Below are 112,040 nucleotides of genomic sequence, written 5' to 3'. Positions count from 1 at the left end.
CGGGCCTCACTTTGCTAAATCTATTTCATCTCTACGTTTGTCTTTTCATCTTAACTCACAGTCATTATATGTGGGGGCTGCCTTTTCCTTTGGGGTATTTCTCTGAGGCAAGGTAGGCTTATTTTCTATCTTCAGGCTAGCTAGTTTCTCAGGCTGTGCCGAGTTGCATAGGGAGCGTTAGGCGCAATCCACGGCTGCCTCTAGTGTGGTTGGAGAGGATTAGTGATTGTGGTCAGCAGAGTTCCCACGTCTCAGAGCTCGTTCTATGTTTTTGGGTTATTGCCAGGTCACTGTATGTGCTCTGACCTCTATGTCCATTGTGGTACTGAATTACCTTATCATAACACCCACCCTTTTGATCATGTTATTAGTTGGGTGCATTATTAGCATTATTTGTATTATACACTCCTTCGAGTGTCGGTGAATAGAACCGTATAGGATGTATTTATGTGTACACTAACCAGCGGAGTTCCTCTCGTACTCTGTAAAACAACTGATGTGGAGAGAGGAGCCGCCCCTTTTATCTTGAAGGTTTCTTGTCCTTGAAGGGCGGATCCCCTCTCTCGTGGTGCCGTCATGTCTCATGAAAAAACACATTACCAGGTATGTAATACCCGTGTTTCTCTATCGCTTCATTGGCAGACACAGGAACCATGGGTGTATGCTGCTGCCACTAGGAGGCTGGCACTATGCATAAAAAGTTAGCTCCTCTGCAGTATACACCCAACCGACTCATTCTGATAATCAGTTTAGCTTAGTGTCAGTAGGCGGTGGATACGGGTCTTTCATTAGACCCATATCTACCTCAGTGTGCGTCGTTTCTTTTCAGGTACCCTGAGGGATACAGTGTGAATGGTCACTATTGTACTCCCACAAAAACAGTACAGTGTGTACTGCCACCCCGTATCTTCATAGGTTTGGCTGGCGGGATCAAGGCCCCTAACACAGAAGCGTGTTTAGGAGATCCGAACCAGTCCTAGCCCTGTCTCCCACCCACTTGACCACCAGAGCAACAAGCTTTTTTTCTGGACGTCCCCTTCATTCCCTGGTTTAACCGGTTACCTTTTTCTCAATGTTTTTCTTCCAGAAGTTATGACGAGTATACAGATGAAGAAGGTATTTCCAACTAGCCCCCCTTTCAAACTTCCTCTTAGGGGTAGGACTCTGGGCTTTTGTACGGGGAAAGCACTGGGGGCTTTACAGCATGGGGCTCCAGGGCTATTATCTCACTCTGGATGTCATTTGCAGCTCTCTCTCTCCTTGTACTTAGGGGGTCCCCCTGTTCCCGGCGCATTTCACTCGGCTACTTTTTTTGGATGTGTCTCCGAGTTCGGGGGTAATCGCTGCGGTAGCGCCGATGTCCTGTTAGTGCCTCAGTGTCACTTCACCCTCCCCGGTGGTCGCCGGGTTTTAATCTAGGCCCCGACTAGTGTTAGGGCCTAGTCCTGCGTTGTGATTCCGCCCATCTTCTCCTTCCGGCGGCTTTTCTCCTGCCTGTCTTTCACTTTCTCACCCGGTGTCTAGCTCCGCCCCCTTCTCCCGACCTCAGCACAGGCTGTTATAGGTGCCATCTGGCATCTTAGTGGGTCTGTTCATCATGTCTAATTTTAAGGGAGAACATCCTTGTCCTCCTGCTGCCTCTGCTTTAGTCATTGTATGGTCTTCCTGTAAATGTGCTTCCCTCAGGTCCGTCCTCTCCCCTCTGTCAGGACTGCAGTAATCCCACTGTGCTCACCGCCCAGGACCCCCTGCTGCCCCACGTGAGAGCAACGCCCTTATCCAGGGTAGGCTTCCTCTCTGTCACAATCTGGTGGATCTCACCAGGGTGTCTCAGACCCTGGTGTCGGTACTTAACAGGTTGCCTCTGCAGACTTCCACAGTAGCCAGCGCGTCACAGGAAGCTCTGAGCCTGCCAACATAGACCGCAAAAAATCCAAACAGGAATACCGGTCTAAGTTCTCTTCCCGGTCCATCTCACCCCATGGTCCGTCTCAACGGTCTGCTGCTTCCCGGTCCTCCTCTCCCGAGTCAGGCGAGGCGTTCTCGGACGTGCCTTCTGAGGATGTTTTGGAGCTGGATTTGGACCAAATCGCTAGCATGAGGGATATGGTTCAGAGCCTCATTGGGGTGATCAACAAGACCTTTGGCATCAAAGATTCCTCTATGGAACCTGCAGATCAGGTGGTTTCGTTTAGATGGTCTAAACCACCTTCCAAGGTCTTTGCTCCTCATTCTGAATTCGAGGAGCTTCTGGCCAGAGAAAGAGAGAATCGGACCAGATGCTTTCAAAGAGGGAAGCGCCTTGGTGTGTTATATCCTTTTTCTCTGGAGTTCTCCGCCAACTGGACAGCGTCGCCCTCTGTGGACCTGCCAGTTTCTAGACTGTCTACCAACACGGTCCTCCCACTTTCTGGTGGAGCATCCCTGAAGGATTCTAATAGAATTATAAAATCTTTTGCGAAGTCAGCCTTCAAGGCGGCTGCGTCTACTTTATGTCTGGCCTTTGTTTCCACTTGGGTTTCAAAGTCTGTAGCAATAACAAATTGTATTGTGGTACCGTGTTAGCCAGAAAAAGCGATGTGAATATTTTTCTGCCCAATGATGACAGAAGTATTCTAGGAGTGATACCTAACCATAAAATAATATGTTTGCAAGCTTTCAGAGCACAGTGGCTCCTTCTTCGGGCAAGATTACAAATAGATTAATAAATAAAGGTAATTTTAAGGACCACAGGGAAAGAAAAATTTGGGAATACAAACTAATGAAGATGTTTAATTCGTTGACACTAGGACTCAATTTAACACCTGGATTTAGGAGTCACTACATGGATACAATTCACACCTCCACCAGAGGGACTCCAGCTAACTAAGAACATTATTCCCACTGCCTCTCCATTTGTAAGAAAATGCCTAATTTGATTACCTTGGCTTATCTATGGACTCATCACACTTCCCACCCCCTAACAAATGTCCTCCTGTAGTATTCTTTAAATGTGCTTGTTTCTTATTAATCTATTTGTAATCTTGCCTGAAGGAGCCACTGTGCTCTGAAAGCTTGCAAACATTATTTTCTGGTTAGCCAATAAAGGTATCACTCCTAGAATACTTCTGTCATCATTGGGCAGAAAAATATTCACAACAAAGTCTGTAGCCAAATGGGCCAAACAACTCCACCAGGGCATTCTGGCTGGGGCCCAACCAGAACAGCTGGTAGCACTTGCCAACCAGATTTCCCATGCAGGTGAGTATTTGGTCTCTGCATCCATGGATGCCACATCTTGTGCAGCTCAGGTATCCAGTAATGTTGCCATACGGAAGACCGTTTGGCTTAAGGCTTGGCAGGTGGACTTGTCATCAAAAAAGTCCCTTACCAGCCTGCCTTTTCAGGGATCGCGTCTTTTCGGTTCCAGGCTGGACCAAATTGTTAAGGACACCACCAGGGGCACAAGCTCCCTTCTCCCCCAGTCCAAACCTCACCGGCCTCCTCCAATGCGGCAGTTAAGGTCCTTTCGGCCTTTTCGTTGTTTCGTGATGACAGAGTCCTTTTCCCACCAGCAGAGGCCGCAAGCGCACCAAGATAGGAAGGTTTCATTTAGGCCCACCTCTTCCTGGCGCCCCCTGCTACTTCCAAGGTAGATCCACTAGGTCTAGATCTGGAAAGTCTACCTCGGCATGACTCACAACGGGACTTCAGCACATCTCCCAAACTGGGTGGCCGTCTCCTTTTCTTCAGAGACGTTTGGCTCACCTCAGTGGAGGACTCATGGGTCAGGGAAGTTGTATCCTCAGGATACAAAATAGAATTCGTTTCTCGGCCCAAGGATCGATTCTTCAAATCTCGCCCTCCAAGAGACCCCGCTCTGGTCCCGGGTGTCTTTACATCAGTCGCCTCCCTCCTCAGTTCAGAGATAATCGTTCACCTTTCCAGAAAGAAAACGATTCACAGGTTTCTACTCAAACCTGTTTGCAGTACCGAAAAAAGATGGCACAGTTCGGCCCCTACTGGACCTCAAGTTACTGAAGGGTCCACCTGTGGAAATTCAGGATGGAGTCTCTTCGTTCAGTAATTGCTTACATGGAGGCACAGGAATTTCTGTGCTCCATAGACATTCAGGACGCCCATCTTCATGTCCCTATATTTCCAGGACATCACAAATTCCTGTGTTTTGCAGTACAGCAGGAGAATTTCCAGTTTGTCGCCCTGCCGTTCGGTCTCACATGCGCTCCCAGGGTCTTCACAAAGATCATGGCAGCATTGATTGCCATTTTGCGGATCAGAGGTCTAGTGCTCTTTTCGTACCTCAACGACATCCTCATCAAGGCTCCGTCCTTTTCCCAGGATCACAAAAGTCTGACCATCATCCTCGACACTTTGTCCCGTTTCGGGTGGCTTGACAACAGGAAGAAGTCCTGCCTTGTTCTGACTCAGCGCCTCGTGTTTCTAGGTATGCTGTTCGACACCCGTTAGACCAGTTTTCCTCCCCGAAGAGAAGAGAGCAATTCTCCAGTGGGAAGTTCGCTTGCTTCAGGGCTCTTGGCTTCCATCCTTCCGATCAGCCATATGAAGGTCCTGGGGAGGATGGTGGCAACATCTGAGGTGATCCCCTTTGCTCAGTTCCACTCAAGACCACTTCAGCCGGCCATCCTTTTGGCAGTGGGACAAGTGCATCTTTTCTCTGGGTCGTCTGATTTGGCTCTTGACCCGGTTCAAACCATCCCTCAATTGATGGCTGACATCACCCCTCATCTTCCAGAGCCGGTCCTCCTTCCTGTTCACTGGCAGGTACTGACGATATCTGTCAACCTTCTCGGCTGGGGGGCAGTTTTAAGCCACCTTACTGTCCAGGGGCGTTGATCGGCACAGGAGTCTACTCTGCCAATCAACGTCCTTGAGATACAGGCAATCTTTCTGTCCCTCCTTCACTGGGAAAGGCTTCTCGGAGGTCTGCCAATCCGAATTCAGAAGGAGAAAGCCACGGCAGTGGCATATATCAACCATCAGGGAGGGACTCTGAGTTTCTTGGCATTGGCCAAGGTGTCCAAGATCCTGCTTTGGGCATAGGTGGCAGTCCTGGCGATATCCGCAGTGCATATCTCCTGCATGGACAACTGGGCCTCCAATTTTCTCAGCCGCGAGTGTCTCTCGGCAGGGGAATGCTTTCTGCATCAGGAGGTCTTACATCGGATTTGCCTTCGTTGGGGGACTCCGGATGTGGACCTCATGGCGTCCCGACTGAACAGGAAGGTCCCTCGGTTCATCTCCAGGTCCCGCGATCCTCTCCTGGTGGGCGCCGATGCTCTGGCCATTCCTTGGTGGCAATTTGTGCTTCCCTATCTGTTCCCTCCCCTTCCTTCCCAAGCTCTTGAAGATCAAGGCGGAGGGGGTGCCAGTCATTCTGATCGCATCGGATTGGCCCAGAAGGTCTTGGTTTGCAGAGATTGTCAACCTCGCGAATGCTCCCTGGAGGCTTCCAGACAGTCCGATCTGCCACCCGAATTCTCGGTCGCTCAGTTTGACGGCGTGGCTGTTGAAACCGCGTTTCTGAGAGCGTCCGGTTTTTCAGATCGGGTGATTCACACCATGATCCAGGTTAGGAAGCAGTCGTCTTCCAGGATCTACTATCAAACCTGGAGGGCCTATTTCAACTGGTGCGAGTCCAATCACATCCCACCAATGTCCTTTTCTCTCCCTTCTAGTTTGGCGTTTCTCCAGGCGGGACTGGATGCGGGTCTTGCCCATAGTTCTCTAAAGGGTCAAGTATCAGTGCTTTCCATTCTTTTACAGAAGACGATATCATCCCGAACGCAGTTCAAGACCTTCCTTCAGGGAGTAGCGCATGCAGCTCCTCCCTATCGAGCTCCCATGGATCCCTATCTAGTTCTGGAGGCCCTAAAGGGTTCTCCCTTTGAGCCTCTCCGAGAAGTTTCCCTGTCTTTTCGGTCCTGGAAGGTGCCTTTCTCGTGGCCATCACTTACATCCGGCACATCTTGGAGTTGGCGGCCCTTTCTTGTCGCCCTCCTTTCTTGGTTCTTCACCAGGATAAGGTGGTCCTGCGGCCTCCGCTTTCCTTCCTTCCACCTGCCTTCCACCTAAATGAGGACATCGTTCTACCTTCTTTTTGTCCTGCTCAGACTCATCCTCTCGACCGTTCTCTGAACAAGCTAGACCTGGTCAGGGCGGTGAGGGTCTATCTGACTAGAACTGCTTCTTTTCGGAAGACAGATTCTCTTCGTCATTCCAGATGATATGCGTAGAGGCCTGCCCGCCTCCAAGGTGACTATCGCTTGCTGGATCAGGACTGCAATTTTGGAGGCTTACTGGGTCAAGAAGAGAGTGCCCCATCCTGGGATTAAGGCTCACTCTACCCGGGCAGTCGGCGCCTCCTGGGCGATGCACCACAGGACTTCCGCCCTACAGCTTTGCAAAGCGGCAACCTGGTCTTCCTTCCACACGTTTGCCAAATTTTACAAGCTCCATACCTACGCTTCGGCGGATGCCAGCCTAGGTAGAAGGATCTTGCAGGTGGCAGTGGTCAGGTTTCCGACCTAATGCAAGTCTGTTTTTCCCTCCCAGGGACTGCTTTGGGACATCCCATGGTTCCTATGTCCCCCAATGAAGCGATAGAGAAAACAGGATTTTGGTTACTTACCGTAAAATCTGTTTCTCTGAGCCTTCATTGGGGGGCACCGCACCCTCCCATGTTGATCCGTTTGTTTTCTGTGTTCTATGATTACAGTTAACCACAGAAGTTTGACGCAGTGCCGTAAAAATTAAAAAAAACTTTTTTTTCCACAAAAATTATTTATTAGCCCCCAATTTTTTTTTTATTTTCGCAAGGGTAACAGGAGAAACTGGACATCAAAAGTTTTGTCCAATTTGTCCTGAGTACACTGATGCCCCATATGTGGGGGTAAACCACTGTTTGGGCGCACGGCAGAGCTCTGAAGGGAGGGAGCACCATTTGACTTTTTGAACAGAAAATTGTCTGGAATCAATGGTGGAGCCATATCACATTTGGAGACTCCATGATGTACCTAAACAGTGGAAACCCCTCGATTCTAACTCTAACCCCAACACACCCCTAACCCTAATCCCAACCCGATCCATAATCCTAATCACAACCCTAACCCCAACACACCCCTAATCCCAACCCTAATCAAAACCCTAAACCCAACACACCCCAACTCTAATCTCAACCCTAACCTCAAACCTAACCCTAGGGCTACTTTCACACTAGCGTTGTGTGTGACGTACATCGCAATGCATGGTTTTGGAGAAAAAACGCATCCTGCAAAGTTGCCTGCAGGATGCATTTTTTTCCCATAGACTTGTATTAGCCGACGCATTGCGACGTATGGCCACACGTCGTATCCGTCGTGCGACGGATGTGTCGTGCTTTGGCGGACCGTCGACATAAAAAAAGTTGCATGTAACGTCGTGTTTTGTGCATCGTGTCTGCCATTTCCGACCGCACATGCGCGGCCGGAACTCCACCCACTCCTCCCCGGACCTTACAATGGGGCAGCAGATGCGTTATAAAACTGCATCCGCTGCTCCCGTTCATTTTTTCCGCAGTTTGCGTCGGTACGCATGGCGACTGCCCCGTACCGACGCTAGTGTGAAAGCCTAATCCCAAACCTAACCCTAATGCAAACCCTAATCCCAACCATAACCCTAATCCTAACCCCAACTCTAACCCTAACTTTAGCCCCAACCCTAGCCCTAATTTTAGTCCCAACCCTAACTTTAGCCCAACTCACTTCAGACCAATTGTAACCCTAATTGGAAAATGGAAATAAATACTTTATTTTATTATTTTTTCCTAACTAAGGGGGTGATAAAATGGGGGTTTATTTACTATTTTTTTATTTTGATCACTGTGATAAGGTCTTTCTCTAGTTGCCGGCTGGAAGATCATGATGGGCGCACTGTCCGGAGGAAGGAGGGGAAGCAGGAGGACCCAGGGACACCGGGAGACACTGGTAAGAATCAGGGACCCTATTTCTCTGTCCTCTGATGTGTGATCACATCAGGGGACAGACATTGAATGGCACATTGCACTTTTTTGTGTGGTCACCGGTAAACAGTTAACCCCTTCCCGACCAGTGACGCCACGTAGGAATCATGAAAGTCGGTGCCAATCCGACCTGTGATGCATATGTGGCGTCATGGCAGGATCGCTGATTGAAAGTGAAACGTCACTTTCAACAGCCAATCAGAGCAATCATAATATTTCACCAATGAAAATTAGTGAAATACTACAATCCAGCCATGGCTGGAGACCACGATCTGCACCACCACCGATCTCCCCTCCGTGCTGTTCTCTGCTCCCCTCCTGTCTGCTCCCCTTGTGCTCTGATCCTACTTCCCTGTGCTCCGATGCCACCCGCTCATACTTACCGACCTCCGGTGTCTGTCCGTCTTCTGCATGGGCACCGCCATCTTCCAAAATGGCAGGCGCATGCGCAGTGTGCCTGCCGAATCTGCCGGTTGGCAGATTCGTTCATTCATTTTGATCACTGTGATAATCATATCACAGTGATCAAAATAAAAAAAATAGTAAATAACCCCCCCCCTTTACCACCCCCAAAGGTAGGGAACATAATAAAATAAAGAAAATATATTTATTTTTATTTTTCCACTAGGGTTAGAACTAGGGTTAAAGTTAGAAGTAGGGTTAAAGTTAGAACTAGGGTTAGGGTTGGAAATAGGGTTAGGGTTGCAATTAGTGTTACGGTTAGAATTAGGCTATGTGCACATGGCGGGTTGGCCGCTGCGGATTTGTAGCAGTGTTCCATCACGTTTACAGTACCATGTAAACCTATGGAAAACCAAATCCGCTGTGCCCATTGTGCGGAAAATACCGATCGGTATTTTCCGCAGCATGTCAATTCTTTGTGCGGATTCCGCAGCGTTTTACACCTGTTCCTGTACAGGAATCCGCTGGTGAAATCCGCACAAAAAACACTGGAAATCAGCGGTAAATCCGCAGGTAAAACGCACTGCGTGTTACCTGCGGATTTTTCAAAAACGGTGCGGAAAACTCTGCACACAAATCCACAACGTGGGCACATAGCCTTAGGGTTGGATTTAGAGTTCGGGTTGGAATTAGGATTAGGGTTGGAATTAGGGTTAAGATTAGGGGTGTGTTGGGGTTAGGGTTAGGCTTGTGGTTAGGGTTATGGTTGTTATTAGGGTTAGGGGTGTGTTGTGGTTAGGGTTGCGATTAGGGTCATGGTTCGAGTTGGGATTAGGGTTAGGGATGTGTTAGGGTTAGTGTTGGAGTTAGAATTGAGGGGTTTCCACTATTTAGGCACATCAGGGGGTCTACAAACGCGACATGGCGCCACTATTGATTCTAGCCAATCTTGTGTTCAAAAAGTCAACTGGTGCTCCTTCCCTTCCGAACCCTGACGTGTGCCCAAACAGTGGTTTACCCCCACATATGGAATACCAGCATACTCAGGACAAACTAGACAACAACTTTTGGGGTCCAATTTCTCCTGTCACCCTTGTGAAAATAAAAAACTGTGGGCTAAAAAAATCATTTTTGAGGAAAGAAAAATGATTTTTTATTTTCACGGCTCTGCATTATAAACTTCTGTGAAGCACTTGGGGGTTCAAAGTGCTCACCACACATCTAGATAAGTTCCTTGGGGGGTCTAGTTTCCAAAATAGGGTCACTTGTGGGGGAGCTCCAATGTTTAGGCACACAGGGGCTCTCCAGACGCGACATGGTGACCGCTAACGATTGGAGCTAATTTTTCATTCAAAATGTCAAATGGCGCTCCTTCCCTTCCGAGCCTTGCCGTGTGCCCAAACAGTCCTTCCCCCCCATATGAGGTATCTGTGTACTAAGGAGAAATTGCCCAACAAATTTTAGGATCCATTTTATCCTGTTGCCCATGTGAAAATCAAAAGATTAAGGCTTAAAGAACTTTTTTGTTAAAACAAGTACTTTTTCATTTTTACAGATCAATTTGTGAAGAACCTGGAGGTTTAAAGTACTCACTATGCATCTAGATAAGTTCCTTGGGGGGTCTAGTTTCCAAAATGGGGTCACTTCTGGGTGAGCTCCAATTTTTAGGCACACAGGGGCTCTCCAAACGCGACATGGTGTCTGCTAAAGATTGTAGCCAGTTTTTCATTCAAAAAGTCAAATGGCGCTCCTTCCCTTCCGAGCCCGGTCGTGCGCCCAAACAGTGGTTCCCCCCCACGTGTGGGGTATCGGCGTACTCAGGACAAATTGGATAACATCTTTCGGGGTCTAGTTTCTCCTTTTACCCTTGGTAAAATAAAAAAATTGTTGCTAAAAGATCATTTTTGTGACTAAAAAGTTAAATGTTCATTTTTTCCTTCCATGTTGCTTCCGCTGCTGTGAAACACCTGAAGGGTTAATAAACTTCTTGAATGTGGTTTTGTGCACCTTAAGGGGTGCAGTTTTTAGAATGGTGTCAGTTTTGGGTATTTTCAGCCATATAGACCCCTCAAACTGACTTCAAATGTGAGGTGTTCCCTAAAAAAAATGGTTTAGTAAATTTTGCTGTAAAAATGAGAAATCACTGGTCAAATTTTAACCCTTATAACTTCCTAGCAAAAAAAAATTTTGTTTCCAAAATTGTGCTGATGTAAAGTAGACTTGGGAAATGTTATTTATTTTGTGTCACATAACTCTTTGGTTTAACAGAATAAAAATTCAAAATTTGAAAATTGTGAAATTTTGGCAAAATTTCAGTTTTTTTCACAAATAAACGCAAAAATTATCGACCTAAATTTACCACTAACATGAAGCCCAATATGTCACGAAAAAACAGTCTCAGAATCGCTACGATCCGTTGAAGCGTTCCTGAGTTATTACCTCATAAAGGGACACTGGTCAGAATTGCAAAAATTGGCGGTCATTAAGGTCAAAATAGGCTGGGTCATGAAGGGGTTAATACCTGCGATCGCAAAACACGGTAAAAACACGACCAGGATCATGTTCTTTGAAGTCTCAGCTACCCCCAGCAGCTGAGACCCCAAGATCTGCCGGGTGCCGGCGGGCGCACTACGCATGCGCCCGCCATTTTCTTACCGGAAGATGGCAGCGCCCATGGGGGGGATCACAAGGGCCCAGGAGCATCGGGAGGTACCAGGGGGGATCGGGGACCCTATTTCTCTGTCCTCTGAAGTGCGATCACATCAGAGGACACAGAGAAATTAAATGGCAAATTGCATTTTTTTGGGGGTTTGGGGGGTGGTGGTTTGCAGTCGCCGGAAAGTGGTTAATTATCGGCGATCGCAACCCGGGGGTCGGTAAAAACCGACCAGAGTCATGTTCTCTGGGGTCTCGACTACCCCTGGCAACTGAGAACCCAGAGAAAATCCGACTCTGGGGGGCGCTATACACTTTTTCCACAGCGCTGTTAACAGCGCTGTGGTTTATGTACCCTTAACTACCGCCGTTATAAGGCGTATCGGCGGTCGTTAAGGGGTTAAGCAGCCATTTTGATTATTCTCTTGCAAAACCCAAAAGAATCAGGAGATCTGTCACAGTGATTTTGAAGCTAAAAAAAACTATCTCCCCAAAAACCAGTCTGTTATTGGAACTGAACAGACATCATCTTAGACATTTATCTTGGGACACACATCTATCTCAAGAGTTGGGATCCTATGATACCCTTCGTACGAGGAGACGCTGTCAGTAGCTCTGTACTAGCTTCTATGGGGGTTCCGACAACAGCTAAGCCCAAATTATACAATAAATTATATGTATCACAAAATAGTACTATTGACAAGTACAGCTCGTCCAATAAAAAAAAAACTCCCATGTATAGCCATGTTAATGAAAACATGTAATAATATATATAATATTCACTGCACTTTAATCATCGGGACCACCTGGTTTCCCCAGCACTGGATTCAGGCAGTGGGGACATTTTTCTGCCTCCTGCAAGTGGAATCACAGTGCGATTCCACTAGCCGCTGCCCCCTCCCCACATGCTACATTCCGACCATAAGACGCACCCACACTTTCCTCCCAAATTTGGAGGAAAAAAGTGCGTCTTATGGTAGGAAAAATACGGTAAATGGCAGGTCTAAGTGGTGCAATAAAGCAAGAGGTTGTTGCTAAAAACTGCAGTGTGCAAACCACTGACGAGCCACTAATCACAGGAAAAACAGAAGAGTGGATAACTCCCAGATGGAGTCTTTCACGATATCATTCAACCATGAAAAGAGAGTATACGTTGGCACAGCGATGATCTCCATTTTTCTACAGAATGTATAGACAAATATAATACAACTAAAATGCTTGAGGAGCAGCAATGGTCCTCCACACCATTCAGGGCAATAATGAAAGCATGCGGCAGAGTAAAGAGCTTGCTGAAAATCTGAAACATGGACTCCTTGCCTAAAGAAAGGACTGTAAATAAATTCCAACATCCTCATCCCCACTATTTTGCTTTTAAATGTATGTGTATGAAAGCAAGAGAAAAATGGCCAGTCTGACACTACTAAAGGAACACGTATTGTGCAATTGTTCCCTAAGGTTTTACAGGGAAAATTATTATTTATTGTAGATTTTTTTTTATATATAAAAATACTCTCTGCTTTTAAGAAACAATAAAAAAAATGTACAAAGCAAATGTGCTAAAATTCCCATTACGTTTGCAGATTTAACAGCCAATAATATAGAACATAAGCTGTGAGACATAAATTAAAATCCTGAGAATGTGTACGTTGTAGGCAGCTAGCATTTCTTTTAAAATTATAAATATATATACAGTGGGGCAAAAAAGTATTTAGTCAGTCAGCAATAGTGCAAGTTCCACCACTTAAAAAGATGAGAGGCGTCTGTAATTTACATCATAGGTAGACCTCAACTATGGGAGACAAACTGAGAAAAAAAAATCCAGAAAATCACATTGTCTGTTTTTTTATCATTTTTTTTGCATATTATGGTGGAAAATAAGTATTTGGTCAGAAACAAACAATCAAGATTTCTGGCTCTCACAGACCTGTAACTTCTTCTTTAAGAGTCTCCTCTTTCCTCCACTCATTACCTGTAGTAATGGCACCTTTTTAAACTTGTTATCAGTATAAAAAGACACCTGTGCACACCCTCAAACAGTCTGACTCCAAACTCCACTATGGTGAAGACCAAAGAGCTGTCAAAGGATACCAGAAACAAAATTGTAGCCCTGCACCAGGCTGGGAAGACTGAATCTGCAATAGCCAACCAGCTTGGAGTGAAGAAATCAACAGTGGGAGCAATAATTAGAAAATTGAAGACATACAAGACCACTGATAATCTCCCTCGATCTGGGGCTCCACGCAAACTCCCACCCCGTGGGGTCAGAATGATCACAAGAACGGTGAGCAAAAATCTCAGAACCACGCTGGGGGACCTAGTGAATGAACTGCAGAGAGCTGGGACCAATGTAACAAGGCCAACCATAAGTAACACACTACGCCACCATGGACTCAGATACTGCAGTGTCAGACGTGTCCCACTGCTTAAGCCAGTACATGTCCGGGCCCGTCTGAAGTTTGCTAGAGAGCATTTGGATGATCCAGAGGAGTTTTGGGAGAATGTCCTATGGTCTGATGAAACCAAACTGGAACTGTTTGGTAGAAACACAACTTGTCGTGTTTGGAGGAAAAAGAATACTGAGTTGCATCCATCAAACACTATACCTACTGTAAAGCATGGTGGTGGAAACATCATGCTTTGGGGCTGTTTCTCTGCAAAGGGGCCAGGACGACTGATCCGGGTACATGAAAGAATGAATGGGGCCATGTGTCGTGAGATTTTGAGTGCAAACCTCCTTCCATCAGCAAGGGCATTGAAGATGAAACGTGGCTGGGTCTTTCAACATGACAATGATCCAAAGCACACCGCCAGGGCAACGAAGGAGTGGCTTCGTAAGAAGCATTTCAAGGTCCTGGAGTGGCCTAGCCAGTCTCCAGATCTCAACCCTATAGAAAACCTTTGGAGGGAGTTGAAAGTCCGTGTTGCCAAGCGAAAAGCCAAAAACATCACTGCTCTAGAGGAGATCTGCATGGAGGAATGGGCCAACATACCAACAACAGTGTGTGGCAACCTTGTGAAGACTTACAGAAAACGTTTGACCTAATGTCATTGCCAACAAAGGATATATTACAAAGTATTGAGATGAAATTTTGTTTCTGACCAAATACTTATTTTCCACCATAATATGCAAATAAAATGTTAAAAAAACAGACAATGTGATTTTCTGGATTTTTTTTTCTCAGTTTGTCTCCCATAGTTGAGGTCTACCTATGATGTAAATTACAGACGCCTCTCATCTTTTTAAGTGGTGGAACTATCACTATTGCTGACTGACTAAATACTTTTTTGCCCCACTGTGTGTGTGTATATATATATATATATATATATATATATATATATATATATATATATATATATATATATATATATATATATATATATATATATATATATACACAAATGTATTTTCTTTTTAGTAAAAAAATAAACACTCCTAAAACATGAAAGCTGCCTCCACATTAAGACTTCCCTAACGAAGATACTAAAAATATTTGCCTACATTCTGCTAAAAATGCTTTATGTGAGTAATATGCTGGACTGTGTTTGTTCTCATACATTCTGGCAGTGACAGAACAGGGGGCTGTGATGTCCCTCTATTTAACGGGTTGATGAAAAGATTGCTGTTCGGATACATCAAGAAGTGCCAGTTCATGAACTTCCTGCAGCAGTGAATACAGACTGACTCCCTGTGTCTGCTGGTACTCCTGGTGTTGCTTGCCAGCATTTTTCCTTCCAGCCTTTTCTTCTTTTGCCAGCTGAGCCTCCATTGCTGTACGAGTAACCTCTCTGACCAGATCATTCCTGGGGTGGTTAGTGCTTGCTATGGAGGGTTGTTCTTCTGGAGTTACATGGGCTTTGTTGCTTACTATTTCCAAGCGAATGCCGTCTGTATGAAAGCGGTAAGTCTGTATCCGAATTCTTACCTAACATGGATTAAAAAAGAAATAGCAAGAATTAGTGAGATCGATAACTGACCACATATTTACAGAAAATCCTGGCAAGTAGGACTAAATGCCCAGGAGTAAGGCCTCATTCAGAAGACCGTCATATAGGTGCTATCCATGTTTTTCACAGATAGAAAAGAAACCCATTAAAGTCTACGGGCAAATTCACATCTGTTTTTCAGATGTTTTTTTTTTTGATCTTCCAAAAAATCAAACATACATGTCCAGTTTTTATCTGATTTATGGATCAAACTTACCATTCAAATGAATGAATCCATGAAAAGAAAAGAAAAAAAAAGCACTCGGATGCCATCCATGTGTTAGAATGATGGGGGTGTGTGTGTGTGTGAAACCTGACCTGTGGCCAGACTTCAAAGGACACTTTAACCCCTTCACGCCGTGGCCCTTTTTTCTTTTAGCGTTTTCGTTTTTCGCTCCCCTCCTTCCCAGAGCGATAACTTTTTTCATTTTTCGGTCAATATGGCCATGTGAAGGTTTGTTTTTTTGCGGGACGAATTGTACTTTTCAACGTCACCATCAGTTTTACCATGTCTTGTAGTAGAAAACGGGGAAAAAATTCCAAGTGCGGTGAAATTGCAAAAAAAAGTGCAATCCCACACTTGTTTTTTGTTTGGCTTTTTTGCTAGGTTCACTAAATGCTAAAACTGACCTGCCATTATCATTCTCCAGGTCATTACGAGTGTCTACATTATTTTTTATCTAAGTAACGAAAAATTCCAAACTGCTAAAAAAAAAAAAAGAAGAAAAATTGCGCAATTTTCCGATACCCGTAGCGTTTCAATTTTTCCGGATCTCGGGTCGGGTGAGGGTTTATTTTTTGCGTGCCGAGCTGAACTTTTTAATGATACCATTTTGGTGCAGATACGTTCTTTTGATCGCAATGTCGCGACGACCAAAAAAACGTAATTGTGGCGTTTTTAATTTTTTTTCTCGCTACACCGTTTAGCGATCAGGTTAATCCATTTTTTTTTTATTGATAGATCGGGTGATTCTGAATGCGGTAATACCAAATATGTGTATGTTTGATTTTTTTTTTATTGTTTTATTTTGAATGGGGTGAAAGGGGGGTAATTTCAACTTCAATATTTTTTTAAAAATTTTTTTTTACTTTTGCCATTCTTCAATAGCCTCCATGGGAGGCTAGAAGCTGGCATAGTCTGATCGGCTCTGCTACACAGAAGCAATGCTCAGATCGCTCCTATGTAGCTGAATTCCTGCATTGCTATGAGCGCCGACCACAGGGTGGTTGGTGCTCATAGCAATCAGGAATCAACAACCATAGAGGTCTTCAGGAGACCTCAGGTTGTCATACCGATGCACCACTGACCCCCGATCATGTGACGGGGGTCGGCGATGCGCACATTTCCGGCCCGATGGCCGGAAGCGCTAGTTAAATGCCGCTGTCAGCTTTTGACAGCGGCATTTAACTAGTTAATAGCGGCGGGTGAATCACAATTCCACCCGCCGCTATAGCGCGCACATGTCAGCTGTACATAACAGCTGACATGTCGCGGCTTTGATGTGGGCTCACTGCCAGAGCCCACATCAAGGGGGGAGACAAGACATGCGCAGTACTAGTAAGGCGCATGTCGTGAAGGGGTTAAAGTGGAAAGAAATTGTGAAAAAACACAATTATGACTGTCTTTTGAGAATTGTTTTAACGGTGTACATTTGTGTTAAAAATTACCTCGCAATATGATTTTGCTCATCAGTATATTTACTGTGATACCAAATATGTCCAGTTTTTTTTTATTGTTTTAGTGGTGAAAAAAAAATCAGAAGTTTGAAAAAAAAAAATGTTTTGGGGAGTTATGTCGCTATTTTCCAAGACCAATAACTATTTCATTTTTCAGTCAATGGAGCTGTGTAATGCAGCGAAACAACATTTATATTGATACTAGTGATGAGCAAATGTTTATATATATATATATATCTATCTATATATATATATATATATATATATATATATATATATATATATATCTATATATATATATAGATATATATATATATAGATAGATATATATATATATATATATATATCTATAGATATATAGATATATATATATATATATATATATATATTTTATTTTTATTGATAGATCAGACTTTTTTCTCAACACAGCGATACCACATATGTATTTTTTTATCATCTTTATTTTTAATGCAGAAAAGAGGTGGTGATTGATTTGAACTTAATGTCTTAAATTATGAAAAAAATAAAAAAAAAACATATTTGCTTTCACTTTTCACTGTATTTGGTAGTCCCCTTAGGGCACTTGAACTTGTGATCATCTTATCAATTGAGATATACACAAATACCATAGTATTTGTGAGCAATGGAAGAAAAAAAAAAGCTTTCTTTTGTGCACACAGGCTCCCTTTGGCTTGTAGGGCTCAGGAAACAAACTTTAAACTTTGAATTAGGTGGTACCGATGTCCGGCCCACCTTCATAAGATATATTCACTGGTATCTGACCGCTGCTGCAGATGCGAGGCATCGGAGGGTGCCATGCTCCACATCTGGTGCGATTGTCCACCAATTACAAGACTTTGGAATAAGGTCTGTGAAATGTATTTAAAGGTTTCTGGTGACATCATTCAAAGTAACCCACAGCTGGGCCTACTACGGTCAATGATCGCAGGCTCCTTCAGGAGCATTAATGTAGGACTCCTAAAACATTGCATAACGGCCACTCATACTATCATTCCTAGGAAGTGGCGTTCTAAGACAGCCCCAAGTATCGGGGATTGGATAGTTGAAATGGATTTCCCTTTGTAGAACAGAGAGGCTATCCACAGTTACGACACAGCGTGAGGATACATTTTACAAAACATGGCAGGAATGGATTATGTTTCGCGAATCGTCAGAATTCCTAACACTCTCGGAGACAAATTAGCGAAGTAGGGAAGAACAGAGAGGCAGTTACTTCACCCTCAGTTCCCTTCTCTTCACCCCTCCCCCCACTTTCTTCCGTCCTCTTAATCAGACCCCCCTATTTACTCCTCTTTTTTACGTACTTTCTATTACCTACTCTACACTCTTTTCGTCTTTTCATTCTATTTATGGTAGTTTATCGGATGTTTATGATTATAAGGAATATGATACTCAAGACAGCATTATGGCAACTCTCTGGACAATCAATTAATGGTTATTGGGTGAATCTGACTCAAGCAAGGCGGCTATGCTTTACCTGATTGTCTTGCCGTTTTACTTTACTGTTTTGCTATTTTTTGCTTTTTGTTGTCCTTGCATGAATACTTTTTTAAGTTATATATGAAAATATTCAATAAAAACTATTTAAGAAAATACCATAGTATTGATGCATATAGTAAAAATTAACCCCTCTAGTACGGCACATGTCGTGTCTCCCCCTTTGATGCAGGGCTCCGGCGCTGAGCCCACATCAAAGTCGCGACATGTCAGCTGTTTTGTACAGCTGACATGTGCGCGCAATAGCGGCGGGTGAAATCGCGATCGAGTTGTGCCAGTTTCTAGCCTCCCATGAAGGCTATTGAAGCATGGCAAAAGTAAAAAATAAAATGTTTTTAAAAATACGAAAAAAATAAAATAAAAATATAAAAATTTAAATCACCGCCCTTTCGCCCCATCCAAAATAAAATAAAAAAAATCAAACCTACACATATTTGGTATCGCCGCGTTCAGATTTGCCCGATCTATCAATAAAAAAAGGCATTAATCTGATCGCTAAACAGCGTAGCGAGAAAAAAATCGAAACGCCAGAATTACGTTTTTTTTTGTTGCCGCGACGTTGCATTAAAATGCAATAACGGGTGATCAAAAGAATGTATCTACACAAAAGTGGTATCATTAAAAATGTCAGCTTGGCATGCAAAAAAATAAGCCCTCACCCGACCCCAGATCATGAAAAATGGAGATGCTACGGGTATCGGAAAAAGGAGCATTTTTTTAAGCAAAGTTTTGAATTTTTTTTCACCACTTAGATAAAAAATAACCTAGACATGTTAGGTGTCTGTGAACTCATAATGACCTGGAGAATCATTATATCTGGTCAGTTGTAGCATTTAGTGAACCTAGCAAAAAAGCCAAACAAAAAAAACAAGTGTGGGATTGGACTTTTTTTTGCAAATTCACCACACTTGGAATTTTTTTCACGTTTTCTAGTACAAGACATGGTGAAACCAATGGTGTCATTCAAAAGTGCAACTTGTCCCGCAAAAAATAAGCCCTCACATGACCATATTGACGGAAAAATAAAAAAGTTATGGCTCTGGGAAGGAGGGGAGCGAAAAACGCAAAAATGAAAAAGGGCCGCGGCGTGAAGGGATTAAAGTGTCCTTTGAAGTCTGTCCACAGGTCGGGTTTCACGGGAGCTCGGTAATAACAAACATGGAGGTCTTCAACGGGCACATGGCTGTCATAGCAACTCATACGTAACCAGTGATCACGTCATGAGAGCAGCCCCCTGCCGGTACGCTGTTAATGCCACTATCAGAGTTTTACAGTGGCACTTAACAGGGTAACAGTTGCGGGTGGCACTTCGCAACAGCCTTGAGTGCTCATCTGTTGATGGTGCAGGGAGATCGGTGCCCCTAAAAATCAGACCAGCAATGGCATCCCACGTCGCAGGAGAGGATACGTGGAGATGACACACCACGTGCTCGCCTGTTGTTGGTTCGGGGAGATCGGAGCCGTAAAAGGATCCTTCGCCCCTTCATCCAGTGAATAAAAAAATCTTAATAATTAAAGGTTAAAAACAAAAAAAAAAAGTTTTTGGTCTGAAGACCAGACCCGTGTGCCTCCCACAGACACTAAGCAAGAACTGATTCTCTGGGAGCCAGCAGGAGGGTGTATACTGCAGGGGAGGAGAGAACTTTCTTTGTATCACTTAGTGTCAACCTCCTAGTGTCAGCAGCAGCATACACCCACGGTCTGTGTCCCCCAATGAGGCGAAGGAGAAATGGGATTTAGCACACTGATTACTATTTTTCTCTGATGCAAAAGATGACTGAGGCCTTAAAGAAGTTTTCCCAGGTTAAAAAAGGAAATCTGCTTAAAAGATAAGTAATAGAACCTAATAAACTTCATTTCTAAAAACTTCCCCAATCTTCAGCTACAAGCTCTGGTAGGTTCTTTTCTGGTTAATACCGGACACAGGACAGTGTTTCCTATGTTGGCACATGACCAAAGCTGTGTGTGAAGGTGCTGACAGGTCTCTAATAACAAAGACTGGACTCTTTTCCATCTATAAATCAACTAACAGAAAAGTGCTGGTTTAGCTACTGCAACTTGCAATCAGCCAGCTCCCTTTACTCACAGATCAGGTCAGATGCTGACACAAAAAGTTATAATCACAGAGGTTCTGGAAGCAGAGATCTAAATCTACAGGGTCGTCAGAAACGGGGTCCAGGTTATGACAATTTCTGCTGACAGCCCAGATGTTCTTACAGTCAATACAGTCAATTTGCATGTTGACCTACAGCAAATGAATTAGAAGAAGCAAGATTTGCAACACACTCTTTTGTACCCAGGTCCAGGCTACAACAAATCCCTTCATAGAATCTGAACACATTAGTACTATTCCCATGCTGACACCATATTATAATGTCACTGTCATCAAGATTCTAAAGTAAAGCCTCTTAAGGTATCATCACATTAAGCGACGCTGCAGCGATATAGACAACGATGCCAATCGCTGCAGCGTCGCTGTTTGGTCGCTGGAGAGCTGTCACACAGACAGCTCCCCAGCGACCAACGATGCCGAAGTTCCCGGGTAACCAGGGTAAACATCGGGTTACTAAGCGCAGGGCCGCGCTTAGTAACCCGATGTTTACCCTGGTTACCATTGAAAATGTAAAAAAAAAAAACAAAAAACAAACCACTACATACTTACATTCCGGGGTCTGTCGCGTCCCCTGGCCTCAGCTTCCCTGTGCTCTGCTTTACGGCCGGCCGGCGCTGACACAGTGCAGGGAAGCTGACGCCGGGGGACGCGACAGACACCGGAATGTAAGTATGTAGTGTTTTTTTTTTTTTAACTTTTATAATGGTAACCAGGGTAAACATCGGGTTTCTAAGCACCTCCCTGCGCTTAGTAACCCGATGTTTACCCTGGTTACAAGTGAACACATCGCTGGATCGGCGTCACACACGCCGATTCAGCGATGTCTGCATGGAGACCAGCGACGAAATAAAGTTCCACACTTTCAGCTCCAACCAGCGATATCACAGCAGGATCCTGATCGCTGCTGTGTGTCAAACATAATGATATCGCTAGCCAGGACGCTGCAACGTCACGGATCGCTATTGTTCTAAAGTTGCTCAGTGTGACGGTACCTTTAGAAACATTTTACCCTAGGTCATGGTTAAGATCAGAAATTTTTTCCAAGCTCATTTTTCCCTCTAACTTACTGTAGACCTAGCATTCCACATAATACACGGATGTAGCGGTAATGAGAGTGTCTAAGCGTGGCAAGGAGACAGAACAAGTACTCACAGTCACATGGTCAAATAAACAGAACGAGGTTTCCTTTTCTCCTTCTATTATGGTGATCCGGTCAGGGTGACGCTGCAAGGATCCAGTTGTCCATTTACAACCATCATCAGCAAAAGATAAAACAAGGCCGTCAGTGTTCCTAAGATAAGCGGGTCCTTTAATGCCATACCTGTGTCAATGCACAAAATTACACATTCAATAAATTACTGCTATGCTACTAGAATGCATCGCGAGAATATAGCGATCGTCTGCTGCACTGGTTTTCCTTTACATATATTTGGGACAGTATTTGGAGCCGAATACCTGGCACAGAGTTTGGGGGTTTATGTTCCTGCACCTCCAAGTTATGTACCTGAGTGTTTCCTAAAAACTGCCAATATCTGTCGTTTTGGCAAAAATTCTGTTCAGTCATTTTTCCAGGCGTTTTAGAACATTTTTTTCCTAAAGAATTTGTTTGCAACCTTTTGATTTGACACTGCCTAATTTGCAGCAGTTTCCACCAGGGGAAGCTCCAAACACGTGACAAGCACTTTCTTTTCAAAACCTGAAGCGGAAGAAACCCTAAAAATAGCTGAGCATATTGACTGAATTCATAGACATTAATAGGAAGAGTATTTCAAGAATTTTTGAACACATTTTAAAGGCTTTTTTTTTCCTTTTGGAGCAGAGTTGCTACAAAAGAGTGCTTAAAAATTTAGTGTACATATATATATATATATATATATATATATTTTTTAACTTAAATAGATTTTTATTAAGAGTAACATTGCATTTTACATATTATAGTCTTGTTTTCATTACAATTTTTTTTGCCAGTATCAAAACCCCAATATTCCCAACTTATCCCTCCCCTCCCCAATAAGACAGCTCACCTCTTTTAATATCCCTTCCACAAATGATACTTAATGGATTTGATCACAATTAGGACCGCATATGTCATGTTGTTCCATCGAGTCAGGCCCTCAACTCTCCTGTCCCCTTACCTAACCTCTAGCCCATTTCAAGCCACGGAGACCACAGTTTGTCGAACATTTCCATTTTCCCTCTTTTCTTATAAATCCCTTTTTCCAGTGTCAGACCCGGCTTCACATATTGAAGATATTCTGCTCTTGTGGGCGGTTCTTCTTTTATCCAATTTCATGCTATTACCTTTCGGGCCATGTACAACAATCTGGCAATTGCTATTTTCAGGGTGTTATCTACTCCAATCTCATCTACATAACCCAGCAAACACACCGTCGGATCCCTTGGCACCGTGCTTCTATACGCTCCTTCCACACGACTCAAAACCACCAACCAAAAAGCAGCCAGTCTCGGACACGTCCACATCATATGATATATTCCAGCATTTACAGTCTGGCACCTCGGGCATTTAGAATCAGCACGCAACCCTCTTTTATGCAATACTTCTGGAGATTTATAGACTCTGTGTATTATATAGAGCTGTGACAGCCTATACGGTTCACTAAGTGACAGCCTTGGAACCCACTCCAGCACCGACTCCCACGTTTCATTCTCCAGTGTGCCCAGTTCTCTTTCCCACTTGGCTCTCGCATTTATCGGAAATCCCAATAGGTATGTATGTAGTAAATCTTTATATAGGGTGGAAATACACCCCCTCGTAGTCCCTTCACCACACACATATTCCAACACTATATCTCCTTGGATTCTAATACATTCACCCGTTTTGAGCTCCAAATGCGTGTCTCATATGTGCATATTGATATTCCCTCGAGAGCCTGAGACCAAACTCCAACTGCAATTGTGAAAAAGATTTCAGCGCTCGCTGCTCAATTATCTGATACACATATTGAATTCCCTTAGCCTGCCACTCTGGTAAGACCCCCAATGCCATAAACTCCAGGAAATTATTATTATGCCATAACGGGGAGAACCTGGTCAGACCCGTAACCCCCCGAATTTGTTTCAATCAAGCCCACAGATTACATATCAGGAACATAGTTGGATAAAGTTTCCCCAATGCTCCCAGGGATCCATCTTCCAGACACTGTATTACTGGACGTCTTTTCGTCACCTTTTCCATCAAGCGCTGTACCGCACTGGACGACACTTCATGCGCCCAGCAGTGTACCCATATCTTTAAAAAGAAAAGCTGCCCACTTTTGACCAAGTAACAGGTTATTTTGTTCAAGCAGCTTCCCTGAGTATTCTGGTCTTTTAATTTTTATTTTAAACCACCATACAGTTCCAGAGGTATTGGCATTTTTATTTTGTGCTACTTTTTTATGGTCTTTACCAACAGGGCGGTGCTGACAGGGTAATATTGCAGAGCAACCTAAAGACATCACCCAGAAAATCCTGTGGACCACGTTCCTTGGTAAAGGCTCTAAAGATGTGTGCCAAAATAAAAAGCTCCTATACTTCTGGAACAGCATGACCAATTTTAAAAAAAAAGGGATACTCAGAAAAGCAGTGGAAAGAAAATAAGAGCAAAACTAGACACCTGACCTGGTGACAGGCCTTCTTTAACCCCCAAAGGTAGTTTGTAGGTTAATGACCGGGCCAATTTTTACAATTCTGACAACTGTCACTTTATGAGGTTATAACTCTAGAACGCTTCAATGGATCCCGGTGATTCCGAGAATGTTTTTTCTTGACATATTGTACTTCATGATAGTGGTAAAATTTCTTTGATATGACTTTGTATTTATTTGTGAGAAAAAACAAACAAAAAAAAAACGGAAATTTGGCAAAAATTTAGCAATTTTCCAACTTTGAATTTTCATGCCATTAAATCACAGACATATGTCGCACAAAATGGTTAATAAGTAACATTTCCCACATGTCTACATGTTAAACGTTGACCAGCGATTTCTCATTTTTACACCAAAATTTACAAAACCATTTTTTTAGGGACCATTTGAAGTCACTTTGAGGGGTCTATATGATAGAAAATACCCAGAAGTGACACCATTCTAAAACCTCCACCCCTAAAGGTGCTCAAACCTACATTTCAAGAAGATTATTAACCCTTCAGGTGCTTCACACAAATTTTTGGAATTTGGAAAAAAAGAGGTGAACATGCAACTTTTTTCACAATTTTTTTATACTTCAGATCCATTTTTTTTTTTATTTTGACAAGGGTAACAGGAAAAAATGGACTAAAAATGTGTTGTCTAATTTCTCCTGAGCATGCCGATACCCCATATGAGTGAGAAAACCACTGTTTGGGTGCACTGCAGAGTGCGTCGAACGCAACATGTTGCATTTTGTTGATGTCAGCGCAGTGTCAAAACGATGCATGCGGAGGCATCCGCATACATCCGCATGGCCTGCGTACCCAATGTTAAAGATAGGCATGCAGGATGCATGCTGACATAGGCGGAGCTGAATGGAAGAGTTTCAGCAGTGAGCGGGGCTTAACGGAGGAACTACGGAGCCCGCCGCAGCTCTGCCCAGCGCAAGTGTGAAACCAGCCTAAAAGATGCTTTTTATTGCATCACCATATTTTGAGAGCTATAATTTTTCCATATTTTGGCCCACAGATTCATGTGAGGACTTGTTTTTGTGAGACAACTTGACGTTTTTATTGGTACCATTTTTGGGCACATGACATTTTTTTTATCGCTTTTTATCAAGAAAACCAGCAATTCAGGAATTTTTTTTTTGTGGGGGGAGGGGTGTGATTTATGCCGTTCCGTGTGTGGTAAAATTGATATAGTAGTTTTATTCTTCGGATCAGTACGATTACAGCGATTCCTCATTTATATATTTTTTTATGTTTTGGTGCTTTTACACAAAAACTATTTTTTATAAAAAATAATTATTTTTGCATCGCTTTATTCTGAGAGCTATAACTTTTTTATTCTTCCATTGATGGAACTGTATGGCGGCTTGTTTTTTTGCGGGACAAGATGATGTTTTCAGCGATACCACGTTTACTTATAGCTGTCTTTTTGATCGTGCTTTATTCCACTTTTTGTTCGGGGGTATGATGATAAAGCATTGTTTCTTTATCGCTTCATTGGAGGACACAAGTAACCATGGGTGTACGCTGTTGTTGCAAGGAGGCTGACACTATACAAAAAAAGGAAAATAGCTCCTCCGCAGTATAAACCCACCGACACGCACAAAATACCCCAGTTAAAGCTTAGTGTCTGTAGGAGGCAGACCTAGATCTGATCCCAGATCCATCTTTTCCTTTTCACGTCACCTGTTGTTTTTATTCATCTTTTCCCTTTGTCTTTCAGGTTTCTTCATCTTCTGGGTAACAGGGTGTAATTTCTCAACCTGTTTTCCCACACTTATGCGACAGAGAGAGAAGTGTGGTGTCACCTGCATAGCTCACTCTCGGACCCGCAGGCAGGACTTTATCCCGTCAACCTTACGAGTGTTTCATGGCGATTCCCGGTGGCCAGTCCTTGCCTATTCCCCTCCTCACCCCTCTCTTCGGAGAGGGCTGAGAGGAAGACGGTGGTCACCAGCGGTGGCCTCGCCCCTTCTTGCAAGGGGTTGATGCCGTCTTCTGCACCGTCCGGAGACGGTGCAGGAAGGAAGACCCTTTTCTACCAGTGACCCTCATCCATTCAAGGGCTCCTGATGATGTCCTTGTCAGTGAAGAGGGATTCGGGATTCACCTTTACAGGTATGTCCTTTTCGCTGTCCTGGGCAGCTACCTGCCTGCCTCACTGTTAACCCACGAAAGGAAGCGGGCTATTTCCAGGTCTTCCTCTAGTTCTCCAGGTCCCTCCGCATCCTCCTGGATGCATTCCTCACCCCAAGCCCACACCTCGGAGGCAGCTTTTGGGTCGGATATGGATTCCCAGTCTGAGTCTCAGTCCGATACGGACCAGACCCTAAGGATGCAGGATAGGCTCGATAGCCTCAACTTGGCAATTACCCAAATTCTGAACCTAAGAGAGGACGAGGCACCTGCTCAGGAGCACTCCATTTCCTTCAAACGTGTAAAATGTCCTTCCCGGAATTTCCCTAATCACAGTGAATTTGTAACGATTATGTCTAAACACTGGGAACACCCTGAAAAGCGCTTCCCAGGAAAGAAGCAGCTATACATTCTCTATCCCTTTAGCCCAGACCTCGTTGATAAACGGGAAGAATCCCCTATTGTGGATCTGCCAGTGTCTACCGGACAGTGCATCTCTTAAGGATTCTATGGATAGACAGATTGAGTCCTTGGCTAAGTCAGACTTTGAAGCAGCTGGTGCCTCCCTCTGTCCCACACTTGCCTCCACCTGGGTGGCAAAGTCCATGTCTGCCTGGGCAGGAATGTTTCGTCAGGGTATTCTAGCGGCAGTTCCTCCGGATGAGATGGCAGATCAGATTGTTTATGCCGGTAAATATCTTGTGACTGCTTCCTTTGATACAGCTGATTGCTCCGCCAGGGCAACCAGCAACATTGTTGCTATAAGCCACATTCTCTGAAAGCGTGTAAGGCGAATCCGCTGTCAAAAAAGTCCCTCACTGGCTTTGCTCTCCAAGGCGCTAGACTTTTTGGGTCCAGGCTGGATCAAATAATTTCGGATACCACCGGCGGGAAAAGCACCTCGCTTCCCCGGTCCAAGTCTCATCCTTTTAATTGGAAATGGCTCAATCTTGAGAGAGATAGTGACTTCCGGCTACAAAATCAACTTTTCTTTTTCCCCAGGAAGATGTTTCCTTCTGTCTCGCCCGCCAAGACATACGTCGCAGGCCCCAGGGGTTCTTCAGGCCGTCTTTCCGTACCACGCACAGGAGGAGTAATTGTACCCGTCCCCAGGTATGAATGTTTTTTGGGGTTTAACTCTATTCTTTTCATAGTCCCAAAGAAAGACTGTTCGCTCCCTTCGATTTTGGACCTCAAACAATTGAACTGTCACGTTCAGATCCACCATTTCAAGACGAAGCCACTACGTTCGGTAATCGCTTCCATGGAATCAGGAAAATTTCTTCACATTCCTGTTTGTGTTTAGCATCAGAGGTTCCTACGGTTTGCGATCCAGGGAGATCTTTATCAGTTCATGGCCCTTCCTTTCAACCTGGCCTCTGCTTCCAGACTATTCTCGAATGTTATGGCTGCGGTCATGGACACCCTTCGCTCCAAGGGGAATCTCATAATTCCTTACTTGGACAATCTTACGATCAAGGGGCCGCACTGCCAAGACTGCAGCCAGAGTCTTCAGTCTTCTCTGGACACTGTGGTCCATCTCAGCTGGACTATCAACAGACAGAAGTCCTCCCTGACCCCAGCTCAGCACCTGGTGTTTTTGGGTATAAGGTTCGACATGACCCAAAGCCGTGTCTTCCTTCCAAAGTAGAAATGTTCATCCCTCTGCCAGGGGATCCGTACTCTAAAGCGACCAGTTTCTCTCCCCCTACGATCCTGCATGAGAGTTCTAGGGAAGAGGATTGCCTCCATGGAAGCTGTTCCTTTTGCCCAGTTCCATACCTATCCTCTTCAGCTGGCCCTCTGGTCGGCTTCGGACAAGAGGACCATCTCCCTGGATGGGCCCATGTTTCTACCTCTCAAGGTGAGGCAGACGCTCACCTGGTGATGCTATCAGTTCTAAGAGGGAAGTCCTTCCTTCCTCTCCAGTGGCAGGTCTTCACCACCGTCGCCAGTCTCCTCGGTTCGGGAGCAGTTTTTCTTCGTCATACAGCGCAGGGCCGCTGCAACACCCAAGAGGCCGCTCTCCCCATCAATCTCCTGGAGATCAGGGCAATTTTCCTTGCCCTTCACCACTGGCAGACCCTATTCGCGGGCCAGCCGGTCCGCATACAGTTGGACAACGCCACGGCTTACATAAACCGTCAAGGCGGAACTTGCAGCAAACAGGTTATGATAGAGGTAACAAGGTTTTTGCGATGGGCAGAGCGTTACATTTCCGCCATATCAGCCGTGCACATTCCGAGGGTAGAAAATCGGGCTGCCGATTTTCTGAGCCACTAGGGTCTCGCTTCGGGCAAGTGGTCGCACAGCCCCGCCCTCTTCATCCAGATATGCAGAAATGGGGCACCCCGGACGTCGACCTATGGCATCTCGGATAAACCACAAGGTTCACCAGTTCGTAGCCAGGTCCCGGGATCCGCTAGCCATCCTTTGTGATAATCTAGTAATCCTGTGGTCACAATTCCAACTGCCTTATCTTTTTCTGCATCTCCCCTTTATCTGAGAGTCGTGATAAAGATAAAGACAGAAGGGATCCCCGTAATCCTGATAGCTCCGGACAGGCCGAAAAGGGCCTGGTGAATAGGCTCATGGATGCCCCCTAGAAGCTTCGAGGCCATCCAGATCTTCTCTGAGTTTAACAGCATGGCTGTTGAGGCCGTAGTCCTGAGAGATGCTGGTTTTTCCCATCAGGTTATTCAGACCATGATTAGGGCCAGAAAATCAGCATCCTTGCTTATCTACTACAGATACTGAAAGGCATTCTTCTGTTGGAGTGAAGACAATGGTTTTGGTCCCTATGTCCTTTGCTCTTCCTTCCATTCTTGGTTTTCTACAAGCGGGTCTTTACTCGGGTCTATCCCTCTATTAACTCTTTACCAATGAAATCTGGCTTCTCGTTCCCAGGTAAAAACCTTCAAGGAGTCGCCCACCTGGCAACTCCTTATCGTCTTCCGATAGATCCATGGGATTTTAACCTCGTCTTTGGCGCGCTCCTGTTGAGCCCATTCAAGACATCACATTTCTCTCCTGTCATGGAAAGTTGTTCTCTTAGTTGTATTGTGTCCATCGGGAGAGTTTTATGAGTTAGCGGCATTGTCCTGCCGTTCCCCGTTCCTTATTTTATATCAGGACAAGGTTTTCCTACCTAAGGTGGTCTTCTCATTTCTTATTAATGAAGACATTGTCCTTCCTTCTCTGTGTCTCTCTCTCCGGTCCATCCCCTGGAGAAGTCCCTCCACAAGCTGGATACCGTCAGACCTATCCGAGTCTACCTTTCAAGGACTGCTCCCTTTTAACAATCTGATGCCTTGTTCGTCATCTTTGAAGGTTGTCGTAATGGGTTCCTAGCTTCTAAGTTCACTATTTGTCGCAATGGGCTCCTAGCTTTTAAGTTCACTACTGCCGTGGAGGCATACCGCGTTCAGGACAAACAGCCTCCTCCGGGGGTGAAAGCTCACTTTGCTCGGCGGTGGGGCCTCCTGAGCTGTTCGTCACCAGACCCTGGCTTTCCAGATTGTAAGGCCACAACCTGGTCATCTTTGCACTCCTTTGCGAGTTTTTACAGGGTTCATACCCATGCCTCGTCTGATGCAGGCCTGGGAAGGAAGGTGCTGCAGGCGGCGGTTTCACACTGGCCGACCTGAGTCAGTTTTTCCATCCATCGTTTGTTTCCCACCCTAGGGACTGCTTTGGGATGTCCCATGGTTACCTGTGTCCCCCAATGAAGCGATAACGAAAGAGAGATTTTTGGTACTCACCATAAAATCTCTTTCTTGGAGCCTTCATTGGGGGACACAGCACCCTCCCTAATTGTTTGTACCATTATTGGGCCTATGAGCCTTTGTTGTTCGGTTGGTACATATGTTGAGTTTTTGGTTGCTTCTTCTACATCTTTAACACTTACTGAGGTACTTCCTGCCTGTGAGTGGGTGTATACTGTGGAGGAGCCATTTTACTTTATTTGCATAGTGTCAGCCTCCTTGCGACAGCAGCATACACCCATGGCTACCTGTGTCACCCAATGAAGGCTCCAAGAAAGAGATTTTATGGTGAGTACCAAAAATCCCTCTTTTTTGCCTTGATTTTATTATTTTATGGTGTTCACTAAAGGGGTTAACTAGTGGGACAGTTTTATAGGTCAGCTCGTTGCGGACGCAGCAATACCAAACATGTGAGCTTTTATTGTTTATAAAAAAAATGTCATACAAATAATTATTTATAGTTACAATATTTTGATTTTTTTCATTATTTTTTATATATTTTTTGAAATAAATATTTTTACTATTCTTTGAAAAACTTTTTTTTTATTTTTTTTTTACTTTGTCCCAATATGGGACTATCATTTTTTGCAGGCTGATTGCTTGTACAGCATTGGGATGCAGCAGCATCCCCATTCTGTAGTAACTGTCACCTCTGCACTGACAGAGAAAGTAGCTGATCATGCACTACACATGATCAAGCAACTTTCCTAACTCTGGTGACCCGGATGTCGACATTGGGTCACCATGTCAACGATCAGGACCCCACGTCATGCTGTGGGATCTCCGATTCAAAGGCAGAGGGGCAGTCATCCCTCTGCCAGCTCCCAGAATGCTGCTATCGCTTTTGATCACATCATTTAGAGGGTAAAAGTGTCAGGAGCAATGTGTGACCGCTCCTGGCACTTAGTGCCGGGTGTCAGCTGTCAGAATCAGCTGACATCCGGCGGTGATCGCCAACTCCCAGCCCATGTGTGCAGGCGATCGCCATGCAGTAGTAATATGTCCTGTTGTGGATTCTGTTTTTGGGCTCCCTCTGGTGGTTACAGATGGTACTGGGTGACTTGTGTTCTCTGCGGTCTCTGGTGTCCACCTGTTCTATCAGGATATGGGAGTTTCCTATTTAACCTGGCTTTCTTGTCATTTCCTCGCTGGCGATCAATGTAATCAGTGTGTCTTGTTACCTCTGCTTTCCGCTTCTGTGATCATCAGGACAAGCTAAGTTTTTGATTTTCCTGTTCCACGTTTTGCTTTGTTTTTGTTTTAGTCCAGCTTGCAGTTATGTGATTCCTTGTTGCTGGTTGCTCTAGTGGGCTGATATTACTCCTCATGTTCCATGAGTTGGCACATGAGTTCAAGTAATTTCAGGATGGTTTTTTGTAGGGTTTTTCGCTGACCGCGCAGTTCACTTTTGTATCCTCTGCTATCTAGTTTTAGCGGGCCTCATTTTGCTGAATCTGTTTTCATTACTACGTATGTGCTTTCCTCTCATTTCACCGTCATTACATGTGGGGGGCTGCTATTTCTGTGGGGTGTTTCTCTGGAGGCAAGAGAGGTCTTTGTTTCTTCTAATAGGGGAAGCTAGTCCTTCGGCTGGCGCGAGACATCTAGAATCATCGTAGGCACGTTCCCCGGCTACTGCTAGTGTTGTGAATTAGGTTCAGGATCGCGGTCAGCCCAGTTTCCATCACCCTAGAGCTTGTTCTGTTTTTTTTGTGCTTGTCCTTTTGTGATCCCCTGCCATTGGGATCATGACAGTATCGCCGGCCCGAAAAGTGGTAATCGTATTGGCTGAAGTAGGAGGAAAAGTAGTCTGAGGAAGTTTTTTTTTTTTTTTTTTTCCTTCCCTCAGAGTTTGCTGCCTAGCCTTAATTGCAGCCTGGCTGCGTCTTACCTCCTCTTAATCCTTGAATGGCTCTGACCTCAGCTGTTTATCATGGACGTCCAGAGTTTGGCTTCCAGCCTGAATAATCTTGCTGCTAAGGTTCAAAATATACAAGATTTTGTTGTACATGCTCCTATGTCTGAACCTAGAATTCCTATCCCAGAGTTTTTTTCTGGAGATAGATCTAGTTTTTTGAATTTTAGGAACAATTGCAAGTTGTTTCTTTCTTTGAAATCTCGCTCCTCTGGAGACCCTGCTCAGCAAGTCAAGATTGTAATATCTTTCCTGCGGGGTGACCCTCAGAATTGGGCATTTGCATTGGCACCAGGGGATCCTGCGTTGCTCAATGTGGATGCGTTTTTTCTGGCATTGGGTTTGCTCTATGAGGAACCTAACCTAGGGATTCAGGCTGAAAAAGCTTTATTGGCTCTCTCTCAGGGGCAAGATGAAGCAGAAATATATTGTCAGAAATTTCGGAAATGGTCGGTGCTTACTCAGTGGAATGAGTGCGCTCTGGCTGCAAAATTCAGAGATGGCCTTTCTGAGGCCATTAAAGATGTTATGGTGGGGTTCCCTGCGCCTACAGGTCTGAATGAGTCTATGACTATGGCTATTCAGATTGATCGGCGTTTACGGGAGCGCAAACCTGTGCACCATTTGGCGGTGTCTTCTGAACAGGCACCTGAGACAATGCAATGTGATAGAATTCAGTCCAGAAGTGAACGGCAAAACTATAGGCGGAAAAATGGGTTGTGTTTTTATTGTGGTGATTCAGCTCATGTTATATCAGCATGCTCTAAACGCACAAAAAAGGTTGATAAGTCTGTTGCCATTAGTACTTTACAGTCTAAGTTCATTCTGTCTGTGACTCTGATTTGTTCATTATCAGCCATTTCCGTCGATGCCTATGTGGATTCAGGCGCTGCCCTGAGTCTTATGGATTGGTCATTTGCCAACCGCTGTGGGTTTAGTCTGGAGCCTCTGGAAGTCCCTATTCCTTTGAAAGGAATCGACTCTACACCTTTGGCTATGAATAAATCTCAGTACTGGACACACGTGACCATGCGTATGACTCCCGTTCATCAGGAGGTGATTCGCTTCCTGGTACTGTATAATTTACATGATGTCTTAGTGCTTGGTCTGCCATGGTTACAAACTCATAACCCAGTCTTGGACTGGAAAACGATGTCTGTGTTAAGCTGGGGATGTCAGGGGGTTCATGATGATGCACCTCCAATTTCTATCGCTTCATCTACTCCTTCTGAGGTTCCTGTATTTTTGTCTGATTATCGGGATGTTTTTGAGGAGCCTAAGCTCAATTCGCTTCCTCCTCACAGGGATTGCGATTGTGCTATAGATTTGATTCCTGGCAGTAAATTTCCTAAAGGTCGTTTGTTCAATCTGTCAGTGCCAGAGCATACTGCTATGCGGGATTATGTTAAGGAGTCCTTGGAAAGGGGACATATCCGTCCATCTTCGTCTCCTTTGGGAGCAGGTTTTTTTTTCGTGGCCAAAAAAGATGGTTCCTTGAGGCCTTGTATAGATTACCGTCTTTTGAATAAGATTACGGTCAAATATCAGTATCCTTTGCCATTGTTGACTGATTTGTTCGCTCGCATTAAGGGGGCTAAATGGTTCACTAAGATTGATCTTCGGGGTGCGTATAATCTTGTGCGGATTAAGCAGGGTGATGAGTGGAAAACCGCATTTAATACGCCTGAGGGCCATTTTGAGTATTTGGTGATGCCTTTTGGACTTTCTAATGCTCCTTCTGTCTTCCAGTCCTTTATGCACGATATTTTCCGTGAATATCTGGATAAATTTATGATTGTGTATTTGGATGATGTTTTGTTTTTTTCTGATGACTGGGAGTCCCATGTTCAGCAGGTTAGGAAGGTGTTTCAGGTCCTGCGGGCCAATTCTTTGTTTGTAAAAGGTTCAAAGTGTCTCTTTGGAGTCCAGAAGATTTCTTTTTTGGGGTATATTTTTTCCCCTTCTACTATTGAGATGGATCCCGTCAAGGTTCAAGCTATTTGTGACTGGACGCAGTGTGCTGTTCCATGTATATTCCTCAGTTTCCATGTATGTTGTTATATTTTACTCTGCTGCCACCCAATGGCCTTTTTCTGTATGGCAGCTTGTTTTTCATGTATTTCTTGTGGGCATGTCTTACATCCGGTTCAGGGGTCAAATCTTCTCTTCCTCTGGCAGCCATTTCCAGTTTACTTTCTGTTGTGAGAGGACGTGCTTTTGAACTGGGCTTAGGAAGGCATCAGTCTTTCGACCACTCTCTCATGCTGCTCACACTTGCAGACACATTTGGTGCTACACCTTACTGTACCCTGTCTACTCTGCATTTCTGGAGAAGTTCTGTATTACCAGTTATACGCTGTATGTCCAGATCTACAAAATAAACAAGTCTGGATTACACAATCCCTGGAGTGCATCATCTCTCTGGACGCTGAGCAGCATTGGTCCTGTCTGCCTCATATCGAGGAAATGCGAAGGTACGATTATCTCTCTCACAACTCTTATTAGTCTGCGACACCTTCATTCGCCTCATGTGGGGACAGAACAGTCGAAAGACTGCCTTGAAGCCCGGCCAGAATCACCCTTATATCACTATTCACGTGCCCGCTCACATACTCCAGCCCTGCTCTGCTAAGAAATCTCCTGCAGCATCACCTCAGACTGCATTGTACATAAAGACTCTCTGTGTATTATACCACACTGCTGCAGATCGTCGGACCGCAGAACCCCACAATTCTCCAACAACACCTTGGGAATCTTATCAGGGGGTCGCAACTAAGCTGCACCGCAATTTCCAGCCCCCAATTCAAAGGTTCAGTTTCTTAAAGGGACAGCGCACCTTAAATCAAAATGGCCGAAAAGGACCTTCCACAGTTCCCCAATGCTGAAACAGAGCAAATACAACCTGATACTGTCCATTATGAAGACCAGGAAGCAGAGCCCGCTTCCACAGCAGACCCAGATGCACGACCAGTACGTTCCATCAAGCCAACATTAAAGGTCCTCGAGAATTACTGTTCCACAAGGGATGAGTTCAATGACAACTTGGACGACCTATGGGAACGAGTCGCCTCCCTTATGTCAAGCGTCCAACGCCATAAAAATGATGCAGCGGGTTTACAGGACACTATAAGACAGCTAGACGTGGCCCACGGCAGATACAAGAGACTGTCCACAAAGTATGCTGCCTTCCTAAAAGAATCTAAAATCGACGAAGCCCTATCAGAGTTAAGCAAGGCAGATTCCACAGACCGAGAAAGGGACGCCGCCGTGCAAGACGCCAAAGATAAAGCGGAGCTTCGTATCACCCATCTGCAAGAAACTAGATCGCACAGGTCAGCCTCGTCTAAACACTCTGCTCGGTCGTACAAATCATCCTGCTCAAGAACTTCAGCCCTCAGCGACAGAATCCTAGAGGCCCGTTTAAATGCAGAGCGGTCCAAACTAAGACGTTCATACACCGAAAAGAAAGCAGAAGCAGAGGCTCGAGCAAAGATTCTTCAAACAGAAGCAGAAGCGAAGAGAGCAGAAGCAGAGGCTCGAGCAAAGATTCTTCAAACAGAAGCAGAAGCGAAGAGAGCAGAAGCAGAGGCTCAAGCAAGGATTCTTCAAACAGAAATGGAGGAAGAAATTGCATTAGCCGAAGTAAAAATACTCGAGCAAGCATTGAAGCAAAACCTCGACCCAATTTGCCTGCCACCACAGGAAGAAGACGACCCAGCTGTTCGTACCAGAGACTACGTGCAGAAACAGATACCTGCAGCGCACACCTTCTCCAGTGACGTTCAACCCAACATTGCGGAAACGTCCAAGTCAGCCCAACCTATGGTGCCAGTATTGCCCACAGCCCCTACAGAGACCCAAGACCAACGCCGTGATGTACCCCCTCAGGAGCAATCATCATCGCAAGACGACCACAAGGCACACTCCAGCCCGCCTCCACAGTTCAAGCAGCAGTCATCGGAATCTCTAGAGGTTAAACCACAGCTCAACCCTGCAGCGACATCATTCTACCCGGGAACAATTCACCCTTCCACGCCACACAGCTTATACGCCCGAGGGGCACCACAAGCTAATATGGTAACAAGGAGTGAAGGATCAGACATGTCCGAGTTTGCCAGGTTCATGGTGAGCAGGGAGCTAATCAGCACTAGCCTCTCAAAATTCGACGACCGTGCAGAGAACTACAGAGCCTGGAAAGCAACCTTCAAGGCCGCCATTGCTGATCTCAACCTATCCGCGGAGCAGGAGCTCGACCTCATGGTAAAATGGTTGGGTCCTGAATCCACAAACCGTATCAAGAGTCTTAGGACCGTCTATGTGGGGCAAGCTGAAGCAGGTCTCGCTGCGGCCTGGCAGAGACTTGAAAGAACCTACGGCAGCGCTGAAGCCATAGAAAAGTCCCTATTCAAGAGACTGCAGAACGTTCCAAGGATCAACCTTAAGGAAGCCCACAAGCTTCTGGATTTAAGTGACCTGCTTATGGAGCTGGAACTTGCTAAAAGAGACCCTCGTCTGTCTGGACTGTGCTACCTGGACACTGCCCACGGGGTGAACCCGATCATCTCAAAGCTGCCACACAGTCTGCGAGAGAAGTGGGCAGTGTGCGTCTCCAGGTATAAAAGGTCACATGACGTCACCTTTCCTCCGTTCATTCAGTTCTGCAAGTTCATTGACGAACAAGCCCAAATGAGGAACGACCCTAGCCTCGACTTCCTGGAGTCTAACACTGCAGCTCCAGCAACACCTTCATCAAGGTATGAAAGCGTCGCACATAGACGCAAGGACTCAAGGAACAGTGTAAGCGTCAGAAAGACTAACCTGCCATCACCTGCAGTACCTGCCGACAAGCAGTACACTATTCCGTCGAGGGATAAGTCTTTCAATCGTGAGTGTCCCATTCACAAAAAACCACACTCACTGAACAAATGTAGAGGCTTCAGGTCCAAAACCATGCAGGAGCGCAAGAAAATCCTCAACGAACTTGGGGTATGTTTCAAGTGCTGCGCTTCATCAGAACACATGGCCAAGGACTGTAAATCTGCCATTAAGTGTGAAGAGTGTCATAGCGACAGACACCCATCAGCCTTGCACCCAGGCTCAGCCACCAGCGATCCAGCAGTCGCAGTTACCTCTGGTCCCGCTACAAACCATGGCGGGGAGCCACAGAATCACGCCAAGTCCACCACAGCTGTGTCCTGCTCATGCTCAGAGGTATGTGGGGAGAATGAAAGTGCTAAATGCTGTGCCAGGATATGCCTAATCAGAGTCTATCCAGAAGGGCAACCAGAGAAGGCTTTAAAAATGTATGCCATCATTGACGATCAGAGCAATCGATCCCTAGCTGGACCTAAGTTCTTTGAAGCCTTTAGAATCAAGGGACCAGCAACGCCCTACACTCTGAATACTTGCTCGGGGCGCATAGAGACTAGCGGCAGAAGAGCACAAGGTTTCATCGCTTCTCCTGTCAATGAAGACGTAGAAATACCCCTACCTACGCTAATTGAATGCGATCAAATACCAGACCAAAGGGATGAGATCCCTACCCCGGAAGCTGCTTTCCACCAACCACACTTAAGGCACCTAGCCAGCGTTATCCCACCTTTGGACACAGATGCTGAAATCCTACTTCTGCTCGGCAGAGACAATTTGAGGATACATAAGGTCCGCCAACAGTGTAATGGTCCTGACTACGCCCCCTACGCCCAGAAACTTGACTTGGGGTGGGTAGTCATAGGAAATGTATGCTTGGACCAAACAGGAGTCCACTCCTTTAAGACGTACGTACGCCGAGACGGGCGCACTACCTTCTGCAAACCATGTCCTCATCACTATGAGGTGAAGGAAAAGCTTCCAGATTCCGTAGAGCTGCCTGATGTTATCCCTTCTCCCTATGCAGACGACTTGGGAAAATTGGTGTTTCATACCACTAAGGATGACAACAAAGTAGCCCCATCTATGGAAGACAAGGAATTTGTCAGGATAATGGACAATGAGTTCCTTAAGGACGAAACCAATCACTGGGTTTTCCCCTTACCCTTCCGAGCTACCAGGGTAAGGCTCCCGAACAATCGTGAACAAGCCTTGTCCAGATTTAACTCTCTCCAGCGCACGCTAAGCAATAAACCGGAGATGAAAGAACACATTGTCACCTTTATGGGCAAAATATTCCATAACAACCATGCGGAGCCAGCGTCTCCCTTAAAGGAAAATGAGGAGTGCTGGTACCTACCCTCATTTGGAGTATATCACCCGAAGAAACCTAAACAAATTAGAGTTGTCTTTGATTCAAGCGCCAAACATCAAGGCGTATCTCTCAATGATGTCCTCCTCACAGGTCCTAATCTGACAAACAACTTAGTAGGAGTGTTGATGAGGTTCAGGAAAGAGCCCATTGCCATCACCGCCGACATTGAACAGATGTTCCACTGTTTCATAGTCCGAGAGGACCACAGGAATTTCCTCAGGTTCCTGTGGTACAAGGACAATGACCCCAGCAAAGAGATGGTGGAGTATCGCATGCGGGTGCACGTATTCGGGAACAGCCCTTCACCCGCTGTGGCAACATATGGCCTGCGGAGAACCGCACAAGAAGGAGAGTCCGAGTATGGAACAGACGCCAGAGACTTTGTAGAGAAAGACTTCTACGTAGATGATGGACTAAAATCTCTACCTACAGAAGAAGCTGCAATCGACCTACTCAAAAGGACCCAACATATGCTGTACCGAGCTAAGCTTAGACTGCACAAAATTGCTTCAAACAGCCCGGCTGTCATGAGAGCCTTTGAGTCAAGCGACCACGCACCTGGATTCAAGGACATAGACCTGGGACCAGACCGTCCGCCTGTGCAGAGAAGCTTAGGCCTGAGGTGGAACCTGTCAGCCGACACCTTCGGATTCCAAATCAACTGTGCAGACAAACCATTCACTAAACGTGGTGTCCTGTCAGTGGTAAATAGCCTGTATGACCCACTGGGATTCGTAGCACCAATTACCATACAAGGTAAATCCCTTCTGAGACAGCTGTCCGAAACTGTCAAGGACTGGGATACCCCTCTACCTCCTGATAAGGAACCAAAATGGGAAACCTGGAAGCAGTCTTTGTGTGCCTTGGATAAAATCCATATAACGAGATGCTACGCTGGAATCTCACTTGCTGCTAGCACTAGGACGGAACTCCATGTGTTCTCGGATGCATCCACGGAGGCCATTGCAGCTGTTGTCTACCTGAAGGTAATGGGATCTGACAATCAAGATCATGTTGGGTTCGTTTTCGGCAAAGCTAAGTTGGCTCCCAAGCCTGACCACACTATTCCCAGGCTGGAACTCTGTGGGACTGTGCTTGCAGTAGAACTCGCAGACTTTATTCAGCATGAGCTGGACACTCACATAGATGACGTACAATACTACAGTGACAGTAAAGTTGTCTTAGGTTACATCTACAACCAAACAAGGCGCTTCTACGTGTACGTCAGTAACCGCATTGAGAGAATAAGAAGGTCTTCCAAACCTGAACAGTGGCACTATATCCCATCTGAACTTAATCCAGCCGACCATGCCACTAGACCTATGTCTATAAATTCCTTTGCTAACTCTTCTTGGCTTTCAGGTCCAAAGTTTCTGCTGGAACAGAAGGGAAGTGAATGTGTTCAGGAATTCTTCAGCATCCAGGATCCGGACGATGATCCAGAAGTCCGCTCCGAGGTCAGTGCTCTGGCCACGAATGCAAAACCAACCTCCACCCTCGGTTGTCAGCGCTTCAAACGCTTCTCCAATTGGATGAAACTCATTAAGACTATTGCAAGGTTAGTCCACATTGCGAGATCTTATCACAAGCCACATGGAGACAAAGACTGTCATGGTTGGCATGTCTGCCAAAAAATACTCACTATCGAGGACATTCCGGTAGGATAAACTATGAACAGAACACTGCACTACTATTTGTCCATTGGATTACAGTGGGTCAGAGATAGTTTGGCCTAGTGCGGCTTCTCTGATCCGAAGATGGGTTTTCCATTGGATTATCTCAGGAACTGACTTAATGTCTTGTTTAAAGTTATTATTGCATTACATGCATGTTTGGTTTCATTTTCTAGGTTGTTGGACTTTATTTCACGGACATTAATATAGTGAAATCCCTTTCGGAATTTCAGACGGGGAGTGTGCTGTTCCATGTATATTCCTCAGTTTCCATGTATGTTGTTATATTTTACTCTGCTGCCACCCAATGGCCTTTTTCTGTATGGCAGCTTGTTTTTCATGTATTTCTTGTGGGCATGTCTTACATCCGGTTCAGGGGTCAAATCTTCTCTTCCTCTGGCAGCCATTTCCAGTTTACTTTCTGTTGTGAGAGGACTTGCTTTTGAACTGGGCTTAGGAAGGCATCAGTCTTTCGACCACTCTCTCATGCTGCTCACACTTGCAGACACATTTGGTGCTACACCTTACTGTACCCTGTCTACTCTGCATTTCTGGAGAAGTTCTGTATTACCAGTTATACGCTGTATGTCCAGATCTACAAAATAAACAAGTCTGGATTACACAATCCCTGGAGTGCATCATCTCTCTGGACGCTGAGCAGCATTGGTCCTGTCTGCCTCATATCAAGGAAATGCGAAGGTACGATTATCTCTCTCACAACTCTTATTAGTCTGCGACACCTTCATTCGCCTCATGTGGGGACAGAACACGCAGCCTACATCTCTTAAGAGTCTACAGAAGTTCTTGGGCTTTGCTAATTTTTATCGTCGTTTCATAACTAATTTTTCTAGTGTTGTTAAGCCTTTGACGGATCTGACTAAGAAGGGTGCTGATGTTGCTGATTGGTTTCCTGCGGCTGTGGAGGCCTTTCAGGAACTTAAGCGCCGGTTTTCTTCTGCTCCTGTGTTGCGTCAGCCAGATGTTTTGCTTCCTTTTCAGGTTGAGGTTGATGCTTCTGAGATTGGAGCGGGGGCGGTTTTGTCACAGAGAAGCTCCGATTGCTCAGTGATGAAGCCATGTGCGTTCTTTTCTAGAAAGTTTTCGCCCACTGAGCGGAATTATGATGTTGGTAATCGGGAGCTTTTGGCCATGAAGTGGGCATTTGAGGAGTGGCGTCATTGGCTTGAGGGTGCTAGACATCGTGTGGTGGTCTTGACTGATCACAAAAATCTGATTTACCTTGAGTCTGCCAAGCGTCTGAATCCTAGACAGGCTCGTTGGTCGCTGTTTTTCTCCCGTTTCGATTTTGTGGTTTCATACCTGCCAGGTTCAAAGAATGTGAAGGCGGATGCTCTTTCTAGGAGTTTTGTGCCTGATTCCCCTGGAAATTCTGAGCCCACTGGTATCCTTAGGGATGGGGTGATTTTGTCGGCTGTCTTCCCAGACTTGCGACGTGCTTTGCAGGAGTTTCAGGCAGATAAACCTGATCGTTGTCCGCCTGAAAGACTGTTTGTTCCGGATAATTGGACCAGTAGAGTCATCTCTGAGGTCCATTCTTCTGCGTTGGCAGGTCATCCTGGAATATTTGGTACTAGAGACTTGGTGGCCAGGTCTTTTTGGTGGCCTTCCTTGTCGAGGGATGTGCGTTCTTTTGTGCAGTCTTGTGAAGTTTGCGCTCGGGCTAAGCCTTGCTGTTCTCGGGCCAGTGGATTGTTGTCACCTTTGCCTATCCCGAAGAGGCCTTGGACGCACATTTCCATGGACTTTATTTCGGATCTCCCTGTCTCTCAAAAAATGTCCGTCATCTGGGTTGTGTGTGACCGCTTTTCTAAGATGGTTCATCTGGTACCCTTGCCTAAGTTACCTTCCTCCTCTGAGTTGGTCCCTCTGTTTTTTCAGAACGTGGTCCGTTTGCATGGCATTCCGGAGAACATTGTTTCTGACAGGGGATCCCAGTTTGTGTCTAGATTTTGGCGGACGTTCTGTGCTAAGATGGGCATTGATTTGTCCTTTTCGTCTGCATTCCATCCTCAGACGAATGGCCAGACGGAACGAACTAATCAGACCTTGGAAACTTATTTAAGGTGTTTTGTTTCTGCTGATCAAGATGACTGGGTTACCTTTTTGCCGCTTGCCGAATTTGCCCTTAATAATCGGGCTAGTTCTGCTACCTTGGTTTCTCCTTTCTTTTGTAATTCGGGGTTTCATCCTCGTTTTTCCTCTGGTCAGGTGGAGCCTTCTGATTGTCCTGGAGTGGACATGGTGGTGGATAGGTTACATCAGATTTGGAGTCATGTGGTGGACAATTTGAAGTTGTCCCAGGAGAGGGCTCAGCAGTTTGCTAATCGCCGTCGCCGCGTGGGTCCTCGACTTCGTGTTGGGGACTTGGTGTGGTTGTCTTCTCGTTTTGTTCCTATGAAGGTCTCTTCTCCTAAGTTCAAGCCTCGGTTCATCGGTCCCTATAGGTTCTTGGAAATTCTTAACCCTGTGTCGTTTCGTTTGGATCTCCCGGCATCGTTTGCTATTCATAATGTGTTCCATCGGTCGTTGTTGCGGAGGTATGAGGTACCTGTTGTTCCTTCACTTGAGCCTCCTGCTCCGGTGCTGGTGGAGGGAGAATTGGAGTATATTGTGGAGAAGATCTTGGATTCTCGTGTTTCCAGACGGAAACTTCAGTATTTGGTCAAGTGGAAGGGTTATGGTCAGGAGGATAATTCTTGGGTGGTTGCCTCTGATGTTCATGCTGCTGATTTGGTCCGTGCATTTCATAGGGCTCATCCTTGTCGCCCTGGTGGTTCTCGTGAGAGTTCGGTGACCCCTCCTCAAGGGGGGGGTACTGTTGTGGATTCTGTTTTTGGGCTCCCTCTGGTGGTTACAGATGGTACTGGGTGACTTGTGTTCTCTGCGGTCTCTGGTGTCCACCTGTTCTATCAGGATATGGGAGTTTCCTATTTAACCTGGCTTTCTTGTCATTTCCTCGCCGGCGATCAATGTAATCAGTGTGTCTTGTTACCTCTGCTTTCCGCTTCTGTGATCATCAGGACAAGCTAAGTTTTTGATTTTCCTGTTCCACGTTTTGCTTTGTTTTTGTTTTAGTCCAGCTTGCAGTTATGTGATTCCTTGTTGCTGGTTGCTCTAGTGGGCTGATATTACTCCTCATGTTCCATGAGTTGGCACATGAGTTCAAGTAATTTCAGGATGGTTTTTTGTAGGGTTTTTCGCTGACCGCGCAGTTCACTTTTGTATCCTCTGCTATCTAGTTTTAGCGGGCCTCATTTTGCTGAATCTGTTTTCATTACTACGTATGTGCTTTCCTCTCATTTCACCGTCATTACATGTGGGGGGCTGCTATTTCTGTGGGGTGTTTCTCTGGAGGCAAGAGAGGTCTTTGTTTCTTCTAATAGGGGAAGCTAGTCCTTCGGCTGGCGCGAGACGTCTAGAATCATCGTAGGCACGTTCCCCGGCTACTGCTAGTGTTGTGAATTAGGTTCAGGATCGCGGTCAGCTCAGTTTCCATCACCCTAGAGCTTGTTCTGTTTTTTTGTGCTTGTCCTTTTGTGATCCCCTGCCATTGGGATCATGACAATGTCCCTGATCAGATAGGCCCAGGTCACAGGGACATATTATGACAAATGTCAGAAAGGGGTTAACAAAATCCAAAATGACAAGATGACAAATCTGCCTTTCATTCAAATACATCTTGTTTTAGGAGTTCCATAAATATCCATTCCCAATAGGGGTCTCTGCTTCCACACTACCGGACAGCATCATACTATGTAGAGACAAACGCCACTGACAAGGAGAATGGTAACCAGGAGGAATGAAAATACGCCCAAAAATTGATATATCATGGGGATACATAGAGACCTGACTGATCCAGGTTTTAGGTTAAAAATCACTGTCCCCCCAATGAGAAGGAGAAATCAGTATTACGTATGGTCTCTCCCTGCCTTTGGGTTATTCCATTGTGTAGGAAGTCTCACTTAACTGTGATACATCCAATATTCCAACTTCAGTTGATCTGAAGCTGATTCTCTTAAAGGGCCAGAGGTTTTATTACTAAATTACTGAGAATATCTTTTAATTAATATTTGAGAAAGGCTTATATTGTGGTGCCCTTTTATCTCTTGATGTTTCCCTCTCAAGACATTTACCTGGGTATAAACAGTAAGACTCCGTTGGTGCGGATGGAGTATATTATGGCATCACAAATGCAGCGCTGGTCACTCTCTGGGTCTTTGTCTCTGAAGAACATGCACTGGAAGAGTTCTGTAGACTGTTTCTGGCAATGCTGGGCAGCCTGTAACGTAACAAGACTGATGAGGTCAGCTGCTGCTTTTTGGTTAGGCAGACAATAGCTTGGATGAATTATTTTGAACAGCGGCTAAACTAGGTGCACTGTGTTTCTTACCCGGTTGCGACTGTTGATATGACGGCACAGCTCCTCCAAGTCTTTATTACCAAGAAGAGGTTCTCGTGGGCCATCGTTAATAGCAGCCAGGAGAAGTTTATGCACTATTATATCAGCATATCGACGGATTGGGGACGTGAAGTGCGTGTATTTGTCAAGGGCCAATCCTGAAAAAGTGACACAAAAAAAGGTAAAAACTCCAAACATCACAAGTCATAGACGATCCTACTTTAACTACTTCAGGACCAGCTTATTTTTTGTTTTTTCCTCCCATTCTTCCAAGAGACATATCTTCTTTATTTTTTCCTTCGATATATCTATCGGAAGACTTGTTCTTTGTGAGAGGAGTAATAGTTTTGTATGAGACCATTCATTTTACCAAATCACGTACTGGGTAAAAAGAACTCCAAGTTGGGTGAAATTATGCCAAAATGGTGGCAATAGGTGCCTTTAGCGGGCCCTGGCAGCCCCGATAACCCATTTCCACCCCACTGCAAGCACGCAAAACAGGTGTTGCATTATTATTGCACTAGCCTGGATCAATACGGTTACCGTCAGATGCTGGGTATGTATGACTGCTGGTATCTGTGTATCATAGTGCAGGCTCAGTTTCTGAACTCACTCCATGAGCACCCTGACTGAGATGTTAGGTCACGGTGCACAAAGGCATTAATGAGTCCAATGTTCAATGGGCGCTGGAACGACCACACCTGGCAATCAGGCCATTTAAATGTCACTGTCAGAAATTACACAGTAGGAATCAGAGCTAAGTTGTCACTGCAGTTGTATAACACAGTCGGCATCTGCCCGACATAAGGCGGACTCAGCTTCTAAGCCTGCTACATGAACCCATATAATAATAATAATCTTTATTTTTATATAGCGCTAACATATTCTGCAGCGCTTTACAGTTTGCACACATTATCATCGCTGTCGCCAATGGGGCCCACAATCTAAATTCCCTATCAGTATGTCTTTGGAATGTGGGAGGAAACCGGAGTACCCGGAGGAAACCCAGGCAAACACGAAGAGAACATACAAACTCCTAGCAGATGATGTCCTTGGTGGGACTTGAACCCAGGACTCCAGCGCTGCAAGGCTGCAGTGCTAACCACTGAGCCACCTTGCTGCCCATATCCGTTGTGTTCATCACATGTCTGGAAGGGATTAAATGTTTCCAGCTCTTTCAGTCATTTAGATTTCCAGTTTATGTAGTAATTAATAAAAGCCAACAGTTTATTATTCAATACACATTTGCCACGATTTTACAGCTATATTTCTAAATGTACAATAAATCTAAATATTAACCTGATGTCGATCAATTACAGCAAATTTGCGGTGCCTGGTCATGGAACTTAATCCTACAGCATGGTGAATTTTATGGCGCGAGATAAAAGATTTTGCAATCTAGCATAAGAAGCTGATCTTTTATGTCCACTACTTTGCAGGCTAAATGAGAACTCCATGCCGATATTTCCATTGACCCAGCATTCACATAATGTGTCTGCCAGGCACAGCAGGGCTGCCAGGTTCTAGCAGGCCAAGATCGGCTTTGCCAGTCAATTGGGTCACCATAAAGGGTTATTTTCTCCTGCAACTGTTCTTCTATGGATGCCTCAGTTACAGTAAGCATGGATAGGCAATAACTTTCCATGAGGGGAAAAACTCTTTAAGACTGCAGAAATGTGGATTGGCAAAAAAAAGAAAGAAAACTGTCTGGTACTTAAAGTAATTTAGGTCCAAGTCAAGAATTAATGGGGGGGAAGCAGACTCACTATGTTTTAGCATGCATATCTTTTGGCAAGGTCCTGAAATATACAGAGAAATCAGAGTTCATCTCTTCCTGATGCCCTCCATGTCAGACTGGCAGGACACATTTCAGAGAATTACCATTTATCATCACTTATAAAAAGAGAACAATATATTTTTGCTTTATAATCATTTTGCATTTCACATATAACCTACAGAAGAGGTAACATGGTAAGTTCATTGTAATACTGTACAGGGTGTAATACAAAGACTACATTTCTCAGAAAGCACGTCACTGGTTCTCTAGAGACTGAACAAGCAGGGGATGATCAGCTCAGTAGCCCGCAGATGTGCTGCGCTCTTTTACATCCTATGAATTAGAAACAATAAGACGTGTACAGCTTCTGCCATGTGGGGCTCACGCAACACTCACCATAGTGATAGAAAAGATCCTCCGTGTACGAGCCCGTAGAGAAATACTGAGCATTGGACATGGCCTGTGTCGCCATCGCTCGCAATAACCGGTTCACCAAAGGGTCAGACGGATCGTTTGCTTTATCCAAAGAATCAGCCAAAGTCTTGTTGGTGCTTGAAAAGTGAATACAATAGGTGTAATTTCACACATAGGATGCACTGGTGACAACAGCAGATAAAAGGAAAAATCTAACTTTCTACAAGTCAGTATGACCTGACCCTACTCCATGTGTGCAGGGTGGTCAAATGGAAAATCTAGAGGAGGTGACCCCAGAGCACGGTGCTGACAAAGGTCACTGCTAACGTTATATATAAGTATTGAACTCACCGGGTATCAATTAAAAACCCTTTGGCCTGAGCACTCTCCTTCAGCTCCTTAAAAAACTCCTGTCGTGGAGGTGGGTGCAGTCGGAGCAATGCTTGCTGAGGGTAGCTTTCCCAAATCTTTTTGGCCACCCAGTGATTTGCTAGAATCATGCATTCTGCAATAGTCTCATGAACCTGCAATGGCTGCTTGGGAACCAGGTCATCAATGCTGTGTTCCTCCCCCAATTGCACCCGTACTTCCACTCCTTCCAACTCCAGGGCGCCATGCATATCTCTCCTAGACCTGACGGCTTGAGCGACCTCAGTCAGTTTACGTATTGCCCAGAGCAGACGATCCAGTTGAATAGAGTCCTGTGAAAGTGACTTCAGCTCAGGCTCAGTGCCAAGTGGCTCGAGATTGCCGTCCAGCAGCTGCTGAGCCACCTCATAACTTAGCTTGTAGGACGATCGAATGATGGTCCGTCCATACCACACTCTGCCGATCTCATACGTTGCACTGTCCAACTCCCACATTACACTCACTGCATACCTGGAGGGAAGCACATGGATATTTCACATGCACAAATGTAGACTAACGGGAGGAAAATTAAAGCATGAGAAACACATGAAATATTCTTTTCTGGTCTAATAAACAGACATCAATAGTTCAGCCCATGCAATTAATGTATTGTTTGCTGGCTGAAACAGCACAAGCCTGGGTTTAAAATTTCCACACCATTTTGGCCGAAAATCAGTAATGAAATCCACAAACTTCAACTGCGGATTTTTATTGCAAACCAGTTTCTTAAATGAAGTCAATGAAGAACATCCATAGCGTGTCTGTGACAGAATGGACATGCAGCGGTTGCAAAAGACACTCCACAAGTACTTTTTTTTTGTTAGCAACATCTGAATAGGTTTAGGTTAAGCTATCATAACATTTAATGGCAATTAAGAAAGCTGTGGCAATACACAGAATGAAACACATGGCGATCTTGCGATTTTATGCAGGTCACAGTTCACATTTCTGCCTCTAGGTGATGCTGTGGATATTGGCAGGAAACACGTTTTGTCCTGCATTATACCAAAATATGTAAAATGACTGCTCCATTACCATAACCATAAATGTAAACTGGAAAAGGCAAAGCCCGGGTTTATAGCTTGCTACAGTCATTTAGGTAATTTGGATAGAATGACTGTAGACAAGAATTTGTGACTGTAATTACTCCATTCTACCAAAATATCTATTTCCAACCTATTTGAACAATGAGAATATTTGTGCTCATATTTTATGCTTTGCAGAGAGTCCAACCACAATAGGTTAATTATGTATTTTTTTAATTATTATTATTTCTTATTTATTGTAGATGGATTTTTTTTTTTCTTGGTTGGAAAGCAGCTACAATTTCATGAGGTTAGTAGGAAAATGTTAGTGAACTTCAGAAAAAAAAAAATCTGAATAAAGCAATACAACAGCACAACAGACAAAGTAACTGGAGAATCCATCACTCTCTCCCACACATCCAAGTAGTAGTAGTACTTGTGGGGAGTAATACGATTACTTACCGGTCAACTCCCCCAAGTAAGGAGCACAGGTCCGCACTGAGAATATGAGGCAGCATGTCAAAGCGTCGATCAGCAAGGTAGTAAGTGGTAGCCCTGCGGAAATGTGGACAGAAAAGGATACAGGAGTGATGGTGAATACGGAGTGTTATATATACAGAGTAAAAGGAAAAAATGATCGCTTACATGCAAGTCAGGCGAGACTCCAGCAAGGTCAACATGCCGGATGCCCTCATCATCAATGGCTGCCAACCATGTATTCTGGTAGCCCTTTTTCAATTTTATAAAGTGAACTCTGCTGTCTGTGACTTCTTTATGGAGAGCATTCTTAGAAATCCCAGACTCATCACCCTCCACCACTGTTTTAGCAATGTATCCATCTAGTTTGCCTCTTTTTAATTGGATTAGAGAGGTGCACATCTGGAAAGCATGGACAGCCAATATTTTAAAGGGGTTGTTCACCCTGTTAAGCCCCATGTGAGCAGGCATGATCAGCTTATACCCTGGTTGGGGGGGGGGCAAGCGAGGAGGGGGTGCATTCCTCGACTATTCATGGGTAAGCATGACCTGTACGCATCTGTGTGATTACATGCGGGGGTGGCCGGAGGAGCATATTGCCTGATATAACACTATATATAGAAAGATATGTGGCCACGCATAGTACTCTTTATTATGAACTCATGCTGCTACTATAAGGATGATTTATAGCATTCCTCCTCCTACTTGGCTATCATCACATCTTCCCTTTATCGTCTCCTGCTATATGGCTGTGCAGACAGCACACATATTGATATTTTTGTAATCTGTATTGATACTGTAATGTGATTTTTATAGAATTATATATTAATAAACATTTTGAAGATTTTTATACAAATATGTTTAAGTGGACATCTTTGCTCCGTGTTTTTGTGGTAATATTATTGTAGAGTGGTCCTGGAGGTTGGGCACCTGTGGGGTGCTTAGAGAGAGCTGGTACTACCCGCTCACAATTACAAAACAGATTGTTGCTTCAAGGTTATAGTATTAAATATCAGCTTATAGTAATCAGACTAAAATGGAACTGCTAGAGAACACGGGTTCTAATAGCATTTCATTTTATCCTGTGCACATAAATCATTACTTAAAGGATCTGTCCAAGTTTACATTTTTTATAGTTCATAGGATTACTCTGCCTGTTTTGTGCCAGACAGCAGCCAGGTCAGCAAAGAGCAGAGGCAGCACAGGAGGCAGCGCTGAAGCGGCAGGGGGCAAGTACGGCTCATTTTGTTATTTGTAGACAGAGTAAGCCTCCACTTAAAAAAATATATACTAATAGAAACTGCTTTATGATGTCCTCACTTAAACAAGCACTCCTCCTCCTCCTTCCATGAAAGTTTTTATCCTTTTAATATATTGCAGTCATCATATTATACAGCACTGTGTACTTACAGTTGCTCATTTTGCCTTTCTACCCAGCTAATTCTTCTCTTTTCTCTGCTTTATGTAGAAACAGGAAGTCTCTTGTCCCTGCATTTTTTCATCCCCTTCAGCTCCTGACACAGCTGCTCTGCTCCTCCTCTGCCATAGACTTTTGCAGTAGTGACTCATGACTTTTGCAGACAAAACTGATTTTCTGTTTCTACAGAGAGCGTGATGTCAATGACCTAATGTAAAATAAACGAATTAACAGGGTAGAAGGGGAAAATGAGCAATTGTAAGTACACAATGTTATATAATGTGATGACTGCAATATATTAAGAGGATACAAATTTTGATAGGAAGAGTGCTTCTTTAACCCCTTCATGACACCAGCTTTTTTCGGTTTTTGCTCCCCTCCTTGCCAGAGCCATAACTTTTTTATTTCTCTGTCAGTATGGCCATCTGAGGGCTTATTTTTTGAGGGACAAGTTGTACTTTTGTACGACATCATTGAAATTGCAAAAAAAGTGCAATCCCACACTTGTTTTTTTGTTTGGCTTTTTTGCTAGGTTCACTAAATGCTAAAACTGACCTGCCATTATGATTCTCCAGGTCATTACGAGTTCATAGACACCAAACATATCTAGGTTAAGTGGTAAAAAAAATTCCAAACTTTGCTTAAAAAAAAAAAATTGCGCCATTTTCTGATACCTGCAGCGTCTCCATTTTTCGTGATCTCTGGTTACTATTACCATGATACCATTTTGAGGCAGATATGTTCTTTTGATCGCCCGTTATTGCATTTTAACGCAATGTTACAGCGACCAAAAAAAACATAATTCTGGCGTTTCGATTTTTTTTTCTCGCTACACCGTTTAGCGATCAGGTTATTCCTTTTTTCTATTGATAGATCGGGTGATTCTGAACGCGGCGTTACCAAATACGTGTAGGTTTGATTTTTTTTTATTGTTTTATTTTGAATGGGGTGAAAGGGGAGTGTTTTAAACTTTTATATTTTTTAATTTTTTTCATATTTTTTAAAACCTTTTCTTTTTTACTTTTGCCATGATTCAATCGCCTTCATGGGAGGCTAGAAGCTGGCACAACTCGATCGGCTCTGCTACATAGGAGCGATGCTCAGATCGCTACTATGTAGCAGATTTACTGCATTGCTATGAGCGCCGACCAAAGGGTTGCACTCATAGCAATCCGGCATCAACAATCAGAGGTCTCGGAGACCTCTGATTGTCATGTCAATGCATCGCTGACTCCCGATCACGTGACGGGAGTCAGCGATGCGCTCGTTTCCGGCCCGATGGCCGGAAGCGCTAGTTAAAGGACGCTGTCAGCTTTTGACAGCAGCATTTAACTAGTTAGTAGCGGCGGGTGGATTGCGATTAGAGATGAGCGAGTGTACTCGTTGCTCGGGTTTTCCTGAGCATGCTCAGGTGACCTTCGAGTATTTATGACTGCTCGGAGATTTAGCTGAGTACATGTGGGGGTTGCCTTGTTGCTAGGGAATCCCTACATGTAATCAAGCAGGCTAATAGCTGTAAATCATTCAGCTGCCGCGATGAAAACTAAATATCCGAGCAGTCAAATACTCGGAGGTCACCAGAGTGTGCTCGGGAAAACCTGTGCAACGAGTACACTCACTCATCACTAATCGCGAGTCCACCCGCCGCTATTGCAGGCACATGTCAGCTGTACAAAACAGCTGACATGTCCCGGCTTTGATGCAGGCTCACCGCCGGAGCCCGCATCAAGTGGGGGTTCTGACCTCAGACGTACTATCCCGTCCGAGGTCAGAAAGGGGTCAAGACATTCACCAACAGAGCAGATGGTGTGACCTCATGTGCTGGGATATTACTGACCTTGTTTTCGCCTCCATGTCTGTGTAAGAGTTTGGCTGCACAAAGTGTGTGACATCTGCAATGTGGACACCAAGCTCTAGATGCCCACTCTTCAAAGCACGAATGGAAAGGGCATCATCCACATCCTCACAGCCTATAGGGTCTATACTGAATACCAAGTGAGTCTCCCGCAGGTCTTGTCGGTCACATTGCTCTGGAGCTACCCGCCATGGGTTTTCTGGACTGTTAGATGGCATTTCTGCAAGCTAATAAGAGACAAACATATAGTCCACAATAAGGCAATGGGTATTGCATATTTCCAGTCCATTTAGTTAAGTCCATTTAGTTAATTGGGAGAAAAACTGACCTGGGCTTCTGAGAAAGGGTTCATACTAATACTGTTTTCCACTAAAATAGTTGCAATTTCTGCTTCCAGGTCACCAATACGTCCTAGAGCTCGCACAAAGTGTCCGTTTGGATAGAGAGAACTAGATTCCCAGGAATCTATCCTCACCACCACCCTAAAATCCTGATCACAAAGAATATACATAGGGAATACAAAATCATTACATATGGTCACAGTCATGAGTGTACATAAAGCAGAGATCTGCTACAATCTGGTGCTGGAAACATAGACGTCTACTTATTGTACCTGCAAAGCCTCTGCTTGCTGGGTGCTGATCCGGATTTTGGGGATTCTATAGTCCCAAGGAGTTACAAGAACCTTCTGGGCGTTTTTGCCCTGAGTTTGTATTTCTTCCTTAGATGGAAAAGTAGCCACAAAATCCCGCCAATTCCGTTGGAGCACTCCTACAATACGACCTGAGGATACACGAGACAAATGGTAGCAAAGGTTCCTGTCCCTCATGTGCTCTGACCAAGACCAATTACCCATGCTCCATGTACAAAATACACAGACGCTTATTACTCTGTAATAACATAACAACCCCACTCACCAGTCATCATAACCTCGCTCTGTGTGTCCACAGCTCTCTCATCAGCCTCGCGCTCACACAGCGCTCCAATCCTCCCCTTCCAGTCACATTTAGGAAGAATTTCCACAGCCACCACGTCCCCATGGATTGCTCTGTTCCGTGCCTTGTTACCATGGATCAGAACATCGCTTTGCAGGTCTAGAATATGAAAAGCCCAATTACACTTTGACATTGGAGATAAAAAAAAAAAAAAAAGCAAGCTAAATACATCTCTCATGTGATGTGAAAACATTCAATGTTGGAAATTAAGGCACGGTGTGGGAAGAAGTATAAAAGTAGTACCAAAGGAGAAGAAGAAGAAAAAAAAAAGAAAGGTCGCAGAGCTCACCCAATGTGGATCTTTAAAAATGTTAAAGAATTATTCAAGTTCAGCTTTGCATTTTATCATTAAAATTCCTCCCTAGTCTGAGGAATTTTTATTTCTATAGTTTAGTGCTTGCTGCCATAGTTACCAGCCACTTCTGCAATATATCAGGGGTAGCTGGTTTCCTAGGCGAGGAGTGCTGTACTTACAATTTCTTTCCTATAGTACCCAATGTTATTTACCGGTACTTGTACTATTACAATTTACTACAGGGTATGTGCTCATTTTGTTTTTTCTTGTTTTTTTATTTCCCGTGAAATGGCCACAGTGTAGTGCTCATACATAATGCATGTATACTAACTTATGCTCTGGCTCATTTCTTTAGTTTTGCTGTAGTTTCTTGTACTTTTCACAAACAGGGTTGTGGCTTCCCCTTTTTGAGCTAGGCATTTCATCTATAAAGCTTCCCATGGGCAGGTGTGTGAACAGATGGGCCTGTGTCCTGCTCAGCCGTTATCTATATTGAGGTCAACAGACAACAGGTGAGGTACTAGAGATAAGGAGTACCCAATCCGAGTGGTCTTGTCACAGTGGGATGGATTTATACTTCTTTGATCAATATTTTCATGTATTATTACTATTTATGTACTTAATACAAGATATTTAGTTTTTTTCTTGTGTACTTTCTTTGCTATAGAGCCTGCAAGCGTTTCTCTGAAACGGACCGTCTTGCTTCAGCCAGCTTTAGGTTCCCTATGCTCTTCTGATGGTGCAGAGGCAAAGCTACCTGCAAGAGCAGCACTGAGAAAGCACAGTTTAGAAAGCAGTGAAAGCATGCTAATGGCCCAAACGGTCCATCATTCAGGAGCGTGGGACACACGGCAGAGCAGGAAGCCTGAATGCTGGGGAGGGGTGCTCTCCTGAAAACTTGAGATAACCCCTTTAACATGGAAACACCAGTTATGTGAGTGCCGCAACTTTCTTTCTTCGATCTGGCATACTAAAGGCCGAGTTCACACATCCATCTTAAGTGATGTGTGCTGCCCTATTTTTTAATGGAGAGCACACGGAACATGTTCTATTGTGAACAGAGTTTCAAGATCTGAGTAGGACATTCTCAATGGGTCTAAGTTTCACTGGTCTCATTTTTGGATTTGTCATTTTAACTGATGTCTGAACAGGTAAAATATTAACGCAATGGGTTCATGCTGTCCAACAAAAAAAAAAAAATCAGGAGGCACTCGGACATTGCACATGGATGTGAGTATGCAGCCTTAGATGTACTTTTCCCATCTGTTACTGAACAGTTGTTTGCAGCACAGTGCGGATCCATTTTATTTTCAGTTACCTGAATCTTTTCCAGCCAAGCCCTGGAGTCGTACAAATGCTTCCATCTGGGAGCGGTGCTTGTTCACGCTGAGCACACCCTGCATAGCGAGATTCATGGTAAGCTCACTACAAATCGTCTGCGCCATACTCTGCCTTCTCTGACTCACCTGCTTATATCTTCCGGACTTGATGCCTGCTTCCAGAACTTCCAGAGGAAGATGTTCCTGATACTCCTTACCATTACTCTCCCGACTGTCAGTCTCACGTTCGAAGAGGGCCTGTCGAACGGAGTCGTAGAGTTCCTTGGCTGCCTTCAGATCTGGCCAGAAGGTTTCCAAATAATTCTATTAAAAAAAAAAAAATAAGCAAGACATTTGCTTGTAAGCAAGAAACTGAAGGAGGAGTGGCCAAGGTGCTTTACTTTGTTCAAGTTTCTACACTGTAACTGAAGGGGAGAGCTGAAAGATAAGAACAGACCCCGCAATACAAAAATCATTAAAGGGCCTCGGTCACCCCCTCCAGCCGTAATAAACTAAAAGAGCCACCTTGTGCAGCAGTAATGCTGCATTCTAACAAGGTGGCTCTTTTAGTTTTTGGTGCATTTATTCCCAAAATAAAGCATTTTATAACTTCTCCAAAATACCTATCTTTAGACAGGGAGGCGGGTCTTAACCCCCCCTGCTTGAAACGCCACACTGCCGTCACTCAAATCTTCAGGGGCGCCGCCCCCTCCGCGCTGTTTTCCCATGAAATCCGGCGCCTGCGCTGTGTAGTACTGGCTGGTGCAGGCGCAGTCTGCAAGACTGGATGTGACGTCAGAAGGCCAGAGCTCACTGCGCCTGCCCCAGCCAGTACTAAACAGCGCAGGCGCCGGATTTCATGGGAAAACAGCGCGGAGAGGGCGGCGCCCCTGAAGATTTGAGTGATGGCAGTGTGCCGTTTCAAGCAGGGGGGTTAAGACCTGCCTCCCTGTCTAAAGACAGGTATTTTGGAGAAGTTATAAAACGCTTTATTTTGGGAATAAGTGCACCAAAAACTAAAAGAGCCACCTTGTCAGAATGCAGCATTACTGATGCACAAGGTGGCTCTTTTAGTTTATAACGGCTGGAGGGGGTGACAGAGGCCCTTTAAGAGTGCACCCTCCATGGATCAGGATCTACTACTGCTGCTCCCACACCACCCACTCCCATATGAGATTAGAGCTGTATATAGCATTAATGGATATTAATGACTCCTAAATAACTGCTATGTACAGTGCTGTTTTTAGTACGAGTGGTGAAATTTAGCGTTACGGTAGGAATTGCCACCAGGGATTAGAGGAAGGGGTTATGGGCAAGTGGCCACTCTCCCAGTAAGAGTAGGGGTGCCCCAGTCACTACTGCCGCGTGCACTTCTGCAACTGATACTCTTCAAAACAGGCTACCGTACAATTATGGAGGTAGGTACACAATGTTGAAGTGGTGAAACTATCAAGTAATGCTGATGTGCGTATATCACTTTAACAGGCTTGTCCCTCTGTGATAGTTGTAGTCTTGCCTTTTTATAGGGACTATTTTCGGTATTTAAACTCCAAATTATACCTCTTTTTTTTTTTTTTTTTGAGGGGATTTATACGCATCTCCTTTTTCTGCAATTTAGTAGGTCTATTGAGGCCCCCTTGCTAGCATTAGCCTCTTCATTTATATAGGGGTACTCCTGCACTATATGGTACTCTGGGGATGCTTAGAGTTTACCTGCTACCTTGTTTTGTGTTGTGCTATTTAGGTTACATCTTTGTATCTTAGATTTATTTGTTGGTGGCGTGACTCACCATATATTATTGTATCTTAGCTTTAGCTGTCTCCATATATTGACTGTATAGGACCATTGGTGTGTTGGTTGTATTTTAATATATGTTTTTATTGGTGTTTTTCTGTCTTTCCCATTAATAAATAAATTTTTGTATTTTTGCAACTTAATCGTATTCTGGGTGTGCGCCCTATATGCATAGTCTCTTTTCTTGTTTGTTTGGCACAATGTTGAAGTGGTGAAACTATCAAGTAATGCTGATGTGCGTATGGACTTATAAAAAATGTGCCTATCCTTCTCATTAATGCAGTGCACGCCTCACTTTTTATTATTATTATACATTTTTATAGCGCCATTTATTCCATTGCGCTTTACATGTGTAAAGGGGGCAAATATAGACAAGCACAATGAACATGAGCAAAAACAAGGCACACACAGAAGTACAGAAGGAGGGAGGACCCTGCCCGCGAGGGCTCACAGTCTACAGGGGATGGGTGAGGATACACTAGGAGAGGGTACTTTATAATATTTTTGACAAAGTCATCTCTGCAGCCCCCCTTTAATACTGTAGATATGAACATATAAAAAGACAGAACCAATGTATTGCTCTCTTTTATTATTCCCTCTGGTCCATAATGTAAACAGAAAAGAAAAACAAAAACTATCCATGCAAACAAAATGTCATGATCGGTAGTTTTACTGATGTGACCTTTGTCCAATGCAGTAGACATCTTAGTAATATGTATGCTTGAAAAAGACCCATGTGGGTTGAAACGTTGCACTTTGGCAAAAAAAGGAATCCGTTTTTGAACACTTTCACCTGGATTGGATGCTGTCCTTCATTGTTTACTTAGTAATATGGATGTATTCTGGCACAGTATCTAGAAAGGTCAGAAGACGGGGACTGTGCTTGTGCATATAGACATCTCACGCCTCCATACTTTTTATGGGACCTTACTGTATCTAGAGGGGGAAATGCCTCCAATTTCATATAGATGTTTTTCTTCTTAGACATCGATAGATGTCATTCCTACGGATCTATATTATGATGTTCGGGTTCACTGCACAGAGTGCAAGGAACATAGTTTAGAAGAACATTAATAAATATTTAGATTAAGTGTGTAAGGAATGATGAATACGCGTCATGTGCTTGTGGTGGTGTACACTGTACAGATTTTTCTCTTTTGCCTGCGCTGCACACACTGACCTTAAATGATAACACGTAAACCCCCTCGGTTTCATTGCTGTATCTTTGGATGATCTCTTCCCTCTCTGTCACCATGATGACAGGAACCATAGCATGACAGTGCTGATAGTACCACACACAAGAGTTGTAAATACATCTGCAGAAAAAGAAAAATCTTTATTTAGCAATAATTTGATATCATAAAAGGGACATTCCAACAATTAGAGAAATATTCTATAGGCAGCAAATTACATAAGGATAGGCAGCTACCTTCTAATCTGTAGGGGTCTGACCACTGCAACGCTCACTGCTCAGAAATGGGGCAACTGTATGGCCAGGGTACAAAGCAAAACATTCAGAAGGGCCATGGTGATCATCAGAAAAAAAAACACCTTTCTATTTACATAATTTGGAGGTAGCACACCAGTTGGGCAAACAATCATCAATGAATGGTACATACTAGAAATATTCTGTTGCCATCGCTTAGTACCACTGAAAATCCATGTAAAAGGGATTCGGTCATCAGGTTTACCCTTGTGTAAACTGGCACCACCAAACTATTAACTTTTTTCAAATTTCATGTGATTTTTAAAAGTTTTGATGCTTTAATTTTTACTAAAAAGGAGATGTATTATCTTGGTTAGAGGGCTTCCTTTGTGCCACACAGTGATGGGCTGTGCACAATTTACTACAAGTGACTGCATGGCTTCCAAGGGTGAAAGGTTAAAAGCCCTTGTTACACCTGCAAAAGCTGAGTGGCCGTCAGATGGAATTGGCGGATATCTGAGGACAGAATGTCATGCACTCACTGTTGTCACAGACGCTGGAGTACAAACTTTAAAACAAGTTGATGTCCGTAGAAAAGCCAAAATTACAGTAACTGTTTACAGTTACGGTATTCTGCAGATTATAAGATGCACCGAACCATAAGACACACCCTTAATTTTGGAAAATAGGAAACAAATGTTATTAAGAAAATGGTGGTGCACCTAATAGTACGCTTTTACGGTCCGCTTTTATCAGGGGAGGCAGGGTCGTTGCTGCAGGAAGCTGGTGGCGGGGGCAGGAGTGAGGTGATGCTGTGGGCCTCAGGCTTGGAGGTGGGTGTGTTAAGCGGTGCAAAGCTGTGGCGGGCAGCGGGCTTTCACAAAATGTTGGCAGAGTTCCCGCACTTCTCATCCGTTTCACTGCAATGGCTTTGGGGAAGATGGCCCCCTCCGGCGGCGCATGTGCAGTTTGAGATCTTGGGAGCAGAGATCTCAATCTGTTCATGCGGCGCCTCCGGTGGCCAGTTTTCCGAAGTACAATGCAGTGAAAAGGATTGAATTGCAGAGACGCCACCAACATTTTGTGAAAGCCCGCACCCCCCCAGCCTTGCACCACTGAACACACACTCCTCCAAGCCTGAGGCCCACAGCATCACCCCACTCCTGCCCCCGCCACCAGCTTCCTGCATCAGAGACCCTGCCTCCACTGCAGCTACCCCCCCTTAGTAAACTACATTTGGATTAGAAGACGCACCCCTATCTCCCCCCCTTCAAATTTGGGGACAAAACGTGTCTTATAACCTGAAAAATACTGTAATTGGAAATTTCAATCAAAGAAACTTTAGGTTGATTTCACATTGCGTTTTACCACCCGTTTCTTTGCGGCTCACGTCCGACATCCCCCTGCAAAACTGGATTTGGGCTTATTCACAGACGGGGCCATAGACTACAATGGTGCCTGGTGTATACATCTTCTGGATGCAGACACTCGGATGTACTAGACTACGTCCGAGTTTCCGCCTCCAGTAGGCGCATACGCCCGAATCCTGTTTTACGGGGGGTTCGGACATAAGCACCGACAGGACCAACGAACAGGTGGCAAAACAAAATGTGAAAGCACACTTAGGCCGGTTTCACACATAAGACTTTCACAGAGCACAATGTGCAGAGTACAGAGCACAATGTCTGGACCAGCTGCAGATCTCCTGATCTTAACATCATAAGCATAAATCAGGCAGGTTAGTTTGGGAGGCCTTCAATGTGCAGTAAAAATGGTCAGTATTACAACAATGCCAAACTTTATTATTTTTTTTAAATTTAAGTAATGAAAAGAAAAATTCAGAAAATCGTTAAAAACAACAAACACTTTGTTTCTGTCGCTAATTTTCTAGACCCTTAACGTTTTTATTTTTTGGTTGATGGAGCTTTGTGATGACTTGTCTTTTTACATGATTCAAATGTTTCTGGGTTCTTTGTCTCTTTGGGAGTCTTGAACATAATAATAATAATAATTTTTATTTATATAGCGCCAACATATTCCGCAGCGCTTTACAAATTATAAAGGGAACCTGCGATCATCGGATCTCTTAAACCATACACTGCAATAAAACTGTATTGCAATTTATACTAAAAATCAGGGTCGTCTATGAAGGCCAGACAGAGTTTGGTCTTCATAGGAGCGCCGTCGTCTCAAGGGGGTTTCAGCAACCGACTGCAGTGACAAGTCAACCCATTGGCATCCCACAAAAATCTCCCCTTGAGAAAGCAGAATTGGTCACGCAAAACGCGCGTCGGGGTCCTGCCATCTGGTACCTTCTGCCTGCCTCAGCTCCCTCCACTTGTGTTAAGCAATGCCTTCTCTAACCCTACATTTCCACTTGGCTCAATTTACTGATAGATCTATGGGCTGGTATCTGGCTAGCGTTACCTGGAGCACAACTCTCACACGTTAATAGAAGTTATGTGCTTGTTCATATGCTGTAGGATGGCTATTGTCTGTTTGTCTTTGATGCACTCTGTTCACATTTTTGTGACTTTTTATAAATATTTTTACAATAAAAAAAATTTCCTCTTTTAACCTGCATACTCCGTACGCATCTGGGTGTCCCATTTTCCAAAAATCATGTTGTGGTAGGGCGGCAATAGGCGTGTGGAACAGCACCCAGGCTGTAAATGCCGCTCTTGGAGAATAACAGCAGCATTTAACAGGCCAACAGCAGCAGACAATACTCCACTCCACCCGCAGGTAGGTGGTAGGCAGGTAGTGGCTGAATAACATCATCTTTTGAGCCCGCTCTATACACCAGCTCCCGACAATCACCTTTTGAGCACAGCACTCTTCATTAAAGGGTTAAAGTCCATACTCAAACCATTAATGTCAGACAGGTAAAACAGTCCTTAATATGTTGTGTAGTTTTCCTTTTAAGAAACAGGTAACTCAACAGGATAAGTCAAGCTGACATTGAAGGCACAGTACCTTGTCTGCCAGTCTTCCACAGACTCTCCAATCTCTCGAGGAAGATAGGCGTAATGCTGGAACTCGTTTGGGAAAAAGACACAGTCATGTCGGGCATCAGAGAGTAAGGCGCGCAGCTTTTTATACTGCCTGGAGATACAAAATGTTGCATTTACTAATCTGATACAGGATGAAGACACGAAAATCCACATGTTGCCTGTAAATTACAGATTTGCATTACAATTTGTCATGATGCACCTGGTCTTCTAATCTAACGCTTTAAGCATCCAACACCGCATATAATCTCTAAGAAAGCTGAAAACATGGTGGTCAGCGAGGTATCACCTTCTGATATTATAGTCTCCGTAAAAAGCATTTTACTTGGTTTGAAATCAATTAAAAAATGTGCTAGAAATATTACAAAATCGGTAAAAGGTAGCCGGGCTCAATAACTGTTAAGCAGTTAAGCTCCTCGGAGCACGTCTCTCACACTGGATGCCGTCCATTAAGTGTCATAAAATGGGAAAGCTGTGAGGTTCACCGATAGCCATATCTGAACGGAAATCATTACACAAATCAAATTTGCTACGGGGATAAAGTGCATATTTATCATTTCTATGGCCACTTTGGATAAAAACCTGTCGGAGGAATATATAATGGATGTTAATTGTGTATGAATGTTACTGGCCCGGCATGGGAAATGTTTAAGTGGGTGCAATACTGGAGAAACTCACTTGGCTTTCAATAGAAGGGCGAACCTGACAGCGACATAGCAAACAAAGCACTGCACATCCGAAAAATACAAGCAAGGACAAAAAAAAAGGTGTCCAAGTGAAGAGCAAGAAAAGAAAATGACAAAATCAAAGTAAAATAGTTCTTAAGGCTGAAGGAAGACTTTACGTCCATCTAGTTCAACCCATATCCTAACAAAAATCTTCTTTATGCTTCCACTGAGGAGAACATAATATAACCTAAGGCCATGTTAACGTATGGCACACATGATTATACAGAATTACAGCATTCAGATTTCACCTTCAAGCACTAGATGCCCCATACACGTAAAATTACGGTAATCTAAAATCAAACATCTGACCTCTAAATAAGCAGATTGGTTGCAAATAAAGGCCATACATATAGGATCAAAACTGAATGACTGTACAGACTATTTTATTTATTTTACTCACTTATATAGCGCCATTAATTACACCTCGCTTTACAGACATTATCACTGCTCTCCCCATTGGGGCTCACAATCTACATTCCCCATCAGTATAATTCACTAAAAACCTAAGAGTAAATTAAACCATAAGGTGAAAGAGTAGCTGAAAAATAACAATAAATATAAAACATTAAAAAAATGTTTTTATTGAATTGCATGATAAAAAAACACGATTAAAATATTTAAGATGCAAGACTAAGAGGAGCGATAAGGGACTCAAAACAGGGATTTTTGTGTACTCACCGTAAAATCCTTTTCTCTGAGCCAGTCATTGGGGGACACAGGACCATGGGTGTTATGCTGCTGCCACTAGGAGAACACTAAGTAATACAGAAAGAATAGCTCCTCCCCTGCAGTATACACCCTCCTGCTGGCTCCAAGTGAACCAGTTCGGTAACAAAGCAGTAGGAACTTAACATTTAACCAGGATGAACTATGTCAAAACCAAGCCAACACAGAAAACCAAAGTCGTTAGGCTAACGGGGTGGGTGCTGTGTCCCCCAATGATTGGCTCGGAGAAAAAGATTTTACAGTGAGTACACAAATCCCTATTTCTCCTACGCCTCATTGGGGGATACAGGACCATGGGACATCCTAAAGCAGTTCCTGGGTGGGGAACAATCAACTGTAATTGCTCCTTGTACCCACAGGTTACAGATGCGGCACAGCCACTTGCAAAATTCATCTGCCGACGGTCGCATCTGCCGAGGCCTGAGAACGAATATGGTAATGCTTTGTAAACGTATGCAGACTGGACCAAGTCGCAGCTCTGCAAACTTGTGCTGCCGAAGCTTGGTGCCGGATGGCCCAAGATGCACCCACTGACCGAGTGGAATGAGCCTTAATCCCTGCTGGGAAAGGATGACCTCTGACTCGGTAGGACTCATGAATAGCTGAACAAATCCATTTGGTTCCAATGGCATCTTATAGGGCGGCACCCTATGGGAGACTCCCTGAATGAACGTCTTCACTCGTAATCTGTTGGCAATCCTGCGTTAGAACAGAATGGACAGGGCTGAAATCTGCCCCTTGAAAGAACTAAGGGCGAGACCTAAGTCCAAACCCGTTTGTAAAAATTCGAGGATGGAAGGAATGGAAAATTCAAGAGGAGAACGTCCCCGGCCGTTGCACCAGGAAAAGAAGGTTTTCCAAGTGCAATGATAAATGCGCATAGACGTAGGCTTTCTAGCGCTGATCATGGTAGAGATGACTTCCGGAGAGAAACCTGCCTGGGTTAGAACCCAGGACTCAACGGCCATGCCGTCAAACACAGGGCCTCGGAGTTCTGGTGGTAAATGGGGCCCTGTGATAGCATGTCTGCGCGATTCGGTAATCGCCAGGGAACATCGGTGACTAGCTGAACTAGTTCCGCGTACCACGCCCGGCGCGACCAATCTGGCGCAATCAGGATTACTGGTACTCCCTCCGTTCTGATCTTCTTGATGACTCTCGGCAGTAAGGGGAGCGGGGGAAATATGTACGGAAGCTGAAAAATGATGCCACAGGAGTACGAGTGCATCTGCCCCGATGGCTGGATCAAGGGACCGAGCTTTGAAGTCGGGAACCTTGGAATTTAGCCGTGAGGCCATCAGATCCACGTCCAGAGTTCCCCAATGACAGATCTGGTGCAAGATCTCCGGATGGAGAGACCACTCCCCGAAGTCGAGGCCTTGATGACTGAGGAAATCTGCCTCCCAATTGTCCACTCCCGGGATGTGAACCGCAGAAATTATTGAGCGGTTTTCCTCGGCCCAACGGAGAATGCAGCCTACCTCTTTCATGGCTGCCATGCTGCGGGTTCCCCCTTGTCGGTTGATGTATGTCACTGCAGTGGCATTGTCGGACTGAATCCTGATGGGACGACCCGCCAGGAAGAGATGGAATTGGAGAAGAGCTAACCTGATTGCCCGAATTTCTAAGATGTTGATCGGAAGGCGTGATTCCTGAAGTGACCAGCGGCCCTGAGCAGTGTGATGTAAGAACACCGCTCCCCAGCCTAGAAGACTGGCATCTGTTGTCACAACTAGCCAATGTACTGGAAGAAAAGACTTCCCTTGATTCAGGGAGGACTTTAATGTCCACCACCTGAGAGACTGTCTGACTCGCTGGGGAAGGAAGAACCAACGGTTGAGGGAGAACGGGTTCCTGTCCCAAACAGCCAGGAGGGCATGCTGTAAGGGACGGAGGTGTAATTGGGCAAATGGAACCGCCTCCAAGGCTGCTACCATCCTGCCGAGGACTCTCATACTGAAGCGCAGAGAGTGAGTGCGAGGTTGAGAGAGCTTCTGAGCCTCCCGCTGTAAGGCTGAGATCTTTTCCGGGGGAAGAAACACCAACCCCTGGGACGAGTCCTATATCATTCCTAGAAAGGAAATTCGCTGAGCTGGTACTGGCGAAGATTTTTTGAAGTTTATCTTCCAACCCAGGCGAGAAAGAGAATCTAAGGTGATATTCATGGCCTACTTGCAGGCGTGGAAAGAGGGGCCTTTGATGAGGATATCGTCTAGATACGGTAGCACCACCACGCCTCGGGTGTGAAGGATGGCCACGGCGGCCGCCATGACCTTGGTGAATACCCTGGGAACGGTGGAGAGGCCGAAAGGCAAAGCAACGAATTGGAAGTGCTGTTCCTGAACTGCAAAGCGAAGGAACCTCTGGTGAGAAGGGAAAATTGGAATGTGGAGGTACACGTCCTGGATGTCTATAGACGCCAGGAACTCGCCTTTTTCCATGGAGGCGATGACAGAACGAAGCGATTCCATTCGGAACCGTCGTACCCTGACGAACTTGTTCAGCAGTTTTAGGTCCAGTATGGGCCGTACTGTACCATTCTTCTTTGGAACAATGAACAGGTTTGAATAAAAACCTTGAAACCTTTCGCTTTGAGGGACCGGGATAATAACCCCGTCTTCTTTTAGAGAGTTTATGGCTTGAAAAAACTCTGATGCCTTTGCCCTGGGAGGAGAAGACAGGAAAAAACGATTTGGTGGAAGAGAGGAGAATTCTATCTTGTATCTGGAGGACACTAGGTCGCGGACCCATTCGTCGTGAACAACCGAGAGCCACGCGTCGGTGAAGGAAAGCAGGCGGCCACCTCCTTTGAGGGTGTCCTCCGGATACCACCAGGAGTCATTGTGTGGGAGATCTGCCCGGTCTGGACCCCCTGGATGCTGACTGCCTATGCCTGCCTCTCCATGAAGGGGAAGGTTTGTAAGAGGTCTGGGGACCTCTACCCCTATGTTGTGCCTGGCCAGGTCCGGAAGATGTGGAAGTAGAGGGCCAATTTGAGTTGAAACGGAAAAAAAAAAAAAAAAAAAAAAAAAAAAAAAAAAATCGGGACCGAGCCTGCTGTTGCTGGTTCCGAAAGGGCCGAAAGTTTCTGTTGTGGGAGAAATTTACTCTTCTCTCCAGTGGCGTCAAAAATTAATTGATCGAGTCTTTCGCCAAAAAGGCGACCGCTCTGATATGGTAAGGAAGTCAATGACTTTTTGGAAGCAGAATCTGCACGCCAGTCCCTGAACCATAAGGACCTCCGAATGGAGATGGCGTTTGCTGCTGCTTGAGAAGCGCAGTCAGTGGCATCCAGAGACGCGGTCACTAGAAAATCCCCAGCTCTGGCTATCTGAGTAGCAAGATCTGCTACCTCGGGGGGGAAGATTTGTATCCAGAACAGCTAAAGACAAGACCTCAGCCCAATGGGTCATAGCCTTAGCCACCCACGTAGCGGTAAAAGATGGAAAGAGTGCGGCTGCTGAAGCTTCAAAAGCTGAACGAGCCATATTGTCGATCTGACGATCAGTAGGGTCTTTGATCGAGGCGCCCTCTGAAGAGGATAAAATAGATTTAGTAGCTAGGCGCAATACTGGAGGATCTACCAGAGGGGACTGTGACCAATCTTTTCTTAGATCAGGAGAAAAGGGATATTTTGACTCCATGAGCTTTTGCCCTGTGAAGCGTTTATCTGGACGGATACTATGAGATTCAACGATTTCCTTAAATTTGGGATGATTGGCGAACACTCTGGTGGCCCGCTTGGTCCTCTTAAAGGACACAGCATGATACGATTTAGATAAAGGTTCCTCATCTAGCTTTAGGGCCTTGTTTACTGACTCAATGAGAGAGTTGAGTGTCTCCTGATCGTGTTGAAATTCCTGATCTAGGGACGTGTCAGAATCGTCCTCTGAGCCAGGTTCTCTACTAGACCCAAGGGAGGGGAGCGAGAAATGGAACTCTCAGAACCCGATTCCCGGTGATGGACTGGGGACAAGGCATGAGTCCTTTTCCTGGAAGAGCGAGAGCTCCTTGGTAAGGTACGACCCCTAGTGTACAAGGGGGTTCTGATCTTTGGAAGCATTATCTGTAAAGGTGCCCTGGTTAGAGGAAGGGTCTCGGAACGAGTCTAACGCTTTGGCCAGGGATGCCATAGACTGGGTAAGGGAGGTAGCCCACTCAGGGGGACTAGGCTCACTGGGTTCGGTAAAAGTAACAGGTGGTTCCAGAGCAGTCACCGGTTCACAAGCTGAACATAACGCAGTATTGTGACCCCGGGGAAGAGATTCCTTACAAGCGGTACAAGCAGCAAAAAACACAGTGTGGGTTTTCCAGACTTTTTGTTAGGCTTTGATTGAGACAGAGTGTAGCCTTGAGGAGAGCGATTACTAGCAGGGGAAGGGGTAAGCTATGTTTCTGCAGCTTACCCAGGTCCTGGGGCTTGAGTCCCCGTGGGAGGTCCGCAATGTCCACAGAAATCACTAATCCCTGAAGCTGTGATTCAAAAACGCTGGAGCAGCGCTGCAGCATCAGCCCTGTGGGTGTCCAAAGATGGCTGCCGAGATCAGGAAAAGAAGGCGCTTCTCGCAGAACGAGAAGCGCCAGAGAGAGTGGGCATCCGTAACCGCTGGTGGGCGGAGCCAACATTCCGGCCTGGACAAGAGAAAAGCCGGGGGCTAAATTTTAAGCTTGCGGTTGTGGCCTGCAGCACCGCGGCCGCTATTTGTGCGGACCGACATGACCCACGCACCCGGGCTTTAAAGTATATGCGGACTTCCCTTATCCCAGGGACCAGGACCCCCCAAGCGCCTCGGCCCCGCAGGTGTACTCACGGTCGATGCGGTGGGCCAGTGCTCAATCCACCGTCGCCATAGTCAGGGAGGGGGTGGAGAGCTTCTGCCGCCTTCCATCATCCGCTATAACAGTGGTGATGCAATGGGGGGCTGCACGGACGCCATAAACATCATGTCCGGCTATGCACCTGCTCCAGGAGAGGTAAATGGAGGGCTACTCCATGTGGTTGCCTGCTATAGAGGGGGGAGATCGGAACGTGAAGGAACCGTCGCCCGTAAGGTGAGCTCATGGCTGGCATCAAACGGTGCAGGAAAGGGTGCGGGGAGGGACGCTCCGTGTTCTCGCCTGTTGATGGTTCGGGGGAGATCGGAACCTAGAAAGGATCAGTCATCCCCATTCGCTCCGTTAAGGGAAAAATAGAATAAAAATAAAAACGGTGGGGTCTGAAAGCAGACCCAAGTGCCTCCTAAAGACACTAAGCAAGAACTGGTTCACTTGGAGCCAGCAGGAGGGTGTATACTGCAGGGGAGGAGATATTCTTTCAGTATTACTTAGTGTCCTCCTAGTGGCAGCAGCATAACACCAGGGTCCTGTGTCCCCCTAGTGGCAGCAGCATAACACCAGGGTCCTGTGTCCCCCAATGAGGCAAAGGAGAAAAACTGATTGTTGCTACAAAGTAAAAAAATTGCAACCAACAGGTATATACTATAAGTTCAATGTACAAAAGCTACAATACTATGAGACACAAAGAAGTAAAGTGCTTAGTGCAAAAATACGTGCTTCAAAGTAACCTAAACCGAATAAATTCAATCCATAGGGACGGGGCAGAGAGATGGGGCCCATTTACAGTATGTGCAAGCTACTTGGATCCAGGTAAAAACTTTGTGCCCCTAACACATAGTTGGACCCCATTTATATGCAATGTTTCACTTGCACTGGGAATCCCTTGTCTAACTTCTAGCTCTGTCCAAATTCCGTGCACAAACAATTGAGATGAGACCCGGCTCACAGGTGGTGCACCATACTGCAGTGCCTGGGATGCACATTGTTTTATTAAGCCATTGTGGCAAATGATACATGGCCTTAATTAATGCGTCTTAGCCTCAGCACAGGTGTTGCACTATATGGCATTGGTTGGGATGCATATTGGTTGTTCTAATTATGCCACTGTGGCAATTAATACATGGTACTAATGCGTCTTAGCCTTTGCTATATATTTCCTTAGCATCTTAAGCTTCAGTTTCAACCTACTGATTGAATTTATTAGATTTAGGTTACTTTGAACCACGTATTTTTGCACTAAGGCTTGGGTCAGATGAGTATGAAAAATTATTCATTCTTCATCCCGAAGAAGCAAACTATTTTACACCTGTATGGTCTTCCATATTCCATTTGCTTGCTCATTCTTTCCATACAGTGTTATACATCAATAAAAAGGAAAAATACAAGGTTAATACAATTTCTTAAGTCAAAATATCTCCAATAGATCAGTTAAAAATAGATGCAATTAACAATCTTGTCCATATGGAAACCATTTATATGCACCCAATTAGTTTAATGGCGTCAGTCGGATACAAATATCAGATCAGAGTAGTGCATGCAGCATTTTTTTTTTTTTTTTTTTAACACTAGGTTCATATGCAAAAATATTACTATGCACTAAGCTAGGTTATTATGCACTAACTCATTCACTTGCAATTGTCCAGTTACAGTACTATCGGTAGATGGACCAAACATCCACATGAGTGAATGAGCAAAAACGCATTGAATTTGAAGACAGTGATTACTGGTCATAGCGATTAGGTTTTAGGGTCTCCTACATGTCAGTACGAGGACATTAGTGACATTACATGCCATACAAATCAAAACCATAACCTGATCCTTGAGTATTGCGTCTTCCAAAAAGAAACAAATTTTTCTCAAAAACGCAAAAACTGATCCACCCACATTTGCATTCCATTAGTTCCTGGAATAAATGGCTTGGGTTTTCAGGTAAACGTTTCTTAGTTGATTGACTTTTAAGTACTTGCCATTAATCAACATGAAAAGCAATTGATTCTTCAAAAGAAAATTCTGCTTGTCCCTCAGGTTTCCCTCAGACCAAACTAACAAATGAATACGCCCCGAGGAAGGATCTAGCATCCATTTCACACATTTAAATGGTCAACTTCATTTCTGTCATTTTAATATCTCCAGCCTCTTATCTACACTTAAGCCATGTTAAATGCCTCCATCGCTTATCTCCTTCCATCCTTTGAGGAAGCTCCCATTTAATTCTACACTCACATTTGATTCCCAGTATTGATTTCTTCTGTTCTTATTGACTGGAGGGATAAGCAGATAGACTGAGCTTTTTATATGCATTTAAAAGGCGCACTAAACAAAATCACAAAAAAAAAAGAAAAATATCCTCACTTAAAATAGACTCAACGAGAAGGCGTTTATCCAATATTTCAACTAAAACTGAAAAAAATCTACCTTGTGTCTCCCTGGAGCTCAGCCAAGAACCTTTGAATGCTCCCCACTGTTCTGCGTCCAGCTGCAGCAGGAGCCTCCCCCCTCTGCCTTTTCTGAGGTGTGAGAAAAAAAAATCAAGAGGAGTCTGTTACTCCCAAAATGCATATTATACAGTGCTATAAGACCCCTATAAAAATCATACTACAGGATGGGCCATTTATAAGGATACACCTAAATAAAATGGGAATGGTTGGTGATATCAACTTCCTGTTTGTGGCACATTAGTATATGGGAGGGAAAAACTTTTCAAGATGTGTAGTGACCATGGCGGCCATTTTGAAGTCGGCCATTTTGGATCCAACTTTATTTTTTTCAATAGGAAGAGGGTCATGTGACACATCAAACCTATTGAGAATTTCACAAGAAAAACAATGGTGTGCTTGGTTTTAACGGAACAACTTTATTCTTTCATTTGTTATTTACAAGTTTATGACCACTTATAAAATGTGTTCAAAGTGCTGCCCATTGTGTTGATTGTCAATGCACCCCTCTTCTCCCATTCTTGACACACTGATAGCAACACCACAGAAGAAATGTTAGCACAGGCTTCCAGTATCCATTGTTTCAGATGCTGCACATCTCGTATCTTCACAGCATAGACAATTGCCCTTCAGATGCCCCCAAAGATAAAAGTCTATGTGGGTCAGATCGGGAGACCTTGGCGGCCATTCAACTGGCCCACGACGACCAATCCACTTTCCAGGGAACTGTTCATGTAGGAATGCTCAGACCTGACACCCGAGATGGTGCACCACCACATTATGGGTGCCGTGTGTGTGCATGAGTATTGATTCTGGCTGTGCTAGCCACACGCATGCACACACACAGTGTATTGCAGATGGGCACATAAGGGCCAGGAGCGATCTCTTTTTTTTTGCTCCTCTCTGCGCTCGTACACCCAATACTCTCTGTGAAAAACTTCAGAGAGGAGGAGAGGCAGAGAACATGCAGCTCCTGACTTTATTACATATATGAAACACACACACACACATATATATTTTTTTTTCAATTACGTCTGCCGCGTACAGTAAAATCACAGCATGTATATGTATTTATACACGGCTCTGGCACAAATTAAGAGACCACTGCAAAATGTTCAGTTCATCTGATATTTCTCTTTATAGGTATATTTTTGAGTAAAATATAAATTGTTATTTTAGTCTAAACTTTTGACAACATGTTTTCAAGCAACAAATTTTGTAATTTTTTTTTCTGACAAAGAAAGATGGTCAAAAAACCCCCCAATTCTTTTAGTTCTCAAATAATGAAAAGAAAACAAGTTCATAATAATTTAGAAGCAACAATACTAATGTTTTAACTCGGGAAGAGTTCAGAAATCAATATTTTGTGGAATAACCATGATTTTTATTCACAGCTTTCATGCGTCTTGGCATGCTTTCCACCAGTCTTTCACACTGCTCCTGGCGCAAAAATGTAAGCAGTTCTTCTTTGTTTTATATTTATATATATAATATAGAATATATAATATATATATTCTGTCAGGTCACGCTGTGATTTTACTGTACGGGGCAGACGTAATTGACATATACATACATATATATATATATATATATATATATATATATATATATATATATATATATATCGACTATATAATTGTCTAAGGGTCACTTCCGTCTTTCTGTCTGTCCTTCTGTCTTTCTTTTTTTCTGTCACGGATATTCATTGGTCGCGGCCTCTGTCTGTCATGGAAATCCAAGTCGCTGATTGGTGGCGGCAAAACAGCCACTATCAATCAGCAACGGGCACAGTCCTGAAGAAAATGGCCGCTCCTTACTCCCCGCAGTCAGTGCCCGGCGCCCGCATACTCCCCTCCAGTCACCGCTCACACAGGATTAATGCCAGCGGTAACGGCCCGTGGGTACCGCACTCCGTAACCGCTGCTATTAACCCTGTGTGTCCCCAACTTTTTACTATTGATGCTGCCTATGCGGCATCAATAGTAAAAAAATGTAATGTTAAGAATAGTAAAAAAAAAACAAAAAACTTGCTATTCTCACCCTCCGTAGTCCGCCGAGCCGCACGCGCCTGCCGCCATCTTCCGTTCCTGGCGATGCATTACGAAATTACCCAGAAAACTTAGCGGTCTCGCGAGCCATCTGGGTAATTTCGCAATGCATCCTGGGAACGGAAGCTGACGGCAGTCGCGCGCGCGTATCGCCAGAGCTTCGGTGGATCCCAGGGGTGAGTATATAACTATTTTTTATTTTAATTTTTTTTTTTTTTTTTTTTTTAACAGGGATATGGTGCCCACACTGCTGTATACTACGTGGGTTGTGTTAGATACCGCGTGGCTGCTATATACTATATAGGCAGTGTTATATACTATGTGGGCGGTGCTATATATTACGTGGCCACTGTTATGTACTGCATGGGCAGTGTTATATACTACGTGGCTGCTATATACTGCATGGGCTGTGCTATATATTACGTGGCCAGTGTTATATACTGCATGGCCTGTGTTATATACTACGTCGCCTGTGTTATATACTGTGTGGCTGCTATATACTGCGTGGGCTGTGTTATATAGTACGTGGCTGTGTTATATACTGCGTGGCCACTGTTATATATTGCGTGGCCTGTATTAACGCATCAGGTATTCTACAATATGTATGCATATAGCAGCCACATTGTATATAGCACAGGCCACGTAATATTTGTCTGCTATATACTACATGGCTCCTATATACTACGTGGCCTGTGCTATATACATAAATAAATACATATTCTAGAATACCCGATGCGTTAGAATCAGGCCACAATCTAGTATATATTTTCACAGACTATGAAGCTCGTGTGTGTATATATAGATATATATATCTCTCTATCTGCACACGCGCACTGTATATATACACAGTGGGGAGAAAAAGTATTTAGTCAGCCACCAATTGTGCAAGTTCTCCCACTTAAAAAGATGAGAGAGGCCTGTAATTGACATCATAGGTAGATCACAACTATGAGAGTCAAAATGAGAAAAGAAGTCCGGAAAATCACCTTGTCTGATTAGGCAACATTTATTTTGAAAATTATGGTGGAAAATAGGTATTTGGTAACCAAATGCAAAATTTCTAGCTCTCACAGATCTGTATCTTCTTCTTTAAGAGGCTTCTCTGATGATCACAAGAACGGTGAACAAAAATCCCAGAACCATACAGGGGTACCTAGTGAATGACCTGCACAGAGCTGGGACCACCATAACAAAGGTTACCATCAGTAACACACTACCCCGCCAGGGATTCAGATCCTGCAGTGCCAGATGTGTCCCCCTGCTTAAGCCAGTACGTGTCCGGGCCCGTCTGAAATTTGCTAGAGAGCATTTGGATTATCCATAGGAGTATTGGGAGAATGTCATATGGTCTGATGAAATCAAAGTAGAACTGTTTGGTAGAAACAAAACTCGTCATGTTTGGAGGAGACAGAATGCTGAGTTGCATCCAAAGAACACCATACCTACTATGAAGCATGGGAGTGGCAACATCATGTTTTGGGGCTGTTTCTCTGCAAAGGGACCAGGACAACATGTATCGTGAGATTTTGAGTGCAAACCTCCTTCCATCAGCAAGGGCACTGAAGATGAAACGTGGATGGGTCTTTCAGCATGATAATGATCCCAAGTACACCGCCAGGGCAACGAAGGGGTGGCTTTGTAAGAAGCATATGAAAGTCCTAGAGTGGCCTAGCCAGTCTCCACATCTCAATCCCATAGAAAACCTTTGGAGGGAGTTGAAAGTCCGTGTTGCCCAGTGACAGGCCAAAACATCACTGCTCTAGAAGAGATCTGCATGGAGGAATGGGCCAACATACCACCAACAGTGTGTGCCAACCTTGTGAAGACTTACAGAAAATGTATGACCTATGTAATTGCCAACAAAGGATATATAACAAAATATTGAGATGAACTTTTGTTAATGACCAAATAGGGATTTTTGTGTACTCACCGTAAAATCCTTTTCTCCGAGCCATTCATTGGGGGACACAGACCATGGGTGTATGCTGCTGCCACTAGGAGGCTGACACCAAGTGATACAAAGAAAGTTAGCTCCTCCCCTGCAGTATAGACCCTCCTGCTGGCTCTCAGCTAACCAGTTCGGTGCAAAAGCAGTAGGAGATCAATAACATATGAGCATATAGCATGTCACATTAAATATATGAGATTATAGCATGTCAAATTATAAAACAAGCACACAAGTACACAAAAATCCCTATTTCTCCTACGCCTCATTGGGGGGGAGACAGACCATGGGACGTCCCAAAGCAGTACCTGGGTGGGGACAACATCAGATCAGGCCCTGTGTAACTGCTACTTACAAGTGCGACATCGCGGCCTGCAGAGTCCACCTGCCCAGACTCACATCTTCTGAAGTGTGGGAATGATAGTGCTTCAAGAATGCATGCGGAATGGTCGAACCCGCAAGCTTGCAGGCGTGCTGTGCAGACGCCTGGTGCCTAGAATCCAAGAAACCTCGATAGACAGGGAGATAGGCTGACATCTAACACGGGAGGATTCCTGGATTGCGTAACAAATCCACCAAGCTAACATGGCCGATGAAAAGGCTAAACCCTCCCTGTAACCGTCAGGGAGCAGTCCTCTTACAGTGAGGTAGCCCAAATAAAGTGTCCAACCTTCGGAAGGACGCCATCCTCTAGACGTACCTACTGAGAGCACTCACCACGTCCACGATATGGGGAACCTATTCCGTTTTGTGGACTGGTGCCGAAAGAGATGAGGGAAGAACGATGCCCACATAGCTGTGGGAACATAATACCACCTTGGCAACAAGGGACGGGGATGGCCTGAGGGCAACCTTGCCTTGATGGTAATAAGGGAAAAAAATCTGAAAGAACAGAGCGGCTAGCTCCGAAAACTCACCAGGATGAAGAGATAGCAGAGAAAAAAAGGGGCGACCTTCCCTGATAGTAAAGTCTGTCCGGATCAACAGGAGTCTACTGTAAGACTCCCAGGATCATTAAGGTCCCAAAGATCCAACGGTATGCGATAGGGAAGAACCACATGTGAAGACTCCCTGCGAGGAAGTCCATATTTGCAGTTTTGTTGCAATAAGATGGAAAAATACTAGTTACGCAAATGAGAAAACCTGACACGGTGAGTGCGGATCTCCCAGGATCACTGGGGCCCTTCCTGCTTCCGAAAAGATCTCGGAAGTAGTGGAAGAGGGGTTAAGGAAACTGGTTCCATGGAAGAACCAGAGGATGCACTGCGATGGCTTTGGACCTGGAGGCCGAACCCAGAACTTAGAATACATTGGCGTTCAGTCTGGATGCCATCCAACCTACATCTGGAGTGCTCCAGAGAAGACAGGTCTGATGGAAGACTTCTGGATGAAGTTCCCACTCACATGAGGCAGGACCCTAACGGCGTCCGCCGCCCAGAGTTCTACTCCTGAGATGTGTAGTGCCGAGATCACCAAGTGGCCCAACAGAGAATGTGAGGTACCTCGGCCATGACGCCTGACCGTGGGTACCTGCTAGATAATTGACGTATGGCACAGACGTGGGATTGTCCGATTGAATCGGATGAGGTGACCCGAAAGAAGGCAGTGGACTTGCTGTAGAACTAGCTGTACCGTTCGGATCCCCAAAACAATGATCAGGAGGAGAGGACTGGCATCGGTAGTCACTAATAACCATTGAAGCGGGAGAAAGGATCTTCCCTGGATGAGGAAGGAGCTCAGAGACTACCCTCTAAAAGCCATGCAAAAAGCAAGAGAAGGAAACTGCTTCCAATGTCATCACCAATTTTACTCAGAACACTCCTAGCAAATCGAATGGAGTGAGGGGATGAGTGAACAAGTGCACGAGCTCCCTATTGAAGGGCCACGGCTTTGTCTCAAGCGAGAATCACTAACCTTCTGGAAGATTCCAGGATCATCCTCAAAAAGTATCTGCTAGGCTGGAAATGAGGAAAAATTTGTCTAAGTTTAGCTGCCAGCCCAGGAGAGAGAGGGTATATTAAGAGACATAGACGACTCAGCGCCGGGTTGAAAGAGCGGCTAGAAAGTCAACCAGATAGGGCAGGACGACAACGCCTCTAGGGTGTTCGCGAGAGGGAAAGCGAAGGAATTTTTGAAGAGGGGGAAACATAGGAATGTGAAGGTATGCATCCCGAATTTCGGTGGATGCCAGAAACTCCACCTTTTTCCTTTGAAGTAAAGGCTGAGCGGGGAACTCCATCCAAAGAAGAGGGAACTTGTCAAGCTTGGTAGAAGTTTGAGGTTCAGGGTCGGTCTTACTTTACGGTCCCCATTTTGGAACCAAAATCCCTTAGATCTAGACTGTCCTGACAACTGATCCACTGCTGGTTGGGTCTATAGGAAATCAAAATAGTTAAGGTCTCTGACCAAGAGACCATTGCTCTAGCAACACATGCGGCGGCCAAGGGAGGGTAGAGCGCTGAACTGGAGGCTGCAAGACGAACCGAACTAGATTTGCTATCTGGCAGTCCGTTGTATTTTTAATTGATGACCCATTGGGTAGGGATATTGGTAGGTATGCCACAGGAGATTCTACCTGGTTAATATGCCCAGTGGCAGAATGCACGGCTGCATGCAGAAGGAGGAAAAACCGTCTCTCTTTTGACTGTGCGGAGTTAAAAATGATGAACCCTCGAACCACCATCCTCATAACAGGGAAGGTGGAACATCGTCCACCTTCTTGCATCATCTGCTAAATAGTGGAGATGCAGAGGGGGTGTTCGGACGCCAAAAAAGGGAGCCTCTGTACATCCACAGAGTTAAGGTTCCTGGGTGGACAGGGCTGGTTGTCTGGCGTTGGGCCTGGCTGTAGAAGAGGATACATGAAGGCGACACTCCATATGCTCGTCTATTGCTGGTGTGGGGAGATCGGTGTCCTTTAAAAGGACCCGTCGCCCTTAAGAATCAGACCAGGCATGGCATCTCAAGTCTTCGGTGGGTATACGTGGAGGGAACACCCCGTGTGTTTGCATATTGGCTGAAAAAGGATACCGCGCTTGCAGAGGTATCTGTCTAGTGGATCGCTTATCCGGACGTTCCCTGTCCAGGTGAATGGCAGATGCTCTGCGAGGGAGTTTAGTTTCCTCATGAGGGACACTGCGTGATCTAGAGTAGAACCGAAGTCCTCATCAATCTACAGAGATTGGTTAATGATATAAATAGGCGAATCCATCCTTTTCTGAAGTTCTGGAGAGTCCAGAACCAAGGCAATATCCGATCCATATTCAGAGACTTTTTCTCAGCAAATCATTGGTGAGGGATCAGGAAATGAAACTTCTGTTTTCTAGGCACGTGTACGTTTCTAGACGCCTGTACGTTTCTAGAATACTTGCGGCCCCTGCTAGCTGACAGCTTGCATGGAGGAAAGAGACCATCTATATCGGTCCTGTGAGCACTCCGAGCCACAGAGGGTTCATGGAGGGATTCAATCTCTTGTCAGAGAATCCATGGGTTGCAGCAGTGACGAAGCCAACTCAGGGAACTAGGTACTCTGGGATAAGCTGGGATTGGCAGCAGAGGGCTCCAGAGCTCATTTAGGGTGACCGTCTTTGAACTGGTCATGTGTCCTTAAGACCAGGGAATGCTGGTCATGTGCCCTTAAGAACCAAGAAAACAACAAGGATCCTTAAAATATAACCTTTAATAAAAAAAAGTTAAAATACTCTATTTTTCTTGATAACACTAAACATTTGGGAAGACAAATTATGTACCTCTTAGGACCCTAAATAGTACTACAATATATCCTGCCTGACAGTGGAGGTTGGCTCCTTAATTTACTGCAGTAGGCGCCCCCACTCCTCGACGGCTCACCCTTTAAATCCCTAAAAAATCCTTGCAATACAGGAATACTGGTGAGTCCTATAGCACGTCCCTGTAGTCACACCTGCCTGGCAGTGGAGGTCGACACCATAAATTTTAACGATAGGTGCCCCCACTCAACGGTGGCTGACCCTAGGGTCCCTTGGAATCCCTGCACTAGAGATAGAAAAGAGCAGTGTCCCAAAAACACCCTGGTACCCGTAAGAAGAAAAAGAAAAAATAATCAAAAAAAGTAAAAAAAACAAAACAGAAAATGATAAATTCAGATGTCCCTCAAAGAGTAAAGGCTATGTGCACACGTTCAGGATTTCTCGCAGAAAATTCCTGAGAATTCCGGACATTTTCTGCAAGAAATCCGCAAGAAAACCGCATGCGTTTTTTCCGCGATTTTGCTGCAGTTTTGACGTGTTTTTTTCCGGACACTTCACAATGCATTTTGGAGTGGGAAATCCACAAAAAAAACGGAAAATTAATGAACATGCTGCGGTTTTTACCGCGATGCGTTTTTTTCGCGGAAAAAAACGCATCATGTGCACAAAACATGCAGAATTCATTCTAAATGATGGGATGCTTATTGTATGCAGTTTTTTTGCGGTTTCATAGCGTTTTTATCGGGAAAAACCGCGAAAAAAACGCAACGTGTGCACACAGCCTTATAATCACCAGAAAAAACTGATACATCACTCAGTAATTTGACCCAAAATAAATAAACAGTTAGACAGAATGCAAAAAAATGTTTGTCCCAGCAAAATATGTTACAGCATAAGAGTGCACAATGTGAAGGCACAATCGTCCAATCACAAACAAGAAGGCAATGTTATAATTTAGATACATGCACCCATCTACTTGCTGCAGTGTCCCATCCTGTTTACTGAAACAGCCAATTACAGGGGTAAAGTAATAAACCATGCGCTAATCAGTGTCTGTTATACCACCACAGGATGTGACCAATTTATAAGAAATTATTTCAATAATAGTAGCCATATATGGGTTTTCCAGATACAAAGAAAACAAATGGTGAAAAAATACCTCAGCACAACAAACATATAATGGAAGGACACAATCGTCTTTTTAAAAGAGGAAGCAATGCAACATGTCAAATCTGTACTCATCTATTTGCTGCGGTATCCCATCCTGTTATCCACAAAACCCAGATGTAAAGATAGTATAATAGATACCGCAATGATCAATGTCTTTTAGGAAGTCCCCAAGTAGTGCCCGACGCGTTTCCCCCCAGTTGGGGATGACGGGGGTTCAACAGGGGTTCAGCAGCCACGCAAATGATGAAGGAGCTGTGGAGATAAGAAGCACTCACCATAATCCCCTTTTGTAATGAAGCTGGCGCCAAAAGACCGGCGCCTCCCACGCGTGGAGTAGCCGGAAATAGCGTCATAGAACCGAGTGGAGCGCATGATTTTCATTACAAAAGGGGATTATGGTGAGTGCTTCTTGGTGTGACATGGTGTCCACTAACAATTGGAGCTAATTTGCCATTCAAAAAGTCAAATGGCGCTCCTTCCCTTCCGAGCCCTGCCGTGCACCCAAACAGTGGTTTACCCCCACATGTGAGGTATCACTGTACTCAGAAGAAATTGCTCAACAAATTTTAGGATCCATTTTATCCTGTTGCCCATGTGAAAATGAAAAAATTAAGGCTAAAAGAAAATTTTTGTGAAAAAAAAACACTTTCATTTTTACGAATCAATTTGTGAAGCACATGAGGGTTTAAAGTGCTCACTATGCTTCTAGATAAGTTCCTTGGGGGGTCTAGTTTCCAAAATGGGGTCACTTGTGGTGGAGCTTCAATCTTTAGGCACACAGGGGCTCTCCAAACACAACATGGTGTCTGCTAAAGATTGGAGCCAATTTTTCATTCAAAAAGTCAAATGGCGCTCCTTCCCTTCCAAGCCTTGTCGTGTGCCTTTAAGACCAAGAACACTGGTCCTGTACTTTTAACCCCTTCCCGACCCATGACGCCACGTAGGCGTCATGAAAGTCGGTGCCAATCCGACCCATGACGCCTATGTGGCGTCATGGAAAGATCGCGTCCCTGCAGGCCGGGTGAAAGGGTTAACTCCCATTTCACCCGATCTGCAGGGACAGGGGGAGTGGTAGTTTAGCCCAGGGGGGGTGGCTTCACCCCCTCGTGGCTACGATCGCTCTGATTGGCTGTTGAAAGTGAAACTGCCAATCAGAGCGATTTGTAATATTTCACCTATTATAACGGGTGAAATATTACAATCCAGCCATGGCCGATGCTGCAATATCATCGGCCATGGCTGGAAATACTAATGTGCCCCCACCCCACCCCTCCGATCGCCCCCCCAGCCCCCCGATCTGGCCGGTACACTGCTCCGGCTTCCCTCAGTACAGGGCTCCGCTCCCCCCCGTGCTCTTGTCCGCTCCCCCCGTGCTCCAATCACCCCCCCGTGCTCCAATCACCCCCCCGTGCTCCGATCCACCCCCCCGGTGCTCCGTTCCACCCCCCGTGCTCCATTCCACGCCCCCCCGTGCTCCGTTCCACGCCCCCCGTGCTCCGTTTCACCCCTCCCGCGCTCCGATTCCCCCCCCCGTGGTCCCCCCCACCCCATCATACTTACCGATCCAGCCGGGGTCCCGTCCGTCTTCTCCCTGGGCGCCGCCATCTTCCAAAATGGCGGGCGCATGCGCAGTGCGCCCGCCGAATCTGCCGGCCGGCAGATTCGTTCCAAAGTGCATTTTGATCACTGAGATAGATTATATCTCAGTGATCAAAATAAAAAAAATAATAAATGACCCCCCCCCTTTGTCACCCCCATAGGTAGGGACAATAAAAAAATAAAGAAAATTTTTTTTTTCCACTAATGTTAGAATAGGGTTAGGGTTAGGGGTAGGGTTAGGGTTAGGGGTAGGGTTAGAGCTAGGGTTAGGGTTAGGGCTAGGGTTAGGGATAGGGTTAGGGGTAGGGTTAGGGTTTCGGTATGTGCACACGTATTCTGGTCCTCTGCGGATTTTTCCGCTGCGGATTTGATAAATCCGCAGTGCTAAACCGCTGCGGATTTATGGCGGATTTACCGCGTTTTTTCTGCGCATTTCACTGCGGTTTTACAACTGCGATTTTCTATTGGAGCAGTTGTAAAACCGCTGCGGAATCCGCACAAAGAAGTGACATGCTGCGGAATGTAAACCGCTGCGTTTCCGTGCAGTTTTTCCGCAGCATGTGTACAGCGATTTTTGTTTCCCGTAGGTTTACATTGAACTGTAAACTCATGGGAAACTGCTGCGGATCCGCAGCGTTTTCCGCAGCGTGTGCACATACCTTTAGAATTAGGCTATGTGCACACGGTGCGGATTTCGCTGCAGATCCGCAGCGGATTGGCCGCTGCGGATTCGCAGCAGTGTTCCATCAGGTTTACAGTACCATGTAAACATATGAAAAACCAAATCCGCTGTGCCCATGGTGCGGAAAATACCGCGCGGAAACGCTGCGTTGTATTTTCCGCAGCATGTCAATTCTTTGTGCGGATTCCGCAGCGTTTTACACCTGTTCCTCAATAGGAATCCGCAGGTGAAATCTGCACAAAAAACACTGAAAATCCGCAGGTAAAACGCAGTGCCTTTTACCCGCGGATTTTTCAAAAATGGTGCGGAAATATCTCACACGAATCCGCAACGTGGGCACATAGCCTTAGGGTTAGGGTTGGAATTAGGGTTGTGGTTAGGGTTGGAATTAGGGTTGTGGCTACAGTTGGGATTAGGGTTAGGGGTGTGGGGGGGTTAGTGTTGGAGTTAGAATTGAGGGGTTACCACTGTTTAGGCGCATCAGGGGTCTCCAAACGCAACATGGCGCCACCATTGATTCCAGCCAATCTCGTATTCAAAAAGTCAAATGGTGCTCCCTCACTTCCGAGCCCTGACGTGTGCCCAAACAGTGGTTTACCCCCACATATGGGGTACCAGCATACTCAGGACAAACTGCGCAACAATTACTGGGGTCCAATTTCTCCTGTTACCCTTGTGAATCTAAAAAAATGCTTGCTAAAACATAATTTTTGAGGAAAGAAAAATGATTTTTTATTTTCACGGCTCTGCGTTGTAAACGTCCGTGAAGCACTTGGGGGTTCAAAGTGCTCACCACATATCTAGATAAGTTCCTTGGGGGGGTCTAGTTTCTAAAATGGGGTCACTTGTGGGGGGTTTCTACTGTTTAGGCACATCAGGGGCTCTGCAAACGCAACGTGACACCCGCAGACCATTCCATCAAAGTCTGCATTTCAAAAGTCACTACTTCCCTTCTGAGCCCCGACGTGTGCCCAAACAGTGGTTTACCCCCACTCATGGGGTATCAGCGTACTCAGGAGAAACTGGACAACAACTTTTGGGATCCAATTTCTCCTGTTACCCTTGGGAAAATTAAAAAATTCTGGGCTAAATAATTATTTTTGAGGAAAGAAAACGTATTTATTATTTTCACGGCTCTGCATTATAAACTTCTATGAAGCGCTTGGGGGTTCAAAGTGCTCACCACACATCTAGATAAGTTCCTTTCGGGGTCTAGTTTCCAAAATGGGGTCACTTGTGGGGGGTTTCTACTGTTAAGCCACATCAGGGGCTCTGCAAATGCAACGTGACGCCCACAGAGCATTCCATCAAAGTCTGAATTTCAAAACGTCACTACTTCACTTCCGAGCCCCGGCATGTGCCCAAACAGTGATTTACCCCCACATATGGGGTATCAGCGTACTCAGGAGAAACTGGACAACAACTTTTGTGGTCAAATTTCTCCTGTTACCCTTGGGAAAATAAAAAATTGCAGGCTAAAAGATCATTTTTGAGAAAATAATTTTTTTTTTTTATTTTCATGGCTCTGCGTTATAAACTTATGTGAAGCACTTGGGGGTTCAAAGTCCTCACCACACATCTAGATTAGTTCCTTTGGGGGTCTAGTTTCCAAAATGGTGTCATTTCTGGGGGATCTCCAATGTTTAGGCACACAGGGGCTATCCAAACGTGACATGGTGTCTGCTAATGATTGGAGCTAATTTTCCATTTAAAAAGCCAAATGGCGTGCCATCCCTTCCGAGCCCTGCCGTGCGCCCAAACAGTGGTTTACCCCCACATATGGGGTATCAGCGTACTCAGGACAAACTGTACAACAATATTTGGGGTCCAATTTCTCCTATTATCCTTGGCAAAATAGGAAATTCCAGGCTAAAAAATCATTTTTGAGGAAAGAAAAATTATTTTTTATTTTCATGGCTCTGCGTCATAAACTTCTGTGAAGCACCTGGGGGTTTAAAGTGCTCAATATGTATCTAGATAAGTTCCTTGGGGGGTCTAGTTTCCAAAATGGGGTCACTTGTGGGGTTGCTCCAATGTTTAGGCACACAGGGGCTCTCCAAACGCGACGTGGTGTCCGCTAACAATTGGAGCTAATTTTCCATTCAAAAAGTCAAATGGCGCGCCTTCCCTTCCGAGCCCTGCCGAGTGCCCAAACAGTGGTTTACCCCCACATATGAGGTATCGACGTACTCGGGAGAAATTGCCCAACAAATTTTATGATCCATTTTATCCTACTGCCCATGTGAAAATGAAAAAATTGAGGCGAAAAGAATTTTTTTGTGAAAAAAAAAGTACTTTTTCATTTTTACAGATCAATTTGTGAAGCACCTGAGGGTTTAAAGTGCTCACTAGGCATCTAAATAAGTTCCTTGGGGGGTCTAGTTTCCAAAATGGGGTCACTTGTGGGGGAGCGCCAATGTTTAGGCACGCAGGAGCTATCCAAACGCGACATGGTGTCCGCTAACGATGGAAATAATTTTTCATTCAAAAAGTCAAATGGCGCTCCTTCCCTTCCGAGCCTTACCATGTGCCCAAACAGTGGTTTACCCCCACATGTGAGGTATTGGTGTACTCAGGAGAAATTGCCCAACACATTTTAGGATCCATTTTATCCTGTTGCCCATGTGAAAATGAAAAAATTGAGGCAAAAAGAATTTTTTTGTGAAAAAAAAGTACTTTTTCATTTTTACGGATCAATTTGTGAAGCACCTGGGGGTTCAAAGTGCTCACTATGCATCTAGATAAGTTCCTTGGGGCGTCTAGTTTCCAAAATGGGGTCACTTGTGGGGGAGCTCCAATTTTTAGGCACACGGGGGCTCTCCAAACGTGACATGGTGTCCGCTAAAGAGTGGAGCCAATTTTTGATTCAAAAAGTCAAATGGCGCTCCTTCCCTTCCAAGCCCTGCCGTGCGCCCAAACAGTGGTTTACCCCCACATATGAGGTATCAGCGTACTCAGGACAAATTGGACAACAACTTTCGTGGTTCAGTTTCTCCTTTTACCATTGGGAAAATAAAAAAAATTGTTGCTAAAAGAATTTTTGTGACTAAAAAGTTAAATGTTCATTTTTTCCTTCCATGTTGCTTCTGCTGCTGTGAAGCACCTGAAGGGTTAATAAACTTCTTGAATGTGGTTTTGTGCACCTTGAGGGGTGCAGTTTTTAGAATGGTGTCACTTTTGGGTATTTTCAGCCATATAGACCCCTCAAACTGACTTCAAATGTGAGGTGGTCTCTAAAAAAAATGGTTTTGTAAATTTCGTTGTAAAAATGAGAAATCGCTGGTCAAATTTTAACCCTTATAACTTCCTAACAAAAAAAAATTTTGTTTCCAAAATTGTGCTGATGTAAACATGTGGGAAATGTTATTTATTAACTATTTTGTGTCACATATCTCTCTGGTTTAACAGAATAAAAATTCAAAATGTGAAAATTGCGAAATTTTCAAAATTTTCGCCAAATTTCCGTTTTTATCACAAATAAACGCAGAATTTATTGACCTAAATTTACCACTAACATGAAGCCCAATATGTCACGAAAAAACAATCTCAGAACCGCTAGGATCCGTTGAAGCGTTCCTGAGTTATTACCTCATAAAGGGACACTGGTCAGAATTGCAAAAAACGGCAAGGTCTTTAAGGTCAAAATAGGCTGGGTCATGAAGGGGTTAAGAGCAGGGAATACGGGTCAAGGAAGGAGATACTGGTCATGCTAAGTACAGGGGGAAGATGCAGGGGAGAGAGCAGTACTTCCTTACCCGGATGCAGAGTCATTGTGCCCCTTTAATATAAAACCATAGCCTGTGTGTGTGTGTGTGTGTGTGTGTGTGTGTGTGTGTGTGTGTGTGTGTGTGTGTGTGTGTGCGTGCGTGCGTGCGCGTGTGTGTGTGTGCGCCGGCAGGGTGGACCAAGATAGCCAGCGGGAGTTGCAGAGGTGGAAAAGTCTCGCAGAGCGTGAGAGGCGCCAATTATGGGGGGTGGAGCCACAGATGTGATGTGGGCGGAGCCTCATGACTTCCATGAATAAGCCCAAGCCGGGGCCTAAATTTTTGCAGCCGGCGAGAGCAATACCAGCGTTGCCGAGGGAAACGATCGCTCCCGTGCCAGGGAAGAAGCGCCAGAAAATGTGGGTGGAGCGCCCTAGCATGCCATAGTGCAGGTGCGCTTCTGTTATGAACTGGTGATTTAGAACCACAATGGACCTGGTGGTTAAGAGCACTGAAAATGACCTGATAGTTACTAATAACATAGGACGAGCTCTGAGACGTGGGAACTCTGCTGACCGCAATCCCTAATCCTATCACACCACACTAGAGGTAGCCGTGGAGCGCTCCTGACCAGACCTAGGCGCCTCGGGCACAGCCTGAGAAACTAGCTAGCCCTGAAGATAGAAAAATAAGCCTACCTTGCCTCAGAGAAATTCCCCAAAGGAAAAGGCAGCCCCCCACATATAATGACTGTGAGTAAAGATGAAAATACAAACACAGAGATGAAATAGATTTTAGCAAAGTGAGGCCCGACTTACTGAATAGACCGAGGATAGGAAAGATAGCTTTGCGGTCAGCACAAAAACCTTCAAACAACCACGCACAGGGCGCAAAAAGACCCTCCGCACCGACTAACGGTACGGAGGTGCTCCCTCTGCGTCCCAGAGCTTCCAGCAAGCAAGACAAACCAATATAGCAAGCTGGACAGAAAAAATAGCAAACAAAAGTAACACAAGCAGAACTTAGCTTATGCAGGGCAGACAGGCCACAAGAACGATCCAGGAGAGAGCAAGACCAATACTGGAACATTGACTGGAGGCCAGGAACAAAGAACTAGGTGGAGTTAAATAGAGCAGCACCTAACGACTTAACCTCGTCACCTGAGGAAGGAAACTCAGAAGCCGCAGCCCCACTCACATCCACCAGAGGAAGCTCATGGACAGAACCAGCCGAAGTACCACTCATGACCACAAGAGGGAGCTTGACCACAGAATTCACAACAGTACCCCCCCCTTGAGGAGGGGTCACCGAACCCTCACCAGAGCCCCCAGGCCGACCAGGATGAGCCAAATGAAAGGCACGAACCAGATCGGCAGCATGAACATCAGAGGCAAAGACCCAGGAATTATCTTCCTGACCATAACCCTTCCACTTAACCAGGTACTGGAGTTTCCGTCTCGAAATACGAGAATCCAAAATCTTCTCCACTATATACTCCAACTCCCCCTCAACCAAAACCGGGGCAGGAGGATCAACGGATGGAACCACAGGTTCCACGTATCTCCGCAACAATGACCTATGGAATACATTATGGATGGAAAAAGAAGCCGGAAGGGTCAAACGAAAAGACACAGGATTAAGAACCTCAGAAATCCTATACGGACCAATAAAACGAGGCTTAAACTTAGGAGAGGAAACTTTCATAGGAATATAACGAGACGACAACCAAACCAAATCCCCAACACGAAGTCGGGGACCCACACAGCGCCTGCGGTTAGCGAAACGTTGAGCCTTCTCCTGGGACAATGTCAAATTGTCCACTACATGAGTCCAAATCTGCTGCAACCTATCCACCACAGTATCCACACCAGGACAATCCGAAGACTCAACCTGCCCTGAAGAGAAACGAGGATGGAAACCAGAATTGCAGAAAAACGGAGAAACCAAAGTAGCCGAGCTGGCCCGATTATTAAGGGCGAACTCAGCCAAAGGCAAAAAGGACACCCAATCATCCTGATCAGCAGAAACAAAACATCTCAGATATGTTTCCAAGGTCTGATTGGTTCGTTCAGTTTGGCCATTTGTCTGAGGATGGAAAGCCGAGGAAAAAGACAAATCAATGCCCATCCTAGCACAAAAGGCTCGCCAAAACCTCGAAACAAACTGGGAACCTCTGTCAGAAACGATGTTCTCCGGAATGCCATGTAAACGAACCACATGCTGGAAAAACAATGGCACCAAATCAGAGGAGGAAGGCAATTTAGACAAGGGTACCAAATGGACCATCTTAGAGAAGCGATCACAAACCACCCAGATGACCGACATCTTTTGAGAGACGGGGAGATCCGAAATAAAATCCATAGAGATATGTGTCCAGGGCCTCTTCGGGACCGGCAAGGGCAAAAGCAACCCACTGGCACGAGAACAGCAGGGCTTAGCCCGAGCACAAATCCCACAGGACTGCACAAACGAACGCACATCCCGCGACAGAGACGGCCACCAAAAGGATCTAGCCACCAAATCTCTGGTACCAAAGATTCCAGGATGACCAGCCAACACCGAACAATGAACCTCAGAGATAACTCTACTCGTCCATTTATCAGGGACAAACAGTTTCTCCGCTGGGCAACGGTCAGGTCTATTAGCCTGAAATTTTTGCAGCACCCGCCGCAAATCAGGGGAGATGGCAGACAAAATTACCCCCTCTTTGAGAATACCCGCCGGCTCAGGCAAACCCGGAGAGTCGGGCACAAAACTCCTAGACAGGGCATCCGCCTTCACATTTTTAAAGCCCGGAAGGTACGAAACCACAAAGTCAAAACGGGAGAAAAACAGCGACCAACGAGCCTGTCTAGGATTCAACCGTTTGGCAGACTCGAGATAAGTCAAGTTCTTGTGATCAGTCAAGACCACCACGCGATGCTTAGCTCCTTCAAGCCAATGACGCCACTCCTCGAATGCCCACTTCATGGCCAGCAACTCTCGATTGCCAACATCATAATTACGCTCAGCAGGCGAAAACTTCCTGGAAAAGAAGGCACACGGTTTCATCACTGAGCCATCAGAACTTCTTTGCGACAAAACAGCCCCTGCTCCAATCTCAGAAGCATCAACCTCGACCTGGAACGGGAGCGAAACATCTGGCTGGCACAATACAGGGGCAGAAGAAAAACGACGCTTCAACTCCTGAAAAGCTTCCACAGCAGCAGAAGACCAATTGACCACATCAGCACCCTTCTTGGTTAAATCAGTCAACGGTTTAGCAATACTAGAAAAGTTATTGATGAAGCGACGATAAAAATTAGCAAAGCCCAGGAACTTTTGTAGACTCTTCAGAGATGTCGGCTGAGTCCAATCATAAATGGCCTGAACTTTAACAGGGTCCATCTCGATAGTAGAAGGGGAAAAAATGAACCCCAAAAATGAAACCTTCTGAACACCAAAGAGACACTTTGACCCCTTCACAAACAAAGAATTCGCACACAGGACCTGCAACACCATTCTGACCTGCTTCACGTGAGACTCCCAATCATCCGAGAAGACCAAAATATCATCCAAATATACAATCAGGAATTTATCCAGGTACTCTCGGAAGATGTCATGCATAAAGGACTGAAATACTGATGGAGCATTGGAAAGACCGAATGGCATAACCAGGTACCGTATATACTCGAGTATAAGCCGAGATTTTCAGCCCAAATTTTTGGGCTGAAAGTGCCCCCCTCGGCTTATACTCGAGTCACGGTAGCGGTGGGGTCGGCGGGTGAGGGGCTGAGGGCGCTGGGGTATACTTACCTAGTCCCAGCGATCCTCGCGCTGTCCCTGCCGTCCCACGGGCTTCGGCGCTGCAGTTTCTTCCTCTCTTCAGCGGTCACGTGGGACCGCTCATTACAGAAATGAATAAGCGGCTCCACCTCCCATAGGGGCGGAGCCGCTTATTCATTTCTCTAATCAGCGGTGCCGGTGACCGCTGATAGAGAAAGAAGCTGCGGCACCGAAGACAGGAGGGGACAGCGCGAGGATCGCCAGGACTAGGTGAGTATAGCATATTCACCTGTCCTCGTTCCAGCCGCCGGGCGCCGATCCATCTTCCCGGCCGGCGCCTCCATCTTCCCGGCGTCTCTGCTCTCTGACTGTTCAGGCAGAGGGCGCGATGACGCATATAGTGTGCGCGGCGCCCTCTGCCTGATCAGTCAGAGCAGAGACGCCGGGAAGATGGAGGCGCCGGAACGAGACGCCGGGAGCTGCAATCAAGGGAGGTGAGTATGTGGTTTTTTTTCTTTATTGCGGCAGCGGCGGCACAAATTTATGTGGAACATCTATGGGGCACAGTGAACGGTGCAGAGCACCGTATATGGCACAGCACAGCTATGGGGCACAGTGAACGGTGCAGAGCACCGTATATGGCACAGCACAGCTATGGGGCACAGTGAACGGTGCAGAGCACCGTATATGGCACAGCACAGCTATGGGGCACAGTGAACGGTGCAGAGCACCGTATATGGCACAGCACAGCTATGGGGCACAGTGAACGGTGCAGAGCACCGTATATGGCACAGCACAGCTATGGGGCACAGTGAACGGTGCAGAGCACCGTATATGGCACAGCACAGCTATGGGGCACAGTGAACGGTGCAGAGCACCGTATATGGCACAGCACAGCTATGGGGCACAGTGAACGGTGCAGAGCACCGTATATGGCACAGCACAGCTATGGGGCACAGTGAACGGTGCAGAGCACCGTATATGGCACAGCACAGCTATGGGGCACAGTGAACGGTGCAGAGCACCGTATATGGCACAGCACAGCTATGGGGCACAGTGAACGGTGCAGAGCACCGTATATGGCACAGCACAGCTATGGGGCACAGTGAACGGTGCAGAGCACCGTATATGGCACAGCACAGCTATGGGGTACAGTGAACGGTGCAGAGCACCGTATATGGCACAGCACAGCTATGGGGCACAGTGAACGGTGCAGAGCACCGTATATGGCACAGCACAGCTATGGGGCACAGTGAACGGTGCAGAGCACCGTATATGGCACAGCACAGCTATGGGGCACAGTGAACGGTGCAGAGCACCGTATATGGCACAGCACAGCTATGGGGCACAATGAACGGTGCAGGGCACCGTATATGGCACAGCTAGGGGGCACAATGAACGGTGCAGAGCACTATATGGTTCACACCTATGGGGAAATATGAACGGTGCAGAGCACTATATGGCACAGCTATGGGGAAATAATGATCTATTTTTATTTTTGAAATTCACCGGTAAATGCTGCATTTCCACCCTAGGCTTATACTCGAGTCAATAAGTTTTCCCAGTTTTTTGTGGCAAAATTAGGGGGGTCGGCTTATACTCGGGTCGGCTTATACTCGAGTATATACGGTACTCAAAATGGCCCTCGGCGTATTAAATGCTGTTTTCCATTCATCGCCCTGTTTAATACGCACAAGATAATACGAACCACGAAGATCTATCTTGGTGAACCAACTAGCCCCCTTAATCCGAGCAAACAAATCAGACAGCAGCGGCAAGGGGTACTGAAATTTGACCGTGATTTTATTTAGAAGGCGGTAATCAATACAAGGTCTCAACGAACCATCCTTCTTGGCCACAAAAAAGAACCCTGCTCCCAATGGTGACGACGACGGGCGAATATGACCCTTCTCCAAGGATTCCTTTACGTAACTCCGCATAGCGGCGTGCTCAGGCACAGACAAATTAAACAGTCGACCTTTAGGAAACTTACTACCAGGAATCAAATTGATAGCACAATCGCAATCCCTATGCGGAGGTAGGGCATCGGACTTGGGCTCATCAAATACATCCCGGTAATCCGACAAGAACTCTGGGACCTCAGAAGGGGTGGATGATGAAATAGACAGAAATGGAACATCACCATGTACCCCCTGACAACCCCAGCTGGACACAGACATAGATTTCCAATCCAATACTGGGTTATGGACTTGTAGCCATGGCAACCCCAACACGACCACATCATGCAGATTATGCAACACCAAAAAGCGAATATCCTCCTGATGCGCAGGAGCCATGCACATGGTCAATTGGGTCCAGTACTGGGGCTTATTCTTGGCCAAAGGCGTAGCATCAATTCCTCTCAATGGAATAGGATACTGCAAGGGCTCCAAGAAAAACCCACAGCGCCTAGCAAACTCCATGTCCATCAAATTCAGGGCAGCGCCTGAATCCACAAATGCCATGACAGAATAGGATGACAAAGAGCAGATCAAAGTAACGGACAAAAGAAATTTCGACTGTACCGTACCAATGGTGGCAGACCTAGCGAACCGCTTAGTGCGCTTAGGACAATCGGAGATAGCATGAGTGGAATCACCACAGTAAAAACACAGCCCATTCCGACGTCTGTGTTCTTGCCGTTCAGCTCTGGTCAAAGTCCTATCACATTGCATAGGTTCAGGTCTATGCTCAGATAATACCGCCAAATGGTGCACAGTTTTACGCTCACGCAAGCGTCGATCGATCTGAATGGCCAAAGACATAGACTCATCCAGACCAGCAGGCATAGGAAATCCAACCATGACATCCTTAAGGGCTTCAGAGAGACCTTTTCTGAAAATTGCTGCCAGAGCACATTCATTCCATTGAGTGAGCACAGACCACTTCCTAAACTTCTGACAATATATCTCTACCTCATCCTGACCCTGACACAGAGCCAGCAAATTTTTCTCTGCCTGATCCACTGAATTAGGTTCATCATAAAGCAATCCGAGCGCCAGAAAAAACGCATCAATATCACATAATGCAGGATCTCCTGGCGCAAGGGAAAATGCCCAGTCTTGAGGGTTGCCACGTAATAAAGAAATAATAATCTTAACTTGTTGAACTGGGTCACCAGAGGAGCGGGGTTTCAAAGCCAGAAACAGTTTGCAATTATTTTTGAAATTCAGAAACTTAGCTCTATCTCCAGAAAATAAATCAGGAATAGGAATTCTAGGTTCTAACATAGATTTCTGAACCACAATGTCTTGAATTTTTTGTACTCTTGCAGTGAGATGATCCACACAAGAAGACAGACCTTTAATGTCCATCACTACACCTGTGTCCTGAACCACCCAAATGTCTAGGGGAAAGGAAAGACAAAACACAGTGCAGAGAAAAAAAAATGGTCTCAGAACTTCTCCTTTCCCTCTATTGAGAAGCATTAGTACTTTGGGCCTCCAGTACTGTTATGAACTGGTGATTTAGAACCACAATGGACCTGGTGGTTAAGAGCACTGAAAATGACCTGATAGTTACTAATAACATAGGACGAGCTCTGAGACGTGAGAACTCTGCTGACCGCAATCCCTAATCCTATCACACCACACTAGAGGTAGCCGTGGAGCGCTCCTGACCAGACCTAGGCGCCTCGGGCACAGCCTGAGAAACTAGCTAGCCCTGAAGATAGAAAAATAAGCCTACCTTGCCTCAGAGAAATTCCCCAAAGGAAAAGGCAGCCCCCCACATATAATGACTGTGAGTAAAGATGAAAATACAAACACAGAGATGAAATAGATTTTAGCAAAGTGAGGCCCGACTTACTGAATAGACCGAGGATAGGAAAGATAGCTTTGCGGTCAGCACAAAAACCTACAAACAACCACGCAGAGGGCGCAAAAAGACCCTCCGCACCGACTAACGGTACGGAGGTGCTCCCTTTGCGTCCCAGAGCTTCCAGCAAGCAAGACAAACCAATATAGCAAGCTGGACAGAAAAAATAGCAAACAAAAGTAACACAAGCAGAACTTAGCTTATGCAGGGCAGACAGGCCACAAGAACGATCCAGGAGAGAGCAAGACCAATACTGGAACATTGACTGGAGGCCAGGAACAAAGAACTAGGTGGAGTTAAATAGAGCAGCACCTAACGACTTAACCTCGTCACCTGAGGAAGGAAACTCAGAAGCCGCAACCCCACTCACATCCACCAGAGGAAGCTCATGGACAGAACCAGCCGAAGTACCACTCATGACCACAAGAGGGAGCTTGACCACAGAATTCACAACACGCTTCCACCAGGATGCGGCATACACATCGGCCGAAGCCGGGGGCTAAATTTTTGCAGCCGGCCGGAGTGTTACCTCAGGAAGGTGGGCCACAGGGAAGCTGAGGCTGCCTGTCAGCATGTGAATATCCCACTGCAGAGGCCCATCGCTGATCCACTCACCATCGGAGCGCGTCCCGGCATGGAGCCGCCGCGATGACTGGGTTTCAGCGCCGAGGAAAGCGCGCGCACTCTACTGTTCTTCAGGTACTGCGTGGACGGTGCAGGGATAGAGGGGTAAGCCTCAATCAATCATCCCTTTGTTAGGGAGGTGGAGATGAACCGTCCGCCTCCTTGTGCCATCCGCTTTCACAGTGGTGGGACAGTAGGGGCTGCTCGGACGCCATAGAGAGTGGCCTCTGTACATCCACGGAGTTCAGCCCCCGGGGTGGACAGGGCCAGTTGTCCGGCATTAGGCCTGGCTCCAGGAGAGGATACATGGAGGCGACACTCCATGTGATCGCCTGCTGCTGGTGTGGGGAGATTGGGACTCGGAGGAACCGTCGCCCCTGAAGTGAGCTCAGGCATGGCTTCCCACATCGCAGGAGAGGGTACGGGGAGGTATACTCGCCGTGCTCGCCTGTTGATGATTCGGGGGAGATCGGAACCTTGAAAGGATCCGTCGCCCCCTTCACTCCGTTAATTAAAAAATAAAAATTTACAGAAAAGTAAATATAAAAACGTTTGGGTCTGAATCAGACCCAAGTGCCTCCCACGGACACTAAGCAAGAACTGGGTCTCTGGAAGCCAGCAGGTAGGTGTATATTGCAGGGGAGGAGAGAACTTTCTTTGTATCACTTAGTGGCAGCCTCCTAGTGGCAGCAGCAGCATACACCCACGGTCTGTGTCCCCCAATGAGGCGAAGGAGAAATACTTATTTTCCACCATAATTTACAAAATAAATCTTGCCAAATCAGGCACGGTGATTTTCTGGATTTGTTTTCTCATTTTGACTCTCATAGTTGTGGTCTACCTATGATGTCAATTACAGGCCTCTCTCATCTTTTTAAGTGGCAAAACTTGCACAATTGATGGCTGACTAAATACTTTTTTTCCCACTGTATATACAGTATCTCACACATACACTTTTATAGAGTTTGACAAGTAGTTAAGTTAGCGCTTTTTATATTAGCTGCTAAAATGTTTCCATTGGTGCCAGAGGAGATAATCACCTATTTGGTGATGCAGTAAAGTACGGAGCCACCCTTTCCTTCTCTCTGAAGCTGCTCACTACTCTTCTGGATGGGATATACCAGTGCAGAGAAGAGCCAGGTAAGGCTTCTTTCACACTTTTGTCGGTACGGGGCCATCACAAAGCGTCGGTGCAACGTTCTGACGGACAGTGGTGATTTTCTGCACAACGTGGGCAGCGGACGCAGTGTTTCAACGTGTCCGCTGCCCATAGTAAACTCCCAGGGAGGAGCGGGTGGAGTTACGGCCGTCTTTCAGCTTCTGTCACAATCCGTTGATTTTTGAAAAGGCAGGATCCTGCATTTTCCCATAGACTTGTATTAGCGACGGATTGTGACGGATGGCCATCGGTTTCATCCGTCTTTCACTGGATCCTGCATTAAAAAACGGTCCGTCGGGCAGAGAAAACGTTCAGAGGAATGTTTTTATTTTGCTCGTCGGAAAATCGGTCAGCGTCGCTGACTGTGAAAAGCAGGAATCCAGCGACAGGTCCCATCTTTTCAAAGAGCATACGTGGAAGAATTTCCCGTCAGGGAAATACTCTCTCGCTCTCTTTCTCTTTTTACTAGTAGTAACAAGATATGTTAAAAATAATTAAAAAAAAACAAAAAACGCAGTATTCTCACCTGCCGGCGTTCCCGCACAGCGATGCTCCCGGCAGCTAGAGTTCATAGTAATACATTGATTTCGCAATGTATTACTAGGAATGCTAGCTGCTGGGAGCATCGCTGCGCAGGAACGCCGGTAGGTGAGAATACTGCGATTTTTTTTTTTTACCTGGTTTGTGTTGTGTATGCGTTTTTGCAGCGGAAAACCGCTGCGAAAACACATACACAACAGGTGCACATAGCCTCGAAGGGTCCGTCAGAAAGACACATTTTCCACAATCTGCACAGGATCCGTCACTTCAACGTCTTGACGGATCCTGTGCAGATTTGGAAGCTGGAAGTGTGAAAGTAGCCTAAGAGAACGTGCCTGGCCTCTGTGTGCTCATCTGCAATAAGATGTGTGCATGTGCACTTTGCATTGCCAGTGTTGGTGCACATGCGCACACATATGAGGCAGCATTCGCGTAATCAGTAGCAGGGGAAGTCCCCAATGAGGGGGAGAAATCATGCACCAAGCTCTTGGACGCACCAAGCTCTTGGACACACCAAGGTGACACCGAAACCCCCTTATTTGAATATGAATTAAAGAGTTATTTTTTTAAAGCACTGTACACTGACAGGTACAGTGCTAGTATGAACTTTCTAGGAGCTAAATTCCCTATAGCACTGAACTGTTAATTTAAAGAGATTGTCCACTACATTTATATTGATGGCCTAACCTTAGGATAGGTCATCAATGCCTGATCGCTGGGATCCGACACCCAGCACTCCCGCCAATTAGCTTTTATTGTGTTTGCCAGAATTACTAACTTGGGGAGCTGGCTGTATACTTGTAGTGGCCGGATCTAGGTACTGCACATCTGTCTCCTATTCAAATCAATAGGAGGCGGATGTGTAGCACCTTGCAGCAGCCACTACAAGTAGATGGCCAGCTCCGCAAGCACTTCTGGCCAAGGGTCACTGCTGTTGACACCAATAGCAGCTGATCGGCAGGGGTCCTGGGTGTCAACCCCAGCCGATCCGACATTGATGACCTATCCTAATGATAGGTCATCAATATAAAAATAGTGGACAACCTCTTTAAGGCTACGATCAGACGGCTATACATTCTCATCTAATGAAAAATCAGATAACACTTGTGCAATGTAAATGCTGGTGTCTGCGAGCCCTGAGGGTTACGTGCCCACAATGCGGAAGTGGCAGCGCTTTGGACGCAGCACATGTTTGCTGCAATACAAAAAGACAGGCAGTGGACACAACTAGAGTATATACAATCACACAGATTCTTCTGGACTTGGACTTTGCAATTTCTGATAAACAGGTGTCACGTTAGCTTTGGGTTTTTGGTGCTCTGCATCGGTAGCATATAGCTGCATTATCCATATGGCAAAAGAGGAAAAATATATGCGGCACTCACCTGTTTGAAGCTGTATAATCGTGCTCTTTATTGGAAAGAAAAAGTGCATACATCCATTAGGACATCAGGTGTACAGGAGGGTGCGGTGATGGAGTCTGGACGACGGCCGTTTCTGTTGTGAATTCTGTGGCCAAGCTCCCTCCTGTGGTCGAGAGTGGTACTTCGGCTGGTTCTGTCTATGAGCTTCCTTTGGTGGATGAGAGTGGTACTGCGGCTTCTGAGTTTCCTTCCTCAGGTGATGAGGTTAAGTCGTTAGGTGCTGCTCTATTTAACTCCACCTGGTGCTTTGATCCTGGCCTCCAGTCAATGTTCTAGTATTGGTCTTGCTTCCTCCTGGATCGTTCCTGTGGCCTGTCTGTCCTGCATAAGCTAAGTTTTGCTTGTGTTATTTTTGTTTGCTATTTTTTCTGTCCAGCTTACTATATTGGTTTTTCTTGCTTGCTGGAAGCTCTGAGACGCAGAGGGAGCACCTCCGTACCGTTAGTCGGTGCGGAGGGTCTTTTTGCCCCTCTGCGTGGTTGTTTGTAGGTTTTTGTGTTGACCGCAAAGCTATCTTTCCTATCCTCGGTCTATTCAGTAAGTCGGGCCTCACTTTGCTAAATCTATTTCATCTCTGTGTTTGTATTTCATCTTTACTCACAGTCATTATATGTGGGGGGCTGCCTTTTCCTTTGGGGAATTTCTCTGAGGCAAGGTAGGCTTATTTTTCTATCTTCAGGGCTAGTTAGTTTCTCAGGCTGTGCCGAGTTGCATAGGGAGCGTTAGGCGCAATCCACGGCTACCTCTAGTGTGGTGTGATAGGATTAGGGATTGCGGTCAGCAGAGTTTCCACGTCTCAGAGCTCGTCCTATGTTTTTGGTAAATGTCAGGTCACTTTGTGTGCTCTGAACTTCAATGTCCATTGTGGTTCTGAATTACCTGTTCATAACACGTTTCGCACTGAATGTTTGCTGCGCCCAAAGTGCTGCTGTTGAACACAGGTAAATCGGCATGTGTTCACTGAACCGTGTGGATTCACCACGTCCGATACATTCTATTGGTAAAATTTCTCTTGCGGAGACTTGCGTCTCTGCAAGAGAAATTGACATGCTGCGGTCTGGAGACGTGCCACATGTCCATGTCCGCACGTAAGCCGCGGGCGTCGGTGCACGCATAGTGGGCATAGAATTTCTTGAAGTCTCATCCACTATGCTGTTTACATATGGTCACTGCGTGTTGGATGCTGCACAAGTATGCAGCGTCCAACCCACAGTATCTACTAATCGTGTGCACATACCCAAAAAGAAAAAAAAAACAAATGGGAGACATGTCTGTTTTTGATCAAAATCAAAAAATACAAAATCGCCCAATGTGGTATGAATCCATGGTAAAAAAAACAGAAAGCAATCATGCCACTAATCTGTCATCCAAGTACTGTATGTTTTTCACTGAGCCGTTGACAGAATATTCGAAAAACCTCTAGAATTACTTTTTCCATGAGAAAATCAGACGTGATTTGTAGAAATGAACGCAAGCACCAATTATGGATACAGCACACAAAGCAAACAAACAAAAAAAAGGTCAGGTTTTCACAAATAAGGGGGAAAGATGGCGGACAGCCTGGGGACAGGACAGTGCGCGCTTTGTCTCATTCACATTGCTTTTTGGATCACTTCTAATACTTATCTGGGGCTCAGTAAGGGTTTATGTAGATGATATTCACTGCAGGAATACATACAGGAAAGTAGGAGACCTCTGAGCATTCTATACCCGTGGATGTCCAAGGTGAATTGAACAATCGGGCTCATGGATTCAGGCATCCAAAATGTGAATAATGGGCAATTATTTGTAAACTTCATTAATGTGCAACAAGTGGCCATTTATTTATTGATCGGCGCTTTATTTCAGTCAGTCGGACTTTGCTTCCACATCAGATATAGACTGCATTAGGGTTATTAAATAGAAATTAGCCTGGAAAACTAATCACTGGATGCATTTAATTGAACAGTAACAAAACAATGCAAACTGAAGCCCGTAAAGGTTATGTGCGTCTGCAAAATCCTCTGACGTCATTGACCAATTGAGCCCCCCCCCCATTCACTGGAACAAAGGGGCTGTCGCTCTAGTGCGCCTGTCTGTCGATAATCTCCCGAGAAAACAAAAGGATTCAGTGTTAAAATTTAACATGTCTGATCCTTCTTTTTCACACTGTTGGGGAGAGTCAGGAGGACCCCAGGTACATAAGATGGTCGGTCAGCCCCGCTATATATTGTCAAGATCAATAGACTTTGCTCTAATGCCCAAAAAATCTTAATGGTGAATGGACATAAGACTTTGTGCCCATGATGAGCTCTTATTGCGTTTGTGACACAGCGTTTTACAGTTCCAGCAAAGTGGATGGAATTCATAGAAATCTCCTGCCCACTGTGCTTCTTTTATATTCTGTGTAAACTGAACTGCGGTGCGTTTTTCCAATTCGCATTAGGTCAATCTCTCATGGGTACGTGGAGTTGTATGTGCAAAATTTCCCCATACACTTGCATTAGATGTGGAAAATCAGCAGGTAAAAAATTGACATGTTTTTAGTCGGTTTCCGCAGTGGAAATGCATACAAATATGCATGTAATCCGCACCCGAGAATGTCAAATACCAGGAAATTTCAAAAACAAAGCTGCTTTATTTAAATCCTGACGCATCAGAGACAAAATGCAGCGTAAAAAACGCATTAAAAAAACGCAAGTACGGTAACCTAAATTTACAAAATAGTTGCAGAAATTCGGCAACATCAAAAAACAGGAAGCACTCATATGCCACTAACCTGTCAAATACTGATTTTGGGAATGTAGCCCTAAACTTCCAAAAGTATCATATTCACTGTACACACTGATAGTGATCTCGCTTATGACTTCAATAGGGGGATATTTGAGGAAAGCCAGATACGGACAGACTGTAGGTCTCCTGACCCAAACTCAACAGCCTCATAAGTATATATGAGGATGTCGCGTTAGGGTCCTGTTTTTTAAACAAGAAGTCCGAACTCATCAGACAAGATGCAGATAGGTGGGCACCACCAAATTAAGTAGAAAAAAGGGGGAAGGGGAAATGCAAATTTAAAATTATTTTTTAAATTTTACAGCTAATACAAGCAATAAAGAAATTAATTTTTTGGATTTAATTTTTTTTTTATAGAAAATGATGTTATTCAAACTACTTTATACCACAAACCTACTGATTCGAATAATTACATCTCATTGAATAGCTGTCATCTACCTAGTTGGCTCTTAAACATCCCCAAAAGTCAATTTATAAGAGCCCATGGAAATTGCTCTAAACCAGAAGACTTTAATAAAGAGACGGACATTTTGATAGAGAGATTTAACCAAAAAGGATATGACAAACAAACCTTGATACAAATCAAAGAACAGGTGGGAAAACAACCAAGAGAGAAATTACTCAAACAAAAGGAGAAAAATATTAAAAACTTGAAAAACGATGAAGTCCCAATAATAACTCAATATAATTCCAATAGCAACATCTTGAAAAAAATTATAAAGAAACATTGGAATATATTAAAGGAGGACAAGGTGATTGGTGAGTCATTAGCAGAGCATCCCAGATTTGTTTACAAAAGGGCAAATAATCTGGGCAACATAATAGCCCCTACAATACGTAAATCAGGGGTGTCAAACTGCATTCCTCGAGGGCCGCAAACCATGCAGGTTTTCAAGATTTCCTTAGCTTTGCACAAGGTGCTGCAATCATTATGTGTGTATTAAATTATCACCTGTGCAGTACAAGGAAATCCTGAAAACATGACCTGTTTGCAGCCCTTGAGGAATGCAGTTTGACAGCCCTGACGTAAACCTTTGTCTCTAACAGTCCCACATACACTAAAGACTCTATCTGTTTTTTTTTCCCTGTAAGAAATGTTTACCTTGTAAAAAACTAAATACGAAGAAACAAATCAGTATTGCCAATCAATCAGAAGAAGCAAATATTAAGGGCTTTATAACCTGTTCAATTCAAGGAGTAATTTATGGGACTAAATGCCCGTGTGAGAAATTATATATAGGGCGTACCATACGATCAATGAGTGTGCGTATTGGAGAACATTTACACAATATCAGCAAACAATTTATGGGCCACCTTTTATCACAACATTTGGAGAAATATCATGGAGGTTCAATAAAAGATATCGTGGTCACTGGTATTAAAATAGTAAAGAAGAGCTGGCGTAAGGGTAACTTTATTCACCAAATGTCAAGGGAAGAGAGTAAGTGGATATTCGAGATGAATACGCTGATGCCCAATGGTCTCAACAGCGAAACTGAACTATTTGCCTTTAATAAGTAAACTTAGCACCTATATGCGTTACAGCAGGGGTGTCAAACTGCATTCCGCGAGGGCTGCAAACAGGTCATGTTTTCAGGATTTCCTTGTATTGCACAGGTGATAATTTAATCACCTGCACAGAATGATTCCAGCACCTCGTGTAATGCAAAGGAAATCTTGAAAACACGCATGGTCTGAGGCCCTCGAGGAATGCAGTTTGACACCCCTGCGTTACAGGATATATAAGCACCTATGATGCGCACTGGACCATCCCTGAGGAAGGAATCAGTTGATTCCGAAACGCGTCGGATTGGATTTTGGTCCTAGGTGCACTCCGTAAGCCAGTCACGTGAAGTACCACGTGACCGTGACGTCACGCAAGGTCCTGCAGCTCCTCTGCACCTTGCCGGCAAATACTATCAAAATACGCAGGCTTTTGCCCAGACGCCAGGAGCATTGGAGTGCAACACATGAGGTAAAGGGTGCCTGTCACCGGCCGGGACAGGAACAAAAAAAAATTCTCCCCTCTTAGAAATATTAAGAACTGTCGCTTGTCAGATAGTTGGGAAACTTTTTTGTGGACATTAAGATACTGTCATTTATTGACCACAAGGACCTTTTTGGATAACAGAGCCGCAAGACGTATGCTGCATTCATCCAGCTAAAGGTAATTGGCAAATCAACAGTTATATATAGCATTTATTGTATGGCAACATATCTTTTTATTAATAGTTCCTTAAAAATCATTGGGTCCTTTGGCGCAAATATATATATCTTGCGTTTTTGGTGTATTTAATTAATTATCCACTCTCTATATAGATTTGATTAATTCCACACATTAAAGTGATTATGATGAGTAAAGAACACCACAATGGTGTATTAAATTATATCCTCACATTTGTAAGAGTGAGCTAAATTAGACTTCTTTGGTGTATTGGGGGGCTCTATACAGAGTGTCATCCATAATAAATGGGTGCCTTATATGGGTAATGATATCAACCAGTAAAGGATGGCAGGTAGTATAAATTCATATAGAAGTGCATGTTAAAATATGATATGGAGCTGCTAGATGTATAGTCAGATTTCCTGACAGCAGCGCCGATGACCCCCGGTCTTATCCGCTCTGATGTTCACTATGGTGATAGTCGGCACTAACGCTCCGCCGCTATACAACGTATGCAGCTGAGAGCAGGAGCGGCTGGCTTGATGAAAGCTGACGCTCGATTAACATGCACTTACAGGGAGAGACAGCACGCTGGTTAATCAAGCATGCTGACTCCCCTGTTAAAGTGCCTGCGTCTCATACATTTAGAGACCATACGGGGATCAGAGTGACGCGCTAGCTCCTTAAAAATAAGTGCCCGTGTCTCATACAATTGGAGACCCTGCGTGGATAGGAGCAGCGTGGTGCAATTGAGTAACAGTGTGCCAGTATCACTCTGAGATCATTACATCACAGGATTACGTCCCTGACCTGCGTTTCGCCGGGAAAACCAGCTTTCTCTAAGGGTCTTTTTTAAACCATGGCTGCTCTGGACATTGTGGTCCATACATTGACTGCCAATTTCAGATGTGTGAAGATGGCCTAATAGTCAACATCAGGTACTAAAAGTATCTCTAGATGTTGAGTCAATTTTCTATTTTACAGATCTTTTGCATTCAATAAGTTGTCCTTGGGGGTCCTGACACTTTATACCCCCCCCCCCCCCGGGTCCTGATACTATATACACTTTCCCCCGGGGAAAAGATTTTGGGAAATGACATTGTTACTCTCCTAGAAGAGTCCTACAGTCAGGTCAGATGTGGCACCAGCAGCGCATACATGGACAGTCTAAGGCGTCTCACATAACCATTCACTAACACTTTAGATTGAAACGTTGTCACTTGTTCAAAATTTATATTTGCTGATAAGAAAACCGGTCATTTCTTGTTCGCAATCCCAAAGCCAATGGATTTCAGCACTTACCTGCGCCCTCGCTGATGTTGGACAGCCTGGCACGCCGTCTGCATAAAGACGATGCCCCGTACCTCTGTAACCTCCAGCACCTCCTGATAGTCTTGGAGCACTTGACAGTCGGGGACCACATAATGCGTAAGATCTTCAGACAACAGCTTCCCATCTTAGAGAACACAGGATGCAAAGAAGAAAATATCTATAAATAAGTGACAATATAATATGTGCAATGGCTGAACATAACCATGGGTATAAATCCGCAGGGTGCACAAGCTTAGATTTCCCCAATGTGCCTCAGTATTGGGTCTGACAGGATGGTGAGCTATGCTTACAGGTGAATGGAACCTATTGGTCTGGTACATCCACAGGAAAGGCCATAAATGTCCGACAGGTGCGGGAGCATAAGATATCGTCCTGCAGACATGAATGACGTGAACCCCCATTCCTAGACAGTCGTGGGCACCACCTCGCCATACCCTGAGGATGTACCACAGACCCCTAAGGCTATGTGCACACGACGTTGCTGAATTGCCGTGGAAATTTCTGCGGCAATGCCGCAACTCCCTGCCGCGGGTAAAACGCATGCAGAATTGGCATGCGTATTCCCGCTAAACACTAGCATTTTACAAGCGTAATTAGCTTGCAGAATGCTATCGTTTTCCAAGCGATCTGTAGCATCACTTGGAAAACTGATTGACAGGTCGGTCACACTTGTCAAACATAGTGTTTGACAAGTGTGACCAACTTTTTACTATTGATGCAGCATCAATAGTAAAAAGATATAATGTTAAAAATAATTTTTAAAAAATTAAAACTCATGAAATTCCTTCCGGCGGCCCCCGCAGCCCTCCAGCTCCTCGCGATGCTCCCGTTCCCAGTGATGCCTTGCGGCAATGACCCCCGATGACGTAGCATCACGCGAGACTGCACGTCATGACAGGTCATTGCCGCAAAGCATCCCTGGACACGGGAGCATCGCGAGGAGCGGGAAGGCTGCAGGGGATGCCGGAAGGTGAGAATATCATGATTTTTTATTTTAATTCTTTTTTTTAACAGGTATATAGTTCCCAGGGCCTGGCGGAAAGTCTCCGCTCCTCCACCCGCACAGCCCCATGCGGAAAGTAAGCGGATCAATGCATTCCTATGTGTGCAGAATCGCCGCGATTCCACACAAAGAATGAACATGCTGTGGATTTTTCTGTGATGTGATTCTGACGTGGAAAAATACGCAGCATTAGCACAGCATTGCGGAATCCCATTGACTTCAATGGGCAGTGTTGTGTATGTGTTTTCGCTGCAAAAACGCATACAATCCGCAATGCGTGCACATAGTCCAAGATGGCAGGAGCGGCCGGCATTTCCAGGTATATAGAGATGTGGACGGGAGGGACCGTGGGCTAGGACCGGAGGGGCACAGTGACCGCAGGGCATCCATCTGTACCAGGAGCACAACAACTCCCAGAAGAGCAGAGCACAGAGTCTCCACAGGATGAGATCCTCAGGGAAAGGCACCTCCCGTGATGGAGGGGGACACATATATATATACATACAGCCATGGCGGGGCAGCTCTCACCCCGGGCACAGGTCTGGCACCGCGGACTCCCGCAGCGGACGTCCTCCCTCAGGTAATGTTCTCGCACCGCCCGCAGTGTCCTGCCCCGCTGTATCTTCAGGTGGAGGATCCGCTCGGTCTTTAGCATAGTTACGGCCTAGTACAGCCCGAGCCGGGGCCTTTCCTGCCTCTCCAAGCCCGGAAACGTGTGGCCTCCCTCCAACAACAGCACAGGGAGACACGCCCACCAGACACGCCCACATACTCATGTTGTGAAACCTTAGACGCTCCCAGTGCTGTGTATATGTCACGTGCAAGTGTGTAACCATGGCAATAAGGAGACGCCCATCTTACCCATCCCGTGACCCGCAGGCAGAGAGAGCAGTGCCATGTACTGTGCTGCGCCGTGTGTCTCCGCTCTCTGTCTCTATTATCTATTTCGCCCTCTCTGTTTCTCCGCAGAGATCCATATAGGTTAAAATAAAATATCTTTATTGATAATACTATATAAAAACATACAAAAAGACAAACCCGATATAGAGCAACGAAGTGTCCTATGGGAGGTGAGACCTCACGCACCATAAATAGAGCTCATCAACTAATCAATCAATATCTTACTCAGGCTGCCACTAGATGAGAAGGCTGTATAATCTCATGATAAATAAGACATAATTCAGAATGAAGAAATACAAGGGATTATTAGGATTATTTAGTCTAGAAAAAAGACGACTGAGGGGCGATCTAATAACCATGTATAAGTATATAAGGGGACAATACAAATATCTCGCTGAGGATCTGTTTATACCAAGGAAGGTGACGGGCACAAGGGGGCATTCTTTGCGTCTGGAGGAGAGAAGGTTTTTCCACCAACATAGAAGAGGATTCTTTACTGTTAGGGCAGTGAGAATCTGGAATTGCTTGCCTGAGGAGGTGGTGATGGCGAACTCAGTCGAGGGGTTCAAGAGAGGCCTGGATGTCTTCCTGGAGCAGAACAATATTGTATCATACAATTATTAGGTTCTGTAGAAGGACGTAGATCTGGGGATTTATTATGATGGAATATAGGCTGAACTGGATGGACAAATGTCTTTTTTCGGCCTTACTAACTATGTTACTATGTTACTATGTAAGTGGGGACCCTGATGCCACCATGTGCCTAGGCAATAACCTTGTCCACGTACTAAATACTATGTCATATAACTAATCTTCCATCTAGTAAACCATGTTGCGGACATACAGCCAGTAGTGCAAATAAATGAAATATTACCTTAGGTGTGATGTGTCTCAGCTCCCATGTGCGCCCCAACGCGCGTTTCGCCCAAGCTTCTTCCGGGGGCGTGATTTGTGTGAGGACATGACCAAGGTTATATGTAACCCGCCACCAATAGCGATTCGGAATAAAATAAGGGGGCGTGACCGCAGACATAGATGTATGTCCCCTGTTGTGAATTCTGTGGTCGAGCTACCTCCTGTGGTCATGAGTGGTACTTCGGCTGGTTCTGTCTATGAGCTTCCTCTGGTGGATGTGAGTGGGGCTGCGGCTTCTGAGTTTCCTTCCTCAGGTGACAAGGTTAAGTCGTTAGGTGCTGCTCTATTTAACTCCACCTAGTTCTTTGTTCCTTGCCTCCAGTCAATGTTCCAGTATTGGTCTTGCTCTCTCCTGGATCGTCTTGTGGCCTGTCTGCCCTGCATAAGCTAAGTTCTGCTTGTGTTACTTTTGTTTGCTATTTTTTCTGTCCAGCTTGCTATATTGGTTTTTCTTGCTTGCTGGAAGCTCTGGGACGCAGAGGAAGCACCTCCGTGCCGTTAGTCGGTACGGAGGGTCTTTTTGCGCCCTCTGCGTGGTTGTTTGTAGGTTTTTGTGCTGACCGCAAAGCTATCTTTACTATCCTCGGTCTATTCAGTAAGTCGGGCCTCACTTTGCTAAAACCTATTTTATCTCTGTGTTTGTATTTTCATCTTTACTCACAGTCATTATGTGTGGGGGGCTGCCTTTTCCTTTGGGGAATTTCTCTGAGGCAAGGTAGGCTTATTTTTCTATCTTCAGGGCTAGCTAGTTTCTCAGGCTGTGCCCGAGGCGCCTAGGTCTGGTCAGGAGCGCTCCACGGCTACCTCTAGTGTGGTGTGATAGGATTAGGGATTGCGGTCAGCAGAGTTCCCACGTCTCAGAGCTTGTCCTATGTTATTAGTAACTATCAGGTCACTTTGTGTGCTCTTAACCACCAGGTCCATTGTGTTTCTGAATCACCAGTTCATAACAGTCCCCCTTACCTATCGGCGCATGCGGCCCCAGCCTGCTCCGGACACATACCAAAGCATTTCCGGGGCAGCGCTCTACTGGAACGCAAGCTGAATCGCAAGCGTCTCCAGACAAGAGCGCTCCCGGAAATGCACGGAGCTATGACCATGGAGCGCATGCGCACAGCCCAGGGGACATAGCGTCATATGACGAAAGGGCCTACCACCATATTGCTCCCGGGAATGTACGGAGCTAGAACAAAGGAGCGCATGCCACAGCCCTGAAGACATAAACGCCCAGAGACAAAGGGGGCCGACATTCAACAGGCAACTGGAAATTAACTATTAGTGCATAGAAAAGAATAAGTGAATAAGAGCATAAATAAAATGATTTCAAAACCATGTGCAAGTTATTACATAGGTATAATGAATAGATAGTCAATTAGATAGTCACGTAGTATAGTGATAAAATAGTTATACAGGTCTTATAACTCATATTGGGTAAGTGAACGATATATATGTGGTATCATAACCTATAAAGAAGTGAATCAAGACGCAGAAAGGGAGTGATGTGAATACAAAAACTGGTGATACCGAGGGGAGTGATAGGAATACATTATTTTATTAAAATAAAATACATCTAGGGTACAACAAAAATCCCCTATAAAGTGCCAATGTGCTCTACATACATACATGAAATTTATCTCAGACTATCCTTAAAATCGACACGGTTATTATAAAAAACCCTAATCCCTATTATCTATATACACATTAGTACTGTATAAGTGATAGATAAATAAAACCTATATGTATCACTGCCAATTTTTCTTTACTCAAATGCTCCTCCCATTTCGTAATATCACCGTCCAATTCTTTAATCCATTTATCAAACTGTTCCTTCTACATCCCCTTTTTCAAAGATTTCTGAAGGTCTCCCAGATTTTTGTCAATCTCAAGCAGAGAATTGGTGTTGTTGACAATCAATATTTGAATGAATTCTAGAGAACAAGTTGATGCTGCCAATATCCACCTTTTTACCAATTCTGTTTCCCCCAATTCGTATGTAGGGTATAATTGAATCCGAAGACCCCGAGGTACAATCTTTTGACTATGGTAATTTTCTAATGTGGCTCGATTCCACTACAATCTCACTACATCATAGCTCCATGCATTTCCGGGAGCGCTCTTGTCTGGAGACGCTTGCGATTCAGCTTGCGTTCCAGTGAGCGCTGCCCCGGAATTTCTTTAGTATGTATCCGGAGCAGGCCGGGGCCGCATGCGCCGATAGGTAAGGGGGACATACATCTATGTCTGCGGTCACGCCCCCTTATTTTATTCCGAATCGCTATTGGTGGCGGGTTACATATAATGTTGGTCATGTCCTCACACAAATCACGCCCCCGGAAGAAGCTTGGGTGAAATGCACGTCGGGGCGCACATGGGAGCTGAGACACATCGCACCTAAGGTAATATATCGTTTATTTGCACTACTGGTTGTATGTCCGCAACATGGTTTACTAGATGGAAGATTAGTTATATGACATAGTATTTAGTACGTGGACAAGGTTATTGCCTAGGCACATGGTGACATCAGGGTCCCCCCATGTATTTCTTCTTTCTGAACTATGTCTTATTTATCATGAGATTATACAGCCTTCTCATCTAGTGGCAGCCTGAGTAAGATATTATTATTATTTATTATTAATATTATTTATTGTTATAGCGCCATTTATTCCATGGCGCTTTACATGTAAGGAGGGGTATAAATAATAAAAACAAGTACAATAATCTTAAACAATACAAGTCATAACTGGTACAGGAGGAGTGAGGACCCTGCCCGCGAAGGCTCACAATCTACAAGGGATGGGTGAGGATACAGTAGGCGAGGATAGAGCTGGTCGTGCAGCGGTTTGGTCGATCGGTGGTTACTGCAGGTTGTAGGCTTGTCGGAAGAGGTGGGTCTTCAGGTTCTTTTTGAAGGTTTCGATGGTAGGCGAGAGTCTGATGTGTTGTGGTAGAGGGTTCCAGAGTAGGGGTGATACGCGAGAGAAATCTTGTATACGATTGTGGGAAGAGGAGATAAGAGGGGAGTAGAGTAGGAGATCTTGTGAGGATCGGAGGTTGCGTGTAGGTAAGTACCGGGAGATGAGGTCACAGATGTATGGAGGAGACAGGTTGTGGATGGCTTTGTACGTCATGGTTAGGGTTTTGTAGTGGAGTCTCTGGGCAATGAGGAGCCAGTGAAGGGATTGACAGAGGGGAGAGACCGGGGAATAGCGGGGGGACAGGTGGATTAGTCGCAGGTAAAGAAGCTGCGGAGACACCATCACGTGTTTCTCGACGCAAGCAGTGAATAGCCAGGCCTTTCCCCGGGAAGGAACAACCACGGGAAGGGCAGCATCCTATGAAGGAAAGCCACCTATGCCAAGCATGGTATCCATCCACAGACAGCTGTTTCGGGGTTTTTGCCCCTCATCAGTGTGGAGTAGGAATCTGGCTATTAGGAGCAGTGCCTAGTAAAAAGGCTATAAAGGCACAGATGATTGGCCTCGGGGAGACCAAAACATCCAACACTGCGGAGACACCATCACGTGTTTCTCAACGCAGTGATTCCAGAACACTGCCCCCATCCCTTATGGGAAATATGCAGATGCAGGTAAAGAAGCTGCGGACACACCATCAAGTGTTTCTCGACGCAAGCAGTGAATAGCCAGGCCTTTCCCCGGGAAGGAACAACCACGGGAAGGGCAGCATCCTATGAAGGAAAGCCACCTATGCCAAGCATGGTATCCATCCACAGACAGCTGTTTCGGGGTTTTTGCCCCTCATCAGTGTGGAGTAGGAATCTGGCTATTAGGAGCAGTGCCTAGTAAAAAGGCTATAAAGGCACAGATGATTGGCCTCGGGGAGACCAAAACATCCAACACTGCGGAGACACCATCACGTGTTTCTCAACGCAGTGATTCCAGAACACTGCCCCCATCCCTTATGGGAAATATGCAGATGCAGGTAAAGAAGCTGCGGAGACACCATCACGTGTTTCTCGACGCAAGCAGTGAATAGCCAGGCCTTTCCCCGGGAAGGAACAACCACGGGAAGGGCAGCATCCTATGAAGGAAAGCCACCTATGCCAAGCATGGTATCCATCCACAGACAGCTGTTTCGGGGTTTTTGCCCCTCATCAGTGTGGAGTAGGAATCTGGCTATTAGGAGCAGTGCCTAGTAAAAAGGCTATAAAGGCACAGATGATTGGCCTCGGGGAGACCAAAACATCCAACACTGCGGAGACACCATCACGTGTTTCTCAACGCAGTGATTCCAGAACACTGCCCCCATCCCTTATGGGAAATATGCAGATGCAGGTATAGAAGCTGCGGAGACACCATCACGTGTTTCTCGATGCAAGAAGTGAATAGCCAGGCCTTTCCCCGGGAAGGAACAACCACGGGAAGGGCAGCATCCTATGAAGGAAAGCCACCTATGCCAAGCATGGTATCCATCCACAGACAGCTGTTTCGGGGTTTTTGCCCCTCATCAGTGTGGAGTAGGAATCTGGCTATTAGGAGCAGTGCCTAGTAAAAAGGCTATAAAGGCACAGATGATTGGCCTCGGGGAGACCAAAACATCCAACACTGCGGAGACACCATCACGTGTTTCTCAACGCAGTGATTCCAGAACACTGCCCCCATCCCTTATGGGAAATATGCAGATGCAGGTAAAGAAGCTGCGGAGACACCATCACGTGTTTCTCGACGCAAGCCGTGAATAGCCAGGCCTTTCCCCGGGAAGGAACAACCACGGGAAGGGCAGCATCCTATGAAGGAAAGCCACCTATGCCAAGCATGGTATCCATCCACAGACAGCTGTTTCGGGGTTTTTGCCCCTCATCAGTGTGGAGTAGGAATCTGGCTATTAGGAGCAGTTAGGTGGATTAGTCGGGCAGCAGAGTTTAGAATAGATTGCAGGGGTGCGAGAGTGTTAGAGGGGAGGCCACAGAGCAGGAGGTTGCAGTAGTCAAGGCGAGAGATGATGAGGGCATGGACTAGGGTTTTTGCAGATTCATGGTTGAGGAATGAACAGATTCGTGAAATATTTTTGAGTTGAAGTCGGCAGGAAGTGGAAAGGGCTTGGATATGTGGTTTGAAAGAGAGATCAGCGTCAAGGATTACCCCGAGGCAGCGAGCTTGTGGGACTGGGGAGAGTGGGCAGCCATTTACTGTAATGGATAGGTTCGTTGGGGGGGTCGCGTGAGATGGGGGAAAGATGATGAATTCTGTTTTGTCCATGTTAAGTTTCAGAAATCTAGCGGAGAAGAAGGATGAAATAGTGGTCAGACATTGAGGGATTCTGGTTAGAAGGGAGGTGATATCTGGTCCAGAGATGTAGATCTGTGTGTCGTCAGCATAGAGGTGATACTGAAAGCCATGAGATTCTATGAGCTGTCCCAGGCCAAAGGTGTAAATGGAGAAGAGCAGGGGCCCAAGGACTGAACCTTGTGGGACTCCGACAGATAGAGGGCGAGGTGAGGAGGTGGTGTGTGAGTGGGAGACGCTGAATGTCCGGTCTGTTAGGTATGATGAGATCCAGGATAGGGCCAAGTCGGCGATGCCAAGGGATGAGAGGGTCTGTAATAATAGGGAATGGTCCACTGTGTCAAAGGCAGCCGACAGGTCGAGGAGGAGGAGGACAGAGTAGTGTCGCTTGCTCTTGGCAGTTAAGAGGTCATTGGTGACTTTAGTTAGGGCAGTTTCAGTGGAATGGTGTGACCGGAAGCCAGATTGTAGGCGGTCAAAGAGGGAGCAAGAAGAGAGATGGGAGGACAGTTCAAGGTAGACGTGTTGTTCCAGTAGTTTGGAGGCATAGGGGAGAAGTGATATAGGGCGATAACTGGATACAGAGGATGGGTCAAGAGAAGGCTTTTTGAGGATAGGTGTGATGGAGGCATGTTTAAAGCTTGAGGGGAAAACACCAGTTGTTAGTGATAGGTTGAAGATATGGGATAGGGTTGGGATGAAGACTGTGGTGAGGTTTGGGATGAGGTGGGATGGGAGCGGGTCAAGTGCACAGGTTGTGAGATGCGATCTTGAGAGTAGAGTGGAGAGTTGATCTTCTGTAATGGTGGAGAAGTTGGTTTTGGAGGTGGAGGGCTGGGAGGTCGGGAGGAAGGGCTCTGGGGGTTGTTGACCAAAACTGTCTCTGATGCTATCAATCTTCTGCTTGAAAAATGAGGCAAAGTCTTCAGCGGAGATAAGTGGGGAGGGAGGAGGTGCTGGGGGACGGAGGAGAGAATTGAAGGTGTTGTGAGACAGAGAGGATATGAGAGATGAGAAGTAGGTTTGTTTAGCTGTGGCAAGTGTGGTCTTGAAAGTAGTGAGGGACTGTTTGAATGCGATGAAGTGCTCGTTAGAGTGGGATCTTTTCCATCTGCGCTCAGCAGCCCTGGAAGCTCGCCTCAGTTCTTTGGTCAGGCTGGTGTGCCAGGGCTGTCTGGTTATTGATATTGATTGATTAGATATTGATTGATTAGTTGATGAGCTCTATTTATGGTGCGTGAGGTCTCACCTCCCATAGGACACTTTGTTGCTATATATCGGGTTTGTCTTTTTGTATGTTTTTATATAGTATTATCAATAAAGATATTTTATTTTAACCTATATGGATCTCTTCATGCGGTTAATTTGATTTAAATCCGCTCCTGGTTGGTATATAGTTTTGAAGTGCCATTTGTAGCCTATTTATAGACATTTGTTGGTAAATCTCTCTGTTTCTCCTCTGGTCTCTCTCTGTTTCTCCTCTGGTCTCTCTCTGTTTCTCCTCTGGTCTATCTCTCTCTTTCTCCTCTGGTCTCTCTCTGTTATTCCTCTGGTCTCTCTTTCTCCTCTGGTCTCTCTCTGTTTCTCCTCTGGTCTCTCTGTTACTCCTCTGGTCTCTCTTTCTCCTCTGGTCTCTCTCTGTTTCTCCTCTGGTCTCTCTCTGTTTTTCCTCTGGTCTCTGTTTCTCCTCTGGTCTCTCTCTGTTTCTCCTCTGGTCTCTCTCTGTTTCTCCTCTGGTCTCTCTCTGTTTTTCCTCTGGTTTCTGTTTCTCCTCTGGCCTCTTTCTGTTTCTCCTTTGGTCTCTCTCTGTTTCTCCTCTGGTCTCTCTTTCCCCTCTGGTCTCTCTCTGTTTTTTCCTCTGGTCTCTTTCTGTTTCTCCTCTGGTCTCTCTCTGTTTTTCCTCTGATCTCTCTTTCTCCTCTGGCCTCTTTCTGTTTCTCCTTTGGTCTCTCTCTGTTTCTCCTCTGGTCTCTCTTTCCCCTCTGGTCTCTCTCTGTTTTTTCCTCTGGTCTCTTTCTGTTTCTCCTCTGGTCTCTCTCTGTTTTTCCTCTGATCTCTCTTTCTCCTCTGGTCTCTCTCTGTTTCTCCTCTGGTCTCTCTCTGTTTCTCCTCTGGTCTCTCTCTATTTCTCCTCTGGTCTCTCTTTCTCCTCTGATTTCTCTCTCTTTCTCCTCCCTCTGGTCTCTCTCCTCCCTCTTGTCTCTCTCCTCTGGTCCTTCTCTCTTTCTCCTCTGGTCTCTCTCTTTCTCCTCTGATTTCTCTCTTTCTCCTCCCTCTGGTCTCTCTCCTCTGGTCTCTCTTTCTCCTCCCTCTGGTCTCTCTGTTGTGAATTCAGCTTTTGGGCTCCCTCCGGTGGTTGTAGAGGGTAATGCAGTTGTGCCTGGACTGCAGGAGTGGACAGGTGTATCTA

The 112,040-nt window shown here is 45.3% G+C and overlaps 1 protein-coding gene across 2 annotated transcripts; it reads right to left on the bottom strand.

The window, feature by feature from the left end:
• Positions 1 to 14,542: 14,542 nt before the first annotated feature.
• DIS3L (DIS3 like exosome 3'-5' exoribonuclease) lies at positions 14,543 to 103,319 on the bottom strand. 2 transcript variants are annotated; one of them, XM_069766392.1, is made up of 17 exons: positions 103,101 to 103,319; positions 101,540 to 101,693; positions 60,338 to 60,466; positions 57,116 to 57,251; positions 54,288 to 54,464; positions 54,140 to 54,218; positions 52,449 to 52,625; positions 52,145 to 52,314; positions 51,860 to 52,021; positions 51,514 to 51,758; positions 48,245 to 48,337; positions 46,701 to 47,228; positions 46,332 to 46,486; positions 44,150 to 44,316; positions 43,893 to 44,038; positions 21,519 to 21,687; positions 14,543 to 14,997 (listed from the first exon to the last, which is right to left on the bottom strand). In XM_069766392.1, exons 1-17 carry the CDS (start codon positions 103,225 to 103,227, stop codon positions 14,668 to 14,670), a joined length of 3,144 nt encoding a protein of 1,047 aa, XP_069622493.1. In that variant the 5' UTR covers positions 103,228 to 103,319; the 3' UTR covers positions 14,543 to 14,667. The 2 variants fall into 2 exon arrangements, with proteins under 2 accessions (XP_069622493.1, XP_069622492.1); XM_069766391.1 differs by having other exon boundaries at positions 54,140 to 54,464; positions 103,101 to 103,305.
• Positions 103,320 to 112,040: the final 8,721 nt, after the last annotated feature.

The sequence above is a fragment of the Ranitomeya imitator genome, chromosome 4 (assembly GCF_032444005.1).
Source record: "Ranitomeya imitator isolate aRanImi1 chromosome 4, aRanImi1.pri, whole genome shotgun sequence".
Taxonomy (NCBI): domain Eukaryota; kingdom Metazoa; phylum Chordata; class Amphibia; order Anura; family Dendrobatidae; genus Ranitomeya; species Ranitomeya imitator.
This window is presented reverse-complemented; position numbering and strand designations above follow the sequence as displayed.

Coding starts and splice junctions, on each gene's coding strand:
- DIS3L (XM_069766391.1), bottom strand. CDS start 103,227: ATGCTAAAGACCGAGCGGATCCTCCACCTGAAGATACAGCGGGGCAGG. Junction 54,465..57,115: donor TTTACGTGTTATCATTTAAG/GTCAGTGTGTGC, acceptor TTTTTTTAATAG/AATTATTTGGAAACCTTCTG. Junction 46,487..46,700: donor GGGTTTTTAATTGATACCCG/GTGAGTTCAATA, acceptor TCACTTTTCAAG/CACCAACAAGACTTTGGCTG.